This window comes from Hydra vulgaris, chromosome 09 (assembly GCF_038396675.1).
Source record: "Hydra vulgaris chromosome 09, alternate assembly HydraT2T_AEP".
Taxonomy (NCBI): domain Eukaryota; kingdom Metazoa; phylum Cnidaria; class Hydrozoa; order Anthoathecata; family Hydridae; genus Hydra; species Hydra vulgaris.
This window is the reverse complement of record NC_088928.1, coordinates 61,118,876-61,263,054: the sequence shown is the minus strand read 5'-3', so window position 1 is coordinate 61,263,054 and position 144,179 is coordinate 61,118,876. Positions and strand designations below refer to the sequence as shown.

Sequence of the window (144,179 nt, the reverse complement as noted above, 5' to 3'; positions counted from 1 at the left end):
ATCTTTGTTTCATATATTCAATCAGTCACTTAAATCAGGTAAATTCCGGATAAATTAAAAATTGCTAGAGTAACTCCAGTATTTAAGTCTGGAGATGAGTCAGAACCCTCTAATTACAGGCCTATATCTGTTTTATCTTGTTTCTCGAAATTGCTTGAACTTATAGTGTACAATAGGCTGTATAATCATTTAACTGAAAACAACATGTTATACAGTAAGCAATTTGGTTTCAAAAAGCAACACTCAACAGATCATGCAATAGTAGAGTTAGTTAATCACTTATCTAATGCTTTTAAAGAAGACTATTATACGTTAGGAGTTTTCATTGATCTGTCGAAAGCTTTTGATACGGTGAATCATTCCATTCTAATAAAAAAACTGGAATATTACGGAATAAAGGAGACAAACTTACTCTGGTTTGAAAATTACCTTTCAAACAGAAAACAATATGCACAATTTGAAAATTTAGAAACGACCAAAAAAACTGTAAATTGCGGAGTCCCACAGGGTTCTATACTTGGACCCTTACTTTTTTTACTATACATAAATGATTTGTCTTCAACATCAAACCTATTAAATTTTATTTTCTTCGCAGATGACTCAAATCTTTTTTATTCTCACAAAAATATTGAAACACTTTTTACAGTAGCAAATGAAGAATTAAAAAAAGTAAATGAATGGTTTATATGCAACAAATTGTCTTTGAATGTTCAAAAAACTAAATTTTCTTTTTTCCACAAACCAAGCAAAACAAAGGAAATACCATTTATTCTTCCCAATCTTTTGATGAATAAAACTAACATCAAAAGGCAAATATCTGTAAATTTTTTAGGTGTGAACTTTGATGAAAAGCTATCTTGGAAAGTGCATATAAATTCTAGAGAAAAAAAATTTCAAAAAGCATTGGCATGATCTATAGAGTTAAGCCACTTTTAAATTTTAAGTCCTTAAAAAGTTCATATTTTTCCTTTATACATAGTTACTTAACTTACGGCAACATCATGTGGGCAAGTACTAATTACACTAAGCTAAAAAAACTTTATAGCAAGCAAAAACATGCTGTTAGAATCATATTTGGATCTGGTGGAACGGTTCCTTGTGAACCTCTTTTACGTGTAATTGGTGCCCTGAATATTTTCAAACTTAATATCCATCTTGTTCTACTGTTCATGTATAAAACAAAATATGGACTGTCCCCCAAAATATTTGAAACTTATTTTAAAGTAATACACCATAAATATGCTACAAGATTTTCCGCTAACAACTTTGTTATACCAAAATCTTATTCTAAACAAGTTTCTTATTCAATTCAGAATCGCGGACCACTTTTGTGGAAAAGATTTCCAAACATTGTTTCCGGAAAAAAAAAATCTCTTCATCAGTTTAAAACTGATTCAAAACAGTTTTTTTTAAACGCAGATTTTGATTTATATTATTATAACTCTTTCTTTTAAAAATAGATCAGATATATAATTTAAAAACTGAAAAACAAGTTAATTACTCGTATTTTCGTAATTATTCGAAGAAAAAAAAAAAAAAAAAAAAAAGGTTAAAATTTTTTGACAATAATCATTATCAAAAATCACATTTTCTCGCTTTTTATTTTATTTTTTGTGCGCATTTATATATATAAGTTATTATATATTCACTTTTACTTTTACCTAATCTAGTTATGATATTTTACTTTATCTTTTATATATTTTACTTAAAATATACATACAAAGTTTTATACATTAACTCTTACTTTAACTCAATCTATTTATGATATTATGTATTAAACGATATTTTACTTTATTTATTATATATCTTTTGTAAACATTCATTTAATTTTTCTTTTATGTTATATATTCTTGAAGCAACTTTGTAAAAATTATAAATTGTAACACGGTGCTTGGCGATAAGGCAAATTATGCCTTCTTCTTGCTCCGGCCATTAACTTAATTGTAAATTTATGGAAACTGTCAAATTTGTTAAACGGCAAAATAAAACAAAATAATAATAATAATAATAATTGTTGTTATGGTTTTTAGTATTATTATAAATAAATATAAAAAAAATAAATAAATAAAAAGCTTCTTTTTGTTGTTGTTATTTGATTTTAATTTAATTATCGCCATTTTTTAAAAATATGGTTTGTGGGTTTTGAGCATAGATAGTTTCATTTTGTAGTGCTGCCTATTATGATTGAACTCTTCTTTAGACTCCTATGGCTCCTCTGACAGCAAGCCGATCTTTATACTGACAACCTAACGAATGTGTTCCAAAATCTTGTGTAATCCTTGGGACATATGAAATTAGTTGTGTAGGCTGGTGTACAGTTGTGCAGTCTTTAAGTTATACTAATGAAGCTTGTTCGGATTCATCTTTTCAATGCCGAAGAGGATACGGAGGGTAATGTAAAACTACTTCATTAGCTTAGTATCAACGCTAAAATCTCTGGTGACGTTTCGTACAACCCGAAAGTCTTTCTGAATTTAGAACATCGACATTGATAAAAAGGCCATGTCTCAATGCTTTTGAGGTTATGTAGTTCTTATCTCCTCCCCTTTCCATCCAGAAATTATGCCATGTGAAACAAGCATAATTATAAATAGATAAATATTATAATAATAATTATTATAGTATTTATGTATTTATGGCGTGTTCTAAGTTTAACGTTACACGCGCATCAAATATATCCAATATTATCCTATTTAAACTATTTATATAATTTTTAGGAATTATGTATAAAAGCTGTTAGTCTGAAGAATAAAACAAGATGAAAAATTCTGAAACTGACAAAAAGGATAGCGAACTCAGGACCGAAATTACTGTTTAACTTACGTTACGCGGAAAAACTTAACGTAAGAAAAAAGTTTCAACTTTTAGGTCGAATTTTTGCAATTCGGTAATGTGAATCGTATTGAAACTTATAAAACGATGTTATGAATTCAATATTTATTATTAAAAAAAAAGTATAATTAGAAGTGATCTACTCGGGAACATAAACGTGTTGTTTTGACACTATTTATTTAGCTTACGTTAGATCACTTACGTTGCCGTGCAATCGATAAAGAAAATTTCCTCCAAAATCAAGTAATATAATATCAGCTCATCAAGATTTTTTGTTGGAGAGATATGAGCTAAAAAACTGAAAAAAAAGTTGCTTGCTCACATTATTAAATTCCGTAAAACCATATCTGACAACAAGCAATGTTAATGGGGCTCATTGTTGCAACAAGCAACAAGGAGCCTTAAAGCCACCAAAATTTCGAGACCCTGTATATAAACACTGTAATGGCGGATATATTTTTAATGAGAACCAATGACATATAATAAAAAATCGGTGAAAACATAAATACAAAAAAAATATCGTGTACTTTGAAATACTTTTTAAATGAAAGAATAAAATTTGCTTTTATTTTTATTGAGCTGTTGAAAATGGGGCCCCTGAAAACTTGCTAAGAAATGGTACCCCGGTGCGGAGCGACCTTTGCACCTTTCTATCAACCGGCACTGGCTATCGCGCATTATATTTAGCCAAAGGAGCGGGGAATTGTTCACATCTTTATGTTTAATGCCATGTGTTTTTTCTATTTATGGTGGAGGAGGTAATTTTAGTCTATGCAAGGCTAGGCCATCAAAATTGATTGGTTGAATTTAAATATGCAAATGTAGGAGCCCGGAAACTTTGTTTTTCTTTTTTTCTAAAGAACATCCTTTAAATACGATTATTGTTGTTTAACCAACTAGTAGTTTCAATATTGTCAATTAAGATAGGTTTTACATTTTACGACTTAAAATGTAAAATTTATCTTATATTAAAAAAAATGTTTATTAACAATGGTTAGAGTTGTTATTTAAAATGCGATTTAAATACTCAGGTGGTTTAAGGCCTGTTCAAATTTTTATAGTAGTTTAACTGACCTTCTATTTAAAACAAATTTATTTGCATAGACATCCACTAGTCCACTAGGTAAAAATCTTGCAGTAGCATATATATACATACATACATACATATATATATATATATATATATATATATATATATATATATATATATATATATATATATATATATATATATATATATATATATATATATATATATATATATATATATATATATATATATATATATATATATATATATATATATATATATATACTGAAGGTCGAACTGAATAATACATAGCAAAAGTTGTCCCAAATGGAAAAAATTTTTATTGACAACAATATGAGGGTTGACGTAAATTACCTTTTAACTAAAAGAAGTTTAAAAAAATAGTGGTTAAAATTATTAAGCACAAATTTTCCAGTAATCTAAAATCTAAAAGACATTGATATTGTATTCTATCACGGTTCCATATTTGATTTAGATGGTCAGCTAGAAAATATGACAATTTGTAATTTTATTTAACGATGAACACCTAAGTGTAAAGAATTTGGTAAAGTTTTGCAATTTTGTTTTTAAAAGTCTTTTTGATGGCTGTAAAAATAGAAATGTTTATGGACGTTGGAATAATATTCGTGATAAACAAATGGAAAGTGACGTTGTGCTTTTATTTGCATAGACATCCACTAGTCCACTAGGTAAAAATCTTGCAGTAGCATATATATACATATATATATATATATATATATATATATATATATATATATGTATATATATATATATATATATATATATATATATATATATATATATATATATATATATATATATATATATATATATTATATACTGAGATTTGAAGAAGTTTATGTAAATACTTATAAAAATGAATAGCAAAGACAATCAGTTTTCGCCTAAGAAGGTGAATTGAACAACCTCTTTGCTATGGAATTGTCTACTTTATAAGGACAACATTTTTTTTTTAAATTTACATTTTCACAACGACATATTAGTTACAATTCTTTCACATTGTAATAAAAGCAAAATATACTTCCGTTACAAAAGATTATATTTAACCAAATACTGCTAAAATACATTTAACAGAAAAAATAACACTCAGTTGAAAAAGAAGAAACAATTAAAAAAAAAAAATTTAGGAAGCATTAGTTGAATATATTATGAAGAACTTGTTATGATTTGTGTTTGTGTAATTTTTTGTTTGTTTTTTGTTTTATTTTTTATTATTATTTTTTAATGTTTTTTAAATATATATATAAAACCGATTTTTCTCACGTTGTAAATTTTGAACATGATAAATATAAATTTGAACAAAATTTGTTCAAATTTTTATTTATCATGTGAACTAGAACAATTCTATGTAATTATTTATATTAAGAACAAAATTTTTTTGTTTTGACTTAATAGAAAATATATTGTCGGGAAGAGTAATTAAGGTGTATTTCAATATTAATTTGTTATATAAATAGGGGCCGAGATAAGAGATAGAGAATTGAGAGTTTTTTGTTTTTTTTCGGGGTACGAAAAAGTTACTAGTTGCTCTAGTGTTAAACTTATTGGTAATTGAATAAAAGAAGTTTTTTGTGAAACGTTAATGTATTAATAGCATTTTATATTTTAGCATAAATAGTATATTAGCATAGATATTGATTTGATAAATGTTTAGCGCTTTCATTTCTTTTATTAGAGGTTTAGCATTTGTATGTTTGTTTTTATGATATATAATTCTAGAAGCATATTTCTGCCGTCGATAAATAGACATTAATTTTGTCTTGTGTGTGCTTCCTTAAGCAATTTTAGCGTATGTAAGATTACTATGTATAAACGAAAAGTAAAGAATTTTTAAGTTTTTTTGTGATAAAAATGGTCTAGCTTTGAAAAGTAAACCAAGATTTTTAGATATTTGAGTGTTGATGGCCTTTATTTGGGCTGTCCATGAAACATTTTCGTCTATAACCTCTCCAAGAAATTTAATTGTTTGGGTTCTTTAAATATTGTTGAAACCGATATTTAAAGAGGGAAGAATTGAACACCACATTTTGTTTTTAATAGCTTTGAATTAGAAATATAGCCGATTATGACACATTGTTGTTTATTGTTTAAATAACTGGTGAACCATTTAATAGTTTTGTTTTTTATACCATTTTTTTTCATTTTTTCAATCAGAATTTTATCGTTGACCGTATCGAAAGCTTTGTTAAGGTCAATCAAGACTCCCAATACAAGCTGTCCTTTAACAAAAGATGAGCTGATGTTGTTCATGAGGTCTATGATTGCATGTTCCATTGAATATTTCGTTAGAAAACCGTACTGATATTCACTTAAAATTTTGTTTTTTGTTAAATATTTATACAGCCTATTGTAGATTATTTGTTCAAGAAGCTTGGAGTATACTGGAAGAATTGAGATAGGTCTGTAATTGGTTAGTGATGCCGTGTGCCCAGTTTTAAATATTGGTAAAATTTTTGCTATCTTTAATTTTTCTGGAACAACTCCTGTTCGAATTGAATAGTTAAAAATATAACGATAAAAGCTAGTATCGTCAGTAAAATAGTTATTAAATGATATGTTTGAACTATTTATTTGTGATGTTAGGTTTTGGCTAACATTTACTAAAAAATATTAAATTTTTTGGAGATTCTTTATCTGTATACTCAAATTCATTTACTTCGATTCTGGAGGGTAAAGTTTCTGATTTTAATTTAGTTTTATTAATAGTTTCATTCATAATGTCCCATGTTTTTTTAATACTATCACTTTGTTTTTGTAATTGATTGGAGAAATACAACTTTTTAGATTTTTTTTTAATTTTTTCAAAAAGATTTTTGTATTGTTTATAGATTGTGAGATTTTTTTGATTCCTATTTTTTAAATACTTGTTGTATAACTTTTGTTTTTTCTTAGAGGATTTTTAAAACATCAAAACAAGCTTAGAATCATTGGACCATTGTTCTAATGTTTTACCAAAGTTAGTGTACTGCTTTGGTATTTTATTTGAGTAATGTTTTCAAATTAAAAAAATGCAATTGGATTATAATAATAAATCGTATATATAATATAAATATATATATTATAATATATATGTAATATAAATATAGTATATATAATATAAATAATATATAATATAATACGTTTATAACATTATTAACGTAATATAATAATACAATATAATACGTATATATAATATAAATAATAAATATAAAAAAATTGCTATGGATTATAATAATAAATCGTAGTTATTGAATAAGTTATTTCATTGTTATTGATACTCATTTATTTGTTAATAATAATGATGCAGCCAATCGATAGTTTTTGTAACAAATTGTTGTTTGTTTAGAAATTGTCTGAATTAAAGTTGAATCTTTTTACATTTACACCGATATCCTCTAAACACTAGAAAAGTTTAAATTTTTTTTTATTGTAATACTCATTTTTTTTTTATCTTGTTGATATCAATATTTTTGTCGTACTTATTGCTTCAAGCTTATATTGAAGCAAAGAGGTATAATATAGCTTATGTTCGGATCTAGATTTTTTTGGTGATTTAGAAAGTACATTTCTGAGATTTTTTACTTTTTTTAACTAAATTAGTAGCCATCAATTAGTTTTAAATTTCAAAGTATAATTTTCAGGCGCTTAAAGAAAAATCATAAAGCGTTCAGAAAGAATGGTCTTTAAGCGCTAAAAGAATAAGCGTTCAAAAAAATCCTTAAGCGTTCAAAAATTATGACCACATCAAATTTTTAACTCCCTCAAATTGTAAATGGTTACAAATTTTGTAACTATTTACAATTTTAAATGCTCAATTTCAGAAAGTTAGCAAACACCAAAAAAATACTGGATCCCTGTATTGCCATGTAGCTAGAATGAAGTTAAGATTCATCAATTTTCTGAGAACTGTCTTTCTAGTAACATAATTTTCGTTAAAACACCGCGTAGTTATCATGTTTAAACATTCTACTTTAAAAATGATTTTGTTTTAAAATCTCATTAGCAATCAAATGATTGCAATTAAATGATAAAAGTATAGAAAAATTGATAAACAATAACGCGAGTTATGCCTATTTTAGACGTTTTTTTCTTCGAATTAAGATTACGTTTAAACTTTAAACGTCGTAATCCTAATTCAAAGAAAAAACGTCCGAAATACGCATAACTCACGCTATTATTACTACGAGTTATGCGTATATCACGTTTAAACTTTAAAATATGGAATTTTAAAAACATTTTTACATGTTCATGTAGAGATCGACGAGCGGAATAAATCTTTAACAATTTTTTTTTAATATGTTCTAAATTTTATTTTCAAATTAGTTATAAAAAAACTATTAAAATATTTGAAATAGCATGTATCGCATGTTATTTCAAATTATTATCATTATCGCATGTTATTTGGACTCATTATATCAATTATATATAATTAGACTTCAATTTGAATTTATATGATTTCGAATGCGAATATATGCAAATGTCTGTAATATAAAAATTCAAAGTTAATTAACTTTGAATTTTTATATTACAGACATTTGCATATATTCGCATTCAAAATCATATAAATTCAAATTTAACTATTTATATAAAGTTAAATTTAACTATTTATAAAATTTAACTATTATATAAAGTTAAATTTAACTATTTTATATTATGAAAGAAGTATCCGATAAGTAAATGCATGTGTGTGTAAAAAAAGGCTTTTATTTTACAGCTTTTACTTTTTCTAAAAATAATGGCTCGGAGTTAACAGCCATAATGGCTAACATAAATAATGGCTCGGAGTTAACAGGCGACGCATGCTATTTTAAAATTTTTATTCGTGTTTTTATAACTAATTTGGAAAAAGACTTTTAAAAAAAGTTGTTAAATATTTATTCAGCTCGCCGATCTCTTCAAGAATATATAAAAACTTTTAAATGTGGTAAGTAGTTTTGTGGTACTTGATCATTTTTATCAATTAGTTAATAAAAATGAACAAGTACCACAAAACCATTTACCACTTTTACAAGTCATCCATTAATAATTTACAAGGTATTTTTGATGAGTTTTGCCGTATTCACGAGTAATGGGTATATATAATTGTGTGGTTTGATGATGAACAAAATATGCAACTTAAATAAGCTCTTTAGCCATTGTTAAAGCTGTTGTTTTACCAACCGTAAAAGTGGATTATGGTATGTATATTATTGGTCTGCTTGTTTTTGGTTTAATGTTGCTTTTGCCAACTCTGCTAAAGTCGCACTTTTTTCTTCATTAATCGTGTTTAAAATTTGTAAATCTCGCTTTAATACTTTGTCTAATCCTAATTCCATGCCCGTCTTTTGGTCATCCAGGCACCCTAGCGAAATAATAGTTGTGGCCTCTTTAGTCTTTCCTTCTCCTTTCCCCACTCACACACTAAAATCCGTACGTAAACACAATTTTTTTAAATGCTTTACATAATAAATTACTGCATAAAATCAAAAACCGATAACAAATGAAGTAATAAAATAAAGTAATCCAAAAAATAAACATTATACAATCAGATCTTTGTTTTCTACTTAATTTAGTTATTTTTTCGTCACCGGTATTAATATCTATTGAAGTGGAAACAAAGCTTTGAATTGCAGACGTTTATTTGGAAAATAAATGCATTGTTTGAGTAAATTTTGAAGCGTACAATGTGATTGAAACAGAATCCATATCTGAAAGATGGACTAGAAATTCAAAATAAGGAATAAATAGAGCATAATCTTGCCTTCGCCTATCAAGCTCAGCTAAAAGTCTGAGGTTAGTACTACGAGGTTAATATCATCATGGTTAGCAATTATTTCTCCTCATTCAGTAAAGTCTTGTGCCTCAATAAACGTCAATCTCTTATGTTTAAGTTTGTGTGCTTTTTTTCGTTTCTGGTCGGCAGAATACTTATTGATGCCCACCAATGTCATTGCTTTTTTTTTCAAATTTTGCAAAGCTTAACCTGACTTCTTGAACGAAAATAGACAAAGAATTATAGAGCTCATTTAGCACTGTAAAGCTGATTTCAACACCTCTATGCTTTTTGTTCACTTTGTTGCAACTTTCTACATTTTTGCTCATGATGACTATCATGACTGTTGTCTCAACAGGATCCATTTTCCTGAGAAGTCAACTAGCTTCTTCTATTGTATTTGGCTATTTCGTTTTGTCATTGTTCATTTCTTTTAAGATTACTTTAAAGTTTAAACGCATTTCTCAAAAATACAAATATTTTTGGCAACTAAGAACTTAAAAAAAACTGATAATTATATCTTGGAACAAAAAAGTTTTGTGTTTGAAAAGCTGAACTGCATGATCTAGTCTGTGAGAGATTTTTATAACTTGAAAGGTTTTAAAAGTCTCTCACAGACTAGATGGTCTGCATCTGAAAATGTAAACTATCTAGTCTGTGAGAGACTTTTTATAACCTTTACACCTTTTTCTAGTTTTGATATCTAGACTTCCGAGCAATGCGTTGAAACAGAAAAAGAATTATCAACCTGTTGAAACAGAAAAAGAATTATCAACCTGTTGAAACAGAAAAAGAATTATCAACCTGTTGAAACAGAAAAAGAATTATCAACCTGTTGAAACAGAAAAAGAATTATCAACCTGTTGAAACAGAAAAAGAATTATCAACCTGTTGAAACAGAAAAAGAATTATCAACCTGTTGAAACAGAAAAAGAATTATCAACCTGTTGAAACAGAAAAAGAATTATCAACCTGTTGAAACAGAAAAAGAATTATCAACCTGTTGAAACAGAAAAAGAATTATCAACCTGTTGAAACAGAAAAAGAATTATCAACCTGTTGAAACAGAAAAAGAATTATCAACCTGTTGAAACAGAAAAAGAATTATCAACCTGTTGAAACAGAAAAAGAATTATCAACCTGTTGAAACAGAAAAAGAATTATCAACCTGTTGAAGAAAAAATAAACAAGCAGCTGCTGCAACATTATTTACAAAGAATGGCTGACGCATGGAACATATTCAGCTAGTGCATTTAAATCTTTAAAATGGGCTTGCAACCCAGTGTAGACCCCACACATATTGGAGGCATTATAATAGGGCTGCAAACAGCAATTTCTTATTTCAATTCCTTGCATTTCGATTTTTTGTTTTTTACGAGATTAAGGATATAACCTGCCCCGTGGCGTCTCATCGGAATGAATAATCAAAAGCGTTCAAGTGGTTTTCTTTTAGGGATTAAATACCAAACAACAAAGTCAAACTATGTGAGAAATTTCTGTGATTAAATCAACGAGGATTGAACAATGCTTAATTAATTTTTTTAGTCCAATAATTGTGGGAAAGAAATTTGACTATTTAAAAAAATGCTAATTCAAACAAGTCAAGTACTCTTTTTAAAGTATTCTCAAAGTACATCAAATAAAAGTATAAAATCAATTTGTAACTACCAATTATTTGTTTAAGCAAATTGACAAGTGGCTTGATTAACTCTTTGCAAATGTTAGCTGCTAAATAGGAAGTGCTGTCTTTACATAAGTTTACTCGAGTGTTTATATATTTAGCTAAAAACGGGTTGCATTCAACAAGTAACTCTACTGAGCTAAGGAAATTTCCATTATAACAAGGTACTATTATATACATTATAATATACAATATACATATACATTACTATTATAACATACATATATATGACTATTATAACAAGGTACTATTATATACATTATTATATACAATATACATATAAATTATAACAAAGCTAACCCTCTGATCAGGTTTGCGGTCAAATACATTTAATCAAATACAAATACGTTAATTCTAGATTTCCAAATACAGGGTGGGCCAAAGAAGACCTACTAATGTTAAACATGGATAACTTTTGCAATGACCATTTATTTTGGTTAATTTTTTTTATACATTAAATATATTTTATAAAAATTATGTGTGAAATATGACGTCAGACAAATGTCCGCCATTTTTCTCGATACAGAGATTGGCTCTTTTAACGTGTTTTCCATTACACCACATAATGTTTCTGATTGAAGGCTCAGTATTTCGTCTCGAATATTTTGCTTCAGCAGTCTAATAGTCTCTGGTTTATTAACATACACTTTGTCTTTAAAATATCCCCATAAAAAATAGTCGGGCGCAGTCAAATCTGGCGAACGAGGTGGCCAAGGGAAATCTGATTTTTTTGAAATCAGACGTTCGCCAAAAATTTTACGCACCCAAAATAACAATACACCCAAAATTTGAGCCGTTTATTTCGGAAGTGGCATAAGTTATCGTTTCAAAAAAATTTAAGTTATTGATAACAATGATTACAATGTAATGGTCAGTGACGGATCAAGTTATTGATAACAATGATTACAATGTAATGGTCAGTGAGGAAGGGGGTATGGGGGTGCTTTCCCCTCCCCCCCCCCCCACCAGAATCTGAAAGTCTTAAAAAATCTTAGAAACAGGGGACCAATTTTCTTTTTTAGGAGACGCAAATGTGATACAAATACAAAAAAAAATTCGACATCTCCCTCCCCAACACACGCACACTAAAAATTCCTGGATCCATCACTGGTAACGGTATCTTTTCAATTGTCAAATAATTTAAACCAATTATGTTGAAAATTATTGAAATATTTTGGAAAGAAGTTTTGCTAGTTGACTGTATAAGGGTATATGTTAAAACACAAACCTTAAAAAACAAAGTGACTTATGCCACTTTCAAAATTAACGACTCATACAAAAACTCGCGTTATTTACAGAGTTCGTTTATAGTTATCTCTTTATACTATGTTTTTTGAAGCAAAAACTAATTAAATTAATAAAAATCAGAGACTTGAATTGTTAGTATTTTTGCTGGATTTATAAATTGGATTTTAAAAAATGTTGTATTTCTATACTTAAAATATAACTATCTGTTTTTAAATCCGGCATAATCTACATCTACTAAAATACTATAACACAAAATCCTGAAGAAATATAATGAGTTTCTTGCCAAAAAAGCTTTAAGGACGTAACAAATTTAAACAAAACAAGGAAGCAAAAAATAAGGTTCAATTATTTATTAGAGTCTAAAACTTTGATATGTATAGCTATCATCAAGGTAGGGGAAATGCGCCTATGATGGCATAGCGTCTATGATGGCATACCATATTTCCATAAAAATTGGTTTTGGTGAAAAAGTGATTAGACCTACATGGCAATACTGACTTTGCATTATTTTTAGTGAAAATACGTTCCTTGCGCACAAATATTGTTTTTATAATCAACAAAAATCGATTTTGCGATGGGCTGTTGTAGTTTTATTCCATTCATATGTATGGAATAAAACTACAACAGCCCATCGCAAAATCGATTTTTGACAAAATATATGATTATATATTTAAGATTGTGATTTTATTATTAACTATGCAGAAATGAAATTTTCCTGTGTTTTATATCTAAGTTTTGTGCATTTAGTGGAATACTTACTTTTTTGGTCCAAAAAATAAATAAAACCCAATATATCCTATGCGCATGCGCGAAACTTTACAATGCAGCTGTGAAATGGTAAATGTTGTGAGCTGTGCAATGGTAAATGTTGTGTGATACAGCTGTAAAATGCAAATGTTGTGAAGCTGTGAAATGCAGCATGAAATGGTAAATTAGGACGGTTTCGAGTAATTTTTGGCTTTTCTGAGGAAAGAGTCTAAGGTTTAATGAAATCATTAAGTTATCTTTGATCCTAACCAGCCCCATTCTCCCCTATGCCATCATAGGAGCAGTGGTTGCCTATAATGACATACTTGTGCTTTTTTTAAAATAGAAATAATTTATAAAAAAAAAAACTGATGAAAAATCCGAGGGTTATTACTGTTCTACATGTATGAAAGAATGTACCCATATCAAAACTTTTATTATTGGTCTTCGATATACTGAATAATGAAGCTTCAAAGTTAAGTATGCCGTCATAGGCACTATTTTCCTATTCAAAAAAAAAAAAATCTTTTACTATGATCGTGATTTTTGTTGTGGTTTTCTTCTTGGTAGTTCGAACAGTTTTTAAAAACTTTTTTACTTCGATTACAGTTTTCCAAGCTTACAAATTACGTTTTTAAAAATTTATTTCAATGCAAAGGAGTTGACTTACATCTGCAACAATTATACATAGACTTAAGCACAATTTTAAACAACTTTTGACTTACTTGGTTGAAGGAATGCTGTGCCATTTTCCCTACTTTTTCGTTTACGTTTAAAAAATTTTCGTACTACCTTCGAAATTTTATAAGAAAAAAGCTCAACCAGATCCCTTATTAACTAGCCCAAATGTTAAACAGCATGCTTTGTAAATTAAGTAATAAAATAGGGTAATATTGGTGCAATTTTACCATTGTAGCACTGTGAAACAAATGGCTTCTGAACTATGCATTATACCAGAGCTGCGGAATAAGTTTTCTATAACAGTTATCTTACTCTTGCTTCACAACAGGGTTTTCAGATAAATAGAGTTCTAAATATTAATGTCAAGTCACTGCTCTAGATTAGTTACGGGAGAAGGAGGGGGTAGGGATAGCTAATGATTACAAAAACCTTATTTGCAATTGATTGTATTTCATTTATTTATTCAGATTTCAAAATTTTTTTAAACAAATGTCTCGAGGAAACTGATTTTTTCAATCATTTCAAATGCTTATTTAAAAAAGTTATTATTTGATCGGGGTAAATTTTTTCAAAGCATTTGTAGTGTGACTTGATAACTTTTAGCTCTATGCGTTTTATTTTAGTAATTGGTTACTGGATTTTAATTTTTGGGTAATTGTGCGGATTTTTTTTATTTACCATTATAAACAAATATGGTTTTGATTTTAATTTTAAGACTACTGTCAAGCGCCATTTTTAAGAATAATATAGTTTTTGTTCCCACGGACCTGAAACGGCGAAATAAACAAAAAAAAAAGAAAAAAAAAAAAAACTTTAATAAGAATTGAAAAAGTTATGTCATTTTAAATTAGGAAAAACTTTAATAAAAATATATTAGGTATAAGTAGGTAAGCAAAAATCGCAAAAAAAATTTATTAATAGATTAAGAGAACTTATAAAAAATTTATTAAATTTTTTTTATAAGTTCTCTTAATCTATTTCATATGTATAAAATAAAACTTCAAAAGTGAAAATAATAACATACTTCTTTAAGTGCAAATAAAGCAAAAAAATTGGATTGATTTTTACTGGCTATATATTGACAAGAAAAGCTCTTTATAAACTCTTACATTTAAAAACAAATAAAAGCAATATGTAAAAACAACATTCAAGTTTAGATAAAATGAATTTTATGCGTATTACGTAAAAAAATCTTTAAACGCATTATTATGTTTTTCTAGACATAACTAACATATTATTAAAGTGTCTAACAAAATGTTGCGCAACTCTGCTTTTATTGACAAATCCACTGAGTTCCGGCAATTTCACTAATTCTCAACATTGATTTTAATACTATTTAAAGACAACAGTCAATATTAAAATAAGATACTAAAGACGCAGAAAAAAATACACCAAATCAATTAATCTTTTAAGAATAAAAAAAATTCACAAAAAAGAAAGTAAAGGTAATATAAGGTATATAAGGTAATATAAAGGTATAAGTGCGTTCGTATTTTTTTAAAAATCTAAAACAACAACAATAGTAACAAACCTCAATAGCAACAAAAACAAATCATGAATAACTAAACAGAAAAAAAAAATCAGAAATTCTGATAACAAATAATTATTTCCGATTCTAGACAAACAAAAAACGTAAATTTGAAACACACAAAGAACAAACACTACAGAACAACGAACTAACACAAAAGAACAACGAACAAACGCGACAGAAAACAGATAATCAAAAGTAAACTAAACAAAGCTTAAAAGTAATAGAAATTTCTTCGCTTTTTTTTTTTTTTTTTTTCTACGTTGCTTACCTATTTTGTTAATGAATTTTTTTTTTCATTTGTTTCTCTTATATTTTTTTTTACAATGTCGTTTCCACACCTACCGTAAATTTAACTAAAGTTATTATAATATCGAGGGTATACTGCCAGAATGCACTAAGTCATTTATTGTTGGTTTTGAGTTAAGTCAACATAAACACTCATTATTATATGCTTTATCACTTCCAAAACGCACCAGACCTTATATTTGTATAATAATTATAATAATTATACAAATATAAGGTCTGATGCGTTTTGGAAGTGATAAAGCATATAATAATGAGTGTTTATGTTGACTTAACTCAAAACCAACAAAAAATGACTTAATGCATTCTGGCAGTATACCCTCGATATGTTAGATTACTTAAAAAGTGGAAATGCATTGGAAATGAATTTTTGCAGTCATCAATGTAATACTATAAGGGTTAGTTTAAATTATACTGACTCTGAAATTTAATTTAATAATGTACTTATAAGTATAAAAATTAATTATAATTATTAAAAATTAAATTAATAATGTACTTATAAGTATAAAAATTTGATCGAAACATATTTTGATCAAATTTTTATAGCGCAGTTTTCCATTCTTATCTTATACTTATCCATTCTTATCTTATACTTAGTATTTCACACTTATCGTATATATTGTTGACACTTATCGTACATCTTAAAATCTGCTTCAGTGTCTAATTTATAATGCGGTTTCAAATGAAAGTTTAGTGCACAAGTAACATGTTTTTAAACGTTTTTACTCTCGAGTCCTTAATACAAGGGTGGGTGGGGTGGGGGTGGGGGAAATTTTAGTCCAGATCTAATAAACGGGGGGGGGGGGGTATTTTTTATGTAACAATATAAGTATTTTTTATAAAAAGTTTAGTTTATAAATCCGAACAATTTTTTTTTCTACAAAACACGTTTAAAACTATTATTTAATTCTAGAGTGGCTTGCGGTTAAATGCGCATTTTCGAACAACTGTTTTATAAATTCAATAGAATTTAATATGCTGATAACGTTGTTGCAAAGCAAAATTATCTGAAGTTCATTTTTGAAAAAATTAGTTTTTTGGTTTACAATACTCCTTATGCGCATAAAAGTCATCTTACAAAGTATGGAATCAAAATTGATTCAACTTTTGCAACTATGAGTAAAATTCAAATATCTTATGTCTTAAAAAATAACTAAGAGACAATTAAAAACAAATCCTAAGTCATTTTTTGGCAAAAAAAATCTATTTTGGTTTGAAATACTTAATACATATAAAAATAACTCAAAACAAGTAGGGGAAAGACGCATATGATGGCATAGCGCCTATGATGGCATACTGATCATATTTTCATAAATATTGGTTATGGCGAAAAAGTGATTGGATTAACATGTCTATACTGACTTTACATTAGTTTTAGTAAAAATATGTCCCTTATGCACAAATATTGCTTTTATAATCAACACAAATCGATTTTGGGATGTGCTGTTGTACTTTTAATCCCTTTAAATATTTAAGATTGTAATTTTATTATCAACTGTGCGGAAACGAAATTTTCATGCATTTTATTTCCAAGTTTTGTGCATTTAGTGGAATATTTTTAATTTTATCTTTTGAACAAGCACAAACATAACTTGTTTAAATGATATTGATGGCTTCTTCCTAAGATGGCATACGGACGAGTTAGTTGTGTTGCAATATCGACAATTTGAAAAAAAAAATTTTTCTTCATAAAAACAACATGTTTGTTAGTGAAGTAAAAAGGAAATTTTACTTCACTAAAAATTTTTGGTTCAAAAAAAACATAAAACGCAATACCTCTTTTGCGCATGCGCGAAATCTACACTGCTGCTGTGTAGCACGAAAGTGTTAATTAAGATGATTACGCGAGTTTTTTGGCATTTCTGAGAGAAGACATTAAGGTCAAATGAAATCGTCAAGTTACCCTCAATGTTAACCAGCCCCATCCTCCCTATGCCATCATAGGAGCAGTAGTTGCCTATGATGGCATACTTGTTGTTTTTTTTTAAGTAAAAATAATAAAAAAATAAAACTGAGGAAAACTCTTATTGTTCTACATGTAACAAAGAATGTAAAGAATTTTCTTTTTATGGAAATAATTTTCTTTTTATGGAAATAATTTTCTTGTATATAAACTGACGATTTTTCAATGTAAATGGGGCTCGACGATAAGACAGTTTATGTCTTCTGCTTGCTCAAGCTCTCTTATTTATTAACACGATTTATTTCATTTATTTTAATATACGGCAAATAATAATAATAAAATAATAATAATAAAATGTTTCCCAAAATTAGTATAGTATAAAGCAGTTTAAAAATGAATCAAAACATTCTTACTTATTCTAATATATCCGATTTTAAATGTTTTTTTTAACTAAAACTCAAATATAAGAAATAATTAACTGAGTGTACCAACATTTTTTTTTTTTTTTTTATTACCTTAATTATGGTATTATCTCTATGACGTTCGCTAATTTATTTACGTTGTTTCTATGAAGTAGACTAATTTATTTATGTTATTTCTATGGTGTATATTAATTTATTTACTTTTTATTTTTAAATCTTAGTTTAAATTTTTAAGTTTTAAGCAAATGATAATATCTTATTTATTTTTTCTTATTCACTTGATCTTACTCTTTCCTTAAATTTTTATTCTTTAAGTTTTTCTTTAAAAGACAACGAATTGTTATCTATTTTACTTTTATATATATATATTTTTTAATAAATAGTTTGTTAACTATAGATATTTAAATATTACAGTTTTTGTAAATACGCGAGAATAGGGCTCGGTGATAAGGCTAAATTAGTCTTCTTCTTGCCCCACCAATATTTATTGTTATTTTATGTGCTTTAAAACTTTATATATTTTTTAACGGCAAAAAAAAAAAAATGTATCCATATTAAAACTTTTGTTCTTGGTCTTCCGGATACTGAATAATAAAGCTTCAAAGTTAAGTATACCATCATAGGCGCCTTTACCATAGATTTAATCAAAAAATGAAAAGCAGTGATTAAATTTAAAACTTTAAATGTCTTTTTCTCAGAACAGTAAAAAGGACTTAAGATGGTCTTGTTTTGCAGCGACAATTTAATTTGAAGAATTTTGTCATATTTTATATAGTTTTAAGGTTATCTTAAGTCCATTTTTGCTTCTCATAAACCTAACCCAGTGGTCACGGTACGTTTTTAAAACGTTTTTAAAACGTTTTTTAGACGTTTTTATAAGGAACGTTTTTAAAACGTATTTTAGACGTTTTTATAACCTATTAAAAACGTCCAAAGAACGTTTTAAAAACGTACTGTGCCCACTGGGAAATTTTTAATTTTTTATTTAATATTTCTTATATTATGAAAAATAATGTCATATTCTATAGGTATTTAAAAAAAAATTTAGTTTAATTAAGATGGTCAAAGGCAGTGATGAATTAAAAAATAAACATTAATTTATAGTAATGAAAATATTAATTTGAATTAAAACTAAAGATTTTAAAGTATTTTCATTACTTAGTACATATCCTTTAAACTCTTAAACTGGAAAGGAGTTTCATTATGATTATCGGAATCTTATTTTATAATTATTGTCAACATTTGAATTGAACTCGTTTTCTGACTCAGTTTCAAAGTTTTCTTTTTCTTTTACAACTTTTTTTTTCTTTTTTAAAAAGGAAAGAAAAAAATTTTCATTTTTTTCTTTCCTTTTTAGCTTTTCCATTTAATAACTTTTTCTCCATAGCCAATTGTTTCTTTCTTAATCTTTCTTCCAATATTTGCGACTTTTCTTGCACTTTTGTCTTTTGAATTTACTGCTACGTTTCAGATGTTACAACCAATGGTAAACGTTCTATTTTGCTCTTAGACATTTTGGACTGGTTGTTTTGGCCATATTAAAACACTTTCGATTGGATTTTTGATTTCTGCTGCTATTTTCAAACTGAAACAAGCTGGTTTTGGTTCCACTACCGCCTCAATATTGCAATCAGGCATTTCCATTTCGGTTATAACTTGCACATTTTCAAAATTACACGTTGTTAATAGATTGTTATTACCCTGTTGTATTTCATTAGGTAAATTTATGGTCTTGTATGTTTCAGATAAGGCTCTTTTCTAAAAATGATACAGCTGGAGGTGTTCAAGATCACCTTTCCAATCTAAATGTTCTTCAGCTATTTTAAACTGCTCTAAAGTACTTGGATCAATGCACTTTTTAATAAAGTTTATGGGAGACGAAGCTGATAAAGTTACACTTGAATGGTTCTCTTCTAAATAAAGAGTTGGAACATCAGTTGACTCAGATAATCTTTGAACAATTTTTATGTAGTCAACACTATTAACATCAAATGAAAATAAACCGGTATTTCTAAAACCACTTTTAATATTATTTGCCGTAAAAGGATTGATTTTTAATTAACTTAATGCTTCTGGTACATTTTAAAAGACGGTAAAAAGATTTCCACTTTGCTTTCATTGGCCCAAAAATTAACACATCGAGCGGCTGCATAATATGTTTTGCATTTGGGAACAAAGCAACCAAAATTATTCCATTTTTAGAGCAAAACTTACTAAGTTCGATAGAAAATGTGACGCTTGACCGTTAAAAAAATTATAACTTGTAAAGGATTATCTTCTTTTATTAAAAATGGATGTAACACGTTTGTAATATACTTTTTCCAATACCCCTTCCGAAATCCGGATGGAGCAGCACTTATAATTCTATTTGGAAAACGAACATATTTAAAAATTGTTAATGATAGAGCAAAAGTTCCGCTGGCAATTACTGCAATTAAAGTGGTAGTACTTTTTTTAATTACTATGAGCACTTTCTTCATAGGTTTTTTTTTATCGTTCGCCACTTAATAAATTTGTTTCCGGTGACTATTTAAAACCACTCTTATCCATATCGAATCATTTAAATATTTAGCGTTTTCTCCAAAATGTTTTGTAATTTCAGCAAATCAATCTCTTATGGATTTTTCAGTTACTCTTCCTCTAGCTTGGTTTAAGCATTCACCTCGCTTTTGAGATGCTAAACCGAAGAAATGCATAAAACTAACATTTTGGAGGATGGTTGTGAGTAAATTGTGTTTTTGTATTGTTGGAATTCAAATATTTTTGCGCAGTATCTAATAGCTGTACTACAGACAGGGCGAATCCCAATCATGTTTGTAACCACTCGACTAACATGTTTTTAATGTGTTCACCTAGTACCATTTCATGCCCACAGTGTTTTATCTTCAAAGAAGCTCTTCCAGACATTTTATCGCAAAGTTTCTGATTAGAAGTTGTACACAACCATACCTTTTTCAACAGCATTAATGGCATCACGTAATTGACTATCTGTATATTGAAGTCTTCGTTTTGAGCTACAAGCTTTTGTCTTATATTTTTGTCTTGCTATTGTAAAAGAATCTAAGTAAAATAATATTTATTTTTATAGTAAAAAAGGAACAAATTAATTATTTATTGGACATACGATATGTATAGAATGACATTTTTTTTCGTTCATACTTATCGTACATTCAAAAATACTACATTGATACTATAATTATGAGTGGTTTTAATAATATTAAAACCACTTATCATTATAATCCGCCCCTACTCTATGTTTGCTATTATTAAGTTGACAGGTGTTTACTTCATATTCTATTGCAGCCGAGGAGCGACGCTCTGTAATAAGATCATATAGACTTTTTGGAGTACCTTAATAACCGCGCACACACACATACACACACACGCACACAAATATTAGTACTTATTACTATTTTAAATATATTATAGATGTAACAAATTTGTTCATAATATATTTGATTTGATTTAATTTATTAAATTATATCTTATATTTAGCTTATAATTTAGAATAAGATACTGAATCATATGCACTTTTAAAATCAAGATATGTTAGATGTTTAGTGCAGTATTTATATCATTTACAGATTCTAAAAGAATTGTACATGTAGATCGTTTTTTGAGAAATATGCTTTTTGAGTGTTGATTATGGGCTATTAAATTATAATGAACTAAATACTTAATGATTATCTAGCTGATAACTCTTTCGATTCCAAGTGCATGTAAGTAAAATTGGTATGAAATTATTAGAGTTGTAATAGTTTTACTAAACCTATTGAAATTTCAACCAATTGTTTCAACTATTAGTTGAAATTTCAGTAGGGTAGGGTGGGGTAATCCGAGTCTATTTTTACCTATTTCTGACGTTGAGCAAAAAATATATATAGCAAAACAAAACCTCTTAAAATCATGGTCAGACATCATCTTTAGTGAACTACATCAAAAAAAGTTTATACAAAATTTTGAAAGATGTCTAACAAACGCTAATTTGAGTTGTATTCTATAGACCCACATTACCTCCGTTAGTGGGGTAATGTGGGTCTAAGTTACATTTTTATCTTTTTTCAATGAAATATACCAACCTATAGTAAAATATGACTGAAGTCATTGAGTATGTATTATATCTAAATTATTTTATCAAAAGTTTAAATATAACAGTACTTTAATAGATGCTTTAAAAGAAAAACAATTTTACTCGTTCAAAGCGCTAAATTAGAAACGCAAAATAAATATTTTTTTTATCTCTGTTAGCTAATTTTGAAGGAATACAGAGCATTCTTGCGGTCCAATTTTCATAGTTTTTTTTTTTTTACGAATTTTCCTAATATCTAGAATAAATCATATTATAAATCTCCATTGAATATATGATATTTAAACTTGAAAGTCGAAGTACTTACAAAAGTCAGAGCATGATGAAATTATGTTTAAAGAAGAATTTAAAGGAAACACTTAACTGAAAATTATCAAAAATATTTTGCAATATATATTAGAAATTCATTATGCTACAAAAACTAGATGTTACATAATAAAAATTCAATGTGCAACCCTTTAAAACTGCTACGCTGCGTTATCTACTAGTTTTAGTTGAAAACGTGATATTATTACATCTTTAATGATCATCTAAAGGAACCCATAGCAACATGACTCCAGAAAAATGAATCTATAAACATAGTCAGACTTCTAATTTATAATAAATTTCATTTTAAAGGTATCTATTGTTGTATAAGCATTAGATTCTTAATGACACAACACATTGACGTATTGACTCACATTACTCCACCCTATCTTATATCTCAATCTAAAAAGATTCCTTGGATTCCTTTAGATGATCATTAAAGATGTAATAATATCACGTTTTCAATTAAAACTTGTAGATAACGCAGCGTCTATAGAACGTATAGTCTATAGAATACAACTCAAATTACTGCTCCTTACACATTTTTCAAAATTATTTATAAACTTTTTTTGGATGTAGTTTACTAAAAATGATGCCTTATCATGATTTTAAGATGTTTTGTTTTACTATATATATATTTTGTTTAATGTCAGAAATAGGTAAAAATAGGCTCAGATTACCCTACCCTTGTCAATTTTTGATAAGTTAAATCAATAATAATCACAAATTAAGAAACTAAGTAGCAAAAATTATTTATAACTGGTACTATAGAGATAGTCAAAATCTATTTCGGAAAAAGAAGATAAACGGTAGCATGTAAATAAAGCAAGCTAGGTTTCAAAGTCAACATAAATTAAACCGATATCATTGTCATTTTGAGTAATCAATAGTTGTTCGGGTTTAATATCATTTCGACAGTTTTCTCCAATTTTCAAACAGTCTGTACATTAAATTGAGTATCTATTTAGACAAGCTATGGCTTTGCTTATCTGGATGGTTAGGTTGTTGTTGAAAATAAGTTTTGTATACGAAAATTAAAGTTGGATAGGCTACCTCTTCAGATCAATTAAACTGTATTTGCAAGACTTCTGGCGTTAAAAAGATAAGCAGAAACTTCTTTGTATGAATTACTTATTGGATTTCTTTAAAATAATTTTTTTAACCTTTTGTTTTAAAGAATTGAATTTTTATGATTCTAATAAAAACTCTTGGAGTTTTTTTTATTATCATTTTTAAATTTACTGATTCGGACGACTTTAGTGAAAAAACGAAAGGGCTACTTCTCATAAATATTTTTGTCTATTTTTTTCTGCAACTAATAATCAGGGTTGATGTAAACATTTTTTTTTAATTCGTTTGTTTCACTTAACTTCTTGGCTTCAATTACTACTTCTTGGACTATTATTCCCAGTTTATTATTTTTCAATTTAGTTTATTTTTCCCAGTTTATTATTTTTTAAGTTAAAATGATGATGACGAGTGATTTTATCATAATCTAATTTAAGTATTCAAAAAATATGAAGATAAAAAAAAATAAACTGCAATATATGGAGAGATTTCTTAAAATAAATTTGAATTAATAAATGAAGAATAAGTTTTTTTTATAATACAAAAAAAAAAAAAACTTTTGCATTTGCTTGTTAAGTGTTAATGGTGATGGCAGATTTCTTGACACGTTGTGTTTATCCAAAATAATAAAAAAAAGCCCTGGCTCACCTTTGAGCAATGTAGCGTAACGTACCTGAACGCAAGGCAAAAAAAAGAGCTTTTAAATCTTAACTATAAAATCTGTTAAAGCATAGAAGTATAAGAGATAATACTATAATACTTCCATTGGTTAAAGTAAGATTTTAAACATATGGTTTTGAAAACTAAACTACCATTAAAAAAAAGTGCTATTAAGATATAATGTAAGCAAAGCATATAGATTAAACTAAAGCAAATTTACTGCAACGCAACTTTTTTCAAAAAATTTCTCTATTGAAATCTTCAATGTTTTAAAAAAACTTGCAAAAGCTGGTCATTGCGTTTAATAGGTAAAAGTGACAGTTTAGCTCATGTGATGGTTTCTGCAAAACAAGGTTTAACTTTGCGACAATTGCATATTTTAATTCCACTCTATCATTCATCAGATTAACTAACTTGATAATAAAAGTGCTTTAAACACCAGTATATTGTTGCAAATAGAAGTCACTAAATAACTTAGCAAGACTAACAACCGATTTTTTAAAGTGACTCTAATAGTTGTTGCTGTACATAAGATATAGAAACAACTATTAGTTGAAATTTTTAGTATATGTCTGAAAACTATTAGTTGAAATTTCAATGTTAATATGAAAAGAATTCTTAATATTTTTACAATTTTATTAATGCTAATGGAGATTTTATTTCTATGGGAAGTTCATGTAAATGCTGCGCACTTAATAACCTGAGTGTTTTTTTTTGCAGAAAATGTTGTTAACATAAGTATAGAAGAACATTTTGGTTTGCAATTCGTTTTAAATTTATCTCTTTCTTTCTTTTTCGTTTTAATTTTTAATCTTACTGTGGACTGCTATCTTTCAAAATTTATTTAAAATTTAATAAGCCCATCAAAGTTTTATAGATGTTATATAATTTAAAATAAAATAATTGTGATAAATTATAAAATCCCAACTTTAACTTTCAGAACTGTAAAATCTCAAATTCTTCAATGCTATTTATTGCTCGGTGTTAAAATTATTTTAACTATTGGAAAGACATTTAAACAATAAAATATTCCTCAAAGAAATATAAGAAAAAGAGAAACAACAACCAGGATAAAATTTTTGTTTACTTTTACTTATTAAGTGGAGAACATTCAGAGCCGTATTCAGCTTTTTCTGGTTTTTAAGATAGCTAACTTCCAGACATGGAGCAAACGCCAAACATTTTTATGTTTATACTTATGTCAAATAAGGATGCTTTGCAAAAAATTGCGATGATTGGAGGCTGGGAACGAAAAACCCCAAATTTTGTGCCCCCCTGCCCCAAAACGTGAGAGCAACAAGTTGATGAAATCATTTTTGTACTGTTCTCAACTAGACTTATATTCATTAATAAATTATAAGTTTCATAGTACTATCTTTTAGCGTTCAATAATAATAACCATATAAAATTTATAACCCCCTCAAATTGAGGGGGGTTTAAACTTTATATGGTCATAATTTTTGAAAGCTAAATTATTTTACTATGAAATTTAAAATTTATCAATGAATATAAGTCTAGTTGAGAACAGTACAAAAAATATTTCATCAACTTGTTGCTCTCACGTTTTGGGGCAGGGGGGCACAAAATTTAGGGATTTTTTGTTCCCAGCCTCCAATCTTCGCAATTTTTTGCAAAGCATCCTTATTTGACATAAGTATAAACATATAAATGTTTGGCGTTTGCTCCATGTCTGGAAGTTAGCTATCTCAAAGACCAAAAAAAGCTGAATACGGCTCTGAGAACATTATTATTTTGAGTGAAAAAAATATGTTTTCTGGAAAAGTTATGAGTTTAAATATTTTGTGAAAGTTCTTGCTCCTTCTTTAAATCCAAATCAAGTTCTAGCTCTTTTGATATATAATCATGTGCGATTATAGGACGTTATTTAATTTTATTTAAAACAATTTGAAGCAAACTGACTTAGAAAAATCTCAAAGATATTAAAAAAGAGATTTTGTAAAAGTTTTAAATTCTGTATAAACAAAAAAAACTTTGAAAATATTTTTTTAAACATAAGCAGAAGTACTTGTTTTTTGAAACAAATTTTATTTATTTCATTTTATTTAAAACATAAGTTGTAGACTACCAAATAAGAGATTATTATAAAAATTAGCGATTTAAGTTTTCCTAATTCTCCTTTCATTGAGTAGAAACATTTTATTAACTTTTTAAAACTCACTATCACAATAACTTATAACAAAATATACAGGCTCATAACTTAAGTTCTGCCATTCTTGGTGTAAACAACGCAGCAAAATTATTCTTGTTTCTTCAACATGCATGAAAAAATTTCTTGCTTTGTATTTCTTATAAAAAATTAGATTCAAGATTTAAAAATAGAATAAAATAAGTATATTTTGACTTTTCTTAATTAAAAAAAGTTGATTTCTTGCCAATTAGCCTCTCTAAACGTCCTAACCTTGCAGCAACTGCCAATGTTAGACATGAGTTAAAATAATAAGTCATCAGATAATAAGTCATCTGGTCGCGTGACCAGATGATCGGGGTAAGATGAACTTGCAAATTTAATATTTTAATTTTTATTCCAACTTTACTTACTTGCAAACTGAAAACTCATGTAGGCTATGAATCTTTATGGTAGAACAAATATACTTACAAGTGCTATTGCTTCATGACCGACCGTTTTGCAAAAAATAAGGATTTTCAAAACATTCGCCATCCTGCCCGTCTTCCTCTATATGTAGAAAAAATCAGTTAACGAATCTTGATTGACACTTAGTTCAATTATGCGGTGCTTAAAGTTTTGAGCTCTATTGACTTCTACAAGATCACGACAAGAAATAGAGAATCTTTTTTAAGATTTTTTAAATCATTTTCTAGGTCAAGTATTGTATCGGTTTGATATTTTACAAACATGTTTTGAAAATCTTAGAATTTTTTTCTGTTCGATGTTGAAACATAATTGCATAATTTCGAAAACACTTATTTCATAAACATCAAGAGCTCTCGTGTTTATAATTAGAAAAGTAATTTTGAAAATAAAAAATTCATTCAGTATGTTTTTGCTATTTATAGAGACAGTCATTTATAAAGACAATTGCTAATATATTTATTATGATTTTTGCTAAGAAGGTAATCTATTAAAGTAACTAATAATTTAAAAAAAAGCGCACACGTGGCGAAATGGTTTGAATTCTGGCTCAGAACCCAGAGATTCGGGGCTTTACGCCGGTTTTAGCCCAATAAGCAACATTTGTAAGGAAGGAGGCGTGATCTTCCTATTTAAATGCTCTTTCGCGGTGCTCTGTGATAAGACTGTAAGGACTTCTGGGAGCACTTTAAGGTGGCTCACCCCCATTAAGTCTAACTTTTTATTTATAAAAGTTCTAAACTTGTTTTTAATTTTTATATAAGGAAATTACATTAAAGCTATAACTTTTCAAAATAAAAATAAAATATGCATTTTTTGATGCTGAGTCAGCATAATTTGTCTAAAATCTTACCTTATCTAAAATAATCATATCTTAAGTAAAATTTGCACTTATTACACCATATTTTGCCAAATGGTAGCTAAATAGTTGTTTTAGGGCTGGAACTAAAATTTTTTTCAAACGTTGAAAAAAACTAAACTGGTAGCAATGTGCAGAAATTAATTAATTGCCTATGTCAGTCTGATAAACTACATTGAATTTTTTTTATTTTTTTTTTATTTTTTTTACAACAATCATTATTATATATTTCAAAAACAAATAATATTTACATGTATGAAGTTTATATAAATGTCCACCACAAATATTTACAATATCTAAAGAGCGTTAACAATGCTGTTTTACGCATGCGCGTTTGACAATTTAACTCATGCGAGTTAAAATAATAAATTCGTGGTTTATAATATAAAGTGCTGGCTATTAACCTATGCATTTAAAAAATATACGCAAGTCCGTCGCACCACAGGGCTACTAGGGACTTGCTTGTCGTTGTCGTTGAAAATATATGTTATTTGTTGAAAATATATATCAACATATATTAGTAGTACTATGTAGTTGTAAGGAAACTCGCAGAAGACTAAGAAAAGTCTTTTCATCGAGAACCTTTAAAATACAAAATAAACTAAAAATTTAAAGAGTAAAGACACACATTAATTTTTTGAGGTCTACTGTTCAGTAATGTTTTACTATATATAGTTGCTAACAATTTTTATTTATTTATTATTTTATATTTTATGTTTTATTTGTTTTTTTATTTATTTTTATAGCTTAAATTGTTCTTTTTACATTTTATTATATTAATTGTTCTTTTATATTTAATACATATCGATAAAATTGGTTTTGTTAATTATGAGATCTTTTAGTTTTTTCTTCAGGGCAATAAGACTATCCAATTTAGTAAGTTCTATATTTTGAGGTATTGTTTTGTTGTATAAATAGGGGCCACGGTATACAATTGAAAATCTCGAAAATTTTGTTTTTTTTATGGGCAATGTAAAGTTTCCGGTTCCTCGTGTGATATATCTGTTGGCGTTGGTTTGAAAAAAGTTATTAGTAAAATGAGTTGGGAAAAGTCCGAGCTTATATTTGAGCTTAAATAAAACATTTTGGTAGATGTTAATTTGATAGATATTTAAAGCATTCAAGTTTTTAAGTAAAGGATCGGCATGAGTGAATTTATTTTTATTATAAATCAATCTTGATGCGTGTTTTTGGTGTGTATATAGAGAACTTAATTTAGATTTATTTGTACTTCCCCAGGCAATATTAGCATATGTTAGATAACTTTGTATATAAGAAAAGTAGAGAACTTTCAGATTCTCCTGGGAAAGTATAGTTTTGACTTGGTAAAGTATGCCGATACTTTTTGATATTTTTGTATTTAATGTTTTTATATGGGGTTTCCAAGAAATCGTTTCGTCAATAATTATCCCAAGAAATTTAATAGTTTCAGTTCTTTCGATGTTTATGTTATCAATTTTTAGTAATGGTAGCATGCTTGGCATGGTAATGGCAGCATCCTTTAACCAAATTGAAGATATTAACGTTTTCGTAAGAAAAACATATTAAAATAAGAAAGTCCTAAAAAACACATTTAAAAATAAAACAACATAAAAAAGAAAAGTTTTTTGTGAAAAGTTACTAAAAACTGCCACTAGCATAAAAGTTTACATCATCATTCTCCTTCACAATGTCTAAATAACCTTTTTTTATCGATCTTAATTGTTTTCTTCGTTTTTTATTAATATCAGTCAATTTTCTTGACATTCTTGATTGTCGCTTTTTATCTTTTTTGAAAGCTCCTTTTTCGAAATAAATACCTCCAGGAAAACTAAACATTTTAAAAATATACCTTAAGGAAGTAAATCCATCATTATAATTTAAAAAAGAAGAATAAACAGCTATTTCAAGAATTTTTCTCGCAGTAAAAGTAGCTTTAGAGCATCGCTGCCATCTGAAACCATTAAATGACTCATTGCAGTTTTGTGTTATTCTATGTAAATACTTTCTTAACATTTCAGGGTTTGACAATTCTTGAAAAATAGGTTTAATTTCCTCCATAATTGCAAATGGTATGTTAATTTTTTGTTTATAGCTTGTTTTACCTGTAACTTTATCAAAAAATTAATACTTGTTCTAATTCATTGTTTGCTACTTGAAGTAATGTTACTGTGAGCATAAAATAAAATAATATTGTTGGCAAACATGAGAGTAGACTTAGACAAGTACAAATACTGAAATGTGCCTTAAAAAGTACCGACTGCTTTGAAGTAGTCGGTACTTTTTACTGCAGATTTCAGTCGGTTGAATTTTAGTTTTGAGGACCTTTTTTTAATTTTTTTTTATAAGGATCTTCTTATAAAAAAATAAATAATAAAAAGTCCACAAATCTAAAATTTACCCGACTAAAATATGTCAAAAATCACCTTCTTTGGGGGAGTGGGGAGGTGTCACCCACCCCAGCCCCAATCTCTCGTAAAATCGCGTATGGACAAGAAAAAAAGAAGTGAACCATTGCGATATATCAACGATATTCCAAAGTATATTAGTTTTTCTAATAAAATCTGATGATACTCTAGAAGTAAGGTTTTTAAACATAAACATTTTTTAAGACTTCAATATATAGTTTTAAAAATGTACGGACTAGGTTTAATTTTACTGGCTAAATTTTTACAAAAATATCATTAAACTTTGCTACTATCGATTTTACATCAGAGATCTGAGTGTTGAACTCGCTCGATAAATCTTTGTGGTACCTTTTTTTTTAACAAGAATCTTTTAAATAGTATCCCACGTTTTTAATCTTTTAATTTGTTAGTTAAATTAAATTACGCGAAACTGGCGTGTTCCGTAAGCCCATCAACGGCTATCCGGGTTGCACAGCATGACTGCACGGAAGATGACGCGCTGTAGTAATTATGTAGATAGCTAATTATGAAGAGCGTAAGCTGATGAAATTTTGCTTTAAAGCAGTTGACTCTATGAGCACTCACAACTTCTTTTGGTCGTGTGTTCAATGGTGAGCGACGCGATTGTCAAAAAAGTTTAATCGAACGAGGCAATTGTTATATATTTCACAATGCGATAACCATAGCTTGGTGGGATATTAAGTGGAGCAACATGCCAGCTAACTGAGTTAATGTTGCTCTCAATTTTGAATTTTTGAATGAGGTCTCCGCGTTTATGTCAATTAAGTAGTAAGTAGAGTCCGAGTTTGACGCATCTCGTTTCGTAGTCGAAACGCTTCATTTCTTTTGGTACTTTGTTAGCCCAATGTTAGATGTATTCTATGGTATTTATGTCTTTTTTGAGGTACGAGCACCAGGCGGTAACTACAAACTCAAGATGTGGGCGTATATAGTTTGTGTAATGCTTTTTCCATATTTTGATGTCTCTGTTGATGAAAGTGTATTTTAAGATTCCAAGGACATTTTTGGCCTTGGCGGCGGCAATTTTGGCTTGATTCTCATGATTTAAGTTGTTGGTAGTTTAAACGTCTAGGTCTTTTTGGATGTTCTTGGCTCAAGTTCGATTATGTTGACTTTGCTTTTAGCATCATACTCATTGAGTAAATGAGTGGCGAAGCATTGTACTTGTTAATGAGCACAACTTTGCATTTCTTGACGTTGAGCTCCATTAACCAGGTTTGAGTCCAGGCTACGATGCTATCCATATCAGCTTGCAGACGAGCTTTGTCTTGAGCGGTTTTAACGACGCTCAGAATTTTAGTATCGTCTGCGTACATTTTACAGATGCTTTTACTACTAACGTGTTTAGGTCGTTGATGAAGATTATGAAGAGCGTAAGACCAAGCACTAAACCTAGCTGAACGCCACTGGTGAATTGTTCCCAATTGGATAGCTGTTACTGAGAAGAACGCGTTGTGATCTATTTGAAATAAAAGCTTTAACCCAACCAAGAATTTTATCTTCAATTCCTCAGGACTCTATTTTTGCAATAGTCTTTTGTTTGGAACTTTGTCAAAAGCTTTGATAAAATTAAGAAAGAGCATGTCTACAAGAAGTTTATGAGATACGCTGGAGGTTAGAAAGTTCATGGTCTTAAGCAGATTCGCGACAAAAAGATTTTTTATTGATGAAGCCGTGTTGACAGTCAACAACAAGTTTGTTGGCTACAAGGTGCTCCGTGATCTTGTCTTTTACAATTTCTTCCATTTTTTTGCATGGCACAGAGGTGATGGAGATTGGTCTGTATTTTTCTGGGTCAAGTCTGGAGCCTTTTTTGTACAGTAGCTTTACGTTTGCCAAGAGCTACAACTATTGCAATACGCCTTAATTTAAAAATTTTTGAAAAACGATAGCAAGTGGGGCAGTCGTTGCCTTGACAAATCCTTTTAATACAAATGGGCTAATATGGTCGCCTCCAGTTGATTTTTTGGCGTTGAGAGGAGATAAATGTTTGTGAACAGAATCATAAATGAAGATAATGGAGAACATTAAAACAGTTGTGCGTTTGATGAAAGGTGATAAAATTGATCTGACTGTACAACCGTGAATACTGATTGGAACTATTACAATGTCTTGCTTTTAAAGTTATAATATGCCAAATAATATTTGAAAGTTAAATTCAAAATTTGTTGGCAAATTTGGATCTGTTGTTGGCAGTTGGCAAATGTTGGCCAACGAGAACTTTTTATATATATATATCTTCAAGATTTTAGTTCGCAAATTTTTTTTCTAGGTCTTAGTCAACAAAAAGCAAAAACGTCACCCCCTCTTTAAGATCTCTTCAGGACGGCCCTGCTTGTCGCGAAATTTTTAGATTGAATACAGCGTTTGTATAGTTTTTGTTTTCGTTTCGAAGACATTAAGAGGTTTTTAGAAAACCAAGGATTCAGAAATGTTTTTACTTTAAAATGGCATGTTATTTAACTTTAGAGATTTTAACACGTGACATGTTTTTTGATAAAAATACTTATTATACTTAAAAACTTTACCAGAAAAATAGCTGTTGTTAGCACAAGTCTCAAAGAAAACGAATTTATAATTTACAGTAGACAACTCTAGTTTGAATTTTTTTTTTCCTTGTGTAGTAAAGATTCTTTTTTTTGTTTTATGTATTTATTTATATATCTTTTGGCGTTTCGAAAATTGCAAAGACTGGGAAATGGTCAGTTATGCCACTTCTAAAAACGCCTGATTTAATTGCGAAATGGTAAAAGGTGTTTTTGAAAATGTTGCCGATTGCAAAATAACAGTTTTGCGTGATTCTTGTTAGTTTATTTGTTATAGACATCATTCCATATTCATTAAAGTTTAACCTGATTGTTTTTGCAAACAATTTTTTATTATTAATATAAATAATCTACAATAGAAGTAGTAAGCTTCTATGAACTGGACATCTAACGATGCTCTGCTATAGTAGACTTTATTCTAGGGACAAAAATTATCGTATTTATTTTGAAATTCGTTGACAGAATGTGAGGAAACAACGGAAGAAGGCAAGGCATTCCATTGGGATGCAATTCTATTAGGTAAGAAGTCATGTCGATGTAATTTATTTGAAATCTCTCTGAATAGCATGGTTGTGGATTTTGTTTCGTAATTTTCCTGCAGGACAATTTGAAAAACAAGTAGATGTTATATTTGGATTTAGGAACTTGACTTCATTAAAATTCTTGTAGATTTTGAAATACTGAACCAAATTGCCTCTTATTCGTCTTTCTGAAAGTGTTGTTAACCCCAAATTCGGTAATCAAGATTTGCAGTTCATGTTTCTTAATTGAGGAACAAGTTTAGTTGCTTCGCGTTGAATTTTTTTGAGTCTCTCAATATCTTTCTTTAAATAGGAGTTCCATACTGAAGTGCAAAATTCAAGCAGCGGACAAACGTAGGTAGTATATTGCTTTAAAAACATAATAGGATTCCAGTTAATAAAAGTTCTTTTAAAAATAATTCTGGTTAGTTCTTTTAAAAATAATTCTGGCATTTGGTAAAGTTCTTTTAAAAATAATTCTGGCATCTGGTTAGCTTTTAATTCTGCATTACTTATTTGATCAGACCACATAAGTTTATTGTTGAAATAAATTCCTTGTAACTTATCAAAATCGACATTTCCAAAAAGAACAAGAGTGTTTGATAAATTAAGCATACCAAAAGAGTAGTTTAATACATCGAAATCACCATAAAAGCTTATTACTTAGCATTTTTTTATATATTAAATTCCATGCTCCAAAGTTTATACCAATGTAGTAAGAGATTGAGTGTCATCAGCAAATAACTTACAGAAATTAGATAAAAACTCAGGCATGTCATTAATAAAAACTAAAAACAAAAATTGAGCAATAACCGAGCCCTGAGGAACTCCACTAGGTACATCTATCCAATCAGGAAAGAATTTACCAAGAATAACACGTTGTTTTCTATTGCTCAAAATTTTTTTTATCCAATTAAGGATCATTACACTGAAACCGTATCCTTTTAGTTTTAGGAGAAGAAGAATATGTGAAACACGATCAGAAGCTAGAGTGAAGTCTAAACGAATTAGAAGGGCAGAGCAGCAATCATTAAGAGCTTCGGTAATAATGTCTAATACATCTAAAAAATTAGTCATACACGAACGGTTTCAAAAAAATCTATGTTGATGATAGGATAATAAATTGTGGGTGTACAAATGGTCTGCCATAAAGTAGCGAAGTAACTTTTCCATATCCTTACAAACGACAGAAGTAAATGAAATAAGCCGATAGTTTTTCTGGACCAGTACGACAATCTTTTTTTTGAATGTGTAAGACATTTGAAAGCTTCCAATATAATGGAACTTGACCAGAAATATGGAGCATTTACATATAAGTGAAAGTGGCCTACTGAAAATAGCCGAGCAATTTTTTTAAAACACAAGCGTGTGTACCATCAATACCCATACTTTTTAAAGTATCAAGAGATGATAATAAAGCTTCTAAATTTTTGCTAGTTCTAATACTAAACACTGGTAAGCTTAGGTTACTTGTGATGGGAGAAACGATTTGGGAAAGTGAATATTGAAACATTTTGCAATTGTTTTCTTATCAGTTTAAGTCAAAAATAGAACAAATTACACTTTAACAAGATTTTTGACTGCTTACATATGAATAGAGCCTTTTTGGATTGGATTCACAATTTGAGATAAGGTTATTCTCGTATTTATTGATAGCAGTTGTAACTATTTTTTTGACGATACGAATTTGTTTATTATAAAGAACACGTATAGAATCTTTATGTTTAGATGAAGCGCATTGGAGTTTCTTAAACAGACGAAACCTTTCTCTGCAAGCTTCTTTAATAACAGGATTAAACCCTTTAGGATTACATTTATTGTAACAAAATCTAATGGTACGTTTTGGAATATAAGTCGCATAGTTTATTTTATTTTAAACGGAAAAGTTCGAAACATTCCTCAACTGACTTGTCATAAAATAAGTTAACCGAATAGACATCATCAAGACATTTACTAATTTCAACGTAATTTCCTTAACTATAATAGTACCTTATACTATTGAAACTAATAGATTCTACGGGTTCTTTTAATCTGAACTCCCAAAAATATTGTGTGCAACTGAGGGTGGTCCAACGTTGACTTTATCTATTCGATTTGGATTATCGCAGAGCACGAGATCAAATTAGATGTTGTTTCATTATTTCAGCCATATCGAGAGGTCAAGAATATTATTTAAAAAAGTTGGCTCAGGAACAAACTGCGTATAGAAACAGTCATTAACAAGATCAAGAAAATCATGACTTGATTGTTTATTTTTTGTAGAAATGCCTCCAAAATCAGACCAAATAATATCCCGGTGATTGAAGTCACCAACAATTAAAGCGTTAGTGTATTTTCTATTGTCGACTAATAACTTTGCACGCGTGATTGATTTGTTAATAACTATATTAGATTCTTGGTTGATGTGTAGATGACAATAGACACAGCCAATGAGTATGCTCTCTAAGCCTATAATCACCTGACACCAAACTTCTTAAATTTTAAAATTGTTTCATTTAAAAGTAATTATTTTATTTAAAAATAAATATTTAAAGTACTTTATCACATAAAAGTGATTCTTAAAAATATTTAAACTTCCATTTGGTGGTTGGTATGTAGTTGTTACGATAATATTTTTGGATGATTTGTTGAAGGTTTCTAAAGTGAATTTAGATTTAAAGTCTGGTTTATACGATAGATTGTAGAAACCAGACTTTAACAATAGATCATATCTTATTTTATAAGCAATTTCTTTAAAAACATATATCACAACCTGTTTTAAAAGACTTTTTTTTTCAAAACTAATGGCTTTATAATTGGGCAGGATAAAGTTTTAATGAAATGTTACATCTGAAATCTTTAGATTAAACAAATTAAGCTAAAGTTAAAGTTGAAATAATTTAATGAGATTTTTGTTCTTCAAAACTTTTAGAAGTATTATTAATATTTTAATGAAACAATGAGAAATGATTGTTAAAAATATAACATCGAGAAATAATTATGACACACTCGAAAATGTTAATGAAAAAAAGTCGAAAAGTTTAAATATAGTCAATATAAGAATTTCGTTTTTGAGATTTGAATTTGATACTAAATTTTTAGCTCAGTAGCTATTTGTGAAAAATTTGAACAACCTAGTTGTTTCTAATCCCGTAAATTACGGGATTAAAAACAAAATACGGACTGTAATAAAATTTTGCTTTTTATCCTTGCTTTTTTTTTTTTTTCATTTTGTTCTTTTATTTCATTCTTGAGAATGAACCTTTGACTAGTTGTCGCAGCCTATATACATATTAATCGCAACCTACGCATTTTCATATTTTGAGTTTTCTTTAAGAAATGATGCTTTAAGAACCCTATTTTAGCTTTTGACATTTCCAAACTCGATGGAAATTGATGTTTAAAGGATCGCTATTTGCTTTAGATTTAAGGAGAGGAATCATTGGGGAGGCTTCTTGTTTTATCTCATTCTATAGCACTAAGTAATTTGTTTACTTGTAATTTTTCTTTTTCTATTTTTTCCATTTATGAAAAAGTAGCTTTTAAATCATATATGTTGATGTTTGTTTCTCTGCATTCCTGTTTCTTATAATTAGCTGCCAGTAGTCATTACCATAGAGGCACAAGCAAAACTCATAAGTAAAGTCAAAAAGATCCAAGAATTATTATCTTCGCCAAGATTATTTACACGTATTAGCTAGATTAAAAAAAAACAAAATTTTTCAGCTTTTCCCATAGGTCTTTATTTAACTGTCCTTCAACAAGACAGTTTCCGGATGCAGTTAGCATTTGCTCAAGATAGCAGTTTTATTGAGAATTATTCTCTAATTTTAAAAATATATTATTTCATTATAATATAACAAATAGAGTTCCTTATAAGTTTAAAAAAAACGAATAGTGCGAAAAAAAAACGAATTTTTAACTATTTCTGCCAAAATTGATTAGTTTTATGCATATAAATATTTGAATACTTAAAATATCTCTTTAGAATATTTTTTATGTAAAAACAAAACAAATATCAAAAATAAAGACAAAAAGGCAAACTTTTATTATTTTTGTGCAGAAGTGTAACTGGTGTGCGTGCGTGCGTGCGTGCATGTGTGTGTGTGTGTGTGTGTGTGTGTGTGTGTGTGTGTGTGTGCGTGTGTGTGTGTGTTTAATCCTTATCTTTATGTACTACACTAACTGATAAAACCCCTTGATCAGTAATAATGCTAATTTTCGAAAAGAACCGATAAAGAGTGTTTTACAATCTTGTATGTGGCATGGAGTACCGTTTAAGCGTTTTATTGGTGTGATGTAAGTTTTGTAATTACTTCTCTCCGATTTGTATTTTTTTAATGCAAAACAATCCTAGTTAAATTTACCACACCCGGTTTTGTCTTATTCTTTGCCATATGTTTTTTTTAATAAAATACTTGTTTTCTCTTAGTTTAGTATTAAAACTCTTTTTATTTAAAATAAAACATTTCTGCTCCCTTAAGTATATTGCCCAGGGCTTCAACAATATTTTTGTTGTGAATTAAAGGGTACAAGTAAGACTGGGATCTGTGTGTCCGCAGACAATAATCAACCTCGGATTATGACGGATAAAGAATGTTGGAAAATCTGCGTAATTCTGTATATCGCCATCTATAGTTAAATCTATTTTTAAATCAACACTTTTATTCATTTTAAAATAATAACAAGAAGATGTTAATTGTATATAGCAAATTGTTATTAATAAAAATTAATAAAAGTTATTAATAAAAATGTTAGATTTTTTTAAAATGGTTGTATTGAGTAAATTTAAAAAGTAAAATACTTTGAAAAGTTACAATTTTCAGATTTCTTATTACATATGTAATTAAAAATATAAATTACATATGTAATTAAAAACATAAAAATCATAACATTTTGTTGATGTACATGTGCACCATATATATGTATGTGAGTACATGAGTATGTGCATGTACTTATATTGTTTATGGCAAATAAGAGAAATAAGATAATAAATAAGAGAATCGGTTGTACTTTTGATAGTTTTTAACTTAAGTTTTTCGTTTTTAGTTCATTCACATAAAAGAAATTCATATAAGTTCGAAAGCAATATAAAGTTGATGGTAGCAATTTATTTATTTATCTTGCAAAATGCAGATGGTAGATCTAAATGACAGTCTCAAGCAAGAGATAAGATGCACCGATGCAAAGTAATTTTTTTAAAAATTTTATATAAATAACTGTAACTTCATTAATAACTTTTAATGTTTGCATTTATATTGCTTATAGATTGTGAACATATTGTGTATAAATAGTTTTAAAAATTACGAAAGTGTGGATAACGTTAAAACTGTTTTTATAAAACAATCAGTAAAATGCTGCAACATTTTTTATATAGCAAATTATATACTACAACATGACAAAATTTGCAATAGTTTATAATAATAGATAGCAATTTTTAGTTTTAAAATTTAAACAAAAATTGTAATTTTATTACATTTTATTACATTTAGTAAGCATTTAAGTAATAATTAAAATTGAACATTATTGTTCCTCTGTGACAAGTTCAGACTTGCTATAACTGATGAGTTTTAACTCGAATAAAGTTCATTATAACTCGATAAGCTTGTTTTAAGAACATTTTATTTTAAAATTTATGAAATAGCTAGCTAAATAATGTCTTCAATGCAGAATAAGTTAATAGATTTTAAGCAAGTCTTGCCTAAAATCTATTAGCAGATGCAGCAATACTAATACTAAAAAAAAATTGAACATAAATACAAATCTTATTATTTAAAATTTATATAATTTAAAATTTAAAAAAGTAATTTAAGTTTAAGCATTTAATATATTTTTTTTTACAAATAGAATTAATAAAATAATAAATAAAAAAATTTAATAAAGTGATAATAAAGCAATTTGTAATTGATAACAAGTAATTAGTAGTGTGCAAAGTATTATACTTAAATTTTTTAAAGTTTTTCAGTTTTCAACTTCTTGTAATTAAGTTATATTATTTTAAAATGTTTAAAAATTTTTTCAAAAATTTATCTAACCATCAAAAGACCATCAACTAATATTTGTTAACTAGTTAAAAGAAAATTCTGTTAAAAAATTATCAAGAAGTTTAACTTAATAAAATAGTTTGTTACAACATTTGATGAATTATGATTTATGTTATTATATTATAGAAGAAGGTTTTGACTATGTTAGTTTAAATAATTTTCACAGTAATTGCTTCACCTCAAGGCATTATATCCCAAGCAGAAAAAATGTGGAGGAGCAACTGTTAAATGTTAAATGGGGAATAAGGTTGTTATTAAAAGATGCACTTTTTTTTTCTCTAAAGTTATGTTTTGCATCCTAAATGTTTTTTATATACTTTAAAAAGATTGCCAAGTCCCAAGACATTTTGTGTTGCTATTGTAAATAAATTTAAAAAAATAACATTAGAGTTATTTGTACTTACCAAAACAATTTATTGAAATATTAACAAATATTTCAACTGTTTTGTCTCTTTGTCATTATGCTTTTGTTGTTGGAAAAATATCTGGTTTGATTAATGAATGCATGTGTTTATTTTTCAAAGCAAACATTTGTATAACAACAAAATTTAGCAAGTATGAAAATTTTATCTTTTTTTAAAAGAATAAATTTACCCATGTAGTAGAGTTTTCCTTTTATTAGTTAGTCTTGCTTGCTTTAAATTACTTGAATTATAAAATTATAAATTAAAAAATGAACTGAGTTATAAAATTATAATTATAAAGTTTGAATTATAAAAAAATAAAGTTGAAGAAGAGTAGGATTAATAAAATAAGCTGTTATTAACTAACACATTAGTTTAAAATAATATGAAAATACAAAAAAGTATGATGCAAAAGTTTTTTTAGGATAAAACTTAATTAAGTTATTAATAAAAAGTTATTTCTTTTATTAACTTCTTTATTACTTATTCTTAATTAGTAAGTTGTACAAATTAAAATAATTTTAAAACTAAAATAGTGTAAAATTTAAACTTTCTTCAAAAAATGAAGTTTTTATTTCTTTAATCTTAGCCTAGTTTTTATTAAATTAAATATTATAAAAACTATGCTAAGTTAAGAGAAATAATATCTTTTTATTATATATAAGATATTTTGTTGTAAAAATATATATAAGATATTTTGTTGTAAAAATATATATATAAGATATTTTGTTGTAAAAATTTTAGTTGCAGTGTAGCTCAAATAAACCAGTTTTAATTTTAGCTCAGGTTCTTGTTTAGAATTTTTAATTATTCCTGCATAAGTTTAATTTTTGATTCAGTTCTATGTTTATTGCAGTATAAAAAAATGTAAACCACATAAAAAATATTTTAATAAGCAAAAAAAGACTTTCATGGTGGTTATTTGGAAGATTAAAAAAAAAATGTTTCAAAATAATATTGGTAATTAGAGCATTTTAATTTTTTTATATGTTATGTTTCGAAAAATATTTAAAATTGTATATACATAGAGTTGTAAACTGTGACCTCACTGTGACCTGTGTTGACTATGGGGCAACAAACCACTTTTTTTTGTCAGACTTGATTTGCACTAAGGGTTGGGAGTCGGTATTTTGTTCAGAAGGTGAAGGATTTGTAAAAGTGTTGTGATTTGTGGTAATTATTTTCTTTTCCCCTATAATGCCATGCCGTACTGTCACTTGCCATAAAGTATTATTAAGTTTTGTTCAATAATTTGATGAAGTAGCCATTTTTTGGTAGAGAAATCTGTTTCAGTTTAGGTTTTATGGTGTTAGAGTTCATTTTAGATTAAAAGAGTCACACTATGATAGAAGCAGATTGCACACCTTTACTAGACAGGAGAGGAGATTGACAACTTTAGGTTTTTCAAAAAAACCTCATTATTGATAACCTGTTTAAAATGCATGAGATAACGTGATATAACATACAAGTTGTAGACCTGTTAGTAAGTCTTGAAATGTGCTGATAAAAACAAGGTTTATCAAGGTTTTAGTGATGAAATAAAAGAAGACTACAACGAAGTGAAAAATGCACTGACTACTGCCTTCTCTGCTTCTCTGCTAACAGTATACGAAGAATTCGTAAATCGCCGTCTTAAAGAGAACGAGTCTGTTGATGTATATCTTGCAGAATTAACAAGGCTGAGCAAGCTAATATCATCTCACGTAAGCGAAGAGCGGATAAGGTGTGCATTCATTCTCGGGTTACCTGACGAAGCAAGAAAACAGCTGCAAACCGCATGCTCAATATCAACAATGTCGCTGTACCAGATCGCTGAAAAATCAAGAAGTTTGGTAATTTTGCATTGTAAAGAATCATGTTTTGTTAGTTGCGTGAATCCTGTTGCCATCAGTCCAAGGCAGGTTCCTCAAGGACATGGAAAAAAACACATACTGAAACTTTTTAGTCCCTGTGTAATAATTTTAAATAAATGGAGGATTACCCATTAGAAGTTGAATATTGTGGTATATGTGGCTTACCTCCTGAGTATTCTGAATTTGGATCTGAGGCAGAAAAATGTAAAGAATGGTTGAAAGAGCTGGCATCGTTTGGCTTTTGACATAACCCACTACAAATCAGAGATTTATTTGTCTATTATTGACTGTGGAAAAAGGAGCAAGTTTGCAATTTGGAGAAGGCTACAGAACGAGAAAGAAATAACAGTGTGCTTCCATTTAGAAGAAATATTCCTAGAAAGAGGACCTCCGTGGCAAGTTCTACTTGACAACAGCAAGACTTTTCGCTCAAAACTCGTTGGTGAATTATGCGCAGAATGGGGAGTGTCCATCCTGTTTCGTTGCGCTTACAGGCCATCTGGAAATGGAATTGTTGAACGTCATCATCGCACAATCAAGCGCATGGCAGCCAGAAGTGGCAAAGACCCGTTAAAAATGGTATATTGGTATAACATAGCTCCCAGAAAAAATGGCGAGGAAACATCGTTCCCCTACAAAGCTATATTTTCTTACGAGTGGAAACCACACACAATTTCTGCCAAAACTAACGTGGAAGTTCTCCACAACTATACACAAGGACAAGAAGTATTTGTAAATCCACCTGACTCAAAATGCACGAGCGAATGGAACAGAGGAAGAGTCTCAGATGAAGGACGAGGAGTTTCGGTAGAAATCAATAGATTGCCGAGACACATGTCGGGCGTCCGTCCTGCTTCCATTGTAGCTGACTTGTCTATCAGAGAATCGGAAGAAATCATCGCGGATAACCTGAATGCGGTAGTGGTAAAGGGCTCGCTTCATAAGCGAGAGGTTCTGAGTTCGATCCCCACCACATCCCTGGTAGTACCGTACTCAACTTGTTTCTCCGCGCAGCAGCCTTGTTCGTCGAGGTTCGTGTTCCGGATTTATAGAGTTGAGAGAGGGTTATAACCACTATTAAGTAGCCTCCTCATCTGTAGTGGCCTTCTTAACCTTGAGGAGGTGAATAACAAAAAAAAAAAAAAAAAAAAGAAAAAAAAAAACTCTTCACAGCAGTTGACTAGTTTACTTTTTCTACACAATGTTAGAACTCCAGCTCAAAAGCGGTTTAGAGTTTAAAATTGGTGAGGCCCAATTAAGTTGTGGCTACATATTTTGTTAATAATGTTTGAACCGGAACATTAACCGGTTATTTATAGCCTGAATGTTTTAAAATTAGCTCCAGCAATTTCAGGTATGCCACCTTCATCACAATTATAAACCATTGTATAGCCTGTAAATATTCTTGTAGATGATATCTATGCACCTTATAGAGGTTATTTACCTCCCTAAGTCCCTAAGGCCAAGCAGGCCACTACAGTTAAGGAGTTTAATTTTTGTGGTTACGACGTTACAACCCTCTCTCAACTCTTTAACTCTGAAACACGAATCTTGACAAACAAGGCCCTTGCTCAGAACAACAACAACAAGTGCGGTACTACCAAAAATGTAGTGGAGTTCAAACTTATAACTTCTCCCTTTTGAATGAGAAGTCAATGCTCTTTTGAATGAGAGGCCAACACTCTACCACTACACCACTACTTTTTACTAAAGCCAGCAAGTTATAAAGTATATTATCATTTAAATTACCAACAAATTACCAAGGTTTTTATGATTACTATTATGTTTAAAAAAAGATATTGATATTTAATTAAAAGACTTTTTTAATTAATTTCTTTAATTTTTTTGCATTTTGATTCACTCCCATAAAGGCTGTGAGCAACCACTATTCAGTTGGGAGTGAGTAGAAAACAAAGAATCGAGTTAAAGAGTAAGGAAACAGTTGACAGAAGAATTAAAAAGTTGTAGGTTGTATGAGTCAGGAAAACAAGAAGATGAGAGAGAGTTCCAAAGAGTTGAAGTGCAGGAAAGAAATTAGAGTAAAAGTTTTTAAAGCATTCAGGGACATATACAGAAAATAATGAGACTTAGCTAAATGGCGATTTGGATGAGTTTTGGTTGACAGCATGGTTGAAAAAAAAGCATGGTTTTTTTGTTTAACCTCCCTTTTTTTAAACAAGCTGTGTTTAGTTTCTTTTTCAACTAAAAAAATCAATAGGCATTTCACTTAAATAAATTATGTTTTCTATCAGTAATAATGCTATGATTCATCAATTACATCATTATTTAATGATCTGTATGTAATGACAAGCTTTTACTACTACCCTTTTGAGAATTTAGCCAAGACTTTCCTTGGTGGAAAGCAAGAGTTTAAGCTCTTGCTTTCCACCAAGGAAAGTCTTGATTTAAAATCGATTATTGAAAAAAGTTCAACATAAAATTTTTCTTTAAAAAAAAAAAGTTTTTTAGACTAACACTGTATAAAACTTTATGATAGGTATGGTGTCAACCTACATAAGCTATTTAAATATACTCTTTTGCCTTTCAGAAAAACTTTACTTCAAGGTTAAAAATACTGCATGCTTAGTGGTCAAACCTAAAAAATTGAGCAGAGTCTAAAGGTTAAAAAAAGCTTAAAAATAAAAATGAAATAGATTAACCAAATATTACTAAATTGAAGTTGATATCATTTAAATAATAAAAGTAAAATATTAATAAACTTTCCCCGACAAGATCAAAGCTGTTCAAATTTTTTCAAATGTTTTAATAAGAGAAATGACATTCGTTCTTGGCACCCAGCAATTATCATACCGCTTTGGCCAGTACTACGATCAACTCGAATAATGTGGATGCATAAACTTTACCATAAAATCATCATCAACTTGATCAACATCTTTATCAACTTCAGCAACCATACCAAGTTAGTAAAATTCTTCATATTTGTTAATTAAATGAGAAGGTATAAAATGATGAAAACTTCTTGCCCCGGAATAGTGGTTGCTATTAAAAGTCTATCATTAAGTTTGTTTCTTATTATCTCCATTTTTTCAGTAGCGACTTACACAAACACAATCCCACTCATTGATTTTTTACAGTATTCAAACATTGCTTGAGAAGACAGTATTTGACCTGTGGTTAGACTCTGCAAGCAAGTAGTTGGAACAAGCCTTATAACAGTGCCACCTATTCCATTGCATGGATTTGCTATGGCTTGTTGCAAAGAAATTCCAAATGCAACAAACAAAAAAATCTTGAACATTGTGTTTTTATACTGCCCTGCATAGCCATAAGAAAAATAATGAATTTTTGTAATCGTGGAACAAAGATGAGTTTTTATATAGTTAATGGTTTTATGCATAACTTCATTGATAAATTCAACATCACGATTCAAATCATCTGAAATTACACAAAAAGAAGATATTTCCGATTTCACTTTTTTGTAGTAGTTGACAACTGAATGAAAAGAACATTGACTCTTGCTCCAATGGTTACTCTGTATCTTGTCCTGTACTACAAAAGTGTAATTCTCTGCAAAATCTGCCATTACAATAGCCTCATCAGTACTAATTGTTTCTTTGAGATGCATTAGATTTTGCTATAAATGAATTTATAAATGAAAAATAAAAGTAATTTTATCAAGTTTTTCACACGGAATTCATTTAATGGAAGTTTTATTGTTTATAGTTCAGTTCTATCTGTCGTTATCCACTGTTTGAAATCCACTGACTGTTCATTTTCATCACTGCCACTGTCACTGCTGTTTTGGATTATCATTTTGTGTGAGATGGTGCTGGAAATAATAATGAGCAGCTTGTCACCCAGGGCAACTATTGCATTGGTGAATCATGCAAACTTTTGATTTTCTTCTGCAAACAAATTTTTCAATGATTTTATGATAAGATGTTTCAAGGCCTACAGCACTCAACATTAATTTAACATTTTGGTGTATTGTACACACACAAACAGAATGTGTACCTTTTGAACCAGCAAGAATGCATCATTAAGGTTGAAGACTGCAAAATTTAGAAAATCCAATTTTATGATTTAGAAAATCCAATTTTATTTTCCCAACACTTAGACAGTCTTTTTTACTTGGCATTTGCCTTGAATACTTATTGTCACAGTAAAAAAGCTTTACAACCACATCAGGGTATACATATTACAACCACATCAGGGTATACATAGCTTTACAACCACATCAGGGTATGCTATGATGCCTTTTTGGTTGCGTAAAAACTTTGCATTTTGAATTTTGTGTTTGGATACTAAAAACTCATTTGCTGCTTTTCTGATAGACCAAGATATTCGGGTCAATTTAAAAATTTGAAGTTGCTGCCTTTTGTTAGAAGCTTAAACTTTTTTTTTCATGCATTTAACAAGGAATTTTAGATCGCCAGCTTTAGTTTGAATTTTCTTTGGAGTTCTAAAGGAAATTCAAACCAAAGCTGGCAATCTAAACTTTCTTATTGGATGAATTGTTGTTTGGTGTAAGTTCGGATTTAATTACATCCGGAGCGAGTTTCTTAATAACTGCTTCTTCAACTTGCTTTATCTTTCTCTTTCTAAATGAGAGGTTTTGAGTAAATAAACTTTTAGAGGAGATACTTGAAGTTCACACAAAGTACTGTTGAGTAATGATCTTGTTGATTCCAGTATAATTTCTTTTTCTATATTTATACTTTCCTTAATGCTAATTTATGTCTGCATTGTGGACAAAGTTTTTAATGTATCAAAGTTGATTTCACAAAGACTGCCTAAAAAAAAAGGGAAGAACTTTTTTAATATGTATAAAATGTTAATAAAACCATTTAAAGTTTAAAGTTGTGTGGCATTTAATAGTGCACTTTCAGAAGTCAGCTAAAAGTAAGGTTAAATATAGCTAAAATAGGATTTGGCTGCTAAGAATTTCATAATTGTAACTTACAACACTTTCACAAAACTAAAAGTTGTGATAACTATAAAAACTTTTTATTACTTTGTTATGAGTATTAAATGGATTGTAGCACTGTGTTAGATTAGATTAATTAAAAAGATCACAACTGAATCCATAAGAATCAGGAAACTCCAGGAATATGAGAAAATGTTACCCCATTTTATGGTAAAGTAATTTTTGACCATTTAGAAATAAAAAAAGTTATCAAACATTTTGAATTAAGTTTTTTTCTTTTCTACTTTACCTGACCATTTTTTAAGATTCAGCATCAGTTTCTTCCACTAAAGCTTAAATTATTTACACATAAATAATTGCTAAAAAATCTATGATAAAGAGTCCAAATAAGGAATTTTTTTTATAAGCTTCAAAATTACATATCTAAATTATTCTTCAAGAAACCCAAACCATCTTTTTTATAAAAATAGCCTAAGATAACCTACTTCATTGGGAAAAATGATTGAATCCATGAGACTTAAGCAACTCTGAGAATTAATAACAATCTGCCATCATCATAAAATGATTTAAAAAGTAGAACAATTCCTAGAACTGTGAACTATCATCAATTTAACCCAAAATCTATAAATGCTATTAGTATTAAACGAACTAGTGAAGATGTTAATATAATAAGCATTTTTTCTTTTTATTTAAAGTTCTCAAACTAATCAACAAATTAACGTCAATACATTTAAATTTAGTGAGCTTATTCTGTGTTAATATGATACGTTTCATTGGATTGATAAATGAAATATCTGAAAAATAATCATATTAAAATCTTTTCATGATGATGACAGATTGTTAAAATTTTCTCATCTGTTGAAGATGTTATGGCAGTATTTATGTACCCGCATGGCTCTTTTAACAAATCTTTCTGTAGTTTTTTACACTTTGTCTGGAGCAGATAAGTGTTAGGTTTTAATTACCAACACAATTTATATCATTGATGGACCTGTAACAACAACTGTACGTATGTATACTTCGATCGTTAATGTATCTAAGCAAATCTTAACACAATCATGACTTATTTTTTTGTATTTTAGTTTGTAGCTAATTAAATAAAACATAACAAGTATAAATCAAAAAAAATTTGAAGACACTATTTTCAAAGTTATCTTTACAGTATTAAAATCAAAAAAAAAATAATTTTAGAGAAAATAAGTAGGGCATGCCCCCTGGTGCCCCAATCCCGTGAACCCTCTGGTAGTCTGCCCTGGCAACAATTTTAACACATGTTGATCAGGATTACACAAATGTGAAATTTTTAGAGCTTCAGTGTGTCTGGAAGGTAGTAAAAGATCAGTTGCAATATTCTGTTACAAAAAAGTGAGGACCGTGCCCTGTTCTCCATATATATACAGGTCCATATTCTTTCAGATCAAAATTCTTATATTTTCTGAAAGATCAATAAATATAGAATCATGCGATGATATGTAAAATTTTGATATTATTAAGGCCACATAGGTTTCTTGGGCATTAAAAACAGGTATAGATGTATGGTGGCATGGCCTGGGTCAATTGACATGGATTTACCCAGTATTATAAATCGGCCTTCAGTCAAACAACAATAGTAGATGTCAAGGCTCGATGTCAATTTTACTAACTGCATAAAAACTGCATAAAAATCAGCAATCTGAGATGTATGGTGACATGGCCTGGATATTTTGACATAGAACTACCCGCATGACTTTAGCATTAGAAGCTGGAATAATTTGAATGTCTAACAATGGGTGAACCTGTTTAATTGGAACGGAAGGAAGAGTATGCCTGGAAGATTCAAGAGTTGACTTAGAAGAAAAGTTTTTTGCAAATAGTTCTGCCTTATTCTTGGGAAAGATAATAAAATCAGTCCTGTTAATGAAATATGGAATGCTAGACCTACCTATGTTAATGACACTGTTGAAGATTTTTTCTTCAACAGCATCTTAAAGTCAAAAATTGATATTTGTTTCAATAAGAGTATATGATCAGTAATTGCTTTTACCTTTAAAGCATTTTACCTTTGAAGCATTTTTCAGAAAAAGAAGAATTAAAGTTTAGAAAGAAAAATTTTAAGAAAAAAATTAAGAATAATGAAAGTAAAGTTTGCTGGCCCTGCCCAAATCCTTCATCAATGTAGCGCCACTCGTACCAGCAGCAAGCTATAAGATAGTTGATGTATATAATGAAACCCCCAGCAGCAGGGTACTTTAGTATAACGTCAGACAGCTTATATTACCATGCATTTATAGTTGTATACTTATATATAGTTTTATATGTGTGTGTGTATATATATATATATATATATATATATATATATATATATATATATATATATATATATATATTTATATATATGTATATATAATATATTATATCTATATATATTATATATATATATATATATATTATATATATATATATATATATATATATATATATATATATATATATATATATATATTATATATGTATATATGCCATCAGGCTGGCTAACACTCTATCGTGGTCGCCCAACGGTACCAGTTGACAAAATTTTGCCTAAGGCAACTAAAAATATTCTTTGATGCCATAAAGTCATCTGAAAAGGCAACTATTGATTTTTCAAGAATTCTATAAAATGAAATTCTTTAATTCAAGAGTTCTATAAAAAAAGTAACTATTTAAAATAATGATAAAACTATGTTTTGAAAGCTACAGTGTCAAAGTCTGTTTTCTTATTAATTATAACATAAGAAAATTGTACAAGTGTTTAAACATATTTAATAAAATACTTTCTAAATAAAAAACTAAGAAGTTTTATCATTTAAACAAAAATACTATTTTATTTTTATTATTTTTTAAATTTTATTTTAAGATTTAGAGATTTAGTAAAAGAGTAGTTTTGCTTGTGTAAGTGTCAAATTTTTTGCTTGTGTAAGTGTCAAATTTTTTTATCTAGGTCAATATCATATAGTATTATTATAAGAAATATTTATTTATAGAAATATGATTATACAATTTACTACATGAAACTACATGAAATTTACGACTGGGATACCTTAATTTTTATCATTAGTCCTCTTTTGTTTCTTATCTACATTATTCTTCCTGACCTTTCTGACAATCTTACATCTAAAATAACTTTATTTCCTGACAACTTTATATTCCTGTTTCGACAAAAAAAGGTAGCTGATTTTGAATCTGGTCTCACTTCTGTAACAACTAAGGGCTTGCATTGGCTTATGAATTTTAACTCTAACAAAACTACTATTGTAATATTGTCGACATTTCTATTTTAATGAGTGGAAATCCTCTCACTGAGTCCTCTTCCTTATGTCTTCTTGGATTATCATTCACTACGACTTATCATGGAAACCATATATAAAATCGATTGCAAAATTATTTACTGCAAACTACTATTGTAATATTGTCGACATTTCTATTTTAATGAGTGGAAATCCTCTCACTGAGTCCTCTTCCTTATGTCTTCTTGGATTATCATACACTACTGACTTATCATGGAAACCATATTTAAAATCGATTGCAAAGTTAGCATCTGTTAAGTTCTTTTTGTTGAGTTTGCCGATATCTTACTCCTAATTCCATTCTCTACCACTAAAATTCTCTTTTTCGTCCCTGTATGAAATTCCCTTGTCATATTTGGGCTGGTTCTTATAATGATGCTCTTACTCTTTTAGACATGGTTTAAAAACACATTGTTAAAGTAGTTGGACCTGCTTTATCTGCTAAGTTTGAGCCTCTCTACCATTGTCATAAGGTTGCATCTCTTTCTTTTTTCGACAGATACTACTATGGTTGACGCTTAAAGAAGCTATCATCTCTAGTTCCATCAATGAAAACTTGCTTGCTTGAATGGTCAATCATTCAAGTCTCATCCTTTTACTGTATCTGTACCTGCATGCTCTAAAAACTTTTATATGTCTAATTTTTCCCCCACACTTCTTAAAATGCTTTGAAACTCACTTTCAACTTCATGTTTTCCTAACTCATCCTACAATTTTTCAAGTCTTCTGTCAACTGTTTCCCTGCTCTTTAACTCTGTCCTTTATTTTCTAGTAACTCTCAGCTGATTAGGTTGCTTGCAGAGTAACCTTGTGAGTAAATAAGAATAATGTATATATATATATATGTATATATATATATATATATATATATATATATATATATATATATATATATATATATATATACATATATATATATATATATATATATATATATATATATATATATATATATATATATATATATATATATACATATATATATATATATATATATATCAGGCCTTGTTAAGAAGCGTCACGCAGCTCGCATTTTGCTTGCGAAAAGGCGATTTGCCTACGCGTTCAGCAGTTTTGCGCTATGCAAAAACTTATATCTTTTAGAATATTTAAATTATCTTTTGATTATCGTTAACGTGATGTTTATTCAGAAGAAATAAAGTCGTAAGTAAAAGCATTTAACCGCAATTGTAAACTAATAGATTTTTTTTTTTTATTTAAAATTAGTTAAAAAAAATAAAGTGTTTAAGTTTTATCCTTAGGAATGAAATATATAAATTCCTTTTAAATATAAAAATTATTTTTAGTCATAATAGTTTAAAAAATGCACAATTTTTTTGATGTAAAAATTTTATTAATAACATATTTTGTTTATTGTTAATTTAATAACGAAAAGTTTTAATGACGTTCATTTAATTTATGAAAATAAATTATGATCACTAATATGTTATCGGTAACTGATAAATAAAAAAAAACTCTATTGTTTAAAAACATTATTAAAAAGAGTTCACAAAAATAAAATAAGAAAAAATTTATTAAAAATTGATAAAATAACCAAAAACCAAATGTAAAATCATAAGAAAATAATTGTATGATTTTTAACGTGTCGATAAAGTAACTTTAATTACAATGCGGTACTTGTAAAGACGCTAGTGACGCTATATAACTTCTAACGATGCAAAATATATTTGCTGAGTTGAGTTACTTAAAAATGCGTTACGCGTTTTCGCTACGCAGCAAAATCTCGTAACAAGGCCTGATATTTTAAGCTTGAGTGAAATTGACAAAAAAAGCTGCTAATACTATTAATCACGGTCCAAACCAGAACTTTATATAATACAGCTTTACACTTAGCAACTAATTAACTAAAAAGATGCAATTGGTACTTTGTACAGTTGTTAATGCAAAATTTAATCCAAATTAAATTTTAAAATATAAATGTCTTGTAAATAATATCAAAATAATTTAAATATTTAAAGAGTAAACAGTTTTTTCGTTAAAAAATGGCATTGCATGTAAGTAAAAGCAAATTCCATATATATAATGTGTGATGCTTTATTACAAGACCTGAGCTTCCTTTATGTAAATTTCAGTTACTTTAATAAGGTTTGGTAATTATATACTGTTTAATGAATTTTCCTTTTATTTCCTTGACAGTGTCTGTACTGTCAAGGCGACAAATCTGTAATTAAAACATGTAGTCATAATTGAAACTTTATAAAATAGCGTTGGTTCTTTTTTCATTCATAAAATAAGAAAAATAATTTTATATTAAGTTATAAAATGTCAAAAAATTTTTGAAGTTCAGAGTCTAAGGTGTCAATCATATTTTGCTACAAAGTCCTGAAGTTGATTGGACTTACCATCACTTGAACATCTAAGATGTTGATTTCTTATATGTCATATTTGATGAGATTTCTCATTTGAAATTAATTAGACTTATTATTATTAGTTTAATAGAAAAATTAATTAATTAGTTTTATTAATTGTATTATGAGTTATATACTAAATATTGTTAATTAAAAGGAATGAGAAAATTGCATAGGTTGTTGCTTAGGAGGCCGTGCTCTATCTATGAATGAGTCAAGTTCTGTTTAAACTTAAAACATGCCAAAAGTAACCCAAAATATTAAACATAAAAAACCATCCCTACCGCCTAACTGTTTTAATATATAACTGTTTTAATATATAACTGTTTTACTAATATTCGTGGTTTTTGAAGCAACCTTCCATTAGTTAAATCTTACCTCATGCAAAATTCACCAGTCTTGCTTGCTCTTAGTGAGACTAATTTAAATTCTGCTATTCCTTTTCAGATCTCAGTAAATGGGTACCATCCTTTGATTCACAAAGACTCCGATAGTCACATGCTTGGCTTTGGAGTATACATACAAATCAATTCACCTATTTGTTGTAAAATAAGGTTCGAATCCTTTGAGAATTTGTTTATAAGCTTCCGCTTATCACCTCTTCAATCTATCACCTTTCTCTTTGTTCTTTATCATTTTCCTTCTTTCCAAGACTGCACTCTTTTAAATGTGATTTCTGATCAAATTGACAATGGCCTCTCTCTTTACCCTTCTGTAATGTTGTTATTATTACTCCTCTGTAATGTTGTTACAATAATGTTGTTATTGGTGACTTGTGTCACCAATAACGACATTATTAAATGTTTATCACACTGAATGGCTTGGCTTTAATGCTACTGACCCTGCTGGCTCTAAAGCCTATAACTTCTGCATTTCTTAATCTCTTACTCAGATATTTAACCTTGTGACTCATTTTCCTGACAACGCTAATCATTTACCGTCACTCCTTGATTTATGTCTGGTCTCTAATCTTAGCTTGTGTTCAATTTCTCCTTTTTCTCCTTTAGGTGGATCCGGTCATGCAATGATCTCATAAATCTTTTATCTTGTACTTCTTCTTCGGACTTACCCTATCCTTGCACTACTTACTACCACCCTAAAGCTGACTGGGATTCCTTTCCTAATTTTCTTTGTGATTGTCTTTGGGCTGATCTCTTTTCTCTCTCCACTGGTAAATGCGCCTTCTGGATCCAGGCAGGTATGGAAGCTTTTATTCCTTCTTGTCAAGTCAAGCCTCATTCTACTCCATGTTTTTCACCCTCTTGTGCAGCTGCTATATCTAATCGTAATCATTTTTTTCATCATTTTTTTCATTAACTCTCTTAAGTACAAAAGGCTATTTATTATTGCAAGAAATCAATGTAGAAAGGTGCTGTCAGATACTAAGCTCCATTATTGTCAGTTCACTAAATCTTGTATCTTACCTCAGAAGTTAGGCTCTAGAGGCTTTAGGAAAATCTTCAACAGAGTCATTAACAAAGGTAAGTCTAACATTCATCTCTCATTCATAAGATTGATCTTATTTTCTTTCCCAAGGCTGAACTATTTACAAAAAACTTTTCTTCTAATTCAAAACTCTCGAATAAATGGGTTAACCCATTTTTAGACATTCAAATCACTCCAGCTTCCGTTGCTAAAGTCATATCTTGATTAAACTCTTCTACGACTTGTAGTCCAGACAACATTCTTGTCACAGTCTTGAAAAATTGTTCTCCAGAACTCTCTTTAAATCTCTCTAAACTGTTTAAAAGTGCTTGACTGAGTCTTGTTTTCCTTCTTGCTGAAAAATGGCGATTGTTGTTTCAATTTTTAAAAACTCTGGTAAACATTCTGACCCCTCCAATTATCATTTGATTAGTCTTTTTTCTGTTATTAGCAAGGTCATTGAGTCTTTGATAAACAAATTTCTCACATCCCATCTTGAGTCAAATAAAATTACTGTCAGACAATCAATCCGCTCAATCTTCCGCTGACTTGCTAACTGCTTTGACTGAAAGATTTTATTGTGCATAAGATGGAAAAAAAAACCACGATATTAGCAGCATTTTTTTATCAAAATAATTTCAAAATTAGACATTTCAAATGCTTTTGATAAAGTTTAGCATGCTGGTCTTCTCCATAAGCTTTCTTCTTATGGTGTATCCGGCAACATCTTTAAGATCATTGAATCCATCCTTCCCAATTGTAGCATAAAAGTTGTCCTCGATGGACAATACTCTTCTTCTTATTCTGTAACTTCAGGGGTTCCTCAAGGTTCTATTCTTGGCCCTATACTCTTTTTAATTTACATTAATGATCTTCCAGATATTCTGACATCTAAGGTGGCATTGTTTGCTGATGATACTACCATTTATTCTTGTCATGATAAGAAACCATCACCCTCTGATTGCTTGGAGGGGGGATTTGAGCTTGAAAAAGATCTTACTTCTGCTACAGCATGGGGCTCACAGTGGCTGGTTAACTTTAATTCAGATAAACTCAATTTTTTTCAGCCAATCGTTATCGCAATAATTTAGATCTTCCTATATTTATAAACGGTGATGTACTCGATGAGTCACCTACTCTTCATCTTCTAGGATTAACTCTTACTTCCAATCTTTCTTGGAAACCATATATCAAATCAGTTGCAAAATTAGCATCTGCTAAGCTTGCATCTCTTTATCGAGCTCGACACTTTCTTACTTCGGATTCTATTCTCTATCTCTATAAATCTCAAATCCGGCCTTGTATGGAATATTGTTGCCATATCTGGGGCGGTTCTTCTAATGATTCCCTTTCTCGTTTAAACAAGGTGCAAAAATGCATTGTAAACATAGTTGGACCTGCTCTTGCAGCCAACCTCCAACCATTATCACATCGTCGTAATGTTGCTTCTTTTTCTCTTTTCTATAAATACTATAATGGGTACTGCTCTAAAGAGCTAGCGTCTCTTGTGCCATCTACTAAAATTCATTCTCGTGTTACTCGTCATTCAATTAAATGTCATCCTTTTTCTGTGACTGTTCCTAAGTGCTCTAAAAACGCTTGTTCGTCTAGTTTTTTTCCTCAAACATCAGCTCTTTGGAATTCGCTTCCTTCATCTTGCATTCCTGATTTATATAATTTGCAATCTTTTAAGTCGTTCGTCAATCGTTATCTTGCTCTACAATCTTCATTTTTTTCTTTCAATAACTTCCAACTTTAATTAGTGGCTGCTTGCAGCCTTGTTGAAAGAGAAGATGTATAAAAAAAAAAAAAAAAAAAAAAAGCAATTATGTTCCATTATTTATTTAGTTACTTATTTGCTATAAATAAAAATAACGCATTTAATATTCTTGAAATTATATTATGGTATAATTTTAAACTTATTTTCTTATTGGTTTTTATGGCATAAGCAATAACAAATTTAAATTTTAATTAGTTAAAAATTGCTTAACTAAATTTTATTACAACAATCAAGTGAAGTTGATTTTTCTTATGTATCATTAATGACATCTATTTTTAATTGAACTTAAGAGATATGCAGATATCTTTAAAAGTATTTTTTCAGGTTTCTTTACTGATTTAGTTGCAGATATCTTTACAGATTTAATTTTTGTTTAGAGATTTACCTGCAGATATTTTAGCAGAGTTGAGTTTTATATTAAACCCTCCATTAATTGGTAAGGACTTCAGAAATTTGGCAGGAAAAATGAAAAAGTCTTTTCAAGTTGTACGTTGGTTGGAGATGCAAAAAGATCCCACAGCTTCGTTGTTAGAGCATTGGTGGTCAGGTTGTTGCATCTTAAATAAATATAATTATTTTTTCTTGCTTATTTTTTTTATGTATTTATTATTATAATATATGATATTTTACTGTACATTATTCAAGTTACTTTTATCCGCAGTAATGATAATTTATTGATAATACTTATCCACAGTGCTGGTAACATATAGATAATACTTTTTAAGGTTGAGTTAAAATTGACACCTTTTATTTCTTATAATTGCAAAATATTATCATGCAGAAAAAAAATTATCTATGTATTAGTATTTCAGTTAAAATAATTTTTTTAGAAAAGTTTTATTCAAAATGGCAACAAAACAGCAACAAGTGTGTGATACAATTTTGATTATTAAACTTTTCTAAAAGTGTTGTAACTTTAAGTATGTATTTGATAAAATAAATAGCTTATAAATACAATACAATAAATACATTAAATGCAATTAATACAAATAAATAAATACAATAAAAAGCCTGGAAGCTGCAACAACTTGAACATTAACAATAAACTGAAGACAAGTGTTTTGGTTATTGTTATATTGAAGTCTGTACAATAACAAAAAACTAAAAGCATTACCCCAAAATAATTATTATTTAGCAAGCCAAAAGAGGGCATTTGAGCCTAAAAAGGATCTCAGTGACTGGTGAAATTTAATTCAGATAAAACTCAATTTTTTTCAGCTAATTGTTATCGCAATAATCTAGATCCTCCAATATTTATAAACGGTAATGTACTTAATGAGTCATCTACCCTTCATCTTCTAACTCTTACCTCTGATCTTTCTTGAAAACCATATATCAAATCAATTGCAAAATCTCGAATCCGTCCTTGTATGGAGTACTGTTGTCATATCTGGAGCGGATCTTAGAATGATGCTCTTTCTCTTTTAGACAAGATGCAATAATGCATTGTAAACATAGTTTGACCTGCTCTTGTAGCCAACCTCCAACCATTGTCACATTGTCGTAATGTTGCTTCTCTTTCGCTTTTCTATAAATACTATAATGGGCACTGCTCTAAAGAGCTAGCTTTTTTTGTGCCATCTACTAAAATTCATTCTCGTGTTACTCTCGTCATTCAGTTAAGTCTCATCCTTATGCTGTGACTGTTCCTAAGTGCTCCAAAAATTTTTATTCATCTAGTTTTTTTCTCAAAAGTCAGTTAATTGGAATTCGCTTCCTTCATCTTGCTTTCCTATTTCATATAATTTGCAATCTTTTAAGTTGTCTGTCAATCATTATTTTGCTCTATAAATTTCATCTTTTCTCTTCCAATAACTTCCAACTCTAATAGTGGTTGCTTGCAACCTTGTTGGAAGTGAAGATATTGAAGAAATGGTTTTCAAGAAAGAAAAAAAAAAGTATCATTGTGAATTAAACACAAAAAGTTTTCTCACTAATTCCACAATAAATAGCCAAATTTGTCAAAAAGACTTGAAAATAACTTATTGCTAAAGTGGAACAACAGCAGTGATAATGTAATTTTTTGGCCTGAACTCTTGAGATATCTTTTCATTACTCCTTGTTGTCATATTTACAATGTCAATTTTATACCTAGAACATTAAATCCCATAAATTGTCCTGAACTTCAGTCAGTTTTATTAAAATCAGCATTATTATTAAATTCAAGTTTCATAAGAATTATAAGTAAGCGAATTCAAGTACTCACTTTAAAAAGTAGTGGAAGAAAATCACAGAGTATATTTCTCATCTAAAGCAAAATATCATGGCTCCCATCAGGATAAAAATTATGAATTTTTAATGTACTGATTAAATTTAATTTTTTCTTCATTAATTTTTGTTCTAGACTCAATTAGCATTCAAAAAAAATATTATCTTTTAGTTCATTCCGATTTTTTTTAATTCAAGATATAAACAGTGTCAGTTTTACTTAACTCAACCTTTACTAATAAACAGAGTTTTTTAGTAAATGTTGGGTTATTTATTTAAGGTTACTTTATTTAATAAATAGAGTTGATCTTAAATAACAGATAAAAATATATTACCTATGATATTTTTCTATTTTCAAATAATCAGTTAGTAAACAACTGGGATTAATATTTGTTGGAGCTGAGGCCGGGTCTGTGACTATGGCTGCATAAAGATTGATATATCTTATATATACACTCTTGTTTGGTTGTTTTTAATTTTTCCCATAAAGTTTCAACTTTACATTAAAAAAAAAAGAAATTATTTAAAAGACCGGAAAAAGTTTAATAACTTAAAAAAAACTTTTTAATTATTTTATAGACTGCCTGTCCAAACCAAACCCTCAGTCAATCTAGCAGCACTTCTTTGTTGCAGCAGACCTTTTTTTTTTTTTTAGCCGCACCTAAATTCCTAATTTCGCTAAAACGCTGTATGAATTTTTTTTCTGGCTAACACATATATCCTAGGGCTCGAATTAGCGCAAAAAATCTAATCACAAAAAAAATATTTTTTTTGCCCCTTCATCCCTGTAGCTGCTTAGCGGTAATGGGTGGGAGGGGGTGGGATGCATTAGTATAAAATTGTATCTTTTGTACATTAGTTCATAATTGTTATTTTTTAAACATATTATCTCTCATATTTAAATATTATGTTATAATTATCTCATTTATCGGAATTTAAAATAGCGTAAGTTACTGTTATAATTTACAGCTTAAGTTATAATTTAAAGTTATATTAGTTATAGTGTAACGAGTAATGCATTTAATGCTATTACAATTTTTAGTAATTGTTTTTACTTTATTTTTTTTAATGTTTTTATTTTTTTTTGTTTTTACTTAACTTAAAAAAAGTAAAAGTAAAAAAGTAAGAGTAAAAATGCATTTACAATATTTTGAAACCACTATACAATAGATTTATATTTGAAACAATACAATAGTTTAAATATTGTAATATTTGTGCTAATTTTATTTATTTATAAATAGTCATAAAAAAAACTATTTAATACGTTAATGCTGATGACAAAACATACATTAAATTAAAGAGTTGTTATTGTAAAAAGCTACAAAACAACAACAAACTTTTACCTTCCTCTATTGCAACCTTCTTTACTGAAACTCGATTTATACATTCACATTTAACTAGAAACATCAATAATGGAAAACTAAATGTACCTCTCTATAAAACTTTGAGGTATGGTAAGTATTCAATTACACATCAGTGCATCAGTGAATGGAATCGAAGTCTTGTGTGCATTGTGAATGAGTTTGAAAAGTTAAAATTTCAAAATAGTTTATCTTAATTTCTTTATTTTAAACAAAATATATTTAAACAAATTCTGAAAAAAATTTGATTTTAATTTTTTATCATTATTAACTACTTTTAGTTTTCTTTTTTTGTTGTTGTTGCTATTTCTATAGAAACTTTATTGTTTTTGTCATTAATATTTATTACTTTCACTTCTGCTGTTTTTGTTATTATTATTGTTATTACAATAATTATAAATACTATTATTTTTGCTGTTACTTTTGATCCATTAATGAATAAAGTTATTATTATAGTTATTATTAATATTTTTTTAAATTAATATTATAAATATAATTATTTGGTGTCACTCCTTTGATAAGGATTCTGCATGAGTGACTCCTTCCTCAATCAATTATTCATATTTATTCTTAACAATTATATTTTGATTTTATTATTTATGATACTATAGATATTCTTATCATTTTTATTATCATTGTTATTATTATTGTTATTATTACTGTTGTCACTATTATTATTGTTATTATTATTAATATATTATTGTAATTATATGGTTGTAAATTTTGAGGAAAATAAATATCTTGTTGTTAACTTGTTGATGTTATTGTTATAAATTAAACTTTATTGTCATAAAGCTTTAAACTTCATTTTTGCGCAAAAGCATGCCTATAGACCATAGGAGTCTATAATCTATAGACCAAACCAATAAGATCAAAGCAAAAAACATTACATACCACGTTTTTTATAATTTATTGTTTCTTGATCTAGCGAAGAACTATTAAAAATTTAAGATTAATTTTTTCATTTAATAAAGTATAAGTTTTTCAAATGGTTTTAAAGTGGATGTTATCATTAAATTTTTTTCATTCAAATTGTTTTGCAATAAAAAATGAAACAAAAAAATTTAGTTTAATAAAATCAAATTATATTTCCTTAAGTTTATAAATATGCTTAAATTATTATTTTTTAAAATAATTTATTAATTTTAATTTTTTATAATTTAATTTTTATTCTTTTTTTAATCACTGGTTTAATACTTGCAATAGAATGTTTGTGTATATGATGTATGTATATTTATATATTTTTATATATAGACTGCAGGCCAAAAGTTTCCAGACACTTGATATTTTTATATAAAAAGCTAAAATCTATCCTGTATCATTAAATTAATAAATAATATTAATTTATAATACTTAAACTTACTAATTTTAAGTGTTTATGTAAGTTTGAGGTCAGTAATTGTGTATAACTGACCTCAAACTTACATAAATAAGTTTGTTTTTTTAATTGTTTATTTTAACTAGATATATAGTGTTACATTACTCTTAAGAGTTTGGTCTTGTTAAAGTTATTTATTTGTTGAAACATGAAGTAAATATTTATAATATAATGCTAGCCGACTAAAATGGTTAAGAATATTTAGTTTTGTTTAGTTCTCGTTTGGTATTAATGACGGTTGCATTTAAAAATCTTGAAAAAAATTTTAAAATTTTATAATTCGACTATTTAATTAAAAATATGGGTAAAAAACCTTCTTTAACGGTTGCAAAACGTTCTGAAATAATTACATAAAGAAAGTTATTCATTTCTTAAAATTTGCAAAAAAAGTTGCTAGAAGTACTGTACAAGATACCATCAAACGATGGAAAAAAACAGGCATTTTTGAAGGCAAAAAAAGATCTGGTAGACCACGGAAGACAACAAAAGCAGAAGATAATAGTATAATATTGATGAGTAAAAGAAATCGAAGACTTACGACCCCGAAAATAACTTCAGGCTTTAATAGGAGTCATTTAAAATCTATTTCATTGACCACTACGAAACGACGTCTTAGACAAGCAGGACTTTCTGGCCGTAAAGAGGTCAGGAAACTGTGCTACGGATTGGAAATAAAAAGAAAAGGTTACAATGGGCTATAGACCACCAAAATTGGGAAAAGTACTATGGGCCGGCAAGTCCAAATTTGAACTGTTTGGGCAAAGAATTTACATCAGAAGAACAACGAAAGAAAAAATGATCCCAGAGTATTTAGTGTTGAGAATCAATTATGGTGGTGGGTCAGTTATGGTATGGGGATGTTTTTCTTCAGCTGGTGTAGGTGACCTAGTTAAAATTGAGGGTATTATGAAAAAAGAACAATATAAAACAATTCTAGAAAACAATGCTATACCTTCTGGCTTAAGAACTATTGGTCGTGGTTTTGTTTTTATGCAGGACAATGACCCTAAACACACCTCAAAATTATATAAGAACTATATAAAGGAACAAGAGGATAATGGCGCCCTCAAAAACATAACCTGGCCGGCCCAATCACCAGATTTGAACCCAATAGAGTTACTTTGGGAGGAATTGGACAGAAAGGTCAGACAAAAATGCCCAACATCCAAAAAGCACCTGTGACAGATATTAGACGAATCCTAGTTATCAGTTACACCCAAAATAATAAATAAATTAATAAATACGATGCCATGGATCACAAAAAAAGTGATAAAAACTTGTGGGTTATTTTTTGACGAAAAGACAAAAAATAACCCACAAAAAAAATAATAGTGTTGTTAGTATTTTTTTAATTTCATTTCTTGTCTTTTTTTTTCTTAAATAGTAACTATTGTATCTTTTATAAAATAAATTTGAATTTTTTTGAAATAATTATGGGAGTTTTGCTTAAAAAGTTAAGCAAAATCTAAGTGTCCAGTAACTTTTGGTCTGCAGTGTATATATATATATATATATATATATATATATATATATATATATATATATATATATATATATATATATATATATATATATATATATATATATATATATATATATATATATATATATATATATATATATATATATATGTATATATATATATATATATTCTTTTTCATTTTTTACCTCTTTTACAAAGAAAGACAGTTAGAGTGGCAACAAACAAAAAAGGCTATTTTAACTAATGCCTGAAAATCAATCTTGAATTTTTGTAGACAGCCAAAAAGATTTGCGTCTTTACAAAAAAATTTCACATTTTTATCTTTGCACTACTGGAGAACCTCTTTAAAAAAGTGAGAAACAATTAGATTACGACTTCCTTGCACCACTGGAGAACCTTTGCACCACCGGAGAATCTTTGCATGGCTTGAGAACGAATTGAGAACCTTTGCACCACTTGAGAACCTTTTTAGAAAAGTGAGAAGCAACTAGATTGGGCCAACAGAGACATTATTTTATGTAGAGATTCAGTTAAGGTCTTCTTAGTGAGGAAGCAAGAAAACTTTATCCCACAGCTGCTAATTGCTTGCTGCACAAGGAATTTATCCTAGTCAATTATATTTAAAATTATCAATAAGTTTATCTTTGGTTTCATAGTAAAATCGTTGACCAGGGATTTGTGAAAAATTTTCTATGCAATATGTTTCCCTTAACTTCAGTTTAGACCTGTTGAAAATTGCAAAAATCTCTGCCCGGGTACTTGTCAAATAAATGATCGGATACCCAGGTACCTGTTAAAAGAACAATATTTTTTCTAAAAGTTGTTCTAATAAACAGTCAATAAAAATTTTTCATACAATGATGTCTTCTATTTAGAGTTGTTCTTTTTCATTTATATCAAAACTTCAAGTGTTCAGGTTACATAAAGTCCCAATTACGATTCAGAAATATTAGCATGCCTTCTGTTTAGGCAGGGGCTATTCTAGACTGTTTTCGACAGCATCAACCAAATTTGGTTGCCGCCCAAATTAAAATTTGAGGACCTTTTTTTTTTTTTTTCCTTTTTTACGGCCAATATTATTTTTTTCGCGAAAAAATGCTGATTTTCCGCTAAATTTGTCAGGGATGGAGGGACTGCCGTCCAAATTTTTTTCCTAGAAAAGGCCCTGTTAGGGTGTTAAAGATGCATGTTGACAATCAAACCATGACTAGCAGTCGAGAAAGCGCATTTTGATGGCACTGAGTTTGCATATATACACTTTTACTTGCATGCTTAATTAGCATAGTTATATCTTCCATCTACCAGGTTGTAAAAGATATTTCTCTGAGAGACAATTAATTACTAAACAAGTTGAAAAAGCTTTTATTTACATAAAGGAAAACATTGTTCATAGGAATAATAAAAATAATAATCATGGAGGAATAATAAGTTTCTGAATCAGAAATCGTAAATCTTTGATTTGTAAACAAAAGTTTACTAACACAATTAAAGATAAAACTAACTTTTAAAAAGTTTAAAATAAAAAGGTTTGTTTTTAAAAAAATCACAATTTAAAGTTGACAGAATTTTTCTGCATCCACCTAATAAAACCATTCAAATCTAAAATCATAATCATTAACACATGTTACTGCATTTACATAAACGCCATTTAAATATTTTGTAAACAAAATGTCATTTATAAAATATTGTTATTTCAAAATAATGTCTGAAAATAATAGTATATCATATTTTCTCTCATTTGTTTGTAATAATTTTACAGCCTCACATCTCTGCTTTTGCTCTCTAGTTGATTAAGTACTTAGTGATTCTGAGTGAAAAAATTTTCATTGATGATTGAGATTTCTCAATATTTACAGGATTGTAACTACTTATACAAAATTAATATACATCAATCTCTGCGATTATATTTGTTATCAAATTATTGATTATTAAATTAAAATTTTTTAAATTACTTTTTATGTATTTTTTATTTTTAACTGTAATTAAAAAAAGTGTGTATGTTTTTTTATTATTTGTATATTTAAATATAATAATATATTTAATTTTTATATTTGTATTTTTGGTTTTTATTATTGTATTAATTTTTTTTTTAATAACTTTAAAAAATTTCGTTTCTAGATAATGGGTCAAGAACAGTTGAAGATTTAATAGTTCTACTCAAAGAAATACAACGCTTTGATGCAGTGAAATTGCTAGAACAACACACACACACTATTGGTTTACATATTTTATATTAAAATTTTTGTTTGTTTATGATGTGTATTTAGATGCATAATATTAATCATGTCTATAATTTATATTTATTAATATTTATTAATTTATATTTATTAATATGTCCAGATAAGTGTCCAGTATTGCATAGTTTTCAAACTTTAATTTTTAAAATGCCATTTTTTAATACTTACTTTTTAATTACTTATATATATATATATATATATATATATATATATATATATATATATATATATATATATATATATATATATATATATATATATATATATATATATATATATATATATATGTATATATATATATATATATTTTTTTTTTATATATATATGTATATATATATATATATATATTTTTTTTTAATACTTACTTTTTAATTACTTATATATATATATATATATATATATATATATATATATATATATATATATATATGTATATATATATATATATATATTTTTGAATATATATATCTATAGGCTTTATAAAATCTATAAACTATATATACATACAAATCATTTGTGTTTATCTTGTTTAGTTTTATCCTAAGATAAGTAGTTGATTTAAAAGCATATCTTTGAATACATGAATTTACCAGTGGACGTAACCATGTTACTTGAGTAAATCTATTTTTTAGTTTTACAAATATTACGCGATTTACAAATATTAGATTGCGTAATATTTGTAAAATTAAAATTAACCATTTGAATAAAAAACATAAGCATTTAATAAATATATTTACTATTTTAAATTTAATATTAGCAAATCTGTTCATTTAACTTTCACTAAGGGTTTAAAGTGATTTTAAGGCGTCTTTTAAATTAAAGATAGTTAAAGAAGGGATAGTTACAGTAAACATAAGTTAAAAAAGGTTATATATTTTTAGTTAAAATACGTTTCAAAAGTTATATTTTTTTATTCATTAAGTATAATTTTAGAAAAATTACGTTTACTAAATAAGTTATTACATTCACTAAAGAATCTTTTTAAACATTAAAGACATTTAAGTTTAAAAAAAACTAGATCTTAATAAAGCTTTTATTAAGTTATTGTAATTGAAAAAACCGTTTAAAAACAAACCGTTTAAAAACCGAGAAAAGAAAAAACCCGTTTAAAAACTAGCTCTTTTGCGGATGAATTGGAGGTGGCGGTGGAGCGTCTTCTAAAGTAATAAAGGATGTAACGTAGGGCTCTTGGTTGAGTAAAGGCTAGAGATGGTGTCTCGATAAAAATATTCATCTTGGGCAGATGTTAAATGCACCCAGCTACTGACTTGTAAAAGGCCTCCTAGGCAAAGACTTAGGGGGTAAACAAATTCTATCTGTTGACCAGCCTCGCACCCCTTCTTCATCTATTAGGCTGGTGCAGATGTATTTTTAATACATTGTTTCCAGTTTAGGATGTTGAATGCTGGATCTTCTTGACTCAATGCATGGATTTTGCTTATGTCTCTGTTTTTATGACTAGGCAACTCATTATATTATCTCCTAATGAGGGTACAGCTCTAAAACTCAGTTTTATGGTTTTGAGGCCGGCTGGTAGTCAGGTTTCCTAAACTCTGTGGAATCTCTCAGAGAGGCTGATTCCATCAACAGCTGAAAAATATCTAAGTATTAACAGTGTCATGTTGTGCATGGATGGTGTCCCTGTTTGTACTTTTGGTGTGCATTGCGGAAGCCACATTTGAAGCCCTTTGTTACGGCTTAGGGTTTATTATTAGTAATGAGGCAATTGCTTGGGCTATTAAACAGTGTTCTGAGTACTATCTATGCTTTGAGTCAAGTTCTTCAATCTAGTTTAAAAATGAACAAAGTACCAAAATCTATAATACACAAAAATCTATCGTCATCACCAAGTTTTCTAAACCTATGATTCACTAATATTCGTGGTCTTTGAAGTAACCTTTTGTTCTGTTGAGTCTACTCAAATTAGTCTCACAAAGACCTACTTGCTCTTTGTGAGACTAATTTGAGTTCAGCTGTCTCATCTTGCAATCTTAGTGTTGATGGTTATCTTTCTTTAATTCGTAAAGACTCCAATAATCATATGTTTGGCCTGGGCATTTACATTTCTAAGAATTCACCCATTTGTCATGAAACTAGGTTTGAATCCACAGATTATTCTTTCATGTGCTTTCGTTTAGCACCACTACACTCTATTGCTTTTCTCTTTGTTCTATATCGCTCTCCATCTCAAGACTGCACTCTTTTTGATGTTATTTCTGATCATATTGACCAAATCCTCTCTCTTTATCCATCAGCTAATATAGTTGTTGTCGGTGACTTTAATGCTCACCACTCTGAATGGCTTGGCCCTAGTGTCGGTGACTGATCCTAGTCAGTGCTCAGTTTCTCCACATTCACCCTTAGGTGTTTTTGATCACAGTTTGATCTCTCTAAAACTAATTTCTCATTCTTCTTCATCACCTGAATCCCCCTATTATCGAACCTCTTACAACTACAGTAAAGATGACTGGGATTCTTTCCATGATTTTCTTCGTGATGGCCCTTGGGTAGAAATCTTTCGTCTTCCTGTCGACAAATGTGCTTCTTACATAACTTCGTGGATTCAGGCTGGCATGGAATCTTTTATTCCCTCTCAACGATTCCAGGTCAAGCCTCACTCTCCTCCATGGTTTTCCTCACTCTGTGCTGCTGCGATTGCCAATCAAAAATGTTACTTCCATATTTATCAGCAAAATAATTCTCCAGAAAACAGACGTCTGTTTATTACTGCCAGAAACAACTGTAAAAAGGTTTTGTCTAACGCCAAAACCCGATATTATCAGGTCATGAAATCTCGTATCTCCTCTCAAAAATTAGTCTCGTGACTTCTGGAGAATCTTTAATATTATCAATAATAAGGGCAAATCTATAATTCCACCTCTCTTGTATGGTTCAGACTTTTGTCACCTCACCTAAAGACAAAGCTGAATTGTTTGCTAAAAACTTTTCATCAATATCATCTCTTGATTCCACTAGTTGCGTTCTACCTGATATTGCCAACAAACAGGTTGATCCATTGCTTGACATTCATATCACTCCAGCTTCTGTATCTAAAGTGATTTCCTGCCTATACTCTTCTACAGCTTGTGGCCTAGACAACATACCTGTTATTGTCTTGCAGAAGTGTTCTCCGGAGCTCTTGTTTATACTCTCAAAACTATTCAACAAGTGCTTATCAGAGTCTTGTTTTCCAGCCTGCTGGAAAGCAGCATCTGTTATCCCTATTTTCAAAAATTCTGGAGAGCAATCTGATTTGTCTAACTAACGTCCCATAAGTCTTCTTCCTATTATAAGCAAGGTTTTTGAATCTTAAATTAACAACCACTTAATTTCTCATCTTGAATCTAATCACTTACTTTCTGACCACCAATAAGGATTTTGATCTTCTCATTCTACAGCTGATTTGCTAACAGTAATAACTGATAGGTTTTATTGTTCATTAGATAAAGGTGGATAGGGTAAGGCCATTGCTCTTAACATTTCAAAAGCTTTTGATAAAGTTTGGCATGCTGGTCTTCTCCATAAGTTTTCTTCTTATGGTGTATCCAGCAACATCTTTAAGATTATTGAATCCTTCCTTTCCAATCGTAGTATAAAAGTTGTCCTCGATGGACAGCACTCTTCTTCTTATACTGTAACTTCTGGGGTTCCTCAAGGTTCTATCCTTGGCCCTATACTCTTTTTAATTAGTATTAACGATCTTCCAGATATTCTTGCATCTTAGGTGTCATTGTTTGCTGATGATGCAACCATTTATTCTTGTTGTGATAAGAAACCAACACTCTCTGATTGCTTGAAGGGGGCATTTGAGCTTGAAAAGGAGATACAGCATGGGGCTCACAGTGGCTGGTGAACTTTAATTCAGTTAAAACTCAATTTTTTTCAGCCAATCGTTATCGCAATAATTTAGATCTTCCTATATTTATGAACAGTAATGTACTCGATGAGTCATCTACTCTTGATCTTCTAGGATTAACTCTTACTTCCAATCTTTCTTGGAAACCATATATCAAATCAGTTATGTCCTGCTGCCTTGAAGGAAAGGCTTTTTTAGGCAAAGGCTAGGAGATGCCAACTCCGATTTAAAACACCCCCTGCCTTGGGGCTCTTTGTTGAGTAAAGGCTAGAGATGGTGTCTCGATAAAAATACTCATCTTGGGCAGATGTTAAATGCACCCAGCTACTGTCTTGTAGAAGGCCTCCTAGGCAAAGACTTTAGGGGTAAACAGATTCTATCTGTTGACCAGCCTTGCACCCCTTCTTCATCTATTAGGCTGGCGCAGATGTATATTAATACATTGTTTCCAGTTTAGGATGTTGAATGCTGGATCTTCTTGACTCAATGCATGGGTTTTGCTTGTGTCTCTGTTTTTATGACTAGGCAACTCATTCTATTATCTCCTAATGAGGGTACAGCTCTAAAACTCAGTTTTATGGTTCTGAGGCCGGCTGGTAGTCAGGTTTCCTGAACTCTGTGGTAGCTCTCAGAGAGGCTGATTCCATCAACAGCTGAAAAATATCAAAGTATTTAACAGTGCCATGTTGCGCATGGATGGTGTCCCTGTTTGTACTTTTGGTGTGCATTGCGGAGGCCACATTTGGAGCCCTTTGTTACGGCTTAGGGTTTATTAGTAGTAATGAGGCAATTGCTTGGGCTATTAAACAGTGTTCTGAGTACTATCTATGCTTTGAGTCAAGTTCTTCAATCTAATTTAAAATGAATAAAGTACCAAAAACTATAAAACACAAAAAACCATCATCATCATCAAGTTCTCTAAACCTATCATTCACTAATATTTGTGGTCTTCGAAGTAACTTTTCTTCTGTTGAGTCTTATCTCTTGCAAAGTTCACTAGACCTACTTGCTCTTTGTGAGACTAATTTGAGTTCGGCTGTCTCATCTTGTGATCTTAGTGTTGATGGTTATCTTCCTCTATTTCGCAAAGAAGAAACCAACACCTTCTGATTGCTTGGAGGGGGCATTTGAGCTTGAAAAGGATCTCACTTCTGCTACAGCATGGGGCTCACAGTGGCTGGTGAACTTTAATTCAGATAAAACTCAATTTTTTTCAGCCAATCGTTATTGCAATAATTTAGATCTTCCTATATTTATGAACGGTGATGTACTCGATGAGTCACCTACTCTTCATCTTCTAGGATTAACTCTTACTTCCAATCTTTCTTGGAAACCATATATCAAATCAGTTGCAAAATTAGCATCTGCTAAGGTTGCATCTCTTTATCGAGCTCGTCACTTTCTTACTTCGGATTCTATTCTATATCTCTATAAATCTCAAATCCGGCCTTGTATGGAATACTGTTCCCATATCTGGGGCGGATCTTCTAATGATGCCCTTTCTCTTTTAGACAAGGTGCAAAAACGCATTGTAAACATTGTTGGACCTGCTCTTGCAGCCAACATCCAACCATTATCACATCGTCGTAATGTTGCTTCTCTTTCTCTTTTCTACAAATTTTTTTTTTTTTTTTTTTTTTTTTTTTTTTGTTATTTTACCTCCCCAAGGCCCAGAAGGCCACTACAAATGAGGAGGCTACTTAATTGTGGTCATAACCCTCTCTCAACTCTATAACTTCGAAACACGAACCTTAATGAACAAGGCCGCTGCGCGGAGAAACAAGTTGAGCGCGGTACTATCAGGGACGTGGTGGGGATTGAAATACTATAACGGGCGCTGCTCTAAAGAGCTAGCGTCTCTTGTGCCATCTACTATAATTCATTCTCGTGTTACTCGTCATTCAATTAAGTGTCATCCTTTTTCTGTGACTGTTCCTAAGTGCTCCAAAAATGCTTATTCGTCTAGTTTTTTTCCTCGAACATCAGCTCTTTGGAATTCGCTTCCTTCATCTTGCTTTCCTGATTCATATAATTTGCAATCTTTTAAGTCGTCCGGCAATCGTTATCTTGCTCTACAATCTTCATCTTTTCTCTTTCAGTAACTTTCAACTTTAATTAGTGGCTGCTTGCAGCCTTGTTGGAAGCGAAGATGCTTAAAAAAAAAAAAGAAAAAAAAAAGTTGCAAAATTAGCATCTGCTAAGGTTGCATCTCTTTACCGAACTTGTCACTTTCTTTCTTCGGATTCTATTCTCTATCTCTATAAATCTCAAATTTGGCCTTGTATGGAATACTGTTGCCATATCTGGGGGGGTTCTTCTGATGATGTCCTTTCTCTTTTAGACAAGGTGCAAAAATGCATTGTAAACATAGTTGGACCTACTCTTGCAGCCAACCTCCAACCATTATCACATCGTCGTAATGTTGCTTCTCTTTCTCTTTTCTACAAATACTATAATGGGCACTGCTCTAAAGAGCTAGCGTCTCTTGTGCCATCTACTAAAATTCATTCTTGTGTTACATTTCATTCAATTAAGTATCATCCTTTTTCTGTGACTTTTCTTAATTGCTCCAAAAACGCTTATTCGTCTAGTTTTTTCCTCGAACATCAGCTCTTTGGAATTCGCTTCCTTTATCTTGCTTTCCTGATTCATATAATCTGCAATCCTTTAAGTTTTCTGTCAATCGTTATCTTGCTCTATAATTATCATCTTTTCTTTTTCAGTAACTTCCAACTTTAATTAGTGGCTGCTAGCAGCCTTGTTGGCAGTAAAGATGTTAAAAAAAAAAAAAAAAATTGTTATCTTTTTTATTTTTTAAGTCAAAAAGTTTAAATAGTTTTATAACAAAAAGAAACTAAACTTTCTGAAATAGTTTACGTTTTGTTTTTTTGTTTTCCTCGTTTCCACGTAAACTTAAATAGCGTGAACTAAAATGGCTAAAGATCAAAAGTTCATTCATTCAAAAATTAAACTTGCGTGATATTAAGACTGAAATTTATGCTTTTGTTCATTTAATATCAAAAGCAGTTACCTCTTTATTACCAACAAACGAAAGTTAGCTTTACTCTGAATGGATATTATAAAATCGTTCTATCTTTCAAAAAATTTCATAACAAGTTTTTTAAATTAAGTTTTGTAATGATATTAATTTTTTTAACTAACATTCAATTGGTAACCAAAGGACAGTTACGTCACATGATTATGTGAAAAAAACTTTTTAATTTTTTATTGTCCTGAAGAAAAAGTGAAGTTGCTAAAATAAACAGAAAATAAACAGAAAATAAGTTATTTATATATTACTGCATTTAAAACCGAAACTTTTTTTCTATTTTTATCAGAAAAGCAAGAAAAAAAGTTGAAATAATTTTTGTGGGTGCTTTTTTTTTGGGTGTCCATACTGCTCCAGCGGTACTAAAACAGGTTTGGGTTCATCCCTGTATATATATATATATATATATATATATATATATATATATATATATATATATATATTAGGGTGATAAAAAAAAAATTTTTTATAATTTTTTTTATTAATAATGTCTATATGTGTTCATTTATGAAAGAAAACATTGTACCAAAAAAATCAGCCAAATCGGTTAATATTTAGAGGTCGCGCTGGGGCGATCTTTATACCCCTCTAAAATTGGAATTTTCAAAAGTTCAGTAAAATATTAACCTTCGTTTTCTGTACACATTTCGGTTATTTACCGTTCGATTTTAATAAAGCTGCTCATTGTCGCCTGGTTTGTTTAGCACTCAATGTTGATTTTTTTGCATCTGGTAAGACAGCCCTGTTTTCTGCAACTAAATTTGCTCATACTTTTGCTGCTCTTCATCTTTTGTTAAGACAGCATTAAAGTCTTGTACTAACTTCACCCCTCTTTCGGCGCAATCATTAACAACTTTAAGAGACTTCACTACTTCTTTAGAGTCGGCATACGACTCATTGTTTTTCCAGTTTGAAGGATCTTCTTCAAGAAAGGAAATGTCAATATTTAAGAAATTAAAAAATGAAAGTGATTTACACGTTACAAAGTCCTCAAGGGATTTACTCATTACATTTGTAATATCTGCTGATTTCTTTGATGGCCTATTATTGTCTACGAATTGACGCTGAAGGGCAGTTATCATTTTTCTTTTAACTTCAATCTCTGCATCATCACTAAAAAAGGCCAAAGATATAAGTTCTTCACTTAAATACCATAGATGTCGCTTCATTGCCTTGGTTGCAGCGATCACTATATTTTCATTCATTTCACGATATTCCTCAATATTTTTTAGAAAATCTAAATCATTAAATGGGGCCGAGGCACTGAGTGGTGCAGTAAACCACTGTCGAACATATATTAACGCAGCAAACATGCTAATATCTCTTACTGCATTTAATTCATGTTGCACCATTTTAAACTGATCTCTAAATAACCATATTTTAAATGAATAAATAAGTTTTGCCATCCACCGAGCATGATGGAAGGCTCCAGGTGCTTTAAATCTTATTCCACTAGGAGGTTGCTCTCCTAAATATATTAGACATAATTCAAGAAGTTCTTTATAATCATCTCGTGGTTGTGAGTCTTGCAAACATTTTTTTAAGAAATTAATTATAGACGATTTTTTTTCAATTGAGACGTTTGAAAGATATCTTTCAGCTTCTTGATCTTGCACTGTTGGGCTAAAATCATCTTTCTTGATATTCTTCCAGGCTTGTTTAAATCGTTTGAAAATAGCAACATCTGGTCTGGATGTTGTTGGAAAATAAATTTTAAACACAGATCCTGCAACAATTTCAGTAATGTGATGACAACAAGCTAAATTTAATAATTCTTTTCCTAATTTTTCTTCAAGTAAATTACAAGCACCTTTCTCAGATCCTGCATTGCTAGCTGTGATATCAAACGACGTGCCACAGAGATTATTAATAAGATTCGAAGCGTCCCATTCATGGAGGGAGGCTACAACTGCAGTAGCAATGGCTTCTCCTTTTGAATCAGGAAGTTTTGGCACTCCCAGGAGTTTTTCAACACCACGCCCTGTTCCTAAAACTGACAAACGCTCAACATTTCCACTTCCATTGATGTCTGCCATCATTTTTCCATCCCAATGAACTACGAGAGGTACATCCGGTTTGAACTTTTCTTTCGTTTCATTGTAATGAGTTTCACGATAATCAGTTCTTGCCCTATGAAAAGTAGTAACAGATATAGAGAACTCTTCAATGGGAGCTCCTAAACTTTGCATTGTAGCTGCTATAGTTCGCATTGCTACACGATTGCTTACTTTTCCTCTATCTAAGGAAGCGACAACTTCAGGGGTAATAATTTTTTTTATAGAACGCTTCCCTTTTCAGACCGGAGCTTTCTGCAACATCATCTTTTCCTTTCAAAACTACGATATCATCATGATCGCTACTAGCAGAACTTGAAGGCGAAGTTGAATTCTCAAGAACAACTACTTCTTCAGAGCGTTGTTTCCTTAACGCTTCTTTTTGCAAACCTTTATCCAAACTTATCTCTCTTCAAACTTTATTTTCTTCTTTCTCTGCATCATCTTTATCAATGGAACCCAAGACCGTGTTTCTATCATCTCGTTGATCTTTGAGGAAATCGCGATCTTCAGCAATTTTTATTAAATCAAAAACATTAGTTAACGCAATATCAAAAAGTTTCATAATTCTCTTTTCAAAGTCTGTTACTTTGCTTCTAGCAACAGCTGATTTCTTATTTCTGTCTTTTAATAGATCCGTATATTCTTTATGAAATTTTAAATAAAAAAAAGGGTGTATCAGACATGTCTTCGTTGAGGGATTGAGTTTGTAGTAGTTCAAACATATACCATGAGTCAGTCCCCACCCCATCAACAAGAGTTGTTGTACTTGTGATTAGTTCTGGAAAGTGATTATTAAGTGATTAAAGTGAAAGTGATTAAACTGATTAATGTGATTAATTCTTTTCAAAACTGGAGCCAAAGCGATTCTGGTGGTTTTAAGTTTGATGCCGGCTTAACTGCAAGCAAACGATCAGCAACTTTACAGAGTTCAACATCTTCTGTTAGATACCACAAATGCCACTTGAAGGCAAGAGCTGCACACTTTGAGATAGTGGCATTCACCAAATCATACTGCATGAATGAATGGAAGAGCTTCAAGTCATTCCATAGAGCATCTGTAACTGAACTACAATCCATCCATTATGCACTATAAACCAGGGTCACAAAGTTCACGAAGTCTCTCACTTTGCTCAACTGTTGCTGTGTTGTAATTGTATTGCGTGGAAGGTCTGCAATCTGCTGCTCGAGAAGACAAATCTTTATACAATAAAGTACACAATTTATACAATAGAGTATACAAATTATTTACTTTATACAATATACTTTACTTTATTATTTACTACAATATACTTTACTTTATTATTTACAATACAATATATTTTACTTTATTATTTACTAATACTTTATACAATAGAGTATACAATTTATACAATAGAGTATACAAATAGAGTATATAGATTATACAATAGAGCAATTTTAACATCCACCTCGCCTTGTGGACTACTCCTGGCCGCTTGAATGTGGTTTTGTGTCCTTCTGCGTCCCCATGTAGGAACAGGACACAAAGCTCTGCAAATTCCTTATAATCATCTCTACAAAATGACAACTGGAAATTGGAAATCCATAGAACATTTTCTCTGTATTGTTCAATGAAGGGTTTTGCAGTATGATTGAACACGCTATCATCGAAGTGTGACAGTCTCTCTGATGCTGACCGATGTATCTCGAGGTACTCAAAATTCTTACGAAACCGTGTAAACAATGTTACCTCAGGTTATTTTGAAACCCCAATTTGAAGATCTTCAAACACATGAGTAAGAATAACTTCATCAACGTGGTGTCGACACTAGATAGTCGCAGCTTGATGTCCAGTGTTTGATGCATTTGTGTCAAACGCCATGTTTATGATAAAGTCACTGCACTGCCAGAAATCCAACGGTTAGCTTAGCAATAATGTCTCCAGCTTTTCTATCGGTTCTCTGTGCATACAATGGTATGCCGAGAAACTTCATCTCATATGCCCAGGTGTAAGGTTGGAACTGTTCAACCTTACACCTGGATTTGTCAGCAGATAAATATGATGTACCAACTTTTGACATGTCACCTCCAGCCTTGGATATCAGGGTTTCAGGATATGCTGCTTGCTGTGTTGGTGTCATCTTTAGACAAGTAGCTAAGGTGACAAATTAGGATCTTTTTTATTATATCGCGACAGATGAAAGCAGGAGTTTTGGGTTGACTATTGATACGATGATGTCTGCTAGCAGTCTTAGCTGGTAAAACATCATTTGAGGAAGTTCCTATTCAGAATCATCGTTATTGTCAGCTTTGCCAGGGTGATCACTGTTATTTAGCTCTTCAACCTTGGCACTATCTGCAACCGTAGTAATCATTCAAAGCATTATTTTCGCTTTAAATAGTAAGTAAACATTCAAAGCATTATTTTCGTGTTAAATTTCAAACAGAGAAGACTGTATATATATGTATATATATATATATATATATATATATATATATATATATATATATATATATATATATATATATATATATATATATATATATATATATATATATATATATATATATATATATATATATATATATATATAAATTAGTAAAAAACACTTAATAAACTTTTATCTTTGACTTGAAGTTTCACCATTGCTGGATCATCAGGAAGAGTCTTCCTGATGATCCAGCAATGGTGAAACTTCAAGTCGAAGATAAAAGTTAGATAAGTGTTTTTTACTAATTTATTATTGCTCTGTTCTTTAAGAACATTGAGCACTCTATTTTTAAAATACACTAACATAATTTACATATATATATATATATATATATATATATATATATATATATATATATATATATATATATATATATATATATATATATATATATATATATATATATATATATATATATATAATACAAGATAAATCTTTAAGTTTAATTCTATTTAAAAACCAATTCTTATTAAAAAATAAAATAGTGGAGACTTTTAAAAAAGAGAATTTTTTGAGAATTTTTATCAACATTTTAAAATATAGAATGTTTTTATTTAAGTTCGTTCTCGTCCACCTTCAACTGTGTCAACCAGCTCAAAAGAACCAACAGAGCATGATTCATCAGAAATTTCATTTTATAAATCTACTGGTAAGTCATCATTTATTAAATTTAATTAAAAGTTTTAAAATGTTTTTTTTTTTTAATTAGTTTGTGCTTTAGAAGTCAGTCACAATTATTTTTTAAATTTATTTATTAATTAAAAATTATAAAAACTGAGATACATGCAGTATGATACTTACTATGCAGTAATGAAAAGTTTTATGTGAAAATAAAGATTTTTTTTAGAAGTTACACTACTCAATGATTTTAATAAATTATTAAAGATGTGTGGAGCGTTTGACAAATGTTTGGATGAATATGCAAAAAATGCAAATTTTGAAAAACATCATTGATTTTCCTGAATATATTTCAAATTTAACTCATTCATAATGTGGTTGCTACGATACAATAAGTTAAACTTTAATATATAATTTAATAATAAAACGAGAAACAAAATGAGAATTTTAAATCACCATTTATTAAACTTAAAATGTTAAATAGAAAATTAAATAAAAATTTGAAATTTAAATTTTTTATTGATGTCTGTTTAAGGAGATGTCTATTGTTGCTGTGGTATAGCAAATAAATTTTTCTAAAGGCTAAGTTTCTTCATTTATGTTAATGATTTATTTATCTTTATACAGAATTCTATAATAACTTATTATGGAGTTCCATAATAATGCTCCAATTTAATATGGAGTTAGAAATAACAATAAAAAATTTAATAGAAATAACAAAAAATAAATCAATAGTTTCACTCTTTCACAGAAGTAAATATTCATTTTAGGAAGAAATAAATTATCAAAAACATAAGTAAAATATAATTATTGCTTGTTCTTCTCAAGTTATAATATATAAATATTTTTAAATGCATTCTTAGCATGTCGTAGGAATTTCAGTGAAAAACAGATTATTTTAACTGATAACACAGGCTTTATTATGCATATTATTTAAAAGAATTAAAAATATTTTCTCAATACAAGTATGTATGTACATTAAAGACTAATTTAATGACAATAAAAATGTTAAAAAAAGTTCTCAATCATCTTCTTTGCTGCTGTTGTGTTGAGTGCGTCCTTCAAAGTCTCTATTCCATTCCAAGATTTTGTTGAAGAACTTGAGATATTCCTAGGGAATGTATCGCAGCAACTTTTGAATGTCTTTGATTTTTTCATCTTTAAATTGGCACTTTATCAAGTGGATAAGTAATCGCAGTGGGTAAATTTACTTCACTAATTCTCGGTTGTTTTAGGCTGAATGTGTATGCCACGATTGAGTCTATGAAGTGCCTTGCAACAACTTGAGAAGAGAACTTTGAATCATATGTAAAGTGCATGAATGTACTTATTAAAAAGTTAACTTTTTTGTCTTTCAGTACAGCTCTGGTCTTAGTTTCCTCAGATATTACCATTTTCTTATAAAACTTTAACCACCAAGTTTTGAACTTGAGTACTTCATTGTTGTCCAATTCTTTAACAATGAACTTGTGTTTTTTGCTTGACTGGATAACAATGCTGGTTAGTTCATGGAGGTTGTAAATACTGTTGGGATTTTTTAGAGCTCTTTTTATTATACCAAAATCATGGTCACAAGGTAAGAAAGAGTTACCTCTGACAGGGAAAAATTGCTTGATTTTTTCAAATCTTTTCATGTCTGTCAAAACCATAAGAAATCTGGTCAATGCATGGTTTTTATTTTGTCCTCCACAATTGACTGAGAACACACGAAGCTCTGTATAGCGAGATGGACTACTGTTCAAGTGTCATAAACCATTGAACACACCTCATTTGGACCTTTTTTGGCAGTTCCTTCATGGTACAGGTAAATTACTGAATTGTTCTTCTTGATATCATGAATGCAAAAAACTGTAGTAGTCAACTGTCTAAGGAAAAAAGTTTCTTGCACAGGTATCCTAGGCAGTTGGATATTGTTTAGGCGTTTTGCATGTAATCAAAACAAATTGATAAAACATGAGGATGTTCTTTTTCTTTCACTTCCTGATCAAGACGTTTGTAAAATTTTGATGTCTTTCTTTTGTGTATCACCAGTTCAGCAGCTGCAGCTCATTTAGCTGTTTCATTTAGGTGTGTACTTTTAAGTTTGTTTTTAAGTTCTTCGCAAGTGCAGCAACAATCACTCTGCGGTCTCCAAAAGTGTATGTTAAAGTTTTTCCCAAAGAAAGTCAAAAAATATGTCTGACTGAGTTTGTTGCCTGGGTGTTTTTCTTTGTACATTAAACACAACAATTTTTTGTTTAATCGAGCATCTAAATACCTGCAGGGTTTTGATGCATACTTTGATTGTTTGTAAGGAAAACTATTTATGTACTGTCTTAGAAGCTGCCTAGTCTCAACAGAATGGTCCTTCTTAATGTGCATTCCTTGATTGTCAATAGGGCTTTTCCCCAAACACTTGAGAATTTTTAGTCTTTTTACTCTTTTATTGGTGATCGAGTGTAAAAGAAAGAAAAGCTTTGAAACATACCTCTAATTTTTGTGAACCTACTAGCACATCGTATTTAAAAAAATTGCTGTTAATTCTTGCTACTTCTTGTCCCTTTCATGGACAACGCTGCTTCACTTCTTTAACATTAATAAGTTGTTGTAGGTGCAAATACTGTTCGTTTGTTGACGACAAATAACAAAATGTCTCAAGATCTGTCACAATGTCAATTCCTCTGTCACAATGTCAAAGTAGCTCTTCCTTTTACAACTGAAATAATATGATAAAATAAGGTTACATTCTTAGCTACATTTATTTAGGGCTCAAATTAAAGCAATAAAATTAAAGATGTTTATCAAAATTGGCAGGTCTAATATTGTTTATTTTTGTCACTTCTCTCAATGGCTATAAAGGCTAGAATCAATAAATTAATACTTTATAGGCCTTAATATAGTAGCCCTATAGTAAGTAAATTTATCCAGTTTTAGCCATTTTTAGGACTAATCATTTGCTGAATTGGCTGGCCTAACTAGCCTGATATTATGTACTGTAATCTTACCTGCATGCAGTTCCTGTTGCCTTTTTAGGAACAATGTTTCCTCTTGCATCAACAAACTTATCACCTCTTACTCTTGCTTTTTTCAAGACATTCCTTTTCCATAAGTATTTGTTTCCTCTTTGTTTTTTACCGATGTTGTCCTAATTATCCTCCATAACTTACTTTTATAAAACAAGCAACAATGTTAAAGTAACGTTGCAAAATTCACAACAGTACAAAACATGTTTCTGAGGCCAAAGTATAGGTTATGGCAAGACATTGACTGAATAAGCAATAAACTGATGTAACAGACAGCTGAGAGTGTATGCTGTGCAATAGTTGACAGATGGCAGTGTTGCCAACTCATGTGCTAGAAGGGCTTCAGTCACTGACTGAGGCCCTTCTAGCACATTCCCAATAATTTAGTGGCCAGTATCTATGCCACCAGTGCATGTGACTGAGATCCTTTTAGCACACAGCAATGGAGCTATCTTTCAAGATGCAGTTTTCATCAATAACTTAATTTATGTATTTTTTTGACTGAGGCCATTTTAGCATGTGCTGATTCAATTATCAGATTTATTCTGATTTATATTCCGATGATATTCCAGGTTCTCCCAGAGCTTTTGTGATGCCCTGGTCCAAAAGTTTTGTGAATGCCCTATCAAACTTCAGGTCTTAAAATAATAAACAGCAAATAAATTAGTATAGTTATTTTTTGTTTACTTTTATAGAAAACCTAAAATCACATTTAATTAATTTTGGTTTGTAAACACAAACTATGGTAAAACCAAGTCTTAATATACGAACACATCTACTGGGCCTTCTTAGCGGCAAAATGACTACTTCATAAGAAACATTATTGGCTAAATCTGATTATTTATAAGTTTATGATTTGCCGGGTTTTATAAGTTTTTATTATTTTTATAATTTTTTACTATCATCTTGCTAAGAATTTTTATCAATATTTTTACTTTTTTTTGTTTGCTAGTAATTTCGTATCATTGTAATACATTTGGTTTATATAATTGCACAATTATGTAGCCATTAAGTGCAGCATCAAATATTTTATCAAAACACATTTTTACCAATGAATTTCTAATAAAATACAATGTTTTTATTATTGTATGCTATATATTCATGTAGAAATACATTTTAAGTAGTTATGATTTGTTATGTTAATTATATTATAATTTTCTAATGTTAATTTATATTTTTTTTTTTTTAATTTTTTTCATAGTTTTACATACAATATACATCAAAAATTTCGGACAATAGGTACTGTAGTTACTATAGTTACTATACTTACCATAATTCATTCTGTTTTTTGAATAGCAGTGTTATGTATCCACAGATATAAACATCTGATTACATCAAAAGCGTAAATATATAACTTTAGGATATAGCAAAGACAACAATTTTTGTTAAGAAAGAGTTCACAGACCAACAGATTTGTTTGGGTCTGATATAACTAGCATGTTGTAAACTCAATCAATGTCAATCAATGGTGCTCCGAATATATTATTTGTTTTTCAACGTTTGGTTGGTTGGCAGTATTTTTTTGTGGAAAAATTTTGAAAAATGATAAACAAGCATGAATTTTGCCATATCATTTGGATTTGTGATTGTAAGAGCATTTTAATTTTGTCAAGAATTTCGGCTTAAAACTGCTCCTTAAGAATTTCTGCTTAAAACTGCTGCTTAAGAATTTCTGCTTAAAACTGCTGCTTATTTCCTAATGGTGAATTACCGGTTTCTGCTTTACTTTTTACTTTTTTTGCTTTTAAACTTTTTTTTTGATTCGTGAATACAAAAGTTTACGTTTATCATTAGCGCACGATTCATATTTATAAATTGATTTTTTGATTCATTATTTAAAATTTGATTCATACTCATAACAAACACATTTAACTAATTTAGGTTGGTAAGACCATGCGCTCTATATTTGAACCAAAACTTGATTTTTGTGTTTAATTTTTTAATGTCTGTGTCATTAAGTTGCATATATTATGCTTTGAGTTTATTCACTTGGTTTTGACATATTAATCGCTCTTGTTATTAAAAATTTGAAAAAAGTTTTAAGTAACTCAACATTTGTTTACATTTTAAATATTTTAAAATTTTAAAAGCATTATTTATCATTCATTTTCATTTTTGTTTATGAAATGAGTTTTTCAGTTTTGTATTAAGTGTCTTTAGTTTCAGTTTGTAAATAAATCAGATATTAGCTCATAATATGCAATATTAAAATTTATTTGTTTATGTCTTTAGTTGTGGTTTTGTTTTATGTTTTAATTGTGGTTTTGATTTTGTTTTAAAATAAGTGTTAAGACATAGTTCTTTTTCAAGTTTGTTAAAGGCTGTCAAATTTGGTAGTGGTGGTAATGTTTAGTAGTGGTGGTAATGTTTGGTAGTGGTGGTAATGTTTGGCAGTGGTGGTTATGTTTGGTAGTGGTGGTAATGTGGTAGTGGTGGTAATGTTTGGTAGTGGTGGTAATGTTTGGTAGTGGTGGTAAAGTTGGGTAGTGGTGGTAAATTTTGGTAGAGGCAGCAAATAAATTTTTTCATACTTGTTATAAATGTTGGGTCATACCTATTGTAAAAGAACCACAAAAAAAAGATCAAGTTACTTTGCAAATTGAAATCAATTTATTCACTGAATGATTAATGCATTTTACCATAGTTGTTGAATGCAAATAGTAAGTTAAATGCAAAGAGGCAGCGGAGATACAATGGGGAAGGGGAAATGCATTGGGAAGAGGGAATGCTTTAGGAAGGGGAAATGTACATAGACATCATAAACAGTAATTACACCTTCAACATGAAATTTAACAATTCATTTTTTAATATTAAAATAGCAACAAAAAAACAATAGTGTTACCCAATATAAATTAATACATTAAGCTTATGCGTGTACTTGCATTATTTTCTAACAATACTTAGAAAACCAACTAAGAAAACTAACTTATAAAACAATAAAATAAATTATTATAATAATATAAGTTAATTAAGGAAATAAGTTATTATTTTAATTGTAGTTTTATTTATAAAGTTACTTTTCTTATTTGTAGTTTTTTTATAAAAGTTATTTTTTTTTATTTGTATTTTTTTTTTATAAAAGTTATTTTTTTTTATTTGTATTTTTTTTTTATAAAAGTTATTTTTTTTATTAGTTGCTTTTTTATAAAAGTTATTTTTTATTTGTTGTATCTTTAATATACATTTAATTTTGGTTTTTATTTATAGTTTAGCATTATTTATAAAAAAAATTTATTCTTAAATTGTGGAAAAATTTTCTTAACTCACTTTTATATTTTTTCATCTTTGTTTATTTTTATTTTTTAGAATATTCTACATAATTATTGTAAATAAAAAGTTTTAATGAAAGATATACTACACTAACAAAGATTACACTAATTTTATTGTATTATTTGAATTGTATTTTGTTTATATTATTGTTTCATTTATATTATTAATTTCATTAATATTATTATTTTGTTTATATTATTATTTCATTTATATTATTATTTCATTTATATTATTAATTTCTGTGAAACTATAATCATTTTATTTCACTGTTATTATAAATTTTTTTAAAGAAAATTTTTTCCATTAGAACCATTAAACAGGTTCTAATGGAAACATTTTTTCACATTATATTTTATTGTTTATAAGGTATTTTTTGGTTTATTCAAGATATTTTTTGTAATATTTAAATTAAATTGATGTAATAGCGATTTTGCTTCCCTTATTTTAAATTCTTAAACAAATTGTTTTGTTTTGATTTTTTAGATAGGCAATCTATATGCAACACTGTACCCTCTGAATTAAGTACTATCACAGGGAATGAAGAAGATCCAGGTTTTTAATATTATTCTAATTTTCATGGTTTTTAAGACTTTTATAGTTTATTCAAGTATTTATATTGGCCTCATAAAGTTTCATCAAGCTTTTTCTCATAAATGTTTGATGGTTTTAAAATTTTTTAAACATATTTATTTCTAGTCAAGAATAACCTTAATTAACAACAAAACAATAAAAATATTTCAAATATAAATATTTTTACAGGATCTATATAAACATAAACATATCTAATTAATATAGACATAAGTATATACATATTTATATATATACATTTAATATACACATAAGTAATATATTTGTATATATACATTTAATAGAGAAGAAACATTTGTATATATACATTTAATAGAGAATCTGAGTTAGACAGAATAGGAAATTTGAAAATGAAAAGTTTTTATTACTTTTTTACACTGATTTCAACTAAAATGGTACATTAATTCTAATTTTATAGCACAGAGTTTTTTATTCACAGCTCCCTCCATCTTCCAGGTATAGAAAATTACACTTACACAGCCGTAGTAAAGCTTTTTTTTACATTAGGCAGATTTACTACATGGCTGTTGATGCACAAAACTGTAGCTGTAGCTCGCTTATTGGTCAGTTCATGTTATCTTTAATTAGCATAATTGAGACTGTGGTAAGAAGTGTGTCTAAATCAAAATGATCAGTATAATCAATATGCAAGTTTTATTTTTAGCTTTCAATGCTAGTACTTGTTCCATTTTATTATTTTATTTGCATAGAAATGCATTTTTTGTTTTTGTTTCAAATCATGTCAAAACATATCCATTCTTTTGTTTAATGCAAGCACCACTTTAACATTTTAATAGGAAAAATAAAATTAAACTGATGTATTCTTATCTACCATCTGCTCCAATTCAGTTAAAAATTACAATTTAAGTTCTTTCAATGATCTCAGTAATGTTGAAGTTGACACTTATTAATTATCTCAGTAATGTTGAAGGTGATGACTAGAGCAATAATGTAAATTTCTAGTTCAAAAGTATTTAGTTTCTAGTGGATTTGTTTAAAATGAATTAAATGTTTTGGCACATGATTTGGGTCTCAAAAATTTTTCAGTATTTCAGCATTTAGGTGGAATAAGAAAAACATTCTTGAACTAGGAGTCAAGGTATCATACTTTTAACTATAGAATGTGGCTTTGTGTTTTGCCATAACATTCCTGATTAAAGTCTCAATAATTCTTTTTAATCTAAACAAATGGACTATGTCTATTAATATCTAAAAGCAGAGCTTGAATTTTTTTTTTAAATTTAACAATTTTTTTTTGGTCCAGAACTTAATTGGATATTCTGTCAGTCTTTTAAGACTGACAGAATAGTCCTAAAATGGAACGTTTTCTTTGTCAGCTACATAAATACAAATTATCTTGCTACTTTGTATTTAGGATAAAAGAGCTTAAGAGATTCATAAGATTAAGAAAAATTGACCTATAACATTAAACCTGGAGATCCTAACATTAAACCTGGAGATCTTAAAGAAAAATTGACCAAACTTAAACCTGGAGATCCTAATATTTTACAATTTTACTTTTTAGCAAGAAAACTTTGTTCTGCACAGTCAGTCTTATGAAATAACTGGTCAGTCTTATGAAATAATTTGTAAACCATTGTCAGCTATTATCAGCTAAGGTGTTTGGTGGTCCACAAATTTGGCAGCACATGAACAATCTGCATATTACTGGAACTGTCAGTCTTTTTAAGGTCCTTTCTTGCTATCGATAAAAAGGTTTTGTGCAAAAAAATTCCATGCCTAACTCTCTTTATAATAACTGGACCATAAGCTAAATGTTTAGATGATTAAAAATGATAATAATTACCCTGTATGCAAATATTGTCATGTTTAATAATGTTTGTAATAAACAGTATATATGTAGTTTATATTATTTTAGTTTGAAAAAAATCTTTAAAAGATAATAATTTTGTTATAGATGATGAGCTAAATGATTATCTTCAAGATAAAGGTTCTTTTTATATTTTTCACCTGTGTAATTTTTTTAATTAACATGGTTTTTAAATATTATTTATTTTAATTTAGAAGATGAAAAACTTCTACGCAAAATTTCAGGTCCTTGTGAAACAAAAGGTAAATATATTTAATTAATTTATAGAAAGGATTAACTTTTTACAGGTATGAAGCTTTTTTTATACAAAATTGAAGTCATTAATTAAATAAGATATACAAAATTAAAGTTAATGATTAAATAAGATCATAAAAATGTCTCATCTAATACTTAACTATAATTTACATTTGCATGAAGTTTATTAAGCAACTTTTAGTTTATTTATAATAAACAAAAAGTTGAAAGATTCTTGTTAACTATTCATACTAATTTTTATTATTATTTATGGGTTGGGTGACCAGACTTTATAGGTAGAAATAAATCTGATAATCTCATTTTGACTAAAATATTTCTTAACACCAATTTAAATCTTGAAAAGTTGATTAACCAACTCTGGACTGAAAGGACTAAGATACCCTCTATCTGCTTGAGTATGCAATAGAGTCTTGTTAACTTGCTCCTTTAAAGGAAAGTGCCATATTGTTCAATTTAGTGAATTGCCTAATTAAAAAAAGCTTTTGGTACATTAAACTTTTTGAGAGTATTTAAAGGAATCTTATGAACATCTATATTTCAAATTTTCTTTAATATATTAACATTGTATGAGTTAATCTAGAACTATAAAATCTTATGTGATCTATTACATGAAATCTTATGTGTTATGTGAAATAATAATAAATAATAATAATAATTAAAGTGACAAATAATAATAAAATGATTTTTTTTTTTAAAACATCTATAAAACATATATATAAATAAAATGATATACTATATACTACAATAAAGACTATATATGGATAAAAGTCTGAAATTTTTTTTTTCATAATTTGTCAAACACTTTTTCAAACAGCATTCAGAAGCATTTAAAAATACTTTTCCAATTTCACCAGTTTGTGTAAAGATTGACTAATTGTTAAAGATATCTCTTCAGTTTGTTTGTTTTTTTTATTTAAAAACTTCGGCATATAAATTCGCCGAAGTAATTATCATTTCATTACCTCTTCAGTTTGTTTGTTTTTTTCAGTGTTTTTTTTTGCTTCTTGTACTTCTTTTTTGACTAACTTGATCATATTTTTAACAATTATTTAATTTGTCATTACCCAGTTCATTACTGCCACTTTTCACTTTCACTGATCACTTTTGACTGTTAAAATGTCTTTGTAGGTAAAGTTATTATCGTCATGCCATTAACTCTTTTTGTTTGATTTTATTTAAAGTAAAGTAACCAAAAATATTAAACATAAAAAAATCATTACCACCATCTAACTCTTTCAATATATCTTTAACAAATATTTGTGGTCCACAAAGTAACTTTCCATTAGTTGAATCTTACTTATCTTACTCTTGCAAAATTCACTATGCTTGCCTGCTCTTTATGAGACTAATTTTAATATAGGATCAATACTAAGATCTGAAGAAGGAATATAACTATTCCTTCTTCAGATCTTAGTATTGATGGGTACTATCTTTGATTTGCAATACGACATGTATGTATGTATGTATGTATATATGTATGTATGTATGTATACACTAATATCTCTTTACTCTATCACCTTTCTCTTTGTTCTTTATCGTTCTCCTTCTTCTCAAGAATGCAATCTTTTAAATATAATTTCTTATCAAATTAGTCATATCTTTTCTCTCTACTCCTCTGCCAATATTGTTTTTATTGGTGATTTTAATGCTCATCACACTGAAAAGCTTGGGTCTAACACCACTAACCTTGATGACACTAAATAACTTCTAATAGCATAACTTCTGTATTTCTTAATCTCCAGTTCTAGTATCATAACTTCTGTATTTCTAAATTACCAGTTTACGAAATCTTGTATCTCAGAAGATAGGCTCTAGAGGTTTATGGGAAATCGTAAATTTTCCATAAAACTTCTTTGTCTAGAGATAATCAATTTTTGTTGTCTTTAGTATTGTTTTTTTAATTTCTATAATATATTTTGTTGTCATTACTATTGCTTATTGTTATTTTTATAAATATTTACATTACATTATTAACTACTTTTAACTATTATTACTAATATTAATATTGTTATTATTGTTATTATTATTATTATTTTTATTATTGTTATTATTTTTATTATTATTTATTGTTAAAGTAATTATTATTGTTATTATTGTTATTATTATCATTATTATTATTGTTATTATCATTATTATTATTATTAACTTTATGTTATAAAGTTTATTTTTGTTATTATATATTGTGAAAATTAGCATAATAATTATTTTAATCAAATATTATTAACATTTACTTGTTTAACATTAACATGTTTACTTTATATTAGTAAATTTACTATTTGTAAACATCCTTGAATCTAAAATCTTAATTCAGAAATAAAATGATTCATTGATTGACAGAGTAATAGTAATCTCAAAGTCAAATATTCCATCTCTAATTTATATGAATGATCTCCCATGGGAATGATCTTATCTTAATGATCTTATTGCCTCTCCCAAGAATATTGCTGAACTATTTGCAAAGAACTCTTTTTCTAAATGGATTCTTGAATCTTCTGTCCTTACTCTTCTTGTTCTTCCAGTTAAACAGATTAACCAATTATTAGACATTCAAATCACTCCAGCTTTCATTGCTGAAGTCATGTCTCAATTCTTTTACTTCTCGTGGTCCAGACAATATTCTTGTCATAGTGTTCATATACTCATAGTCTCTCTATAATATTTAATAAGTGCTTGACTGGATCTTCTTTTTCTGCCTGCTGGAAAATGGCATCTGTTGTTCCAATTTTAAAACTGTAGAAAACATTGACTCCTGCAACTATTTTTCAATTAATTTTCCCTCTATTATTAGCAAGATCCTGGAAAATTTTTGAAATTATCAATTGATTTCTTTCTAACTGCTTTATTAAAGTCATCCTCGAAAACCAACACTCTTCTTCATTTCTGGTATCTTCTGGGGTACCTCAAAGTCCTATGCTAAGTCCTATTTTGTTTCTTATCTCATTAAGGTTCTGCCTGATAACCCTACATCTAAAGTGGCTCTATTTGCTGACGATATAACTTTATTCTTGACTTTATTGCATATTTCTGTCTTGAAAAAAAGTCTTCTCTTTTTGATAGCTTAGAACAGGCAACCGATCTTGAATTTGATTAAAGGGATTGGGGCTTGCAGTGGCTTTTGAATTTTAACTCCAACAAAACTCAGTTATTTACTGCAAACAACACTGTTTGCAGTAAATAACTGACAATAAATAATCAACATTCCTATATTTATGAGTGGCAATTCTTTTACTGATTCCTTTTCTTTAAATCTTTTTGGATTTTTGTTCACTACTGACCTCTGTGTGTGGAAACACACAGAGGTCAGTAGTGTACAAAATCTATATCTACGATGAATTGAAAATTAACATCTGCTAAGTTTTTTCTCTCTATCGTGCTCACATTTTATTACTCCTGGTTCTTCTACTGATGCTCTTTCTTTTTTAGACAAGGTCCAAAAATGCTTTGTAAACATAGTTGGACCCACTTTATCTGTCATGTTTGAGCTTTACTTCTATTGGCGAAAGATTGCATCTCTTTCTCTTTTCTACAAATACTATCATGGTTCCTGCTCAAATGAGCTATCATCTCTTGTTCCATCAACTAAAACTCATTCTTGCATTGTGGTCATTCAGCAAAAATACATCCTTTTATTGTATCTGTCCCTGTATGCTCAATAAACTTTCATTCACCTAGTTTTATTTCCTCGCACTTCAACCCTTTGGAACTCTCTCCCATCTTCTCGTTTTGTAAACTGATAAAACCTATAACTTTTCAAGTCAATCAATTCCTTGCTCTTTAATAGCTCTTTGTTTGTTTTCTATTAATTCCCAACTTGGTTGTTTGCAGTCTTGCTGGAAGTTAATAAGAGTAAAAAGATATATATATATACATGCATACATACATTTTTTTTGTTAATAATTTTTTAATTTAATTTTTTATTCTTTTTAGATATACATCCCATCTATATTTATAACAATTTAAAATTTCCCCAATCAGACTCAACAAAATCTCTTTTGTCTACAAAATCCCCATCAGCAAGTTCATCAACTATTAGTTATTGCACTGATTTTTACACCAACGCTTATAACTCACAGCATGCTCAACCTAATGAAGTAAATAAACTTAACACAGTGGTGCAGCAACAACAGCATGAAGGTAAATTTGAGTTCAAGCTAAAAATTTTGACACTGTTTTGAAGTTTTGTTGTTGAAAATGAATTGTAATTAGTTTGTCACTATAGATGGTTTATTACATTTACCAGTACCGACAAAGTTCCATTTTCTTTTTGAGTTTTGATACTGATTGTATAAAATGTAAGAATAATTGCATTTGCTTATTGCCTAGGGAATCAATACTGATACTGGGATACTGTTTCATTTTTTTCAAAGTAATTTTTTGCAAAGTAATTTTCTAGCGAGAGGCCGACTCTTTAGGCAACAAAACTGTTGTTGGCAGTGGCCTACCAATAAATTTTTAACAGCAAAATTTTTTTACCTTTTGACAATTTCTCAAATTTTGAAATCTTAAAAATGTATAAGTTTTTTTTTTTTTTTTAAAACATCCTTGCTTCCAACAAGGCTGCAAGCAACCACTAATTAGAGTTGGAAGTTACTGGAAGAGAAAAGATGAAGATTGTAGAGCAAGATAATGATTGACAGTCGACTTAAAGGATTGCATATTACATAAATCGGGAAAGCAAGATGAAGGAAGCAAATTCCAAAGAGATGATGTTTGAGGAAAAAAACTAGACGAATAGGCGTGTTTAGAGTACTTAGGAAAAGTCACAGAAAAAGGAAGAGACTTGATTGAATGACGAGTAACATGAGAATGAATTTTAGTAGATTGCACAAGAAACACTAGCTCTTTAGCGCAATTTCCATTGTAGTATTTGTAGAAAAGAGAAAGAGAAGCAACATTACGACGATGTGATAATGGTTGGAGGTTGGCTGCAAGAGAAGGGCCAACTATGTTAACAATGCATTTTTGCACCTTGTCTAAAAGAGAAAGGGCATCATTAGAAAATCCGCACCAGATATGGCAACAGTATTCCATACAAGGCAGGATTTGAGATTTATAGAGATAAAGAGTACAATCCGGAGTAAGTAAGTGGCAAGCGCAATAAAGAACCCCTGAAGTTACAGAATAAGATGAAGAGTGCTGTCCATCGAGGACAACTTTTATACTACGATTGGAATGAAAGGATTCAATAATCTTAAAGATATTGCCGGATACACCATAAGAATAAAGCTCATGGAGAAGACCAGCATGCCAAACTTTATCAAAAGTTTTTGAAATGTCAAAAGTGATAGCCTTAACCTCTCCACCTTTATCTAATGCACGATAAAACCTATCGGTTAATACTGTTAGCAAATCTGCTGTAGAACAAGAAGATTGAAATCCATATTGATGGTCAGAAAGTAAGTTATTAGATTCAAGATAAGAAATTTAGTGTTTGTTGATTAAAGATTCAAAAACCTTGCCTATGATGGGAAGAAGACTAATGGGATGGTAGTTAGACAAGTCAGATCGCTCTCCAGAATTTTTGAAAATAGGGATAACAGATGCCACTTTCCAGCAGGCTGGAAAACAAGACTCTGATTAAGCACTTGTTGAATAGTTTTGAGAGTATTGACAACAGCTCCGGAGAATACTTCGCAGCAGCACAGTGTAAGGAAAACCATGGAGGAGAGTGAGGCTTCACCTGGAATCGTCGAGAGGGAACAAAAGATTCCATGCCAGCCTGAATCCACGAAGTTATGTAAGAAGCACATTTGTCGACAGGAAGACTAAAAATTTCTGCCCAAGGGCCATCATAAAGAAAATCACGGAAAGAGTCCCAGTCAGCTTTAAGGTAGTTGTAAGAGGTACGATAATAGGGGGATTCAATTGATGAAGAAGAATGTGATATTAGTTTTAGAGAGATCAAACTGTGAGAAGCACCTAAGGGTGCTTCTCACAGTTTGATCTCTCTAAGAGAAAATGAGCACTGACTAGGATCAGAAACAAAACATAAGTCAAGTAGAGAAGGTAAATGATACGGGTTGTCTGGAAAGCGAGTTGGAAAGTTGGCTGTTTGAGTTAGTGGTTAAGAAAAGCAAAAGTTGTGGGCTTTAATGCCTGCAGAATCACACTGCAGAATCAGAATCTACTGACACTAGAGCCTAGCCATTCAGAGTGGTGAGCATTAAAGTCACCGACAACAACTATATTTGCTGATGGATAAAGAGAGAGGACTTGATCAATATAATCAGAAATAACATCAAAAAGAGTGCAGTCTTGAGATGAAGGAGAGCGATATAGAACAAAGAGAAAGGCGATAGAGTGAAGTGGTGCTAAACGAAAGCACATAAAAAAATAGTCTGTGGATTCAAACCTAGTTTCATGATAAATGGGTGAATTCTTACGAATGTAGATGCCCAGGCCAAGCATGTGACTATTAGAGTCTTAACCAATTAAAGGAAGATAACCATTAACACTAAGATCGCAAGATGAGACAGCTGAACTCAAATTAGTCTCACAAAGAGCAAGTAGGTCTGGTGAACTTTGCAAGAAATAAGACTCAACAGCAGAAAAGTTACTTCGAAGACCACGAATATTAGTGAATGATATATTTAATAATAAAGTATGCATTGATTTACTTATTATATGAAACTTTAAAATATAAAAACAATAAGTATAATTTTCAATAAATAACAGTTATAAGAAATACCTAATAATGCTACCTCATAAAGTAGACCTTGTGACATCCAAGGAAGTCACAAGGTCGGAGGAAGGAAGTCTGTCGTCTTTTTTTTAGATATACTTCTGATTATTTTTATTTTTATTCAAAGCCATTCAAAATGTGGAGAAAATTTTCTCATCGAAAGTTTGGTTTTATTGTCCACTTTTTTTTAATTCTGACCCTCTCATTTATTAAGAATCCCCTATTTACTTTGCAGGTAAGATTAGTAATCTCACCTGCCAAGTAAATGCAGTTTATATTTCAAGCTGAATAGCTTAGAATATTATCAGACCTAAAATAGTGCTAATATAAAAACTGCTAAAAAGGTAATCCAAAGATGTTGTCAATAAAAATGATTCTGTTATTTTTAAATTTTCACTTAAAGTGTTGTGCAACTGTTGCCCATTTCTTATACCGTTTTCCCTGTTCAAAAATAGTGTAGACTTTTTTTTTTGTTGAAATGTTTAGTATTCCAACTCTCCCATTTATTTATTAAAATCCCCCTGTTTATTTGGCAGGTGAGAGTATAAGTTTGTTTGTTATATTTCAAACTGAATAGCTTAAACTTTCATCAAAAATAAAAGAGTGCTAATATAAAAACTGTTTAAAATAAAAGTTTATATAACTGGTCCTTTTAGCACTTTATAAACCTTAAATATTGGTAAACAAGTTCTCAGAAAAGAGGTTTCACTTTTAAACATTTTAAAGATTGTGGCTTGTTTCAACCTAATTATAAAATTGTTTTTGTGATTAGGTTGTATATTGTCAATGCTATTAAGTCAATAGTATTGGCTTAAATACAACATGGTTGCAAAATACATTTTTATGTGGGGTTTAAAAATCTTGTGACAGTAAAAATTTAATACAAGATTTTTACAAGTGAATAATTATTTAATATAAAATTTTTTTACTAGGTAGTAAAAATTTATTACTAGTTAAAAATGTAGTAGTAAAAATCTTTTACTAAGCCAGAATTTATATAGGTAATAAAATTTCCATAGAATATTATTTGGTTTGACTAAAGCGTGTTTTTTATTTTCAATTATGTTGCAAAAAAAAATTTTAAAAACAAGTTTACTTTTCATAAAAGTTTTTAATACTTGAAAATTGAATTCAAGCCAATCAAAATAAATTAATTTTATTCATTTTTAATGAATATTAAGGCTTGTTGTATTTTTCAATTATTTTTACAATATCAAATGATTAAAATTAAGAGTATAATGTTATGGGTCGTAAAATGAAAGTTTGAGTATGAGGAATGGGCAGCAAAATGAAAGTTTTAGAGGAATGGGCAGCAAAATATCAAATTTTGATCATAAACTGACAATATAATTATTTATTATAAACTTTTTTTTCAAATTCATATTTTTGCCCAAGGCATAGAAATAAGGCATAGAAGTTTTTCAAATTTTAACTTTCATTTAAAATATGAAACTAATAATTTATTCAAAAATTTTGTTCAATTTCATTTTATTTTATTTGGATTTATTCGATAAACAACTACTCCAACAAAATTGATATTTTAATTAAGTAATCAAACTTTTTCAATAAATCATATAAAACAAACGTTTGATGTCAAAAAATTTAACATTTGTTCCTAATAAATATTTGAATTGCTTGTTAACTTATGAACAAACAAGAAATTATTTTTTATTTTATCATCCAGCAGGAGGCAAATATTTCTGCTTTCAATTTGGTGGTCGCAGGCAGCTGGGAGGCAGAAGCCGCTGAAGGCAGTCTTCAAATCATTTTGCCTCCAAAGTTTTATTTGGAGGCGGCCACCAATGGCTTCTGCCTCCCTATTGGTGTTGGCCTCTAAACATTTTGAATCCAAAAAAATTCTAGCTGCAGCCACTAATAGAAAGTTGAAAGCCACTGAAAGCAGAAGAAAAAACATTTTGGACCTAAAAATTTATTGGGAGGCAACAGCCAAATGCTGCAGATGAAAAGTGGAGGCAAGAAGGTTTTTGCTTTAAATTGAGTATTTTGTTTAAAATATTAAATGAATTAATCAATTTAAAGTTTTATATAGCCTGAAATTTTTTGATTATCTTATCATTATTTAAAGTTCATTGTATAAAGAAGCACTAAAATTAAATCCCTACTTTGCATATGCCAATTTCACATGTTCTTAAAGAGACTTGGTTATTTCTGGTGTTGTTGTTATGCTGAATTAATTTAAAATAATTCTGCAATATATTGCATACATTGCTATCTAGACATTTTCTAACTTTAATTACGACATTTCAAATATTTGTTTCAGTTTGTAGTATACAAACAAATATTTGAAAAGTCGTAATCATTTCTTAATTTTTTTTTTTTGCATTTTTTATTCCATCTTATATGTTTAAACAATTTGCAAAAGAATCGATAATTTTGAATTTAAACTTTATTATTTTAGATATATTTAAGAAGTGCGCAAAAATTATAAAAACACCAAGTGAAGCATCAAGCAACCTATGCACTTATAAAAACACCAAGTGAAGTGACAAGCAACCTATGCACTAAAACCAAAAAAGATGTAATTTTATGAAAACAAGATGCTAAAGAGTAAAGATGCTGTTAAACTTCTTGGTGAATCTAATTTGAAATCTGATATGCTTTTTTCAAAAATTACTAAATATCTAAAACATTGCAAAAATCTTGCTGGCTGTAATCTTAGCTAGAATGACTTGATGTGCTTTCATTAAGAACTTTTATAACATATGATGATCTTTGAAAATCATTGAAGCCATTAAATTTAAGTGATGAACTTCTAAATTCTAACAACACAAAACAAAAAATTGTCAACAGTTACAGAAAAACTGTAGGATAGTTGCTAATTAAAGAAATATAAGAATATAAATTTAATAAAAAAGGTTTGAGTATTAGCTAAGATTAAATATAAAAGATTCTGAGAAATCAATGAAAAAGAGATGTACACTTAAATCACTAGCATGATATAGAAAATAATATTATTGTATTGGTATTGGATATAGGAAGGTATTGGATTCCCTATTATTGCCATTGATGCCATATCATATTTTTGATCAATTGATGCCATATCAATTTTTTGATCAAATTTTTTCATTTTTTTGATCAAATGATGCCATATCATTATTTTTGATCAATTGAATTGAACTGTTTTTTTTTAGTTTTTATTTATTTTAAAAATAAAAACTGTGGTATTTTGTTTGTAGGAAATAAAATATAAAATAAAAAATTTAAAACTTGGTTTGCAATACACTAAAATGATATTTAGAATTCAATTAGATTTTTTAAATTTTTTCTTTAATTTATACTTTTTTCGGTTATTTTAGTAAATAATCACTTGAAGTGCTTAAAAATAGAAAATTCATTAATAACAGGTTTTTCAGTTTATCCAGAATATCACACCTACCAATAAAGCTATTGAATTGTGAAATATTTTATCTTTCAAATACTTTAATTCTAAGAGCCAAATAGTAATCTTTAATTTTTTTTTATAATTCACAAAATGCTGAGAGAACTACTACAGCCAAAGTTTATTGTGGTTGTAAACCACTCTCAAGTTTAAAACTCCAAAAACACAAACCTTGACAAACAAGGTCGCTGTGCAAAGAAACAAGTTTAGCACGAGTTTATTATCAAGGACATAAGTGTATTACCATTCATCCTTGAAATTCATTTAAGAGCCAAATATTCATCTTTGAAATTCTTAGTGTTTTTCTAGAAAGTCAAAAAGACTTTTATAGCATATATATATATATATATATATATATATATATATATATATATATATATATATATATATATATATAAATAAATAATATGATGGTGACAATAATAATGTCGATAGAATTTTAGAATTTTTGTTCAAAAAAATTATCATGTAATGACATTATATACTGACTTTAATCAAATTATTAACAACTTATGCGGTACTATAAGATTTTTTAAAACATCAAATACAAAGTCTGTTCTGTTTCATCACTAAAATAATGGGGAAAATGTTAAAATAAGACATAAAAACTCAATGAAATTCCTTGAGTGGTTTGAGAATTTTTAATTCTATCCAAATGTATAATCGAATCAAATTTTGATTCCATTGCCAAAAATGACATTTTTAAGCTCCAAAAACCTTGTTAAAGTTTTTGCACTAGTTGAAACTGCCATTTCTGAATTGAGTTGATAATTAGTTTTTATCTATACAGCTAAAGGAGTTTGCACTTTTTTTTAAAAAAAAGTTGCAACCAATGCAAACTGAAATAATCAAAAAAATGATAAATGTTATCAAAATAATGGTTGACAAAATAAAAAATTTAGTTTTAGTGACTCTCGTGATTTATCTACATAAGTGGAAATACACCAAGTTACAAACTATCATTTTGAATATAGAGTTATTGAACTTAAGTTTCTAGATGACCATTTTATATTAATAATGATGCTTCTTCCGGGCTTGTGATAAAGTGGACACGATGAAAACAGGCCTGTAAATGATATATAAACTTTCTGGTGCGATATCAAACGCTTGTTCAGCTTATAAAATCTCATTCAAATTTTTTCTGATAAAATGATTTGTTGTTTAATTAAAAGTTTATTGATAAAAAATTATAAAATTCTGTCTTCCTTCAATTAACAAATCACTGATATAAAATATTAGCATTACATCACTTTCTATTATGTAGAACGCATTTTTCATGAATATAATAAACAGTTTGAAGTTGTTACAGGTAATTTCTATAATAGAATATTAACTATTTTAATCAAGCACACGTAGAAATGCAATTTGAACAGAAAAATGTGCAAATAAAATCAGAGAAGAAAATTACTCTATGATCGCAATGTAAGTAGAAAATTACTATAAGAAAATTAATGCTTCAGAATTTTTTTAACTTTGTAAAGCGTCAACTAAACTCTATTTGATTTATTCTTTAAAATATTCCACACATTTTATAATAAAAATAAACTTTCATAAAACTTTTCAAATTCGTTTTTGTGTATAGTATAGGTTTTTTTTATTATTTATCATTTATCTTAAATTAAAGGACAATCATATAGACAGTGTCAAAGAAGACATCACTGACGAATTAACAGCATTTAGTTTCAAAAACAAAAAAGAGGACAGACCATTGACAATAGTTGCGGTGAAAATCAGTTATTAAGATTATAACAGTTTTGAGATTTTTAAATAAATTTCTTGCGTTATAATAAATAATAAAATAATGCATTATAGCAATTTAGTATTATTAAATAAATATGTCAAAACAACAAAAGCAAAAAATTAAGTCGCCGATTTATCTGAAATACTAAATCAATAAGAACAGTTGCATTTTAGTTTGGTCACATTTTGTTTTACCATAAATAGTTAATAAAAATTGCAATAAGGCACAAACATTATACAACAAGTTGGGAAGTATAAAAAGCTACTATGTTGATGTAGTGTCATGTCAATATCGTGCTAAAAGTAACCCAAAATATTAAACATAAAAATCTATCCCCACCACCTAACTGTTTTAATACCTTTTACTATTATTCATGGTCTGCAAAAAAGCCTTCCATCTGTTGAATCTTACCTCTTACAAATTTCATTAGACTTTCTTGCTCTTAGTGAGATTAATTTAAATTCTGCTATTCCTTCTTCTGATCTCAGTGTTCTTGTTCTGATCTCAGTGTTGATGCGTATGCATACCCTTAAGCCAAGCATGTGACTCCAATAGTCACATACTTGGCTTAAGGGTATTCATACGCATCAATTTACCTATTTATCAGGTTCAAATCCTTTGATCATTCTTTTATGTGCTTCCGCTTAGCACCTCTTTATTCTATCACCTTTCTCTTTGTTCTTTATTATTCTCCTTCTTTCCAAGACTGCATCTTTTAAATGTTATTTCTGATCAAATTGACAATGCTCTTTACCCCTCTGCCAATAATGTTGTTAATGGTGACTTGTGTCACCAATAACAACACACTAAATGGCTTGACTCTAACGCCACTGACCCTTCTGGCACTAAAGCCTTTAACTTCTGCATTTCTCAATCTGTTACTCAGATAGTTAACTTTATGACTCGTTTTCCTGACAACCCTAATCATTTGCCTTCACTCCTTGATTTATGTCTGGTTTCTGATCCTAGCTTGTTTTCACTTTCTCCTTTTTCTTCCTTAAATGGTTCTGACCATGCAATGATTTCTTTAAATCTTTCATTTTGTACTTCTTTTTCGGACTCACCCTATCATCACACTACTTACTACTACCCTAAAGCTGATTTTCTTCATGATGGTCCAGGGCTGATGCCTTTTCCCTCTCAGCTGAAAAATTGTGCCTCATACGTAACCTCCTGGATTGCGGGAAGGAATGGAAGCTTTTATTCCTTCTTGTCTCATCAAGTCAAGCCTTATTCTACTCCATGGTTTTCACCCTCTTGTGCAGCTGATATATCTAATTGTAATCATTTTTTTCATCTTTTTAAGAAGAATAGTTCTCTTGAGAACAAACAGCTTATTATTAATGCAAGAAATTGATGTAAAAAGGTGCTGATGATGTAAAAAGGCTTTTAAGCTCCAATTATTCTTAGTTCACTAAATCTTGTATCTTATCTCAGAAGTTAGGCTCTAGAGACTTTTAGAAAATCTTCAACAGAGTCATTAACAAAGGAAGGTTTAATATTCCATCTCTCATTCATGTGACTGATCTTATTACCTCTCCCAAGGATAAGGCAGAACTATTTGCAAAGAACTTTTCTTCTATTAAATCGTATAGCTATTCTTTTCCAATTAAACAGGTTCACCCATTGTTAGACATTCAAATTACTCCAGCTTCCATTGCTAAAGTCATATCTCGATTAAACTCTTCTACGGCTTGTGGTCCAGACAAGATTCCTGTCATAGTATTACAAAATTATTCTCCAGAACTCTTTTCAAATCTCTCTAAACTATTTAAAAGTGCTTGACTGAGTCTTGTTTTCCTGCCTGCTGTAAAATGGCCACTGTTGTTTCAATTTTCAAAAATGCTGGTGAACATTCTGACCCCTCCAATTATCATCTGATTAGTCTTGTTTCTGTTATTAGCAAGGTCTGTAAGTCTTTGATAAACAAATTTCTCACATCCCATCTTGAGTCGAATAGTTTACTGTCAGACATTCAATATGGTTTTTTTTATCCTCTCGCTCTATGGCTGACTTGCTAAATGTTGTGACTGAAAGATTTTATGGTGCATTTGATGGAGGTGGAAAGGCTAGGACTATTGTTCTTGACATATCTAAAACTTTTGGCAAAGTATGGCATGTAGGTCTTCTCTAAAGCTTGTTTCATATGGTGTAACTGGGTAAGTTTTTGAGATTATGAAATTGCTTCTTCCTAACAGCTTTATTAAAGGCATCCTCAAAGGTCAACACTCTTCATTATTTCCAGTAATGTCTAGGGTACCTCAAGGTTCTATCTTTGGTCCTGTTTTGTTTTTTATCTACATTAATGATCTTCCTGAAAGTTTTTTGAGCTTATTGAATCGTTTTTTGTAACCACTTTAATGAAGTCATCCTCAAAGGCCAACACTCATCTTTATTTCCAGTTATTTTTGAGGTACCTCAAGGTTCTATTCTTGGTCCTGTTTTGTTTCTTATGTACATTAATGATCTTTTAGACAAGCCTTATCTATATTAATGAATGACAACCCTCTCACTGAGTCTTTTTCTATATGTCTTCTTGGATTATGATTTACTACTGACCTTTCATGGAAACCATATATACAATTGATTGCTAAATTAGCATCTGCTAAGGTTGCTTCTCTTTATCTTGATCTCCATTTTCTCTCTCCTGATTCCATTCTCTACTTCTACTAATCTTTTTTTCGTCTCTGTATGGAATACTGCTGTCATATTTGGGCTAGTTTTTCTAATGATGCTCTTTTTCTTCTAGACAAGGTCCAAAAACACATTGTAAACGTAGTTGGATTCACTCTGCTAAGCTTGAGCTTCTTTGCCATTGTCATAAAGTTGCATCTCTTTCTTTTTTCTACAAATACTATCATGTTTGCTGCTAAAAGAAGCTATATTCTCTAGTTCAATCAACTAAAACTCTCACTTTATTCGTTATACAGCAAGTCTCATTCTTTTACTGTATCACTGCATGCTCTAAAGACTTTTATTCATCTTTTTTTTTTCTCCGCACTTCAATGCCTTATAACTCTCTTCCATCTTCTTGTTTTCCTGACTAATACAACCTTCAACTTTTTAAGTCTTCTGTCAACCGTTTCCTTGCTCTATAACTCTATTCTTTTTTTCTAGTAACTCCCTACTTAATAGTGGTTGCTTACAGCCTTGTTTGGAGCGAATCAGATTTTAAAAAAATGTGTGTGCTGTTGTAGATACTACTTTAAACATCTGTCAATAAAAAACTTTCTATAACAAATAGAAAATTTTTGAGAGCATAGTCTACTTAAACTGAAGAAGTGTGTTGACCATTAATGAAAAATTTTAATACTCTGGTTATAAAAGAAAGATTTGATGATTTTAAAAAATATTCCAGTGAGGCTTTATGAAAAGAGCATTTGGAAAAGACCGGTAGACCAGACATAATCAACAGTTTTTGTTATGTATAGAGAAATTGCTTTTGCCGCACTGTAGTCCAAATTTTATTTATTTTAAGTTTTAAATTTGCCGTTTTATAAAACATATATTTCTTGTCATACTAAACTTTGTTACCATAGTTTCTTTGACAAGAGAAGCACCACCTATTGTAAATCAGAAAATAATAAACAACGAAAGTACTTCAGTTGTTGGTATAAATTTGTTTATTTGTTTGTTTGTTTTTTTTGTTTGTTTTTTTATGTTACATGCTTTTTAAAAGTTATTATTTTTGTTATTATTATTTGTCTAGCAAGTGATAAAATTGCATTGCTTATTGGAAACCAGGTGTACAAACACCGTAGTAAGCTCTGCAATCCAAGCAAAGACGTAGACGCTTTAACTATAGCTTTGAGAGAACTTGGGTTTAAAGTTTTATCATTAGTTGATTTAAATCTAACAGAGATGCGCACTGTAATGCTATCATTTTGCAAGTTACTTGGCCCTGGCGTATTTGCAGTGTTTTATTTTGCTGGTCATGGGTTTGAAGAAAATGGAGAAAATTTTCTAATACCAGTTGATGCTTCACCATCTTTTCGCAGAGATGAGTTTATAGCAGCCCAGGAGGTTTTGCGGGAAATGCAACTTAGAGAAACAGCATTAAATTTATGCATTATAGATGCATGTCGAGTGATAGGAAATGAGTATGTACATAATCTACATTTTTAAATTTTGTAAATAGCATACATTTTGAAGTGATTCATCAGCAAGTTATAAAATTATTACATCCTATGAAACTTTTTAGGTTAAATAGTTCAGACGCATCACGTTCTTGTAGACTCGGTCATGGTACTTCTGGGAATACTATAGTGGCTTACTCTTGGTAATAAATGTTTTTAAATTTTTGATATATACTATTTTAAGATATAGTTTTGTATACATGAATTAATACAAAAGATTTTTTAAATTATTAATTTTATTAATTTAAATAATTGAAAATTAATAAATAATTTTCAATTATTTAAATTATTTTGTTTCTCTAACTTAAGCCAGCCTGCAACTCAAGCTTATGAAATTGTTGGTGAAGAGAATGGTGTATATATGACAGAGCTTTTAAAGCATATCAAAAGAGACTGTAGAATTGAGCACATACTAATGGATGTCAATACAGGTATTATTAATTTCGCAGTTTGTTCAGTTTTCACTTAGTTGTTCATTTTTTATTTAATCAAAAAATTATTTTTTTAATTAAATAAAAAATCAACAACTAGTCTAAAGAAATAATTTTCAAAAAAATAATATTTTTTAGACTAGTAGTCTAAATACTGTTGCATTCTGTTAGTCTAAATATTGATTTCCATCACTGAGTTGCTATAATAAATTTTTTTAAAGCTGTTAATAGGAATCCTATAATTACGCAAAGACCAGTGTTTGAGACTGATTCTGCTGATGATTGTAGACTAACTTGTCAAATTGATGGTCATGCGAACAATGCTCTTTGGCAATCAAAACGGTTTGATATGTGGAATGACTCGTCAAGTTTGTTTTTTGTTTTTTTTTAAAGTGATATAAAATTTATAAATATGAAATGATATAATCTTGTTCTTTTGTGCTTAGATGTATATACAGTATAAAAATTAGATTATCCCAAAAAAACACATTTCAACTTTAGATATGTTCATTCTTGCATGCTAACACTTAGTCAGAAACACAAAAACACAATTCTGACTGACAGTATCAGATGTTTACAAAAAATTGTGTTTTTATTATTCAGGTTACAATAAATCGATTGGTTTAAGATTCAAATAGTATTGACACATTTAGGCATTTCTTTTTCCTCTCAAAGCCCAATATTTTACTTGGAGTAATTTTCACTTAAATGGGCAAAAAGCTTGTCTCTTACTAAATCTCACTAAATTTAGTAAAATGCTTTGAATAAAGAAAGATCCTCTTAAGTGCAAATTTCTTAAGTGCCTCAAAATATCCCAAGAATTTTTTTCAGAATGCTCTGTATTTCAGTGTGAGCATGTATTTAGTTTAATTTTTAAAAAAGTAATTTTATAGTCAAAATTAAGATGAGCTAATGTGCAAAGCCTTTTTTATTTAAACAAGGCTTGTATAGAGTGCATAGTATAAAGAAAATTAGAATACATTGTCAAGCCTAATTATTCATGCTTGACATAATGTCTTTGAGAGCTATCTTTAACATCACAAAACATGGCGCTTAAATTTTATAAGTGAATTTAGTTTAAAATAAAATCAAATATAATGCCATCATCAAAAAGTTAATAGAAAAAAATTCAGTTTTAAAATAGAAGTTAAAAATTAATTATATTGATTATCTTTTTTTTTTAACAACTAACAAACTTTACTTATTAATTTTTGTTTTCAACACAACCTAGTAACTTTCGTTATTAGGTTAGGGAGGTTAGAGAGTATTCTTTATCATGCCCAGTAGCTTTAAATGTTTTGTTTATATATATATATATATATATATATATATATATATATATATATATATATATATATGTGTATATATATATATATATATATATATATATATATATATATATATATATATATATATATATATATATATATATATATATATATTAGTAGAAAATCACTTAACAAAAATTTTTCAGAAAGATTCATCAGAAAAAAATTTTTTCTGATGAATCTTTGTTGATGAAACACAGTGTTAAATGGAAAAAATTTTTGTTAAGTGATTTTCTACTAATATATATATATATATATATATATATATATATATATATATATATATATATATATATATATATATATATATATATATATATATATATATATATATATATAGGGTAAGCTCAAAGTATTTCAGGTTGGCAAAAAATTGCCGACCTCATTTCTATGTTTTATGGTGACCTTTGTGTCAAAATTTTATTTATATTTACAGTACTGCTAAAAATATTATGAATTTTTCAAAATTTCAATATTTTTGCTTTATTTTCATGAACAAGTCATGAGAATATATTTAATATCTCTTTCAAATAGTTCACCAAAAACTTACTAAAAAAAGTACTTAGTTTGACCACCTTTAGCAGTTTATAGGACACTAACACGGTTTAGCATATACAAAATCAAACTTTGATAAAATTTAAAGTTCTTGAATTTTTCCACTATGGAACCACACTTAAACTAACCGCTCAATCAGTTTGGTTTTTGTTGTAATAGGTACAGTTCGGATCTCATCTTTTAGTTGTTTCCATAAGTTCTCAATTGGATTCATGTCTAAAGAGATTCTGGGTCATTTTAGTACTTTTTTTAGAACTTTTCGCAAACCACTCCTTTCATTTTTTGTGGCATTAGGCACTCTCCTATTAAAAAATCCATTCTTTATCACAGAAACCATTCCTGGAATAAGGAACTAGATAACTTTCTAGCACTTTGATTTACTTGTTCTGGGCCATTGTTCTCTTAAGTATACATAGTTAACTTAGGCTTTAATGGATTTTGCATAAAATCCATATTAAACTTTTTGCATAAATAAATTTAATCTTGTTACTTTTAAACACAAAGATTTGTAAAGAGCCTTTTTTACCACAAACAGTAAATTTAGATGTCAAACTAAAGGAATATGTTTATAAATATATAAACAAAGAAAATACGATTTTTACATGGCTGATGATTTTAGGCACTCCAGAAGTTGCTAATGATTTTAGACACTCCAGAAAGTGCTTTTAGGCACTCCAAAACGTGCTGCTGTGGAAGTAAAATAATAATAATAGTAATAATAAGCCCGTAGCTAGAAAAATCTTTAAACCTTATTTCACCAATTAAATTTTTTTTTCAAATTAAAAAAATTAAAGATATATTTTCTTAAGGGGCGGGTTTGAACCCTCACAAAATGACACCAATGACACATTAAACCATTGAACTATCAAAGTTATGCATGTAGTAGGAAAATAAATCATAATTATAAATCTCTTATACCAATTGTAATTAAACAACACTTTTTAAGCGGGCTCTTTAAATAAGTGCAGCTTTGTATAAAAATATCATGTATAAAAATAATTATGTGCATATTAGTTGGGTCTAGTAAACTTCTTTGAGAATAGACAAATGAGTATAAAACATGCTTTCTACTGCTACGGTGCTTGATGGAATGCATAAATATTTACTTGCCAAATATGCCAGACGAAGAAACTTTTTATTATTATTTTAAAGAGAGAGAGTTCCCCCTACTTACAACTTCTGTCAAATTTTGAAAAGGTTTCAGAAACTTAATGAGTTTCTTAGTAATTGTAGCTCAAACTCATTGAGACACATTTCACTTTTGCCAGTTTTTTTTTAAATTCTTTTAAACCATTATAAAGCTAATCAATAGACAATCGTAATAAATATCATATTTATTTTCATTAAATCAAGCAAGCCCAAATGTCAATCTGATCATTTTGGAAAATAAAGATATCATCTTTATTTTCCAAAATGATCAGATTGACATTTGGGCTTGCTTGATTTGCTTGAATTAGTTCATCAAGGTTAACAAGTTTTTTCACTTCTACAATTTTTCTTAATTTATCATAAAAATCTGCATCATCATTTGTACACAAAAATTCATTAATAAGACAAGTTGATTTGAAGCTCATGTTACAATATTTCGACATTTCTTAAGCTATATTAAGACTTCAGGACATTTGTTGAGGCCATCGGAAGTCAATAGTAAATTCAGCACAGGGTTTTAAGGGATAAACAGATTCTATCTGTTGACCAGACAGAATCTGTTTATAGCCTTGCATCCCTTCTTCATCTATTAGATTAGCGCAGGTGTATTTTTAATACATTGTTTCCAGTTTAAGATGTTAAATGCTGGATCTTCTTGACTCAATCCATGGGTTTTGCTTGTGTCTCTGTTTTTATGGCTATGCACCTCATTCTATTATCTCCTAATGAAGGTACAAACCTAAAACTCAGTTTTATGGTTCTGAGGCCGGCTGGTAGTCAGGCTTTTCGAACTCGACGGTAGCTCTCAGAAAGGCTGGTTCCATCAACAATTGAAAAATATCAAAGTATTAACAGTGTCATGTTGCACATGGATGGTGTCCCTGTTTTTACTTTTGGTGTGCATTGCCAAGGCCACATTTGAAGCCTCTTGTTACGGCTTAGGGTTTATTAATAGTAATGAGGCAATTGCTTGGGCTATTAAACAGTGTACTGAGTACTATCTATGCTTTGAGTCAAGTTCTTTAACAAATTTAAAAAATGAATAGAGTACCAAAACTATAAAACACAAAAAACCATCATCATCACCAAGTTCTCTAAACCTATCATTCACTAATATTCGTGGTCTTCGAAGTAACTTTTCTTCTGTTGAGTCTTATCTCTTTCAAAATTTACCAGACCTTTTTGCTCTTTTTGAGACTAATTTGAGTTCAGCTGTCTCATCTTTTAATCTTAGTTTTGATGGTTATCTTCCTTTAACTCGTAAAGACTTCAATAGTCACATGCTTTGTCTGGGCATTTACATTTGTAAGAATTCACCCATTTGTCAGGAAACTAGGTTTGAATCCACAGACTATTCTTTCATGTGCTTTCGTTTAGCACCACTTCACTTGATCGCCTTTCTCTTTGTTCTATATCGCTCTCCTTTATCTCAAGAATGCACTCTTTTTGATGTTATTTCTGATCATATTGACCAAGCCCTCTCTCTTTATCCATCAGCTAATATAGTTGTTGTCGGTGACTTTAATGCTCACCACTCTGAATGGCTTGGTTCTAGTGTCAGTGATTCTGCAGGAATTAAAGCCCATAACTTTTGCCTTTCTCAGTCCCTAATTCAAACAGTCAACTTTCCGACACACTTTCCAGACAACCCGAATCATTTACCTTCTCTACTCGACTTATGTCTTGTTTCTGATCCTAGTCAGAGCTCAGTTTCTCCACACATGCCTTTAGGTGCTTCTGATTACAATTTGATCTCTCTAAAACTATTATCTCATTCTTCTTCATCACCTGAATCCCTCTATCATTGTACCTCTTACAACTACTTTAAAGCTGACTGGGACTCTTTTTGTGATTTTCTTCGTGATGGCCTTTGGGTAGAAATATATAGTCTTCCTGTTGATAAATGTGATTCTTAAGCAACTTCGTGGAATCAGGCTGGCATGGAATCTTTTGTTCCCTCTCAATGATTCCAGGTCAAGCCTCACTCTCCTCCATGGTTTTCCTCACACTGTGCTGCTGTGATTGCCAATCGAAACCTTTACTTCCATATCTATCTGCAAAACAATTCTTCATAAAACAGACGTCTGTTTATTACTGCTAGAAACATTCATAAAAAGGTTTTGTCTAACGCCAAAGCCCGCTATTCTCAGGTCATGAAATCTCGCATCTTATCTCAAAAATTAGGCTCTCGTGACTTCTGAAGAATCTTTAATAGTATTAATAATAAGGGCAAATCTTTAATTTCACCTCTCTTGTATGGTTCAGTCTTTGTCACCTCACCTAAAGACAAAGCTGAATTGTTTGCTAAAAACTTTTCATCAATATCATCTCTTGATTCCATTAGTTGCGTTCTACCTGATATTGCTAACAAACAGGTTGATCCATTGCTTGACATTCGTATCACTCCAGCTTCTGTATCTAAAGTGATTTCCTGCTTAGACTCTTCTACAGCTTGTGGCCCGAACAATATACTTGTTATTGTCTTGCAGAAGTGTTCTCTGGAGCTGTCGTCAATACTCTCAAAACTATTCAACAAGTGCTTAATCAGAGTCTTGTTTTTCAGCCTGCTAGAAAGCAGCATCTGTTATCGCTATTTTCAAAAGTTTTGGAGAGCGATCTGACTTCCCATTAGTCTTCTTCCTATCATAAGCAAGGTTTTTGAAACTTTAATTAACAAACACTTAATTTTCATCTTGAATCTAATAACTTACTTTCTGATTATCAATATGTATTTCGACCATTTCGTTCTACAGCTGATTTGCTTACAGTTATAACTGATAGGTTTTATTGTACATTAGATAAAAGTGGAGAGGTTAAGGCCATCACTCTTGACATTTCAAAAGCTTTTGATAAAGTTTGGCATGCTGGTCTTCTCCATAAGCTTTCTTCTTACGGAGTATCATCTTTAAGGTTATTGAATCCTTCTATTCCAATTGTAGTATAAAAGTTGTCCTCGATGGACAGCACTCTTCTTCTTATTCTGTAACTTCAGGGGTTCCTCAAGGTTTTATCCTTGACCCTATACTCTTTTTAATTTACATTAATGATCTTCCAGATATTCTCACATCTAAGGTGGCATTGTTCGCTGATGATACTACCTTTTATTCTTGTCATGAAAAGAAGCCAACACTCTCTAATTGGTTGGAGGGGCCATTTGAGCTTGAAAAGGATCTTACTTCTGCTACATCATGGGGCTCACAGTGGCTGGTGAACTTTAATTCAGATACAACTCAATTTTTTTCAGCCAATCATTATCGCAATTATCTAGACCTCCCTATATTTATGAACTGTAATGTATTCAATGAGTCATCTCCCTTTCTTCTTTTAGGAATATCTCTTACTTTCGATCTTTCTTGGAAACTATATATCAAATCCATTGCAAAATTAACATCTGCTAAAGTTGCATCTCTTTATCGAGCTTGACACTTTCTTACTCTGGATTCTATTCTCTATCTCTATAAATTTCAAATCCAGCCTTGTATGGAATACTGTTGGTATTTCTGGGGCGGATCTACTAATGATGCCCTTTCTCTTTTAGTCAAGGTGCAAAAACGCATTGTAAACATAGTTGGACTTGGTCTTGCAGCAATCCTCTAACCATTATCACATCGGCATAATGTTGCTTCTCATTCTTTTTTCTACAAATACTATATTGGGCACTGCTCTAAAGAGCGAGTGTCTCTTGTGCTTTCTACTAAAATTCATTCTTGTAATACTTGTTTTTTCAATTAAGTCTCATTCTTTTTCTGTGATTGTTCCTAAGTACTCTAAAAACTTATATTTTATATTTTTTTTCCTCAAACATCAGTTTTTAGGAATTTGCCTTAGCACTTAAAGGATTGTAAATTATATAAATCAGGAAGGCACCTTGCTTTCCTGATTCATATAATTTACAATCCTTTTAATTGTCTTTCAATCATTATCTTGCTCTACAATCTTTATCTTGTCTCTTCCATTAACTTTCATCTCTAATTAGTGGTTGCTTGCAATTTGGTTGGAAACTAAGATATTTGAAATAAAAAAACATAAGCTAACCAATGTTGAGGTTTTTCACAACCTTGTAGTCTAGAATACAAGGTATGTGTTCTATACTACAAGGTTGTGAAAAACCACCAGCTTTATTGCAAAGACTTGTAGTCTTTGCAATAAAGCTGGTGTGAATCTAGAAGATATTTTCTATCAAGAAGTACAGTTCATAGAAAGAGATTCCAAAAAATAGAGGCAGTAGGAGATCAGAAACTCAGGCAAGAAATTATAACTACTCTGAAGGGAAAAAAGCTATGTGTTCATTTTGATGGAAAACGGGTGAAACAGATTGAAGAAGATCTGAAAATAACTGTTTCTGTAGAAAGAATAGCGGTGAGTGTTACATCCCCTGATATGGATGACACAGATGACGTACTGCTAGGTGTTGTTCAGACAGCAAGTTCCAAAGGTAGTGACCAGGCTGTAGCAATTTTGAATCTGCTAGAATACTTCAACATTGTTGATCAAATATTTGCTGTTTGCTGCGACACTATGGCATCTAATACTGGAATACACTCTGGAGCTGTTTTATCCTTAGCTCCATCCTTAACACTCCACTTTTATGGTTTCTCTGTAGAAGACATATGCTAGAAATACACATCTCACACTTTATGGAGGCTTTGACTGGAGAGAAGACGAAGGGCCCAAGAAAAGAGCTGTATGTCAAACTCCAGAAAAATTGGTATTCATTCAAGAAAGAGGTGGACAAAATACTGTGTATATATATATATATATATATATATATATATATATATATATATATATATATATATATATATATATATATATATACACAGTATGCAAAAAAAAATAATTGTTTACTTAAAAAAAAAATCATAATTTTTAAAATTGCATCAAAAAAATGAGTTTTCCGTTCAAATACTTGGGGTTTTTTTTTATATCTTGATAACTAATGAATTTATTTCAGCATTGGTGAATGAATTGTCTTTCAAACCAATTGAATTTTACACAATGGATTTAATGATGCATAAAATTGAATGCAAAAAAAATAATCATACAGTTCAAAAATAATGTCAAATTCATCAAACTTCGCAGAGATTAGTATCGAGTGGGGCCTCCTTAGGCCTTGATGACCTCAGCTAGACGATTTGGCATTGAGTTGACCAAATTTTGGGTCACTTCTGTTGTTATATTACCCCATGGGCTCAATCTAGCTACTTTCAAGTCCTCTTTGCGTGTAAATGCTCGATCGCCAGTTTTTCTGTCCAAAATATACCACAAATTTTCTATTGGATTTAAGTCCGGACTTTGAGATGGCCATTCCAAAACATTGATGCTATTTGTGTCAAAGTATACCTTTGTTTTCTTAGCGGTATGCTTTGGATCGTTATCCTGCTGGAGTATGATATCGTTTCCTATTCTCAATTTTTTAGCAGATGGTTGCAAGTTGGCTTTGAGAATTTCAAAATACATTGAAGCATCCATTTTATCATCTATAAATGTCAATTTCCCCACTCCTTTCCAACTCATACTACCCCAAACCATCACATTTCCTCCTCCATGCTTTACACTACCTCGCAAACAACTCAATTTATAAGCTTCTTCTTTTTTTCGCCACACCTTCTGGACTCCATCCGATGAAACAAGGTTGTATTTTGACTCATCTGACCACAAAATATTTTTCCAATATGATATCAGCATTTTTTCGTACTTCTTTGCAAGTTACAATTGACGTTTCATTTGTTTTGCAGTTAAAAAAGGTTTTTTTTGAACTACTCTACCTCTGTATCCATGTTCTCTAATACGATTTCGGATTAAATAAACATTTTTAAGCGATATCCACTGGTATCGTAAAATAAATAAATTTTTAAATAAGAATACTTTTATTTTTGTCTATTCTCATTATTAATTAAACTTTTAAGCTGAGTGTGTTATAAGATTTTTTTTTTTCTGTTTTAAAAAGTTAATAAATCTATAGTTTTTGAAAATAATGATTTGATTAATTTTGAACTATCAATTTTTGGTAAGAAAATTTTTTTAACTTTATTTCTCATTTTTTCAAATTAATTATTTTATTTTAGTATTATTATAAGATTCATTATTTAAAATTGCAAAAAAAAGAGGGCAGATGAATTTAGAAAAACGTATAGAAATTTGGACCCTTCATAATTTAGGCTTTTCTCATCAAAAAATTGGTCGACGCCTCAGCATTTCAGAGAGTTGTGTCCGTAAAACGATTAAAAGAAAAGTAGAAATGGGGTCTTTCTGCAATCATAGGGTAGGGAGACCTCGTTCTATTACGAAAAAAAAGGATAAATTCATAGTAATTAATTCTTTATGAAATTGTAGACGCACAGCTCCAAATTTAGCAGCTGATTTTAATGAACATCATACCACAAGAATAAGTACAACGACAGTAAAAAGGCGACTTCTTGAAGTAGGGCTTAGAGTTTTGTGGCTGTTAAAAAACCACGTCTTATAACTGTCTGCAAACAAAAAAGGTTAGTCTGGGCCAAAGAGCACAAGAATTGGGCGGTAGAAGAGTGGAATAGAGTACTTTGTCAGATGAATAAAAGTTTGAGATTTTTGTGAATAAACGCCAGTTTTGTGAATAAACGCCATTTGTTTATCGTCCGGTAGGAGAAAGAATGCTGGAGCAATGTACTAAGCAAACAATTAAGCATGGAGATGGGAATTAATGGTTTGGGGTTGTTTCGGTGGTGGCCAAGTGGGATCAACTGCCAAAATTGACGGGAAAATGACAAAAGAAGGCTATTTAAAGATTTTGAAAGAACATGTTTTAGTCTGTGGAATCGAATTAATTGGCAAACAATTTGTGTTCCAACAAGATAATGATCCTAAACACACTGCTAAAGTGGTTAAGCAATATTTAAATAAAAAACAAGAGGAAGGATTGTTGAAGGTCATGACTTGGCCACCGCAGAGTCCTGATTGTAACCCAATTGAGCTTTTGTGAGATCATTTTGATCGAGAAGTCCGAAAATCCCACCAAGGGGTAAAAATGATCTTTGGGAGGCAATCCGAAATATGTGGAAAAATATCGATGAGGAATATTTTAAAAAATTGATTGATCGCATGCCACGTTTCTGCCAAGCGATAGTCAAAGCTAAAGGTGGCCATTTTGACGAAAAGATGATTTAAATAAAAACATTTTATTTTAGTTATAATTTTTGATACTTTTTTTTTTTTTTCATTAAAACTAATAAAAGAACCTAAAATTATCAATTTGTTTTATTAAAGTCACAAATCAAAATTATTCTGACACATTTTTCTCTTAATATCTGTAGTTGCGATAGGTGCTTCCAAACTTATGGGCGGGAGTGTTATGTATATGTAAATTTAAATAGTTAAGTGCCAAGATGTTAAAATTTTTTAGTTTATGAAAAGAGTAACTCCTTAAAAATCCATAGCTTTATTCCAATATTTAGTAATAGTTCAGTTGAATCAATTCTTTTTAAAACAGGGTAAGTCACAAAAGACAAATTTTTCAAAAATTAAAAAAAAACCTTATATTATTTGAAAAATAATATAAGGTTTTTTTTTTTTGATTTGAAAAATTAATTTGAAAGTGAAAGTTACTGTTTTATAATATTGGTAAGTTTGATAAAGAACAATACTTTTTAAATAATTGTATAGAAAAATATCTAAAAAAATTTTCAACAAAAATTTAAAAATAAAGAAGTTTCCTTTTCTACCTTTCAAAACCTTAAAAAAAATAATCAAATTTGTTAGATTAGTTATTCATTATACTGGTTGAAAGTCTTAACATAGGGCTCCATATGTGGCCTCAACAATGCGCATTAAATGCCATAGCAGGGACATCATCCATGCGCAACATGGCACTATTAATACTCTGATATTTTACAGCTGTTAATGGAATTAGCCTCTCTGAGAGCCGCAGAGTTCAGGAAACCTTACTACCACCCGTCCTCAGAACTATTAAACTTAGTTTTAGAGCTGTACCCTCATTAGGAGATACAGGGAGAGTTGCATAGCTACTATCAAGGAGGCACAAGCAAAAACCTATGAGTAGAGTCAAGAAGCATTTATCATCCTAAACAGGAAACAATGTAACCCAGGTTTACATCTACACCAACCTAATAATTGAAGAATGGGTTTGAGGGTGGTCAACAGAATTATTTTGCTTAGACAAACAAAAACAAGAAAACAATAATTAAATAAACAAAATTAAAAAATTAAATAATATACAGTTAACTCCCGCTTATTCGAACCTCCAAAAGGAATTAGAATTTACTTTGAATAACGGAAAGTTCGAATAACTGAAAATCTTTTTTAAAGTGACCTATTTCAAGTCACTATCAAATTTTAACAGAAGTGAGTAAAAAAGAAACTTTGAAATAAGATGCTGTTTAAGTCTTTACCTTCTAAAAAACAAATTTAAAATAGAAAATAAAATCTTTAAAATTTATCAAAAAAATTTATCAACAGAATCATGCTTTCCAAAATTTTTCTTTTTAGTTTGACCTTTTTCCAATCTTTAAAAGCAAGATATTTATCATTGATTGATAATTTGACATTTTTGCTCAATTTTTACTATAAAGTTTGCATGAAACATCGAGAGTTTATTAAAAAAGACTGGTCGATGGCACCCAACAACCCCCACGATATGAGCATGGTACTGCCTTCTTTCACGTAGGCGCCATGTTAACTTTTCATTGCACTACGTTTAATGTGTTCAACTTTTTTATATTTTGATAACGTTAATTTTTCTACATAAATATATAATTTAATTACATTTGATTAAGTTTTATTTCGAAATGCAATGGAATGGTTGAAAAGTTATATTTCAAAATGCAATGAAATAGTATGTTGAGCTGAAAGAAAACTTTGAAATTACTTCGAATAAACAAAATTTCGAATAACTGCTGCTTCAAATAACTGATGGATAGTTGCATAAGTTTGTTAAGAAAAATTCATGGGGAATGAAAATTGCTTTGAATAAGTGCCAGTTCAAACAACCGGGAGTTTACTGTATTACTATTGGCATGACAGATATTAAACAGTGTTGATGACAGTAAGTACACTTCTTCCAGCCTTGCTTATCCTTCTTTGACAAAAACTATGATTCTTGCTAGTTTATTGTGTTGTTATGGATATAGTTAGAAACTTCCTTTAAAAACAAATCGCTACATCTATTTTCAAACAATAAAAAAACTTGACTTTCAACGCCCTTTCAACAAAAATTAATTTAATTAATTTTACTTTTCAACAAGCTCTTAATATTTTGAAAAAGAAAGTTCTTTACAAGTAGGTCAACTTGGTACTCATGATAAGCAAAAAATTATATAAATTTTAAAAATAACAATTATATTGTAGTAGTGGTGTAGTAGTTGAGCACTAACTTCATAAGCAAGAGTTCCTCACCACATCCCTAGTAGTACCGCACTCAACTTGTTTCTCCACGCAGCGGCCTTGCTTGTAAAGGTTTGTGTTTCGAAGTTATAGAGAGGGTTATAATTAAGAGAGGGTTATAATTAAGTAGCCTCCACCATTAAGTAGCCTCCTTGTCTGTAGGTGTCTTGGCCTTGGGCAGGTGAGTTTACATTTCAAAAAAATTGACAATTTTTTTTTTTAAATTGTAAAAATGCATTTTTTTCATTTTTCAGTTTAAAAACTAGTTCTTTTAGCAGTTAAAATAATTGTAGTATGAAATGTACTATGAAATTTTTTTTAAATTATTCTATTTTTTATTTTTATATAATTTTGCTTCTTTTAAGAAACCAACATGACATAAAAATTTTTTTTTTAAATATTAGAAATCCTTTAAAAAGTAAAGTTAGTTGAGTTTTCACTGAAACACATTATTTAAGAAAATTTGAATTAATTATCCTGATTACAAACTACATATATATATACATATATATATATATATATATATATATATATATATATATATATATATATATATATATATATATATATATATATATATATATATATATATATTTATATATTTATATATTTATATATATATATATATATATTTATTTATATATATATATATATATATATATATATATATATATATATATATATATATATATATATATATATTTATATATTTATATATATATATATATATATATATATTTATTTATATATATATATATATATATATATATATATATATATATTTATATATACATATAAGCATATTATATATAAGCATATTATATATTTAAGTTTGTGTATATTTAAGTATGTTATATATATATATATATATATATATATATATATATATATATATATATATATATATATATATATTTATATATATATATATTTATATATATATATATATATATATTTATATATATATATATATATTTATATATATATATATATATATATATATATATATATATATATATATATATATATATATATATATATATATATATATATATATAATATTTATATATATATAAGCATTTTTTTGTTTTTGTTTTAAACATCTTCGCTTCCAACAAAGCTGCAAGCAGCCACTAATTAAAGTTGGAAGTTACTGAAAAAGAAAAGATGAAGATTGTAGAGCAAGATAACGATTGACAGACGACTTAAAAGATTGCAAATTATATGAGTCAGGAAAGCAAGATGAAGGAAAAGAATTCCAAAGAGCTGATGTTCGAGGAAAAAAACTAGACGAATAAGTGTTTTTGCAGCACTTAGGAACAGTCACAGAAAAAGGATGACACTTAATTGAATGACGAGTAACATGAGAATGAATTATAGTAGATGGCACAAGAGACGCTAGCTCTTTAGAGCAGTGCCCATTATAGTATTTGTAGAAAAGAGAAAGAGAAGCAACTTTACGACAATGTGATAATGGTTGGAGGTTGGCTGCAAGAGTAGGTCCAACTATGTTTACAATGCATTTTTGCACCTTGTCTAAAAGAGAAAGGGCATCATCAGAAGAACCGTCCCAGATATGGCAACAGTATCCCATACAAGGCCGAATTTGAGATTTATAGAGATAGAGAATAGAATCCGAAGTAAGAAAGTGACAAGCTCGGTAAAGAGATGCAACCTTAGCAGATGCTAATTTTGCAACTGATTTGATATATGGTTTCCAAGAAAGATTGGAAGTAAGAGTTAATCCTAGAAGAAGAAGAGTAGGTGACTCATTGAGTACATCACCGTTCATAAATATAGGAAGATCTAAATTATTGCAATAACGATTGGCTGAAAAAAATTGAGTTTTATCTGAATTAAAGTTCACCAGCCACTGTGAGCCCCATGCTGTAGCAGAAGTGAGATCCTTTTCAAGCTCAAATGCCCCCTCCAAGCAATCAGAGAGTGTTGGTTTTTTATCACGACAAGAATAAATGGTAGTATCATCAGCAAACAATGCCACCTTAGATGAGAGAATATCTGGAAGGTATTTAATGTAAATTAAAAAGAGTATAGGGCCAAGGATAGAACCTTGAGGAACCCCTAAAGTTACAGAATAAGAAGAAGAGTGCTGTCCATCAAGGACAACTTTTATGCTATGATTGGAAAGGAAGGATTCAATAATCCTAAAAATGTTGCCGGATTCACCATAAGATGAAAGCTTATGGAGTAGACCAGCATGCCAAACTTTATCAAAAGCTTTTGAAATGTCGAGAGCGATGGCCTTAACCTCTCCACCTTTATCTAATGCACGATAAAACCTGTCAGTTATTACTGTTAACAAATCAGCTGTAGAACGAGAAGATCGAAATCCGTATTGATGGTCGGAAAGTAAGTGATTAGATTCAAGATGAGAAATTAAGTGTTTGTTAATTAAAGATTCAAAAACCTTGCTTATGATAGGAAGAAGACTTATGGGACGGTAGTTAGACGAATCCGATCGCTCTCCATAATTTTTGAAGATAGGGATAACGGATTTCCAGCAGGGTGGAAAGCAAGACTCTGATAAGCACTTGTTGAATAGTTTTGAGAGTATAGACGACAGCTCCGGAGAACACTTCTGCAAGACAATAGCAGGTATGTTGTCTGGGCCACAAGCTGTAGAATAGTCTCGTCAGGAAATCACTTTAGATACAGATGCTGGAGTGATATGAATGTCAAGCAATGGATCAACCTGTTTGTTGGCAATATCAGGTAGAATGCAACTAGTGGAATCAAGAGATGATATTGATGAAAAGTTTTTAGCAAACAATTCAGCTTTGTCTTTAGGTGAGGTGACAAAAGTCTGAACCATACAAGAGAGGTGGAATTATAGATTTGCCCTTATTATTGATAATATTAAAGATTCTCCAGAAGTCACGAGAGCCTAATTTTTGAGAGGAGATACGAGATTTCATGACCTGAGAATATCGGGTTTTGGCGTTAGACAAAACCTTTTTACAGTTGTTTCTAGCAGTAATAAACAGACGTCTGTTTTCTAGAGAATTGTTTTGCAGATAGATATGGAAGTAACGGTTTCGATTGGCAATCGCAGCAGCACAGTTTGAAGAAAACCATGAAGGAGAGTGAGGCTTGACCTGGAATCGTCGAGAGGGAATAAAAGATTCCATGCCAGCCTGAATCCACGAAGTTATGTAAGAAGCACATTTGTCGACAGAAAGACGAAAGATTTCTACCCAAGGGCCATCATGAAGAAAATCACGGAAAGAATCCCAGTCATCTTTACTGTAGTTGTAAGAGGTTCGATAATAGGGGGATTCAGGTGATGAAAAAGTATGAGGTATTAGTTTTAGAGAGATCAAACTGTGATCAGAAGCACTTAAGGGTGAATGTAGAGAAACTGAGCACTGACTAGGATCAGAAACAAGACATAAGTCGAGTAGTGAAGCTAAATGATTCAGGTTGTCTGGAAAGCGAGTTGGAAAGTTTACTATTTGAGTTAGGGATTGAGAAAGGTAAAAGTTGTGGGCTTTAATGCCTGCCGAATCACTGACACTAGAGCCAAGCCATTCAGAGTGGTGAGCATTAAAGTCACCAACAACAACTATATTAGCTGATGGATAAAGCGAGAGGGCTTGGTCAATATGATCAGAAATATCATCAAAAAGTGGGCAGTCTTGAGATGAAGGAGAGCGATATAGAACAAAGAGAAAGGCAATCGAGTGAAGTGGTGCTAAACAAATGCACATAAAAGAATAGTCTGTGGATTCAAACCTAGTTTCACGACAAATGGGTGAATTCTTACGAATGTAAATGCCTAGGCCAAGCATGTGACTATTGGAGTCTTTACGAATTAGAGGAAGATAACCATCAAAACTAAGATCACAAGATGAGACAGCTGAACTCAAATTAGTCTCACAAAGAGCAAGTAGGTCTTTGTGAGACTAATTTGAGTAGACTCAACAGAAGAAAAGTTACTTCAAAGACCATGAATATTAGTGAATGATTGGTTTAGAGAACTTGGTGATGATGATGGTTTTTTGTGTTTTATAGTTTTTGGTACTTTATTCATTTTTAAATTAGATTGAAGAACTTGACTCAAAGCATAGATAGTACTCAGAACACTGTTTAATAGCCCAAGCAATTGTCTCATTACTACTAATAAACCCTAAGCCGTAACAAAGGGCTCCAAATGTGGCCTCCGCAATGCACACCAAACGTACAAACAGGGACACCATTCATGCGCAACATGGCACTGTTAATACTTTGATATTTTTCAGCTGTTGATGGAAACAGCCTCTCTGAGAGCTACCGCAGAGTTCGGGAATCCTGACTACCAGCCGGCCTCAGAACCATAAAACTGAGTACCCTCATTAGGAGATATGATAGAATAGAATGAGTTGCCTAGTCATAAAAACAGAGACACAAGCAAAACCCATGCATTGAATCAAGAAGATCCAGCATTTAACATCCTAAACTGGAAACAATGTATTAAAAATACATCTGCGTCAGCCTCATAGATGAAGAAGGGGTGCGAAGCTGGTCAACAGGTAGAATCTGTTTACCCCTTAAGTCTTTGCCTAGGAGGCCTTCTACAAGACAGTAGCCAGTGCATTTAACATCTGCCCAAGATGAGTATTTTTATCGAAACACCATCTCTAGCCTTTACTCAACCAAGAGCCCCAAGGCAGGGGGTGTTTTAAATCGGAGTTGGCATCTCCTAGTTTTTGCCTAAAAAGGCGTATCCTACAAGGCAGCAGGACATGAAGCAGATTTTTACAATTCCAGTACCACAAGAACTAGTACAATCTGACCAGCTGCTCCAGTCTGTCCAACTTAGTAAAGAGTTTGCTGTACATGTTTGATTGCTGTAACATTCAGCTACATCAGTACTGCTTTCTACACACGACTTATTTGGATCAAGGCACATCCTTGTTCTTTTTGTAATTCCAGTACCACAAGTACTAGAACATTCTGACCAGTTGCTCCAGTCTGACCAACTTGATAAACAGTTTGCTGTACACGCTTGATTACTAGAACAATCAATTATATCAGTAGTGTTTCCTACACATAAACCATTTGTACCAAAACACAACCTTGTTCTTTTCATAATTCCACTATCACAAGTAACAGAACAATAGGACCAGCTGCCCCATTCTGACCAACTTGACATTGGGTCTGCTTTTATACTAACCAAATTATACAAATAAATTATATAAATTTATACTAAGCATATTATATATATAAGTTTGTGTATATTTAAGTATGTTTTATATATATATATATATATATATATATATATATATATATATATATATATATATATATAAGCATATTATATATATATATAAGTTTGTGTATATTTAAGTATGTTATATATATATATATATATATATATATATATATATATATATATATATATATATATGTTTTTTATATATATAAAAGTATAGTTTGTATTTATTTTATTTATTTTAAAATTAGTATAAAGTCCATATAAATACAAGTGTACATTAAATAACCCATGTCCTAAAATGTTTATATTGAAGAATACAAAAACAATTCTATGTACATATTGTAGCATAAATTTAATCTAAACTAATGAAGGAGAGCTACATCAGGCTCCTCCATGTTGACACAGGTAAGCCGCACAAAGCAGTTGGTCAAGAAAGCTATGATGCAAATTTTTTAAAGAAATGTACAGAAGGTGAGTCAACTGCTTCCTTTGGAAGAGCATTCCAGTATTTTGTTAATCTATTTGTAAAAAACTTTCTCATTCAATGCAACCTTTGATTGGTTGAGGTAAAAGTTGCTGATTGCCGAACCTGTACTGCAAAACCTAGATTTGTGTAAGCAAGGTACAATGTTTCTATAAAACTACTCTGCAGCTACGAAAATCTTTTTTGAGACAATTAAGCAATTGGTTTGCAATTGAGACTGCTGTTTTGACTTATGTTTTGACCTTTAAATCATTTGAAACAATAATCTTAAGGTCTCATTCAACTATTGTTTCTTTTAATGTACAATGGGTTCCATCTGACTGTTTCATTTTGTATGAGTGTGTTGACTTGTCAATACGTCCAACACTCATAACTCTGCATTTATTGGTGTTAAAAGGCATTTGTCACTTGTGTAACCAGCTTGACAGCTTGAAGAAAGGTGGCATCTTGCAGCAAGTTGATGACTCCGATAATTTTATCATCATTGGCATGAAGTTTTATATGGTCTACAATGGTGCCTGTAAATCATTAATGAGTAAGATAAAAATTATTAATAAATAAGATAAAAACCAGTGGACCAAGAACCGAGCCCTGTGGCACACTGCTAATCACTGGGACCCACTCAGATGTTAATTCGTCTAATGATATTTTCTTTAGCTCATCCATTTCTCAATCTTTTTTTAGCAGGGTGTCACTAATCTCATTAGGTTACAGTTTGTGTAATAAGCCTCTAAGTAGGACTTTGTCGAATGCTTTGGCAAAGTCTATATAAATAACATCTACAGTAAACCCTAAGTGCATGCCTTGTGTTAGTATGTCATGTCCTTCCAGAAGATTTGTGACACATCCTCGCTTAGGAACAAAACCATGTTATATCCAATATCTTATATCCTAAGCTCAGTTGAGCTTTGGATATAAGATTTTGTGTTATGAAAAATTTCATTGTGCGATCATGTATGAGACTTTGCAGACTATAGATGTTATTAATATTAATCTGTAATTTGATGGTTGAAGTTTATTCCTTTTTTAAAAAATTGGTGTAACATTAGATTTTTTCCACAAATCTGGAACATCACCGGTGGATATAGATTTTTTGTAGGTTAGTGTGATTAGGATTACAAAAGATGTTGCACACTTTTTGTGTGCAACATCTTTTGTAATCTTATCGCTTTATTTTCAGATAACCTTTTTTTTTTCTACTTCACACTCATGAATGTTGTTTTTATTAAGCTGACATATGGCTTGTGTAGCCCATGGTGCATCTTTTTTTTTTAGCTAGAGCTGAAGTTGATTGTATCTGTTCTGCAATGGATTTTTTGTAGATATTAACAAGTAAGTTGAGATTATCATTAACTGTATGACCGTTAAACATGGTATGCCAGTTGTTTGAAGCTATTTAGTAGATATTGCATCTTAATTGTCTTGACTCCAGATTAGACGAGGATGCGAGAGTTTTAGTGCTGTTTCTTTGAAATGAACTGCAAATATAGCAGTATTAACACAGTCTGATTGACCTGTTTTTGTAAATCCAAGTGGGTCAACTTCTGAGAACCAATCTGAATCATCACTAATAATTAAATCAAGTGTTGATAATGGTTCAACAAGATTTAAATGACGGAAACGTTATTGGCTGTGTTAAGTATATTTTATATATATATAAGTATATTTATATATATATAAGTATATTTTATATATATATAAGTATATTTTATATATATATATATATATATATATATATATATATATATATATATATATATATATATATATGTATATATATATATATATATATATATATATATATATATATATATATATATATATATATATATATATATATATATATATTTAAACAACTTCAAAAAGTATTCTACACAATAGAGTGCTCAATGTTCTTAAAAGAACAGAGCAATTATATATTAGTAGAAAATCACTTAACAAAAATTTTTCCATTTGACACTGTGTTTCATCAACAAAGATTCATCAGAAATATATAAGTATATTATATATATATATAAGTATATTTTATATATATATATAAGTATATTATATATATATAAGTATATTTTATATATATATATAAGTATATTTTATATATATATATATAAGTATACTTTTTATATAAATGTATCTCTGCAAAGCTAAGAAATTTCATTTGTATTTTGAATTCAAATTTAAATTCCTAATTGAATTAAATTTTGAATTTTGAACTGAGCTTAGTTAAGTTTTTTAGGAATGTTTTTTTTTTTTTCTATTACTTTTAATTTCATTTAAAAGTAAAATAAAATTTATAATAAGCAAAAGTCATTATTGTAAAATAATTGGTATTTAAAACACAAGTATTAATAATATTCTAATTCCTGAAAGTAAAAGTTATCGTCTGTTTTATATTATATAGTTTATAGTTATAATGTAAATAATTCATTATAATTATAAATTATATAAGATTTATATTTTGAGATTTCTATTGAACACTAGAAAAAAGACTTGATTGAAATCTTAAAAAAAGAGTTCAATTGAAATTTTAATTTATCGAATATATAATTTTGATATTATTGATATCAAATTATTATTATTGATATTAAATTATTGTCAAGATCTTTATGTTGACATGAAATTTTTTATATTTGAGAAATTGCTATATTTTGTTTTTATTTTAGTTCCCCCCGACCCGCAATTTTTCAAAAAAAATGAAGAATCTGTAATTTTAAAGTTTGCGTATCAAGCTTTGTTTAGCAACAAACTTCGCATAAACGTATTCATGAAAAATTGCAATGAGCAGACTCTAGAACTTCACGATGTTCAACTTTTAAATGGATCAGTTAGTTCATTTTTTATTTATTTTATTGAACAATTTTAGGCTCAAATAATATTAAACAATTTTAATACCAATGTTTAACAATGTAAGGCTAATATTTTAATTAAGTAATGTTAGATTAGTATTAATATTAAATAATGCTTTGTTAATGAATAATGGTAATATTTCATAAACAGATTTTTTTTAAATTTTAACGTTCAACTTTAATATGTACAAATGTTTTTTGTTATTGTTTTTTTAATATTTAAAAAGAGTTTCTTTGTAAATATTTTGTTTGGCTTAAATTTAAAAAAATGATTTAAATTTACACAAAATTTACACGCCCCACAAAATATAAATAGATTTTTTAAACCATAACCCAATCGGTAATTTTTAATATATTACAGTATTAGCCAATTTATATAAATCACAATTATTTAACTTTACTCAAACAAAACCTATCAATGCGCTAAACACTGCGAGTCATTTGATATTTATTGTCAATTAATAAGTAAGCCTTGAGTTAAACAAAGTTTTTTTTATATTTTTTTTCCAATTTCATTAGTTCGTTAGTTTGCTTACTACCATATAAAATGCTTAATATGTGATCTGATTATGTTTGGTATGTCTTTAACACGTTGTAATGTAACGTTTATATGTTGTTGTTTGGTATGCGTTTATAACTGTTATTATTTTTTTATTTGTAGGATCTTGTCATAATTGACAAACCAGTTTGCAACATCGTAAGACCTAGAAATGATGAATGGACGGAAATTCACGATTTCATTGTTAAAGATATTCAGAAAATTACGAGCAATCTTTTATTAGTTTTCCAATTGCAATATCGTATAAAAACTGACAATCACACTAGCGACTTTTTTCCATTGGAAGTAAAAATTGATGCGGGATTTCCGCTTATATCCGCCCACTTTCGAGAATTCCATAAATGGATTTGCGAAGAAAATTTTCCAGGGCATAAAAACACTTGGGTGTGATAAAAATTAGTATTTAAAATTTTATGTAAAAATTGCAGACTGTTTATAAAATATCATTAAATTACTTTTGCTTTTTACAACAATTTATCATTTATATATTTATTGTATTTCGAAATTTTAGTTTTATTTCCTATAAAGGATTTTATATATTTTCTTTATATTTCCATTATGAAATTTTATAGGTTTTATATATATTCTGCTAAAGTCAGATGTAAAAGTTTCTAACTAAATTATTTTTTAAATTTTTTTTCTCTTTAAACTAGTTGTTTTTTGTTCCGTTGTTGTCTTCAAAGGACTCTGCTATTTTGCCAGGTTTTAGTTTTTATTTTTATTTTAATATTTTTAGACACACTTTAAAGGCTCTTTCTAAGCAGCCATCTAAGAGGCAACTTTTTTATTAACTTTGAAGCACTTTTTTTACTTTGGCTTGTGTACTTTGTTCAGTAATTGAAAACTAAATATAAAAACCGGGCTAAGTGCCAAAAATAAAAATTTTTGAATTGATTTTAAAATATGTTCTGTGTGCAAAACACTTTATAGTAAAAACCGGACAGTGATATTTGTGAATGTTTCACAACAACTTTGGCAGAAAAGTTTAAAAATTAGTCTAAAGTGTGATTTTTTGAAGTTTTTGTTTTTTTTATTTCGAAACTTTAACCTGGTTTTTAAATTCAATTATTTTAAATTCAATTATTTACTTTTTGAGTGTCATTTTTTTTTTTTAAGCTTTGAACTTATATACAAAGTATATCACAGTATTTAAAAAAAAATGTTTGATAATAACTTAATCTGTCCAACTAGCACAATAAGGTTGACCAAACGTTGCGTTGGCCGGCGTCTATTGCAGAAAAACCTTTCCAAAAAAAGACAATTGTTTTACACATTTACTAAAGAAATTTTAAAGAGTATTTTAAATGGCTAATCAAACCGATTTTATTCGAAAAACTTCCCAGGTTTCTACTGTCCCAATAACTGGATAACAATAATCGAGGTCAAAGTTCTGTTGTATATCGAGACTATCCTTTAGTTTTAACCAGGACGTTTTCGATTAACTAAAAAATTTTTTCTTTTTTTCCTTAGTTACACCTAAATATACGTTTGATTTCAAATATAGTGTATTCTTCGGTAAATTACCCAAAGTATTATAAAATTTCAATGCTTTATGATATGGGTAACCTAAGTTCTAGGCCTTTGCATTTTTTGCCCTGTTTCCTCAAGGTACTTATCATTTGCCTCTTTTATACTTCAATGATATTGTATGAACGCTATTATTATTAACCAATATTTTCATTTATATTAGTGCTAATTTATCTTGCAGTTCAGTGTCAGAGAATATAACAATAACAAGTAACTTTTATAAAGAAAAAATTAATAATCATATTAATGCTGTTATCAGACTCAGATCTCTCAACTTATATGGTTCATCTGACTGTTTGAAGGCAATAACTGATGCATTTGTGTTTGCTATGTCAATCTGCCTTTCCTTCAACAGTATAATTTGTAACAGGTATTGGTAAGAAACGTCGCATCAACAATATAAAGAAAAAGAATCTGGTTTGTTAATGATTTGTCGAATTCTAGAACCGGTGTGACAGGTAGATATTTTTTAACGCTAGCGCTCACCGTTCAGTACGCTGTCCCAGTGAAAAATAAAACCGCGTCCCACATGGGTTCCGCGTGGGTTCCGTGTGGGATCGACGGGATTTACGCGGGACGGATTTTCCCATGTGGTATCCGTATGGAAATTTGTCACCTTAAACCCATGTGGGTAATCCCACATGGGTTACATGTGGGAACCATATGGTATTTACACACATGGGAAATCCCACGTGGGTTTCCTGTGGGATTTGCATGGGAATTAATTTGAAAGCTGGAAACTAAAAAAAAACTTTTAAAAAAAAACTAAAAAAATTTTTTTAAATCGACATTGCATTGCGTTAGTTTTTACTGTGTGAAAGTATTTTGTAATAATATAGAGAATGGCAAGCAGGAATGTAAGTACCACGAATAATGTTTATCTTTCTTTATAGAAATAAGATTAAGATTTGTGCAAATAGACGTATTATCAGGATAATACAACAGTTATTCGAATATAGATCTTGAGTAAATTATTTGCAAACAATTAACTGATGCAAGTTGAAATGTTGTCAAAAACCAATCTTGCATGCATGAGACACTGCAGTGTCCCACAAAGAAATGCAGGTTTAAAAGTCAAAGAATTCCCAGTTTTCTTTATTAAAAAAAGAAAAAAAAAGGATGAAAAAATAATGGAGATGGGTTTCTGTAACTTTTTTTATGCTCCAAAACTTCCAACTTTAGATATAATAAGGTCCTTAAGACTTGAGGGACTTACGAACTACATTTAGGAATAAAAACAGGATATTTGCAGAAACTTTTCAATTTTTAATCTGGAGTACCACAGTGTTATTGGGAATAAAGCCTCTGGGTCCAGTTTTCAAAGTAATATGATCTAAAGTAATGTTTAAATAAAATAATATGCTTTAAAATGCATATTGTTATACATATAACTCCTGATAGTTAACTATATGTATAACTAGTTATTTTTTAAAGTTATGCTTGAACAAATTAGTACCAATTAATTCAAATTCAAGATTTAGTTAAAGTTCAAGTTAAAGTTCTTATTTATTCATTGTTTTTGTTAATTTTATATCCATCCGTTCAAATTTATCAGTTAGTACTATTTTTTACTACAGTAAGAATGTTTATCATTGTTGAACGTGATTTTATCAGTAACTTAATTTTATTTTCAACATATTTTGACAACACCCTTTATATTATAAATGATGACAGCTTTACTTTTCTATTGATGTTAAATTTATTAAGTTTCAACATTAAAACAATAAAATTGATACAAAATTTCACTTTAAAACAAAATTTCACTTTAAATACCATTAACATTGTGATGATAATAGCATTAGGAAACTAGTATTTATGTATTATTATTATACTATAAATAAATAGTTTTTTAATTCATTTTATAAAATAGAGACTGACAACTGATAATTAATGGAAATAAATAGAAATTATAAAAATCATGTAAACTTCATTTATTATTTCTAAATACTATATTAATGTTAGTCTACAAAGTTAAAATCAATTTAGAGCATTGTTATTAGTTCTTTTGCGATTCGCACTTCCACTTCTGTCTCTCAAGTTTATAAAATAGGTGGTCAAAGCTTGCTCAATAAGTAGGTTCTCAGCATAACAATGCTTTTTTTTTACACTTTCTAAAGAGAAATATGGCAAATTGATTACTTATTTTACCTAAATCATAGGGTCATCTATGCATAATGATGTCAGATGATGACCCGGTTTATTGAACACCTTCACCCTTTATCAAACTCAGTCATTTTTTTGCCATCTCCCATTGAAAATGATGTCAGTTTTTGTTATCATTATATAATGGTATATCTGAATTGTTAATATAACATAAAAAATGCATATACCATCAATTTTTTTCTGGTTCAATTATACATTTATTCTCAACAGTACTAAAAGCAAAAAAAAAAAACATAAATTGTTCTTTCAGATAAGCAAGCTAATTTCTGAATTTAAATTGTTTTTCCTATGATCCTCTACAGTTTTAAGCAACAAAAGCAAGAAGTTTTTAGACCACATTGTTGGTGTAAATACCTCTAAAACCTGCTCACAGCTAGCATAATTTGTTTTACTTTTTTTAAAAATAAAATATTTTACTTTTTTTTTAATTCAATTTTTAATTCAAAATTCAATTCTTAACATCCCCTCCCCATTGTCAATTATTGTTAAACTCACACTGCCCCTCTATCTACTGGCATCATTTAAGGATGATCCCATAGCCTAAATACTATATATATATATATATATATATATATATATATATATATATATATATATATATATATATATATATATATATATATATATATATATATACATATACATTGTTTTTTACTTTATTTACAACACCATTTGATATACAATAAACCCTTACAAAGCTTACAATAATTCAGTTAAAATTCAATCTGAGTTATTGAAATGTAATAAATTTAACATCAATAGAAAAGCTGTCATCATTTAAAATGTAAAGGGTGTTGTCAAAATATGTTAAAAGTAAAATTAAGTTACTAATAAAATCACGTTCAACAATGATAAATATTCTTACTATAGTAAGAATTAGCACTAGTTAACAAATTTGAACAAATAAATATAAAATAGTGAAAAAACAATGAACAAATAAGAATTTGAACTTGAACTAAATCTTAAATTTGAATTAATTGGTACTAATTTGTTCAAGCATAACCTTAAAAAATAAGTTATATATAATAAATTTTATGTATAACTAGTTATACATATAGTTAACTATCAGGAGTTATATGTTTAACTGCATGCATTTTAAAGCACTTTATTTAATTTATATATTACTTTAGATCATGATACTTTGAATACTGGACCCAGAGACTTTATTCCCAATTACACTGTGATACTCCAGATTAAAAATTGAAAAGTTTCTGTAAATATCCTGTTTTTGTTCCTCAACGTACTTTGTAAGTCCCTTAAGTTTTATGAACCTTATTATATATAAAGTTAAAAGTTTTGGAGCCTAAAAAAAGTTACAGAAATCTCCCCCCTATTTTAATTTTTTTTTTAAATTAAGAAAATTTGACTTTCAAACCAGCATTTCTTTGTGGGACACTGCAGTGTCCCATGCATGCATGCTTGGTTTTTAACAACATAGTTGCAACATTGCAGATAATATACTCAAGAACTATATTCAAATATCATATGAACATGTTAAAGAATGATGTTAAAGAATGTTCATATGATATTTGAACATCACAAATTTAATAATATTGATGTGATATATTATATAAATAATACCATAATAGATTATGATATGAAAATAAGATAGAATATGATGGCAATGATCAAAGAATAAATTTACTTATAGAAATTTAGATTTAGATTTGTTTATTAGTTTCAGAATATTATATTATGTGTGACCACGGCCTTCTATAATAACAGGCCTTGACATCGCGCAACAAAGTTGTTAAACTGAAGGCCAATTCCTAATACTGTGTTCATCTTTTAACATTAGACAAAAGTTTGTGTTTGCGCTTTTTTAATAAATCTTTAAAATTTGATTGGTTTATAAATTAGATAGGGCAACTTCAAGACGATAACGTTGTAAGGTTCAAGGCGTTACATTGTAAGGTAACAATATTTTCAAACTAACAATAAGTTTTTTTAATAATTAAAATGCCTTTAAAATGCTTTGTACCTCTTTGCAAGTCAAACTATCTCAACTACAACAAAAATGTTAATTTATACAACTACAACTACAATATCAATTACAATTACAACAAAAATATCAATACTCAACTACAACAAAAATATCAATTTATAAATTCCCGAAGAATCTAGAGGAGAGAAAAAGATGTAGTAAAGCTATCCTAAGAACTGGTTTTATTGTTACAGACTATACAGCAGTATGTCAACTGCATTGGCCAAATGAAGCACCTTTTGAAAGCAAATATGGGAAGCAATGACCTTTAAACCCACCATCTGTTTTTAAAAATATTCTGCCTAGTTGTTTAGCCACACCAGCAAGTAAAGTTAGAAAAACTGTAACTTCAAGCGGTTTTCGAAGCATTTTACCAGATAAGTTAAATGATTTTCTAAAAGAGGATGAACTTATATTTGACGATATTCAATCTTTGTTAAGTGATAATAACGATGTTATTGTTTTCCAGCTTAATAAAAAAAGTTTACAAATACAATCAAAAATGTACAAACTTGGTGTTCCATTATTTATTTTAGTAATTTTCAATGATTATTCATTTGTAGCTAACCATAATGGCACAACTTGTAATATTTCATCTTTAGCTGTAAACAAATTAAAGTTAATAAAAACAAAATCATCTTTATTTGAAGCAGTTAGATTTTTAAAAAATAAAGAAAGTTCGCTTCAGTCAAATATTCTATTCGAACACCTTAATGCTATGAGAAAAATTAATGTTGGTGAAGTTTTATATACTTCAGATATTATATGTAGAGCATATGAGTATTTTGTTATGCGACGAAGTTTATATGATTGTTTGTGTATTGACTACAAGTTACCAAGTATAAGGATTTTAACACGATTGACTTCAAAAATAAACTCAATGGAGGACCTAAGTTTCATAAATAGTATTTTTATGAATTTAAATCCATTGAAAAGAACTTCCATACTACTAATTGATGAGGTCTATGTCAAAGCTTCTTTACTTTACCAAAGAGGTGCTTTGTTTGGTCAAGCAGTAAACTACCCTGAAAAGTTAGCTAAAACAATTTCATCATTTATGATTAAATGTCTTTTTGGAGGTCCAGAATTTATATGTAGAGCTCAACCTGTTGCAAATCTTTCCTCTGAATTTCAGTTTGCTCAATGTCAACAAATTGTTGATACGATAAATAATATTGAAAATGGTAAGACACTAGTAATAATTACTGATGGTAACGGTGTAAATCAAAGATTTTTTGGAATGTTTAAAACAGTTGATAGTAAACCAACATCAGGTTAACAACATCAGGTTAACAACATCAGGTATATATTTATTGTATGATTATGTGCATCTCATAAAATCTATACGAAACAATTGGTTGACAGAAAAGACTGACGAACTTCAATTTTTGAAGAGATTGAAAATAAAGCATTTGAAGGTACTGCTGTATTTATTTAAAAAATAATTTTTTTTCGAATGTTGTTAATGTCAAAGCACCTGGTGCTGGCATTCGGTTTAAAAATGAATTATGCGGAGAAATCCATTCAGCTGGTGATCAACAGTTACAACTGCTACGAGATATTGCTGAACTATCAAATTTTATGAAACTCTACAGGTAAGCGTGCAAAACAGCTTACGCTAGATACTAGCAATGCAATAGCGCATTCATGTTATGGCTTTACTGATCTCATAGAAACTTTGTTGAGTAATGGAGCTAAGTATGTCTTATTAGGTTGGTTTTCAACAGATCCACTTGAAAAAGCTTTTTCTAAGCTTCGACAGGGATTTGGAGGTACTTACTTTATAAACGCTAAATCTGTAATTGAAAAAATTAATATTCAACATACTAAATTGATATTACAACTTGACATTCCTGTTGATGGTATCGATAGTCATACTTGTGACATATGTTCTAGAGATATTTCTACTGATGAAAAAGAACTTCTGTTTAATATACATGATCTTGAAAGCTCAGTTAATAAATCTACATTAGTGGCTATAGTTTACATAGCTGGCTATGTGCAAAAAAGCGAAATAAAAATTTATGATGATTCTACCAATTATTATTATAAATATGGAAGTTATCTGTATAGCCTAAACAGAGGCGGACTTGAAATTCCTTCTGATACTCTTTTCTAATGGTCAATATTTTGCTTTTTTTTTCAAGGTGCTACTGACCCTTTATGCAGAACATTTTGTGTTACTCAGTTTCAGTTCATTGCTGCTAAATATAAATTTAAAATCACAAAAAAACAATGCAGAGTATATTCTAATAATCTGCTAAAGACTTACTCACTAATTACCACTCCCAAAATACTAAAGCTATCATAATTTATGTGAAAATTAGTTTTGTAATTTGTTATGCTATTTACTTGTTATGTTTTTTATTTTCTCATTAGCCTATATGTCTCTCAATATGTTTGGATTTGTAAATATTTACCCTGTTGAGATATTTTGATAAAACATTTTTTTTGCTTGAATCAACGGCATTTTTTAGCGATGTCAAGGCCTGTTATTATAGAAGGCCGTGTGTGTGACGAAAAAGTAAAGATACTTTTGCATTGAAAAAGTAGGTTTTTACAAAGTAGGTTTTTTTGTTTTTTTATTTAACTACTTATCCTAATTGATCACTTTTTTTCAGGATTCTCCTCATGGGTTCAAGCTCATTACGCATAATATGTGTTCAATTACCCATAACACGTTAGTCATTGTAAGTAATAAATTAGGAAATAATTATTTGTGAAATATTGTAGTCATTAATGACTTCAACCTGGCTAATAATTAAAATTGCTCGACTAATAAGGTTCCTTATTAAAATTGCTCTCTCTTTCTCTCTTTCTCTCTTTCTCTCTCTCTCACACTCTCTCTCTGTCTCTCTCTCTCTCACTCTCTCTCTCTCTCTCTCTCTCTCTATATATATATATATATATATATATACATAAATATATATATATATATATATATATATATATATATATATATTTATATATATTTATATATATATATATATATATATATTTATATATTTTTGTATTTATATTTTTTTTTTAGAAAATGTTTGAAGAAAGTTAGAAGATACTAAAAACCTTGGTATTATGCAAGCCGAAGCGATTCAATTAATTCAATCGACAAAAAACGGCGTGTAAATCGCAAAAGAAAAAATAATATTTTTAATATTCATTTTGGATGTATTGAATAATAGCATTTATTTTAAAATAAATTCATTTTGCAACACGTTTTTTAATTTTATAAAATTTCGTCATAATAGTTTAAGGTAAATCCAACATAGGTTATAGGTGGAAAACATCACATGTAGAAGATCAAAAATGCTACACATTTTGAATACTAAATGGGATAAAGTAGCAAATACCAGATTTAGTTGGGCCTCTCTGAAAGCTTCGATGATTAATTTTAAATTACTATTTAAGTAATTTTTAAATTAAAAGAATTTTAAAAATTATCATAGAAGCATTCAGACTTTCATTTGTCTAGTATTGACTACTTTTATACCATTTGGATTAAAATATGTGGCATTTAAGATCTATAACATGTAGTATTTTCCACCTATATCCCATGTAGAATTTACCACATAAAACCCATGTGGGATTTACCATATGAAACCCACATGGGACAAAATAATAATCCCCATATGGGTTACATATGGTAAAAACCCACGCGTATCCCATGTGGGATTTACCATATGGAATCCATGTGGGATTTACCATATGAAACCCACATGGGACAAAATAATAATCCCCACATGGGTTACATATGGGAAAAATCCACGCGTATCCCATGTGCGCTTTTTCACTGGGGTGTTATTGAGAATAAAGTCTCAGGGTCCAGTTTTCAAAGTAATATGATCTAAAGTGATGTTTAAATAAAATAATATGCTTTAAAATGCATATAGTTATACATATAACTCCTGATAGTTAACTATATGTATAACTAGTTATACATATAATTTGTTATAAAAACTTATTTTTTAAGGTTATGCTTGAACAAATTAGTACCAATTAATTCAAATTCAAGATTTACTTAAAGTTCAAGTTAAAGTTCTTATTTATTCATTTTTTTTTTGTTAATTTTATATTTATTTGTTCAAATTTATCAGTTAGTACTATTTTTTACTACAGTAAGAATGTTTATCATTGTTGAACGTGATTTTATTAGTAACTCAATTTTATTTTCAACATATTTTGACAACACCCTTTATATTTTAAATGATGACAGCTTTACTTTTCTATTGATGTTAAATTTATTACGTTTCAATAACTCAGATTGAATCTTAACTGAATTATTGTAAGCTTCGTAGGGGTTGTATATCAAATGGTGTTGTAAATAAAGTAAAAATAATATATATATATATATATATATATATATATATATATATATATATATATATATATATATATATATATATATATATATGTAAATTATGTTAGTGTATTTTACAAATAGAGTGCTCAATGTTCTTAAAGAACAGAGCAATAATAAATTAGTAAAAAACACTTATCTAACTTTTATCTTCGACTTGAAGTTTCACCATTGCTGGATCATCAGGAAGAGTGCTCAGTGTGATCCATTGTGGAGTGATCCATTGCTGGATCATCAGGAACTCTTCCTGATGATCCTGCACCATTGCTGGTGAAACTTCGACTTGAAGTTTCACCAGCAATGGTGAAACTTCAAGTCGAAGATAAAAGTTAGATAAGTGTTTTTTACGAATTTATATATATATATATATATATATATATATATATATATATATATATATATATATATATATATATATATATATATAAAACATTAAAACAATAAAATTGATACAAAATTTCACTTTAAAATGAATACCATTAACATTGTGATGATTAGGAAACTAGTATTTATGTATTATTATTATATTATAAATAAATAGTTTTTTAATTCATTTTATAAAATAGAGACTGACAACGATAATTAATGGAAATAAATACAAATTATAAAAATCATGTAAACTTCATTTATTATTTCTAAATACTATATTAATGTTAGTCTACAAAGTTAAAATCAATTTAGAGCTTTGTTATTAGTTCTTTTGTGATTCGCACTTCCACTTCTGTCTCTCAAATTTATAAAATAGGTGGTCAAAGCTTGCTCAATAGGTAGGTTCTCAGCATAACAGTGCTTTTTTCTTACACTTTCTAAAGAGAAATATGGCAAATTGATTACTTATTTTACCTAAATCATAGGGTCATCTATGCATAATGATGTCAGATGATGACCCGGTTTATTGAACACCTTCACCCTTCACCCTATCAAACTCAGTCAATTTTTTTGCCATCTCCCATTAAAAATGATGTCATTTTTTGTTATCATATTATGATGGTATATCTGAATTGTTAATATAATATAAAAAATGCATATACCATCAATTTTTTTCTGGTTCATTTATACATTTATTCTCAACAGTACTAAATGTAAAAAAAAAAAAACATAAATTGTTCTTTCAGATAAGCAAGCTAATTTCTGAATTTAAATTGTTTTTCCTATGATCCTCTACAGTTTTAAGCAACAAAAGCAAAAATTTTATAGACCACATTGTTGGTGTAAATACCTCTTAAACCTGCTCATAGCTAGCTAATATAAATTAACTACATAGCTAGCATAAATTGTTTTAATTTTTTTTTAAATAAAATATTTTACTTTTTCTTTTAATTCCATTTTTTAATTGACATTATTTTGGTCTCAACATCCCCTCCCCATTGTCAATTATTGTTAAACTCACACTGCCCCTCTATCTACTGGCATTATTAATGGATGATCCCATAGCCTAAATAATATATATATATATATATATATATATATATGTATATATATATATATATATATATATATATATATATATATATATATATATATATATATATATATATATATATATATATATATATATATATATATATATATATGTATATATATATATATATATATATATGCATATATATATATATATATATATATATATATATATATATATATATATATATATATATATATATATATATATATATATATATATATATATATATATATATATATATTATTTTTACTTTATTTACAACGCCATTTGATATACAACAAACCCTTACAAAGCTTACAATAATTCAGTTAAAATTCAATCTGAGTTATTGAAACGTAATAAATTTAACATCAATAGAAAAGTAAAGCTGTCATCATTTAAAATGTAAAGGGTGTTGTCAAAATATGTTGAAATTAAAATTAAGTTACTAATAAAATCATGTTCAACAATGATAAATATTCTTACTGTAGTAAGAATTAGTACTAGTTAACAAATTTGAACAAATAAATATAAAATAGTGAAAAAACAATGAACAAATAAGAACTTGAACTTGAACTAAATCTTGAATTTGAATTAATTGGTACTAATTTGTTCAAGCATAACCTTAAAAAATAAGTTTATATATAATAAATTTTATGTATAACTAGTTATACTTATAGTTAACTATCAGGAGTTATATGTATAACTGCATGCATTTTAAAGCATTTAATTTAATTTATATATTACTTTAGATCGTATTACTTTGAATACTGGACCCAGAGACTTTTTTCCCAATTACACTGGTACTCCAGATTAAAAATTGAAAAGTTTATGTAAATTCCTGTTTTTGTTCCTCAATGTACTTTGTAAGTCCCTTAAGTTTTATGAACCTTATTATATATAAAGTTAAAAGTTTTGGAACCTAAAAAAAGTTACAGAAACCTCCCTATCTCCCCCCTATTTTAATATTTTTTTTTAATAAAGAAAATTTGACTTTCAAACCAGCATTTCTTTGTGGGACACTGCAGTGTCCCATGCATGCATGCTTGGTTTTTGAAAACATTTGAACTTGCATCAGTTAATTGTTTACAGATAATATACTCAAGAACTATATTCAAATATCATATGAACATGTTAGAGAATGTTCATATGATATTTGAACATCACAAATTTAATAATATTGTTGTGATATGTTATTTAAATAATACCATAATAGATTATGATATGAAAATAAGATAGGATATGAAGGTAATGATCAAAGAATAAATTTACTTGTAGAGATTTAGATGTTTGTTTATTAGTTTCAGAATATTATATTATGTGTGACCGCGGCCTTCTATAATAACAGGCCTTGACATTACACAACAAAGTTGTTAAACTGAAGGCCAATTCCTAATACTATGTTTGCATTTTCATCTTTTAACATTAGACGAAAGTTTGTGTTCACGCTTGTTTAATAAATCTTTAAAATTTGATCGGTTTATAAATTAGATAGCGCAACTTCAAGACGATAACGTTGTAAGGTTCAAGGCGTTAACATTGTAAGGTAATAATATTGTCAAACTAATGATAAGTTTTTATAATAATTAAAATGCCTTAAAAATGCCTTTAAAATGCTGTGTATCTCTTTGCAAGTCGAACTATTTCAACTACAACAAAAATATCAATTTATACAACTACAACTACAATATCAATTACAATTACAACAAAAATATCAATACTCAACTACAACAAAAATATCAATTTATAAATTCCCGAAGAATCTAGAGGAGAGAAAAAGATGTAGTAAAGCTATCCTAAGAACTGGTTTTATTGTTACAGACTATACAGCAGTATGTCAACTGCATTGGCCAAATGAAGCACCTTTTGAAAGCAAATATGGGAAGCAATGACCTTTAAACCCACCATCTGTTTTTAAAAATATTCTGCCTAGTTGTTTAGCCACACCAGCAAGTAAAGTTAGAAAAACTGTAACTTCAAGCGGTTTTCGAAGCATTTTACCAGATAAGTTAAATGATTTTCTAAAAGAGGATGAACTTATATTTGACGATATTCAATCTTTGTTAAGTGATAATAACGATGTTATTGTTTTCCAGCTTAATAAAAAAAGTTTACAAATACAATCAAAAATGTACAAACTTGGTGTTCCATTATTTATTTTAGTAATTTTCAATGATTATTCATTTGTAGCTAACCATAATGGCACAACTTGTAATATTTCATCTTTAGCTGTAAACAAATTAAAGTTAATAAAAACAAAATCATCTTTATTTGAAGCAGTTAGATTTTTAAAAAATAAAGAAAGTTCGCTTCAGTCAAATATTCTATTCGAACACCTTAATGCTATGAGAAAAATTAATGTTGGTGAAGTTTTATATACTTCAGATATTATATGTAGAGCATATGAGTATTTTGTTATGCGACGAAGTTTATATGATTGTTTGTGTATTGACTACAAGTTACCAAGTATAAGGATTTTAACACGATTGACTTCAAAAATAAACTCAATGGAGGACCTAAGTTTCATAAATAGTATTTTTATGAATTTAAATCCATTGAAAAGAACTTCCATACTACTAATTGATTTGGTCTATGTCAAAGCTTCATTACTTTACCAAAGAGGTGCTCTGTTTGGTCAAGCAATAAACTACCCTGAAAAGTTAGCTAAAACAATTTTATCATTTATGATTGAATGTCTTTTTGGAGGTCCAGAATTTATATGTAGAGCTCAACCTGTTTCAAGTTTTTCCTCTAAATTTCAGTTTGCTCAATGTCAACAAATTGTTGATACGATAAATAATAATGAAAATAGTAATAGTTACTGATGGTAACCGTGTAAATCAAAGATTTTTTGGAATGTTTAAAACAGTTGATAGTAAACCAACCATGGTTATCAACATCAGGTATATATTTATTATATGATTATGTGCATCTCTTAAAATCTATACGAAACAATTGGTTGACAGAAAAGACTGACGAACTTCAATTTTTAAACAATAAAGAACTGGCTTTGGCTAAGTGGAGTGATTTAGAAACATTATATAAAACTGAGTGCAATAGTCTTTTTAAACTCTCTAAACTTACAGCTAAATCAGTTTATCCAAAACCAATAGAAAGACATACTGTAAAGTTTTGTTTGTCTGTTTTTTGCGAAGAAACAGTAGCTGCATTAAGAACGCATCCAGAGATTGAAAATAAAGCATTTGAAGGTACTGCTGTATTTATTGAAAAAAAAATTTTTTTTTCGAATGTTGTTAATGTCAAAGCACCTGGTGCTGGCATTCGGTTTAGAAATGAGTTATGCGGAGAAATCCACTCAGTTGGTGATCAACAGTTACAACTGCTACGAGATATTGCTGAACTGTCAAATTTTATGAAACCTACAGGTAAGCGTGTAAAACAGCTTATGCTACATACTAGCAATGCAATAGCCCATTCATGTTATGGCTTTATTGATCTCGTAGAAACTTTGTTGAGTAATGGAGCAAAGTATGTCTTATTTAGTTGGTTTTCAACAGATCTACTTGAAAAAGCTTTTCCTAAGCTTCAACAGGGATCTGGAGGTACTTACCTTATAAACGCTAAATCTGTAATTGAAAAAATTAATATTCAACATACTAATTGATATTACAACTTGACATTCTTGTTGATGGTATCAATGGTCATACTTGTGACATATTGTTTACATAGCTGGCTATGTGCAAAAAAGCGAAATAAAAATTTATGATAATTCTACCAACTATTATTATAAATATGGAAGTTATCTGTATAGCCTAAACAGAGGCAGACTTGAAATTCCTTCTGATACTCTTTTCTAATGGTCAATATTTTGCTTTTTTTTTTCAAGGTGCTACTGACCCTTTATGCAGAACACTTTGTGTTACTCAGTTTCAGTTCATTGCTGCTAAATATAAATTTAAAATCACAAAAAAATAATGCAGAGTATATTTTAATATTCTGCTAAAGAATTACTCACTAATTACCACTCCCAAAATACTAAAGCTATCATAATTTATGTGAAAATTAGTTTTGTAATTTATTATGCTATTTACTTGTAATGTTTTTTATTTTCTCATTAGCCTATATGTCTCTCAATATGTTTGGATTTGTAAATATTTACCCTGTTGAGATATATTGATAAAGCTTTTTTTTTGCTTGAATCAACTTTTGTTGGTGTTTTTTATTGTTGGTGATTTTTATTGTTACCATTTTTAGCAAAAAAAATTAAAAATACAGTTATCTTTCTAATATATAGATATATACTTTGATATGGTTCTGCTTGTTATTGATACTTTTTAATATTACATAAATATTCTTAATGAAATTTGAAATACGAAAAATATGATTATCTTTTAACAATTTTTTGGTTTTCTTTTTATATTTCCGTCTTTACTAGAGATTATTATTACACCCTACCTAATATAAAAATATATCAATAAGTAAAAGTAAAAGTTTATTCGGCCTTCAGTTTTTACAGCATTTTGCGCGATGTCAAAGCCTGTTATTATAGAAGGCCGTGTATGTGTGACGAAAAAGTAAAGATACTTTTGCATCCAGTGGCTATTGCACCCTACGTCTACATCATTGAAAAAGTAGGTTTTCACATTTTTGTTTTTGTTTTTTTGTTTAACTACTTATCCTAATTGATCACTTTTTTTTAGGATTCTCCTCATGGGTTCAAGGTCATTACGCATAATATGTGTTCAATCACCCATAATACGTTAGTCATTGTAAGTAATAAATTAGGAAATAATTATTTGTGAATTATTGTAGTCATTAATGACTTCAACCTGGCTAATAATTAAAATTGCTCGACTTATAAGGTTCCTTATTAAAATTGCTCTCTCTCTTTCTCTCTCTCTCTCTCTCTCTTTCTCTCTCTCTCTCTCTTTCTCTCTCTCTCTTTATATATGTATATATATATATATATATATATTTATATATATATATATATATTTATATATATATATATATATTTATGTTTATATATATATTTGTATTTATATTTTTTTTTTTAGAAAATGTTTGAAGAAAGTTAGAAGATACTAAAAACCTTGGTATTATGCAAGCCGAAGCGATTCAATTAATTCAATCGACAAAAAACGGCGTGTAAATCGCAAAAGAAAAAATAATATTTTTAATATTCATTTTGGATGTATTGAATAATAGCATTTATTTTAAAATAAATTCATTTTGCAACACGTTTTTTAATTTTATAAAATTTCGTCATAATAGTTTAAGGTAAATCCAACATAGGTTATAGGTGGAAAACATCACACGTAGAAGATCAAAAATGCTACACATTTTGAATACCAAATGGGATAAAGTAGCAAATACCAGATTTAGTTGGGCCTCTCTGAAAGCTTCGATGATTAATTTTAAATTACTATTTAAGTAATTTTTAAATTAAAAGAATTTTAAAAATTATCATAGAAGCATTCAGACTTTCATTTGTCTAGTATTGACTACTTTTATACCATTTGGATTAAAATATGTGGCATTTAAGATCTATAACATGTAGTATTTTCCACCTATATCCCATGTAGAATTTACCACATAAAACCCATGTGGGATTTACCATATGAAACCCACATGGGACAAAATAATAATCCCCATATGGGTTACATATGGTAAAAACCCACGCGTATCCCATGTGGGATTTACCATATGAAATCCATGTGGGATTTACCATATGAAACCCACATGGGACAAAATAATAATCCCCACATGGGTTACATATGGGAAAAATCCACGCGTATCCCATGTGCGCTTTTTCACTGGGAATAGTATATATAAGTTTATAAAGTAATGAAAAAAAGTATTTTCATATACTACTTTTAAAATATTAAAAAACAAATTTTTAAAATATAGCAAAAGATGTACCTATAGCACATACACCGTTAAAAGATATTCACAGCAATCCATTATGATACTAGTTATAACAAAAAGTTTTTTTTAATATAATTTAACAATGTGCACACAAAAAAAGTGATAAGTACTGAACTTTTAAAGTTTAATTTTGAAATTCTTCAAACTTATATTAAACGACTGGTAAAAAATGCATTTTACTTACTTTTTCGCTTTTAAAAACTCGTTTTATTTTTAAAAAAATGTAAAGTATTCGGCTCCCAAGTAATACAAAAGTATTTCATTTTGAAACGGTATGACTTTAAAGTCATTAAGAAAGTTCTGCCTACCCAGCTAGTTAAAAAAACAATAAGTCGCGTTCAAAAATGCCATAGAAGGATTAAAGTTTATAAGTCCGTGTGAAGAAACCATCTAACACTGGATACTTAAATTTAAGTATCCAGTGTTAGATGGTTTCTTCACACGGACTTATAAACTTTAATCCTTCTATGGCATTTTTGAACGCGACTTATTGTTTTTTTAACTAGCTGGGTAGGCAGAACTTTCTTAAACTAATTGTTTGTTCTCCTTACGGAAAAGTTTCCACTCCTGTTTGTACAAAAGGATAATGGATTTTAAAGCAAGTATCAATATGAGAGTGTAATTTAGTATAAACTTGTTGAACTGCAAAACCAGGCTGTTGATGAATGAGTTTTTATTGCGTTATTTTGGTCCAATGCAAAGTTAAAAAGTGAGAATAAATAGGGGGTTGTATTAAAAAAAAAACCGTGGTAGTGTGTGACCCATCATCCTCAATTAAAGAGTGCTTTTACCAGTCTTTGTTTAAAACAATTTAGAAAGCCAACTTGCTTACCATAAAGCAGTTGATATAATGAAAAGATTGCAGTAGAGTTACTGGTTTTATTTGAAATTTTTTCACCAAGTTTCGATATTCTTCTTAGATTTGCTTAAAAATTGAGATTTACTTGCAGCATTTAAGTGGTTAGGGTGTTAAGAGAATTTTCTAAATGAAGTAAAGGGGGGCTGTTCATAAATGACCAAGAAATAACAATCAAGGTCAAGAAAAATCATTTGTCATTTTGGTCCAAAATCAGCTATAACGTCTATTCTAAATGAATTTGACAAGAAATCCTCACAGTTTGTAGAGCCAACTGATGAGTTATCTGACATTGATAATCAGCAAAGTTTATCAACTTCCAATTCATCAACCCCTAAAAATCAAAATTAAAAACCAAAAGTAGTCTAAGATTAACTCAATTCTGAGATTTCAGCTTTAAAATATGTAGTAGCTGAACTCAAGACTAAAAAAGAACTGTATTCATCACTGAAGCTAAAGAGGATGACTTGAAAAAAATGAAATAAAAAATTACCTGATCTCATTGAAGAACTCGCTAAAAAAAAGTTTGATCAAGTTTAACAGAAGTAAACTAGTTTTCTGAAAATGAGGAAATTTGCTTAGAACATCCAGAAGTTGAAGAGTAACTAAAAATTAGATAGAAACCTGGTTGACCGTCAATAGAAGTAGATCAGCCTCTTCTTGAGAAGGCGATTGTTGATATTGCTGTCCTTGTTTCGGCCGCTAATAAACAACGTTGAGCAGAAGTTCTCCGGGTAAAATGATTTATGAATTAAATCCCAATTTTCTGTAAAGAAGTTCATTCACTTTATTATTGAAAGAATTTAAACACTCAATCAGAGATAAAAAAAAAGATGTATTTACCCATCCGAAAAAGTGCCCTTATACTCTTCTGCTTCCGAGAAGAAGTGGAATATAAGAAGACAAAAGTCACGTCAAAACTGTTAGATTGATCAGAGAGCAGAATACCATTCAAAACGTGTTGATGGGCTCTTCTTATATATATATATATTGTTCAACTATAAAGTATATGGTAGAAATTTATTCTATTTGGGCCAGACGAAGTGTATTTTTTAAGTCAAATGACAAGGTCAGAGTGACGATTAAAAGTACAACAGCCAACAAACAAGCGTCGCTGATGATGCATTTGGACCGGGTAACTCTCCTGGACCACAACTTGGTTGTGACGGCTAAATACGAGCTTGTATCATCTGTTTACGCTAAATTACTATAAGAGATGATTTCGGAAAAACAAATGTTGTTACCTATTCTGGACCTTTACATTATTGTTCAATAAGCAAAACACGTAGGGGAGACCGGGGTTAGTTGGCTCGATTTTTACTCTATGAGCTCTGTAGCCCTAGCAGTACATTTTTTTGAAAACATTAAAGTGTAGTCTCAAGGCCACAATGCATTCAACCGAGCAGAGCAACGAATAACACCTCTACAGGATGATATAAAACAACGGAGTTGAGGAATTTGACCGGTTTTTTATAAATCAAGAAGTTATAACAAAACTAACGGTGTATTTATCAATAAAAATACAAAAAGAAATACTGAAAAAAATTGAGTTTTGTCTGACTTCAAGTTCATTAGCCACTGAGAGCCCCGTGCTGTAGCAGAAGTGAGATCCTTATCAAGCTCAAATGCTCCCCTCTAGCAATCAGATAGTGTCGGCTTCTTTTCAAGACAAGAATAAATGGTAAAATCATCCGCAAACAATGCCACCTTAGATGTGAGTGTTTTTGGCAGATTGTTCATGTAAATTAAAAAAAGTATTTGGCCAAGAATAGAACCTTGAGGAACGCCTGAATTTACAAAATATGAAGAAGAGTGCTGTCCATCGAGGACAACTTTTATACCTCAATTATTAGGGAAGAATTCAATAATCTTAAAGGTGTTAGGTAATACACTGAAGAGATTATGAAGAAGATTAGCATGCCAAACTATATAAAAAGCTTTAGAAGTTGAGAGCAATAACCTAAGCCTCTCCCCATCTATCTTATGCATGATAAAACCTATCAGTTATTACCGTTAGCAAGCCAGCAGTAGAACGAGAAGATTGAAATCCATATTTTTTTTTTTTTTTTTTTTTAAATTAAGGTTTTACAATAAATTGTGTAGGCATAAACTGCCTGTCAACCTAATTATATAATACTTGACAATTACAGAGTTTGTATAACTAATAGAAAATAAAATGTGGATCAGTGGAATATTGATGATCAGCAAGTAAGTTATTAGATTTAAGATAAGAGATTGAATGTTTGTTAATTAAAGACTCAAATTTTTTTTTTTTTTTTATATATATTTAACATTATATTTGCCGTTTAATAAATATAACAGTTTCCATAAATTTACAACAAAGTTAATGTCCGTAGCAAGAGAAAGGCATTGATTTGCCTTATCGCCGAGCCTTGCTTATGATAGTAAGAAGACCTTGCTTATGATACTAAGAACCTTGCTTATGGTAGTAAGAAGACTATTGGGACGGTAGTTAGAGAGTCAGAACGCCCTCCAGAATTTTTGAAAATAGGGATAACAGATGCTGCTTTCCAGTTACCCAAAACTACTCCAGGGGCGTTCAATAACGCAAATTCTTTACTTTTAAGCACTAAGTCTCAAGTAAATCTTGTTTTATATTAGAATGTTATAAGTTTTTAAGAAAGAACATCTGGTTTTGTTTACTGCAAATACAGTTGAACTTATTTAAAACTCATTATTAGTCTAAAAGTCATGCCTCAAAACCTCACCTGCATTCAAAACGATAAAATTTCTGCAAACTTTGAGAAGCAAAAGATTAATATGCCAACTAGCTATTGACGTATAGTTTTTTGAAAACGGTTTATACACTTGTATACTTTTAATAAATTAAAAGACTTCAATGGGTGTTTTTGCCTAATTAAGGATACTTTTAGTTCAAAAAGACTTTTGACAGAATAAAAAAACTGCGGTTAGAATCAATAACTATTTAATAAATAAAGTTTTAATAAATCTCAAGTCCGTCCTCGTCTGGAGTACTGTTGCCATATCTGGGGCGGATCTTCCAATGATCTTTTTTCTCTTTAAGACAAGGTGAAAAATCACATTGTAAACATAGGACCTGCTCTTGCAGCCAACCTCTAACTATTATCACATTGTCATAATGTTGCTTCTCTTTTTCTTTTAGACA

At 29.2% G+C, this 144,179-nt stretch overlaps 1 protein-coding gene and 1 long non-coding RNA gene across 2 annotated transcripts; both read left to right on the top strand.

Annotated features, from left to right (window-relative positions):
• Positions 1–38,237: 38,237 nt before the first annotated feature.
• Positions 38,238–123,460, top strand: LOC101236630 (mucosa-associated lymphoid tissue lymphoma translocation protein 1). The gene is made up of 15 exons (XM_065806254.1): positions 38,238–38,385; positions 55,642–55,811; positions 63,813–63,911; positions 75,903–75,992; positions 82,717–82,785; positions 84,740–84,772; positions 84,847–84,894; positions 88,835–89,041; positions 100,270–100,341; positions 100,440–100,830; positions 100,932–101,009; positions 101,176–101,297; positions 101,519–101,665; positions 122,070–122,230; positions 122,914–123,460. Exons 1-15 carry the CDS (start codon positions 38,327–38,329, stop codon positions 123,199–123,201), a joined length of 2,034 nt encoding a protein of 677 aa, XP_065662326.1. The 5' UTR covers positions 38,238–38,326; the 3' UTR covers positions 123,202–123,460.
• A 1,460-nt stretch (positions 123,461–124,920) lies between these two features.
• LOC136085148 (uncharacterized) lies at positions 124,921–131,662 on the top strand. Its single transcript, XR_010641121.1, has 3 exons — positions 124,921–125,195; positions 131,107–131,175; positions 131,517–131,662. It is a non-coding gene; the product is annotated as an uncharacterized LOC136085148 (long non-coding RNA).
• Positions 131,663–144,179: the final 12,517 nt, after the last annotated feature.

What these genes read in the sequence shown, in the direction of transcription:
- LOC101236630 (XM_065806254.1), top strand. Translation starts at nt 38,327, where the DNA reads ATGCAGATGGTAGATCTAAATGACAGTCTCAAGCAAGAGATAAGATGC. An exon ending in AGGTCCTTGTGAAACAAAAG is followed by an intron (nt 84,895 to 88,834) that starts GTAAATATATTT and finishes TATTCTTTTTAG; the next exon opens with ATATACATCCCATCTATATT. An exon ending in TGTCGAGTGATAGGAAATGA is followed by an intron (nt 100,831 to 100,931) that starts GTATGTACATAA and finishes GAAACTTTTTAG; the next exon opens with GTTAAATAGTTCAGACGCAT.